The sequence below is a fragment of the Nylanderia fulva genome, unplaced genomic scaffold (genome assembly GCF_048542155.1).
Source record: "Nylanderia fulva isolate GAGA-0341 unplaced genomic scaffold, ASM4854215v1 Scaffold89, whole genome shotgun sequence".
Classification (NCBI taxonomy): domain Eukaryota; kingdom Metazoa; phylum Arthropoda; class Insecta; order Hymenoptera; family Formicidae; genus Nylanderia; species Nylanderia fulva.
Genome location: NW_028191015.1, coordinates 8,670 through 152,848, shown reverse-complemented (window position 1 = coordinate 152,848; position 144,179 = coordinate 8,670). Strand labels below are relative to the sequence as shown.

The window sequence follows — 144,179 nt, the reverse complement described above, 5'->3', positions numbered from 1 at the left end:
GACTGTATAAATCGTTGGCGCTTCCTCTTGGGGAGTGCTGGGCGACAATCGATATGCTATTCCTTCGTAGAGGACATCGTATCGTCCAAAGTGACAATTGTCAATTGGCAGGATTGTCCAAAAGGTGGAGGCGCCGTCGGCATCAATGCATTCGCCTGTCGTTACGGGACAGCGAATGCCGGATGGAAGTATCACTTCATTGTTATTGTATCCAACGGGCAGCTCCAATTGTCGTATCGTGATTCGTACTGAGGCTTGCACGATCACGTCGTCCCATGAGCCGTATGCGTCGCTGAACTGGGTGCCGCTGCATTTTCCGTCTGTCTTAACTGAACTTGCGAGTGTCATTGCTCTTAGGTTTGTTGCATTTGGTTTAATCCCAGTAATGTGTTGGTTAACTCCTAGGGATATGGTCCCTGTTTCGTGCAATTTTCGGCATGTGTCTGCCGATACTTCGTGGATATACTCCTGTCTTCCGTTCTGTACCGCTGCTATATGAGAGTGCATTCTGCAGTAAAATATAGTCCGGTCTATCTCAATTTTGCATTGGTAGGCGGGAGTATGCACAAATTCACTGAGTTGGAGTAGTTGTATATAGACTTCCTCCTTCTTAGGTTCGATGCTGTTGGTTTTACACTCTTCGATATCTAAGAGGGAGAGTGTTGTGATGTTCAGGCCCCGTCCTCCGCAGTCGTATCCGATTAGTCCGCTGGATAGTGGAACCAGAAAGGCCATGCCCAGGATGATTGCGAGAGTCTTCATCTTAGCGTGGTTGGTTGATTACTGGCCCGTCCTCCGTTGGGGCGTCCGAGATATATTCGTCTTTGGAGTGGGGGTCTTCAAGGGTGGGGGCTTGATGTGGTGAGGGCATTAACTTGTCCATATGTACAGTTTTAGTCTTACTATTACTTATAGCTAACTTAACATTATTTTTTCCTAGTATCTTTATTATCCTATAGGGACCTGTATATTGGTCTCCTAATTTCCCTCTGTTAGGTTCCTTAAGTAAGTAAACGCTATCGTTAATCTTAAATTTACGTGTATTGATTTTTTTATCGTAGTATTTCTTACTTCTATTCTTAGCATTATTTAAGTTTTCGCGTGCGGCTGTTTGGGAATCGCGCAATTTGTTAAATAGTGTGGTTAAATATTGTGTATAGCTTTCGTTAGTCATGCTTTCGATGTCCGGGTCGCTCGAGGGGACCCGCGCGATTTTCCCGAAAATGAGTTCGTACGGAGTGTATTTTGTACCCTCGTGTACGCTTGTATTATACGAAAACGATGCTAGTTTTAAAATTTGATCCCATTCACCTGTTTTTATCAACAAATTGCTTCAAATATTCCCAGAGTACCTGGTGTGATCGTTCTACCGATCCGTTCGCTTGTGGTCTGTACGCTGTGGTCTTACATTGCTTGATTTTAAATTTTCGGGCTACTGTCCTCATGAGGCTGTTTATAAAGTGTGAGCCCTGGTCGGTGAGGATCGCTTTTGGTGCGCCGAATGTACAAATGAGGTCGTTAGTAAATGCTTCTGCTACTTGTATCGCTCCTGCTTGTCGGAGTGGGATCGCAAGGGAGTATTTGGTTAGGTGGTCTTGTATAGTTAGGATGTACGTATTGTTTTGTTTCGTGGTTGGGAGGGGACCCATTATATCCATGGAGACCTTTTCGAAGGCCGAATCGGGGGTGTCGGTTAGGATCATTGGTTGCTTAGTTTTTACGCGAACCAATTTCTTTAATTGACACGCGCGGCAGTTTTTGACGAAATTTTGGACATCAGTTTTTATACCGCTCCAGGTGTAGCGTTTTTTAATCCTATTGTAAGTTTTGGTGATGCCCTTTTGTCCTGCTACCGCGGAATGTCACGTCCGGCCGTATACATTTTTTCGTTTACTCTAAGTTCCTTAAACGCTATTTGAAAAGCGCGCCAAAGCCGGCCATGACGCTTAACTCCGCCTAGAAACTAAGCGTGGCGCTTCGTAGCGCCTAAGGATCTCCCACCACGGTGAGAGCCCCTACTCCGGAGAGTTCCCCCTCTCCAGGCCGCCGCAGGCCCGAGCCGCCGAAACGAAGGACCTCAGAGCAGTCCCGAATTTCGGCAGTTCTCTGCGCGACACCGTACAGTATAGTCGCACTTCTAAATTCTAAGTCCAAATTCTAAATCCTAACTCTAATTCTAAAATTCTAACTCTAAGTATAATATTCTAACTCTAAATTCTAAGTCTAAATCTAAATTCTAATTCTAAGTTTTAGTCTCAAATTTTGTACTACTATACGAATAAATCAGTGTATTCATGTGTGAAAACTAGTGTTCAGTATTCTTCAAAACTTCCACTCCCGTGATAAAATACGATAGCGTTTAAATTTGTCATACGGCGTTTGAATTCAGAATAATTCAAACTGTGTTTGGAGCGGACCACCGCTCATCACAGTCAGAATTAACATTCTCAGCATTTGCCAAAATAAGGAATTGATAGTGAGGTCCGCTGCATATTAACCCTCCTTATTTGAGTAATCATTCAGAGGATGCATCAAATTCAATATGCCTAAGACGCGACGCGCGGGAAGGAAGAATCAATTTCGAAAACTAAACCGACTCTATCGTGAATCAGCGACCGAGGAATATTCTCAATTCCTCGGAGTGGAATATCAGGCCGATCCTGAATACGAGAACATTTTTAACATTAAAAATAATAACAACGACGAACTCTTACAGTGGAGGTGCATACCAATAACTTTCCGACCACGACGCCTGCCGCCGCCCAACATTTCAGTGAACGACCCTCGCCGCACGCACTACCTCCAAGTACGAGCCGACACGATCAAGAAGGTGCTACTAAAGGTAAGTGAAATTCACGTTAACCTAAGAAATCGCGCGTGTTAGCAAATTCAGAGACGCTTCTACCACGTGGAAGAGAACATTCTAGAAAAATCTCCGACGCATTTTTCCTCTTTTCCATCGTCACTGCGGAAGCTATAAAAAAAAGGTCGGGTTATAAAACTAGGGTCGACCACCACATGCGGTGCCACCCTCGGAATTCTAACACGGAAAGACGCAAATAGTTCAATCTCTTAAAAATCTTTGTGTCTCAAGAAATAACTTCGTAAATCCGTGCAACAAAGTAGTCATTTAAACAATAATCAATTGAGAACACTTTCGATTCACCGACATACGTCCTTTTACCGACATTACCGACGATATACCGACATACGTTCTTTTACCGACGTTATCGACAATATACCGACATACGTTCTTTTACCGACATTACCGACTATATACCGACATACGTTCTTATACCTACATTTACCAACCATATACCGACGAACGTTCTTTTACCAACGGGTTATCGACACCTTACTGGCACCTTACCAGTGTTTTACTGAGCAATTACCGACGGTTTTGCCGACGACTACTAACTTCTCGATAACTGCCGGGTTCACCGAAGATCTACGAGCGAATGACGCATTATCAATTCGATTACGCAACAAGCACAAATGTGCCCACTCACCCTTAGAGACATAACCCCTTCTCCAGAAGTTAATCTTTTTGTACCGTTTGAACCCTTATTCTATTGCCAAGTTGGTGTCGGGTACATCCATTTTGAGACTAAGGCAGCCCTCTGCACTTCATGCTATTCCACCTTACCTAGAGTCTCGAAATTACTTTGGACAAGGATTCGGAAGCATACTCTAATCATAGGCGGAACACCTATCGGAATAAATTGCGGAGTCTGCAACTTCCGACTTACCCTCACGCGAATCGGTGATTTGTGCGAGCTTTGTCAGTTTACGTACGAAGATTACTTACGCAACCCCAACGACGTTTCGCATAGAGCAATCGACGAAGCTATCTTTATTACAGTAGAGTCACAGGTAGGTCCCACGCAATAATCCGATCACCTCAGTTCCAGCGCGAATATCCTCAGATCGCGGGTATCCCCGGGGAGAATCGCATAGATTCGCGTACCCGTAATAGCGATCGTGTCTCGTGAAATAAGCCGAGCTCTGCATTCAAATTCTCGCAGCCGCGACCCCACGAGACGTAACAGAATACATCCGCGAAGTATCAGCAGAAACCTGCAAGAAATTATACAACACCGGATCTATATTCCTGGGAAACAACGACCTCATCACGGACATCAAGGTGAATACCACCAACCACCGTAGCTTGACCCTCGCAGGAACCACCAGAACCGACGGAACATGCTTCGGAACTCAGTTCAGCGACCCGTTTGGCACTTGGGATAACGTGGTCGTTCAAGCATCTATAAAAATTACCACCCGAAGACTCGAGCTCCCCGTCAGACATAGCACCAATGAAGTAATATTACCCTCCGGTGCTCGATGTCCCGTAGCTAAAGGAGAATGCAACGACGCAGATGGCTCAACCACATATTGGACGGCGCTACCCAGCGATAACTGCCACTTCAATAGCTACGACGTTCTCTACCAAGGCCTAGCACACCGCCTCTCATCTAAGCCCACACAGAGGGAATCACCGATTATCTACACAGTCACCACGCAAGAAACCACCTTTGCTTTAGCACGAACCACGGAAATAAATGTGTGCGGCTACAGAATTTTGAGGACGGAACATCCCAAACTCTGCATACTCGAGACTCAACCTGGACATACGTTTAAGGGCCACTCCAGAGTCCCGATCGATAACCTCGATATATTTTCCTACGTAAATTCCAAATTCATTTACGTGGAAAAACACTTGAAAACACAATTGACACAATTGTATCAAGACATAATGGAACAAAAATGTGCTTTAGAGAGACAAATTCTACAAAACGCTCTCTCTCTCGCCAGCATCGCCCCGGACGAAATGGCGCATCGAATCATGAAGGCACCAGGCTACACCGCCATTACGGCAGGCGAAGTCCTCCATTTGATCAAATGCGTACCGGTGGAGTGCCGAGTACGACAAGCTGAAAGATGCTACAACGAACTCCCCGTCACCCACCAAAACAAATCCCTCTTCCTGTTGCCAAGATCAAGGATACTTACCAAAACAGGAATACCCAGGGATTGCCACGAACTACTTCCAGCGATGTATCAAGTACACAACATCTGGTATTGTTTAACTCTAAAGCCAGTGGAATCAATGGCGCCGCCGATGATTCAACCACTAACCAAACCACAATGGAGATACGTCAGTCCAGATTCACTCGCCTCAAGTGGCATCTATACCAGCGAAGACCTTGATCGTCTTCGCGACCACATTATGTTTCCCATGGAGAAACCCTCTATGCTCAATACAATTGCTAGAGGAGCAATGGGACAAGAAGTCCCCGCGGGAAGCTTCTCTATGCTAAACCTGTTGGACGAGAAAACCCTCGACCAGCTAGCAGAAAATACGGGAGCCCGCTTGTGGAAAGGATTCGTAAGTTTCGGATCAGCAAGCGCTGGAGGCCTCGGAATATTCGTCATCGTCCGTGTCGCCAAACTAATTATCGACACACTGATACATGGCTACGCACTCCATTCCGTATATGGATGGAGTTTGCACCTCCTGGGAGCCGTTTGGACCTCAGTAACAAACGTTCTACTGCACCTCGGAAAACCAGCGGACGAGAACCAGGACAACGGACGAGAGCTAACACCCCTAAATCCCCCTTCGACGACCGAAGTTTTTGCACCCCCGACAGAAAAAGTCCAAAGTGAAGTGCCTATAGACTACAAAAAACTACGCAATCTCCTCAACGAAGGAGTATAGACTCAGTGATAAGTTAACAAATTACACTTTGTAAATTCTACTACTAAGCTCGGAAAACATTGGAACATGGTCCAACATTTTCTTTTAAGGGGGGAGGTGTCACGTCCGGCTTCATTACTATGTCCGGGTATGTAAATTTTTTTCTATCTATAAGGAATAAATCCTAAAACTATCAAACATCATTTGAAAAGCGCGCCAAAGCCGGCCATGACGCTTAACTCCGCCTAGAAATTAAGCGTGGCGCTTCGTAGCGCCTAAGGGTCTCCCACCACGGTGAGAGCCCCTACTCCGGAGAGTTCCCCCTCTCCAGGCCGCCGCAGGCCCGAGCCGCCGAAACGAAGGACCTCAGAGCAGTCCCGAATTTCGGCAGTTCTCTGCGCGACACCGAACAGTATAGTCGCACTTCTAAATTCTAAGTCCAAATTCTAAATCCTAACTCTAATTCTAAAATTCTAACTCTAAGTATAATATTCTAACTCTAAATTCTAAGTCTAAATCTAAATTCTAATTCTAAGTTTTAGTCTAGAATTTTGTACTACTATACGAATAAATCAGTGTATTCATGTGTGAAAACTAGTGTTCAGTATTCTTCAAAACTTCCACTCCCGTGATAAAATACGATAGCGTTTAAATTTGTCATACGGCGTTTGAATTCAGAATAATTCAAACTGTGTTTGGAGCGGACCACCGCTCATCACAGTTAGAATTAACATTCTCAGCATTTGCCAAAATAAGGAATTGATAGTGAGGTCCGCCGCATATTAACCCTCCTTATTTGAGTAATCATTCAGAGGATGCATCAAATTCAATATGCCTAAGACGCGACGCGCGGGAAGGAAGAATCAATTACGAAAACTAAACCGACTCTATCGTGAATCAGCGACCGAAGAATATTCTCAATTCCTCGGAGTGGAGTATCAGGCCGATCCTGAATACGAAGACATTTTCAACATTAAAAATAATAACAACGACGAACTCCTACAGTGGAAGTGCATACCAATAATGTTCCAACCACGACGCCTGCCGCCGCCAAACATCCCAGTGAACGACCCTCGCCGCACGCACTACCTCCAAGTACGAGCCGACACGATCAAGAAAGTGCTACTAAAGGTAAGTGAAATTCATGTTAACCTAAGGAATCGCGCGTGTTAGCAAATTCAGAGACGCTTCTACCACGTGGAAGAGAATATTCTAGAAAAATCTCCGACGCATTTTTCCTCTTTTCCATCGTCACTGCGGAAGCTATAAAAAAAAGGGGTCAGGCTATAAAACTAGGGTCGCCCATTACACGCGGTGCAACTCTCGAACTTCTAACACGGAAAAACGCAAATAATTCAATCTCTTAAAAATCTTCGTGGCTCAAGAAATAACTTCGTAAAATCCGTACAACAAAATAGTCACTTAAACAATAATCAATTGGGAACACTCTTGATTTATTGACAATATACCGACACACGTTCTTTTACCGACATTACCGACATTATACCGACATACGTTCTTTTACCGACGTTACCGACAATATACCGACGTACGTTCTTTTACCGACATCTTACCGACGTTCATTACCAACGATTACCGACCACTTACCTACGGTTTCTACTAACGTTCGTTACCGACATCTGCCGACGTTGTATCGACGCCACATCGACTCACTTTATCGACATTTATCGACTTCCCGACAACGTCCGGTCTCATCAACCATCTACGAGCATATAACTAACGTGGCAGGTATAGATGTGCCCAATCCCCTTTAGAGATGTAACCCCTCTTCCAGGAGTTAATCTCCCAATACCCTTCGAGCCTCCGTATTACTGTCAAGTCGGTATCGGGTACATTCATTGTGAAACTAAAGCCGCTCTTTGTCTTTCATGCTTCGCCACGTTACCTCGAACTTCTAAATTGTTCTGGACACGGATCCGGAAACATAGCCTTACCATAGGTGGATTACTAGTTGGGATAGTTTGCGGAACTTGTAGCAACCGCCTCACCCTTTCACGAGCGGGTGACCTATGCAAACTTTGCGAGTCTATATACGGGGACTACTCGCGCAACCCAGATAGCGTTCCGGCGAGGATAGAAGACGGGACCACAATCATAACTGTGGAATTACAGATAGGCTCCACGTCGTAATTGCTACCTTAAGGGTAATACGTTCTCCCCCCTCCCTCCGCATCGTGCAACCTTTGTCGGAAAACCCTTCGTCGTGGGTATCCCCGGAAAAATTTCCGTAATACGACGTTGTCTCGCGCAATAGTTCGAGTACGTGTAACGCGAATCATACACTCGCGAATAGCACGCCGCGACTGCGAACGGGACGAAACAAATGTTAATATAACATGTTATTATGTTTCGTGTAAAATTTTGTATGTTGTAAAAAGACTGTTGTTCCGCGCTAAATATTATACAATGTACATCAACTGTTACGATGTAAGTATCTGTGTACTTATGCGTCACAGTGTATTTTGACGGCGACTCTGTCGATGTACCTTTTGCACGTCAGATATCGGCAGATTGCCGTGCGTCAGCCGTTCTTAATGCGAAGTGTAAAATATTTATAATTAATAAACGAAGTCTCGAACGCAATTTTGTCATTCTTGATTTTTGTCTTATTTTATGATGTAGAATCACTCCTTACATTTTGGCCCACCTGTTGCCGAACACCCTGTATATATATATATACATTTCTATCATATATATATTTCTTTATAAATATTTTTTACGCATACATACAAACTGTTGTGCCTCGAGTGAGACACAGAAGGGAGTTGTCGGATTGGGAAGTGGACTTCCGAATCGTCGGGGTTTCTCCGTAGATTATAGTCTTGTTAGATGTAGAATTTCTTTTCTTTATTTAATATATATTGGTATACAAACTTAACAAGACTCGGCGTGTAGTTATTTCTAAATCTCTGGTAACTTCGTTTTTCTTTTCCACTCGTTTGACGCGACTGTAGATTTATCCGAACGTTAGTTAACGACTCGTCTGATTGCGAGTCGGGAGTTATCCTCGATGTGACTCGGTTGGTTGGTCTAATTGAACTCGCTCTCTGTTCACTCCCGAGTTTTTATGTGAACTTGGTTTTTCGATATTTTGTTTGAAAGGGGTGCCTGGCGACAGGCACCCGATTGGTGCAAAGCTTTTGCTTACGCGGCTAGATTTTGAGCGCAAAGCTGTTCGAAAAATGAAGCTCTTAGCTTGCGTCTTTGCGATTTCCGGCCCGCTGCTGTATCAGCGGCCTCCACGCGGAAAGTGTAGTTGATCTATATTTTATATCCGCTAAACTTATAATTATAGCCTTTCGGGCTATAACATCCCTCCCCCGTTGAAAAAGAAAAACGGAAGTACGAGGTTTTTTGTTATACCTTTGGTTTTAACAATATTTGATTATGTTTATATCTTATTCTACGTACAATTATAGTTCCCCCGATACATAGTAGGTTTTATAATAGTTTCTTAAAATCTAGTACTTTGACTCCTTTTCAGTATTGATCTCGGTATTTCGAAATATGTACGTCGCGAGGACGAAACAGACAATTAGGTAAGTTCTAATTTTCAATAAATAATTTTAATCTGTTTGTGTGCATGCGTATCGCTTTTCTTTCTTTCTTTACTGTATAATTCACGCTTGAATTTTTCTCTATTATTGTGTACGGTCCTACCCATAATGCGTCTAATTTCTTGGATCGTCTGCGTCGAAGTGTCTCATCGTATGCGAGTACCTTGTCGCCTATTTTAAATTTGGTTTCTTCCGCGGATTTATCAAAGTATTCTTTTGATTTTATTTTTTCTTCTTTAATATTTTCTTTCGCAAGTTGGTTCGATGCACGTATTTTTTCCTTTAGTTCTTGTAGATAGTCATCGTAGCTATACGTCAGTTTAGGCGGTTTCGTTAGTGCTGTCGGTAGTTCGACTTGTCGTCCGTATATTAATTCAAAGGGGGTATATCCCGTAGCTGTATGAGGAGTGGTATTATATGTGAACATTGCGTATGGCACCCATTTATCCCAGTCGGTTTGGTCAGCCTTTATATATTCTCGCAAATATTCGGCTAATGTGTGGTGCGATCTTTCTAATGCTCCATTACTCTCGGGATGATACGCGGTTGTTTGTATCTTTTTTATTCTTAATAATTTGCATATATTTTTAAATACTTCGCTTATAAAATTTGTGTTTTGGTCTGTTAAAATTTTCTCGGGAATGCCGTGTTCAAAAATTATTTTCGTAACAAATTCTTTTGCGACGGTATTTGCTTTTTGATTTGCGATCGGTATCGCTTTATTGAGTTTTGTCAGGCTATCCTGGAATGTTAACAAGTATGTTGTGTGCCTCGGGAGAGACACTTAAGGGTCGCGCCAAATTGGGATGGGAATCCGGGGCGTCAGGACTTGTCGGGTGTTTGTAGAGAAATGCACTACACTTTTTGTATTAAAATTCTTTATTCAACTTCAACCACTTGGTCTTTATTTTATTTCACTATCAATACACTGAAGCTTTACGAGTGTGCGGCACTGACTTTATATTACTCCGCGTATCGCGCACAACTGCGAGTCGATGCTAAGTGCGCGCGCGGTTAGCGAGATCGTGGTTAGAGCGATTATTTGTGTCTGCGACTGAGCGAGCTGTCGCGTCTCTACTCTCTTTTTATATCGTTGTTTTTTGGAGTTTTCCCGATCGGAAGGGGTGCCTGGCAACAGGTTTCCCCGGTCGAGAATCTAGGTGCAAGCGAAGCAGATTCAAAGTCCTTCTGCTTTGCTTGCACGTTGACCAATTTCTGTTCCGCGTATATCTCGCATTGTATGCGTTTTTAACGCGGTCATTATCTGTCGTAATTCTGATTTCGCGTATACCTCGCATCGTATGCGCTTTTTAACGCGGTCATTATCTGTCGTAATTCTGATTCCGCGTATACCTCGCATCGTATGCGTTTTTTAACGCGGTCAGTGTCTGTCGTAATTGCGGATGCAATACGAGTACCCATTTCTTAATATTAGTTAACTTTTAATAGTTATATCTATTGTATATCTTGGGGGGATATAACAAGTATTTGTTTCCGTTAGTGGTAACTGTTAAAGGTCCGAGAATATCTAATGCACATTTTTCAAATGGTTTATTCGGAGTATCTGTGATCACGAGGGGTTTTATTCGGCGCGATAACTTATTTTTTTTTGGCAGGATTTGCCTTTTCTTCTTTGTCTTCTTCTAATCTGAAGATTGTATTTCTTTTCTCCCCGTTGATATCTCGGGTCACTTGTTGGCTTAGCGCGTCGGTATTCGCGTTTGCTCGTCTGGTCTTGTGTATAATTTCATAATCATATTCCTCGAGTTTCAATCTCCAGCGGATTAATCTAGCTCCGAGATCAGTTACATTGAACAATCATATCAAAGGTTTATGATCGGTAATTATTTTAAACTTTGTGCCGTAAATGTATGGTCGAAAATGTTTAACAGCCCATACAATTGCCAATAGTTCCTTTTCCGTAGTATTATAATTTTGTTCCGCGCAAGATAATACTCGGCTGGCGTATGCGATAGGTCTATCCTTGCCTACTGTTCCTTGTGATAGTACGGCTCCGATTGCATAGTCTGAGGCATCGGTAGTCACGTTGAATTCTTTATTGAAGTCCGGATACTTTAGCACTGGCGCTGTCATTAATTTTTCCTTTAATTTTTCAAACGCGATTTGTTGTTCATTTTTCCATTCAAACGTTTTCGTTTTCTTTGTTAATTTTGTTAACGGGTTTGCGATTTGCGAAAAATTTTCTATAATGCGATAAATTTTCGATAATAACCTGCTAGTCCGATAAACGACTGTACGTCTTTTATTTTCCGCGGTGTCGGGAAATTTTTTACCGCCTCTAACTTCGACGGATCTGGCAGTATACCGTTTTCGGAAATAATATGTCCAAGGTATATCACTTCTTTTCGTAAAAATTTGCATTTGTCAGGCTGTAGTTTGAGACTGTGTTTCCGTAGGCGTTGTAATACTTTCGCGAGTCTTCTGTTGTGATTCTTTAAACTGGATCCGTATAAACAATGTCGTCGAAATAAACGAAACATCGGAGCCCTTGTATCCCGGTTAGCACCGAGTTCATGAGTCGTTGGAAAGTCGCAGGCGCGTTTTTAAGTCCAAACGGCATTTTATTAAACTCGTAGTGTCCGTAGGGAGTCGAGAAGGCTGTCTTATTTTTGTCGCGCTCGGCCATCGGTATCTGGTGATATCCAGATGCGAGGTCGAGCGTCGTAAAATACTTTGCGTTTCCCAGCTGATCCAAAATATCGGTAATATTTGGCAGTGGAAATGAATCACCTATAGTTAATTCATTTAACTTCCGGAAATCGACTACTACTCTTAATCGCGGTTTGCCTGTTGCGTCAGCCTTTTTTGGCACTACTAATAACGGTGCATTCCACTGGTTAATGCTTGTACTAATAGTTCCGTCTTTTAGCATTTCTTGTACTTGCTTGTTCACTTCTAATTTATGTTTCTCGGGAAGGCGATACGGTCTCACATTGACGGATGAGGTATCGGCGCGCGTGCTTATCTCGTGTTTTAGTGTTGCTGTGCATGACAGTGGTTCTCCGCTTAAATAAAACACGTCGCTATATTCTTCGCATATTTTCTATATCGCTTTCCTTTTTTCTTTATTTAAATGTTCTGTGCGTAATAATTGTCAGATTCGTTCGTCACGCGTTAGTAGATTCGGAGTCTTGTCTGCAGGGCCGGATTAACGTAATGGCCAACTCGGTTTTCGCCGGGGGCCTCAAGTTTGTTGAAATATTTTCCAAAAAAAAAGAAAAAAAACCATTTAACAGCAAATTAGCAAATGAAAACTTTTTTTAATTTGTGAAAATTCTCGTAGCGTTCGGTACTTGACGCTCAGTGATGCCGACAGCGTCGAGCCGTCGAGCCGCCGAGCGCCGCCGAGTCGCCGAGCGCCGCTGAGTCGCCGAGCGCCGAGCCGCTGAGCGCCGAGCCGCTGAGCACCGAACTACGATTTTCATTTCTTGTATGCGCCCCCACCACGCGCTCCGGCAGCAGGCAGCTAGCGTAGCGTCCCTAATCCGAAATCACTGATAGCTGATAGCGGCGGCAGCGGCGCGCGGCGCTTCGACTCTATTCGACAAGTCGGCAATAGACTCTATTCGTCCGCTACTACTTCTTGCGCTCGCTAGAGAAATGTAACTCTAGATCAAGGAACAGCTTCGTTTATTTTCTAAGAGATAATTTAGTTTTTTAGCGCTCAGGGTTAATGAAACTTTTAAGTTTTGATTGAGAATAAAGTAATTTATTTCAAACGCTTGTAATAAGAAATACTAAAAAAAGAGAAGCCAGGAAATTAATTAGTGTCTTTTTTGTTGCTTTGTGTCTTTCTATTTCCTTGTCTTTTGCTATTTTTTACGGCACATTTATAGCAAAATGAAACGAAATTTTGAAAGTGGAGCTCATAAAAGAAAAAAGTTAAAAAAGAAGAATTATTCATTAAAAATCTGAAAAATATAAATTCGTATTTTCAAACAACAAATACTAGCACTGAAAATAGTACAGATGTCACTACTCTGTCTGTTAATTTAGATCCCTCTGTGTCTAATTCTTCTTTCATTTTACCTGTCGATCAAAATAATAATACTGAAACTGTCATTTCTTATTCTGACAATGACAACGGATCTAAAAAACAGAGTACAGATCCACCATTAGAACCACGTTTAGGAAATCGGTCCATCTACATCTAATACTCTCAACTATATTGAATCAAATTATACTGATGATCGGATAAATGATAATGAACAAAGTGCTATTTCTCATATTTCTGATAGTCAATTAGATAAACCAAGTTCAGATTCATCTTTATGGGAGCTTTTTCGAGGAAGTCGAAACGCATTACAGGAATACTGGATTAAAAATGGATTTACAAAATGCCAAAATTTCGATATACATGCGGATTATAAAACGTCAGTTCGAAACTATAAAAGTATTGAAAGAAACAAAAAAATCAATTAACCCAGAAAATTACAAAATTCCTATTTTTACCGGGAACTTCAAAATGGAGAAAAGGTTAAACGCGAGTGGGTTTTATATTTGCCGTCTCAAGGCAAAATTTTTTGCTTTCCTTGTAAATTGTTCAATGAGTCGGATACTTCATTTACAACTGGCTTTAATGATTGGAAACATGGATTAAAATCCATTTCAGATCATGAAAATAGCTTTGAGCATAGAAAAAATTTATATACTTATATTAGGCGCACAAAAGTAGTCGGAAGAATAGATACTGAACTACAACTTCAATTTAACGAAGAACGTAATTACTGGATCGAAGTATTTCGAAGAATAGTTGCTGTAATAAAATTTCTAGCATCTAAAGGTTTGCCTTTTAGAGGTAGCAATGAAATTTTCGGTTCTAACAAAAATGGTAATTACTTAGGAATGTTAGAACTAATAAGCAAATTTGATCTTATTAATACAGCCCATCCGTTTTTGCGCGAACATATAAAAAAGTTTGGAAATAATGGACGAGGAAAAACTTTTTTTCTTTCCTCAACAATATGTGAAGAATTAATCAAGATTATGGGGAAAAAGTATTTATGGGAATTATAGCCGAGATACGACAAGCGAAATATTATTCTATTTCAATAGATTCAACGCCTGATGTAAGTCATGTAGATCAGTTGACTTTCATTATCCGATATTGTAAAAACGGTAAATCAGTTGAACGATTTTTAAAGTTTATACTGATTTATGGGCACGACGCAGAGAATCTGTGTGAAGTTGTTATCAAGTTTCTAAATGAAAATGATATATCCATTTCAAATTGCCGAGGCCAGTCGTATGATAATGCCGCAAATATGGCTGGACGATATAATGGATTGCAGGCCAAAATTCATGACATTAATTCTTTAGCATTTTTTATTCCCTGTAGTGCACATTCTCTAAATCTTGTTGGCGTTCAGGCCGCAGAATCAACAGAAGAGATTTGTAAATATTTTGATTTCGTTAAAAACCTATAATATATACTTTCTTTTCTGCGTCAACGCACCGATGGGCTGTATTAATAAGAGCATTGTAACGGTTTACCTTTCCCGACGCCGCGGATCGGCTCGCCGGTTCCAGGATTCGGGAGGAAGGGGGAGATTCAGACTCGCTTATTCCTTATTAACAATGCTTTGGTTTATTCAAAAAGAAACAAATAAACAAAATGTTTGTTGGCATAAAGCCTAAATAGAGAAACTTATTGACTACTCGGTATAAACAATGTTTGTTGGCATAAAGCCTTAAATAGAGAAACTTATTGACTACTCGGTATAAACAAAATGTTTGTTGGCATAAAGCCTTAAATAGAGAAACTTATTGACTACCCGGTATAAACAAAATGCGGAGGCGTGTAGCCTGTAGCGGTGTCCGGAAAAAATTTACAAATTACCCGGTATAACTTAGAGATATGGTGTACGGAGGCGTATAGCTTATAGCAGGAAGAAACCGGAAACCGGGAAACCCGGCGTAATGACGAGAAACCCGTCACCCGGTGTATAGCAGGAAGAGACCGGAAACCGGGAAACCCGGCGTAACAACGAGAAACCCGTTGCCCGGCGTGTAGCAGGAAGAGACCGGAAACCGGGAAACCCGGCGTAACAACGAGAAACCCGTTGCCCGGCGTGTAGCAGGAAGAGACCGGAAACCGGGAAACCCGGCGTAACAACGAGAAACCCGTTGCCCGGCGTGTAGCAGGAAGAGACCGGAAACCGGGAAACCCGGCGTAATGACGAGAAACGCGTCACCCGGTGTATAGCAGGAAGAGACCGGAAACCGGGAAACCCGGCGTAACAACGAGAAACCCGTTGCCCGGCGTGTAGCAGGAAGAGACCGGAAACCGAGAAACCCGTTGCCCGATACTAAAGGTAGGAGGCCAGAAACCGGGAAACCCGGCGTAACAACGAGAAGCCCGTTGCCTGGCTAGGAGGTCCGGAACAGGACTGGTATCGGCTCATCCGTCGAGCCGGCTTATATACCCTGCCGGTGGTTCCCCCACTCTGCATCGAGGCTGTGGTGGGGGTAACGCCGGCGTCGTAGTGGGGCGCCTCTGGGGGTTGTAGTGGGGCGCCCCTGGAGTAGGGTGACCCGTGTATCGCTTATGTTTTTGCGTTTAGGGGCGCCTTAGGCGCCATAGCCTCAAGTGGCGGGCGGGTGATCGGCCCGCAAGGCGTTAGTAACGGCCACGCCGTTACAGCATTAGCTACTTTAGGTCCAAGACAAAAAGTAGTTAAAAATTTGTGTGATACGGGCTGGTCAGCTCGTGCTAATGCTGTTTTCGCATTAAATAATGGATATAAATCTATCAAAACAGCTTTAGAAACACTCATTACTGCTGAAAATGAATCCAAAGAAACTAAAACCCGAGCTACTAGTTTGAAGAAAAATATGAAAAGATTGGAAACGGTTTTTCTATGTATTTTTTGGAACGATGTATTAATGAGACTTAATAAAACGAATAAGATGTTACAGAAAACAACGTTGACCTTGTCTGTTGCTGTCAAAATGTTGAAATCTTTGACGTTACATATTAGCGAAAAGAGAAATAAATTTGATTGGTACGAAAAGCGGGGGATGCTGGAGCGTTGGCCGAACTCCGACGGGTTAGCGCCCTCATTTGAGAGGAATTAAAATTGTCGATAATTATCGACAATTTTAATTCCGCTATTATAAAAAGTAATATATATATGTCAAAAAGCCATTTTAGTGTGTTCAACATATTGAAATCAAACAACATAATATATTTTTACTGTCAAATCATCTCGCACACGCATCTAAGCGTGTCAATGACAGTAAAACATACATATATAAATGTGTCTCTTTATGACATAGTTGAACACAATTTCAATATTGCTCTTTTATATATTTTGATGATATATGCATATTTTCATGTATTTTTCAAAGGAAATATACAGTGTACCATATATATATATACAAGGTGGTTCAAAAATCCGGTAACGATCAATTATGTCCAAAAAATAGTGGTCTTATGAATAAAATATAAAAATTGCAGGATTCAACCCGGGAAAAATTTTTTATATATAATAATATCTAAATAATTATATAATTATACATAATTATATGTGAAATATGTTTATTTTATATATAATTAAATTTATTTATATATGAATTATGAAGTTCATGTATAATCTCATGTCAAGTTATATATGAAACATATATATTTATATATGTGAATACTTATTTATTATATATACAATATATATATATATATATATATATATATATTTATGTAAGTATATGTATATAAAAAGCTCTTTTATCTAATTATATATAGACATCTTTCATATTTTTGCAATTATATGTGTATAATTTTATATATTTCTATATAATTTTATATTGTTATATATAAAAATTGTTTCTAGGAAAAATAAGATATTTTATGGTGATCTTGACTTTGACGTAGGGATCAAATTTAGAGGTCATTTCAAGATCAACTTTTATTATACAAAACCCTCTATTTTTATTAGATATTCTTGTAGCTTATCTCGAAAATTTTCCAAAACACTAATAAAATATATTTTTATGTACTTATTGAGTTATAAAGGTTTGAAGTGAACAATTCTTTTATAAAATTGACAATATCTTGTAAAACATTCAATTTTCATTATACATTTATACTTTTTATGCACGGAATAATGAGACCAATCAATAGGTGCAAAGAAAACACAGTTGCAAAAGACGTATGTAATTTTCAAGAAGCAATTGCCCAGCAAACATTATAATTGCTATATAACACGTAAATAACGTGCATGTAACATGTAACATACACGTTAGTTGTAATTTCCCATTTATGGATTCTATTATTTATTGTAATTATAGATAGGATAGTGACTTAGCGAAAGATTATCTTTCGGCATCCTACAATATCGATGCTATCTGGGATGTAATTACAATATATAAATAACATATGTCATATTACAAATGTTACATCTATGAGTGAGAAATTACCGTATATGTTACATGTAACATGCACTTTATATAGTATTATATACATGTAACATAGCAGTTATATTTTGTGTTTGCTGGGTGCATTTTCTTTACACCAAATTGGTCTCATTATTTATGTGCATAAAAATAAAAAGTATGATAACGTAAAACTGAATATTTTACAAAGATATAATTTTATGTCAAACAATTGCTTCAAATCTTTATAATTCAAAAAGTACTTCATGAAAAAATGTTTTATTATAATGCTTTGGGAAGCTGTCGAGATAAGCTACAAGAATATCTAATATAAAATAAAGGATTTTAAAAAGTTGACCTATAAATGATCTCAAAATTTGACACCTAGGTAAAAGTCAACACCTTTAGTATTTTTTTCATAAGACCACTATTTTCGGAGATAATTGGCCATTGTCAGATTTTTGAATCACCATGTACATATTATATATATGTTTATGCATGAATATATGCATCTATATACATGTATATATAATATATGTATATATTTCTTACATATATAAATGCATGCATAAATGCATACATATACATATACAAATACATATACACATACATGTATACACATACGTGTATGATATAAGCATACGTGTATGGTACGTATATTGATATTACCTGTAATTTTCTATAAATTACAATGTATGCAGTACGCACAATTCGCTTTTCTCCTCTTATCAATAATTGAGAAAATAGCAAATATATTCAAATAACCAGCTGTATATTTTTATATAATATAACAGAATATTATATACAAAACATTTTTATGCATTTATAGAATAAAATGGGCCCCTCCATCGCCCATTCCCGTGAGAACGCAACCATAATATATGGTATGTATTTTTGTCGTCTCTCCGATTTTTGCAAATGAGACATTTGTATTAGACACTTTTTTGCAACAATATTTATTAGAATTACACATTTCTAGTATAATGATAAATTTTCATTAGTTAGAAAAAGATGACAGTTTATTTTCTGCTATAATTTTTAAGAAATGTTGTCTCATACGTTTAACATCAGCAGAATATGTCTCATTACAAGGATTTCCTCCTAAAGCTATAGTTGTAGCAAATGCGGCAGCAAAGATTCCACAACATATACAATCAGGTTGTGTTTGAACGTTTTCAAATATTATATTATTTTTATTTATTTGTGGATAACGGCGATAAATGTAATTTTTTTCTTTAGCCTTTAATGTTTCGTATGTACAGCCAGATAGACTGTCGTACACTCAAAGCTTGGTGCCGTCAAAAGAAATACATCGCCAGTGATTACTGCAATTTCCTCCAATAATTTGTAAGTTTTTGTCGTTACAACTTGCTTCAATTATATGAGAATATTCAAATATTGCACATTGTCACGTCCGGCCGTATAAATTTTTTTCGTTTACTCCAAGTTCCTTAAACGCTATTTGAAAAGCGCGCCAAAGCCGGCCATGACGCTTAACTCCGCCTAGAAACTAAGCGTGGCGCTTCGTAGCGCCTAAGGATCTCCCACCACGGTGAGAGCCCCTACTCCGGAGAGTTCCCCCTCTCCAGGCCGCCGCAGGCCCGAGCCGCCGAAACGAAGGACCTCAGAGCAGTCCCGAATTTCGGCAGTTCTCTGCGCGACACCGAACAGTATAGTCGCACTTCTAAATTCTAAGTCCAAATTCTAAATCCTAACTCTAATTCTAAAATTCTAACTCTAAGTATAATATTCTAACTCTAAATTCTAAGTCTAAATCTAAATTCTAATTCTAAGTTTTAGTCTCGAATTTTGTACTACTATACGAATAAATCAGTGTATTCATGTGTGAAAACTAGTGTTCAGTATTCTTCAAAACTTCCACTCCCGTGATAAAATACGATAGCGTTTAAATTTGTCATACGGCGTTTGAATTCAGAATAATTCAAACTGTGTTTAGAGCGGACCACCGCTCATCACAGTCAGAATTAACATTCTCAGCATTTGCCAAAATAAGGAATTGATAGTGAGGTCCGCCGCATATCAACCCTCCTTATTTGAGTAATCATTCAGAGAATGCATCAAATTCAATATGCCTAAGACGCGACGCGCGGGAAGGAAGAATCAATTACGAAAACTAAACCGACTCTATCGTGAATCAGCGACCGAGGAATATTCTCAATTCCTCGGAGTGGAATATCAGGCCGATCCTGAATACGAGAACATTTTTAACATTAAAAATAATAACAACGACGAACTCTTACCGTAGAGGTGCATACCAATAACTTTCCGACCACGACGCCTGCCGCCGCCCAACATCCCAGTGAACGACCCTCGCCGCACGCACTACCTCCAAGTACGAGCCGACACGATCAAGAAAGTGCTACTAAAGGTAAGTGAAATTCACGTTAACCTAAGGAATCGCGCGTGTTAGCAAATTCAGAGACGCTTCTACCACGTGGAAGAGAACATTCTAGAAAAATCTCCGACGCATTTTTCCTCTTTTCCATCGTCACTGCGGAAGCTATAAAAAAAAGGGTCAGGCTATAAAACTAGGGTCGACCACCACACACGGTGCAACCCTCGGAATTCTAACACGGAAAAATGCAAATAGTTCAATCTCTTAAAAATCTTTGTGTCTCAAGAAATAACTTCGTAAATCCGTACAACAAAGTAGTCATTTAAACAATAATCAATTGAGAACACTCTCGATTTACCGACGTTACCGACAATATACCGACATACGTTCTTTTACCAACATTACCGACGATATACCGACATACGTTCTTTTACCGACGTTATCGACAATATACCGACATACGTTCTTTTACCGACGTTACCGACGATATACCGACATACGTTCTTTTACCAACGTTATCGACAATATACCGACATACGTTCTTTTACCGACATTACCGACTATATACCGGCATACGTTCTTATACCGACATTTACCAACCATATACCGACGAACGTTCTTTTACCAACGGGTTATCGACACCTTACTGGCACCTTACCAGTGTTTTACTGAGCAATTACCGACGGTTTTGCCGACGACTACTAACTTCTCGATAACTGCCGGGTTCACCAAAGATCTACGAGCGAATGACGCATTATCAATTCGATTACGCAACAAGCACAAATGTGCCCACTCACCCTTAGAGGCATAACCTCTCCTCCAGAAGTTAATCTCTTTGTACCGTTTGAACCCTTATTCTATTGCCAAGTTGGTGTCGGGTACATCCATTTTGAGACTAAGGCAGCCCTCTGCACTTCATGCTATTCCACCTTACCTAGAGTCTCGAAATTACTTTGGACAAGGATTCGGAAGCATACTCTAATCATAGGCGGAACACCTATCGGAATAAATTGCGGAGTCTGCAACTTCCGACTTACCCTCACGCGAATCGGTGATTTGTCCGAGCTTTGTCAGTTTACGTACAAAGATTACTTACGCAACCCCAACGACGTTTCGCATAGAGCAATCGACGAAGCTATCTTTATTACAGTAGAGTCACAGGTAGGTCCCACGCAATAATCCGATCACCTCAGTTCCAGCGCGAATAACCTCAGATCGCGGGTATCCCCGGGGAGAATCGCATAGATTCGCGTACCCGTAATAGCGATCGTGTCTCGTGGAAAAAGCCGAGCTCTGCATTCAAATTCTCGCAGCCGCGACCCCACGAGACGTAACAACACTTTGTGTCTCAAAACAAGAATTCTCTCTTATGACGCGCAAAAATCGATCCAATGATTTGTCATTTATTTGACTATCTAAAGGTAATACATTTTCCTTTACTGAATCAAAAGGAGCAATCCAATTATCAAAAAATTCTTTTTGCTTTGCCATATCGCATTTTGTTAGTTCTGTATTATTTGAGTAACTAACTACGATGCAATCATCTTGTTCTGCATTCAAAGCAGTTGCTTCCATTGATGAAATATTTGATTCGATACATTTCTTTTTTTTGGCAATATTTTTATCTTCTACATTACACTGTGGAAGACTCGTTTGTTTTCTTTTTTTAGCTACTTCTTGTTAAGCTTCTATTATATAGCTTGGATTTCTAATTGGCATATGTCGATTATGTCGACTGTCCAAGATTTCCGGAAGCATGCAATTGTAATAGAAACGTGTTAAAAAGGGCAGCATTTGATTACTCCAAAATACAGTGTCCCTATTAACACGTACTATTTTCAAGCTTTTTGGCGTCCACACAGCGAAAATACAATAATCTCGCTGCGTTACATTTAACTGGCCTTGAATTTGATAGAAAAATCGGTAATTTTGATTCATTTTATGATTTTTCTTATCAAAGATGCCTTTCAAATAGGGCAATATTTTTATGGCCTCTTCTGCTGTTAAATGCTCAGCTGATAAAGGACATTTTATTTCTACCAGACCATCTTCATCTATGAGTCCGTCTGGAGAAGCACCCAAACACGGATTTTTAATATCAATAAATAATCCGCAAATTTTTATCTCCTTTTTTAATGTTACGGCCAATTCTTTTCTCGCAATTTTTCCATTTCGCGACCATATTTTATAGCCGCAGTATCAATAGAGGGAGGAAATAAAATGTTTTCTACGGTTGCGGCGCAAGACGTCGGTCTCATGCGACATACAATTCCAAATAATTTTGTAGAAGTTGTTCAAAAACCTGGGGTAGAAGATCAGGTTTTTGTGATTGCGGACCGTAATGACAATCTGTTCCTGGCTTTCTTTTACATTTTTGTCGTCCATCAATTTTCCGAGATTTTCTAATTCTTGCAACTTTAATTTGTCGTCGCTTTTCCAGAATCTCGACAGTAGGACGAACATTTTTATCCATGCTTTTATGCATTTCCGTAAGACCTTGTTTCGAATTATATTGCAAAACTGCCCCCGCAACTTTAGCATTGTAAGAGCCTCGGTTACTAAAATTAATGCGCTTACCAGCAATTTCTTTGCAGATTATCGAATTGAACGACTCTACAGGATTGTTGGTGTATTTGTACAATAAACCGTCGGAATAAGCGCTTAAATATATGATAGCCTTCTCTACTCTTTGGTAAAGATCGTGTAATTTGAGAAACGGTACATAATTTTTCTTCGCTTCATCAAGGTCACATATACGACCGCGTTCCTTACATCGTTTATGTTTACCAAATATATGACTAGGAATGTTTAATATATTTTTTTGTAATTCTCTAGCTTTATCATAGTGAGGTTGCTCTTGTTTATTTCGTAAATCAATTGCTTCTATCACTTCTGTTCGTATATTCATAATGTTGTTCTTTACAACATTTCGTAGCTGGACAAAACCGCGCTTTCTATGCATTTTTGGCTGAGTTGTCCCTGCTACCGCCTGCAGCTTTTTGCATAGATTGCGAAGCAAATGATTGGTGCATTCTATTTTTTTCACGGTCACCATTTGTTCCCGATATGGTCTGCTATCAATGATGGCCTGATAGACGCTGTTATCGCCATCGGCAATAACTGTTCTAAAAATTAATCCATGCATTTCCAGGCTACTTTTAAAGCCTTCTGCAATGGCGTCGCTCTCCATACTTGTGGAGCTTGCGTTACGATCGAAATTTCTATAGCATTTATGGTTTTTTGGTTCGATTCCGTTTCGTTCCGCTACATCGCATATCGTGCAATATTTATTGCGGATACCGATAAAAAGAACTTTTTTCGTGTGGTAACCAATTAAAATGCCAACACCGGAAAGAGAATCGTAGGCGTGGCCGTACAATCTTTTACTCCTACTACCATCTATTTCTATCATCAGCTATTACAGTTATGTACGGAATATCGTTTATAACATCGTTCCTTTCGAGAGCCAGTTGCTTTTCAGTTTGGCCAGCCATTTTTATATTTTCCATGGTTGTTTTCTCAAACTCGTCTACTAACATATCTCAATTTTGAATATAACTTTTATCGGACATACATTGAATATTCATAGCTGCACACAGCTCTTCCAATTGGGCATAGCCAATTCCCACTGTAATAGTTCCTATTGCAGCAGCCATATCAATGCTTAATATTTTCGGATCTTTGGGTTCTAACCAGAATTCGGCTTCAGTATTGCACATTTGGCATTTGAAAGTAAAATGCGTCTTAAACTTTTCGGTTTTAGTTTTTATGGGTTTCCAATCTTTAAATTGGCTCTCTATTCCTTTCATATGATTATTGAATAATCTCTGAAGTTCTTTCCATACATGAGAAAAGTCGACAATGCGACGGCCTTTAGGCAAGCTTTCCTGGATACCATTTATATCCAGAGGCCCAGTCTCGATAACAAAATAATCATCTTCGCAAAGTTCGATATCTTCATTACAAATATCTGTTTCAGAAATTGACTCCAGGCATTGCACTTTTTGAGTACTAACTTTAGAATCTATTATATCGAAATCCAATTCCACCGATTTTTGAAAATCGATGGATTCATTGCTAGTATTCTTATATGTGCTATTTCTAGAGTCATTTTTCTCTTGGCCTTCGGTTTTAGTTTTTATGAGTTTCCAATCTTTAAATTGGCACTCTATTTCTTTCATATAATTATTGAATGAACTTTGAAGTTCATTCCACATATGAGAAAAGTCGACAATGCGATGCCCTTGAGGCATGCTTTCCTGGATATTATTTATATCCAGAGGGCTATTCTCGAACAAAATGATTGTTATCTTCGCAAAGTTCGACATTTTTACTACACGTACCTGTATTTGAATTTGACTCCAGGCATTGCATCGCAGGTACTAACGATTGGATACTAACTTTTGAATCCATTGTATCAGATAGCAATTCCGCCGATTTCTGATTATCGATGGATTCATTGTTAGTATCCTTAAATGTGCTATACCTGGAGTCATTTTCCTCTTGTCTCTCTTTCTTCAGCATCCGTCGCCTGCAAAAAAAATAATGTTAAAATATTGTTAAAAAAATTAAATGTATCAGTTATTATATAATTATCAAAAGATTTTGGAAAAATAAATGCAGTCTCTTGTTTATAAATCTATATCTTATTCGAACTATATTATATTATACAATAAAGTTTCAATATAAATGTTTTATTTTTATACTAAGCAGAGGATATATAAACCGTATCTGATGTAAAATATCTTTTTTTAATAACCAGAACGCACATGCAATTCGTTCTGGGAGAAGATATTTTTAAAGCAACTAACAGACAAATAAATCGTCTCTGATATAAAATATCTTCTTTTAATAACCAGAACGCACATGCAATTCGTTCTGGGAGAAGATATTTTTAAAGTAACTAACAGACGAATAAATCGTCTCTGATATAAAATATCTTTTTTTAATAACCAGAACGCACATGCAATTCGTTCTGGGAGAAGATATTTTTAAAGCAACTAACAGACGAATAAATCGTCTCTGATATAAAATATCTTTTTTTAATAACCAGAACGCACATGCAATTCGTTCTGAGAGAAGATATTTTTAAAGCAACTAACAGACGAATAAATCGTCTCTGATATAAAATATCTTAACCAGAACGCACATGCAATTCGTTCTGGAAGAAGATATTTTTAAAGCAACTAACAGACGAATAAATCGTCTCTGATATAAAATATCTTTTTTTAATAACCAGAACGCACATGCAATTTGTTCTGGGAGAAGATATTTTTAAAGCAACTAACAGACAAATAAATCGTCTCTGATATAAAATATCTTTTTTTAATAACCAGAACGCACATGCAAATCGTTCTGGGAGAAGATATTTTTCTTTTTTTTGTTACTACTGCAACTTTATAACTATTAGTATTACTATTGTACTATTGTAACTACTACTTATTATTACTATAATATTTCTACTACTAACAACTATTTAAAATAAGCAAGAGACTGCTTTATATTTCATAAATTGTTACTTTAGATGTTGCGGATGAGAGAGAGAGAGAGAGAGAGAGAGAGAAAGAAAGAGAGAGAGAGTGTGTATGTGTGTGAGTGCATGTGTTACGTCCCGTTCGCAGTCGCGGCGTGCTATTCGCGAGTGTATGATTCGCGTTACACGTACTCGAACTATTGCGCAAGACAACGTCGTATTACGGAAATTTTTCCGGGGATACATACGACGAAGGGTTTTCCGACAAAGGTTGCACGATGCGGAGGGAGGGGGGAGAACGTATTACCCTTAAGGTAGCAATTACGACGTGGAGCCTATCTGTAATTCCACAGTTATGATTGTGGTCCCGTCTTCTATCCTCGCCGGAACGCTATCTGGGTTGCGCGAGTAGTCCCCGTATATAGACTCGCAAAGTTCGCATAGGTCACCCGCTCGTGAAAGGGTGAGGCGGTTGCTACAAGTTCCGCAAACTATCCCAACTAGTAATCCACCTATGGTTAGGCTATTTTTCCGGATCCGTGTCCAGAACAATTTAGAAGTTCGAGGTAACGTGGCGAAGCATGAAAGACAAAGAGCGGCTTTAGTTTCACAATGAATGTACCCGATACCGACTTGACAGTAATACGGAGGCTCGAGGGGTATTGGGAGATTAACTCCTGAAAGAGGGGTTACACCTCTAAAGGGGATTGGGCACATCTATACCTGCCACGTTAGTTATATGCTCGTAGATGGTTGATGAGACCGGACGTTGTCGGGAAGTCGATAAATGTCGATAAAGTGAGTCGATGTGGCGTCGATACAACGTCGGCAGATGTCGGTAACGAACGTCGGTAGAAACCGTAGGTAAGTGGTCGGTAATCGTTGGTAATGAACGTCGGTAAGATGTCGGTAAAAGAACGTACGTCGGTATATTGTCGGTAACGTCGGTAAAAGAACGTATGTCGGTATAATGTCGGTAATGTCGGTAAAAGAACGTGTGTCGGTATATTGTCGGTAAATCAAGAGTGTTCCCAATTGATTATTGTTTAAGTGACTATTTTGTTGTACGGATTTTACGAAGTTATTTCTTGAGCCACGAAGATTTTGAAGAGATTGAATTATTTGCGTTTTTCCGTGTTAGAAGTTCGAGAGTTGCACCGCGTGTAATGGGCGACCCTAGTTTTATAGCCTGACCCCTTTTTTTATAGCTTCCGCAGTGACGATGGAAAAGAGGAAAAATGCGTCGGAGATTTTTCTAGAATATTCTCTTCCACGTGGTAGAAGCGTCTCTGAATTTGCTAACACGCGCGATTCCTTAGGTTAACATGAATTTCACTTACCTTTAGTAGCACTTTCTTGATCGTGTCGGCTCGTACTTGGAGGTAGTGCGTGCGGCGAGGGTCGTTCACTGGGATGTTTGGCGGCGGCAGGCGTCGTGGTTGGAACGTTATTGGTATGCACTTCCACTGTAGGAGTTTGTCGTTGTTATTATTTTTAATGTTGAAAATGTCCTCGTATTCAGGATCGGCCTGATACTCCACTCCGAGGAATTGAGAATATTCCTCGGTCGCTGATTCACGATAGAGTCGGTTTAGTTTTCGTAATTGATTCTTCCTTCCCGCGCGTCGCGTCTTAGGCATATTGAATTTGATGCATCCTCTGAATGATTACTCAAATAAGGAGGGTTGATATGCGGCGGACCTCACTATCAATTCCTTATTTTGGCAAATGCTGAGAATGTTAATTCTAACTGTGATGAGCGGTGGTCCGCTCCAAACACAGTTTGAATTATTCTGAATTCAAACGCCGTATGACAAATTTAAACGCTATCGTATTTTATCACGGGAGTGGAAGTTTTGAAGAATACTGAACACTAGTTTTCACACATGAATACACTGATTTATTCGTATAGTAGTACAAAATTCGAGACTAAAACTTAGAATTAGAATTTAGATTTAGACTTAGAATTTAGAGTTAGAATATTATACTTAGAGTTAGAATTTTAGAATTAGAGTTAGGACTTAGAATTTGGACTTAGAATTTAGAAGTGCGACTATACTGTTCGGTGTCGCGCAGAGAACTGCCGAAATTCGGGACTGCTCTGAGGTCCTTCGTATCGGCGGCTCGGGCCTGCGGCGGCCTGGAGAGGGGGAACTCTCCGGAGTAGGGGCTCTCACCGTGGTGGGAGACCCTTAGGCGCTACGAAGCGCCACGCTTAATTTCTAGGCGGAGTTAAGCGTCATGGCCGGCTTTGGCGCGCTTTTCAAATGATGTTTGATTATTTTTAGGATTTATTCCTTATAGATAGAAAAAAATTTACATACCCGGACATAGTAATGAAGCCGGACGTGACACATGTACGCATGCAGTGTGGAAAAGTGATATTTTTCAATATCAAATTCGGCGCGTCAATTTGCGCTAATCGCAAGGCACAAATCGCGCTGCGCGCGTTTCGCGCGCCAAACGCCTTCGGCTGTCGCCAGCCCGTTTACGCGGGCTGGCCAAACAAAAACAGAAAAGGGAAAACAGTTTTGTCCTCCGACACTCTAGAGGATTCCACATCATTACATTGCAAAATTACAAGTTCGGTAATTTTACATTGGAATCTTCTCGAAGGTCGGCAGGATAAAGCTGTTTTCCCGCGCGTCCTATTCTCACTCGCTTTGTCGCAGCTCGCACGCACAGACCGAGAGTTTCTTTGTTACGTTTTTCACAAAGTTCCGTGGTATCGCACTTCTCGCGAATACTTTATTCCTTGTCGATTGCACTTTTTGCAATCCGTGTATTCTTTTTATCACGCCACCTGCCCGACTCTCATTTCTAGTAGATAGTGAAAAATACAGTGCCGTTCTCATTAACCTTGTCTCCCTTCTTTTTTTGGTGTCGTTGTGCTGTGCTCCTTAGGTAATATCAATATTCACTCGCACACCGGTTCGCACTCCGCGTTGTCGCGAATTCGCACATTTTTTAGTCCTTCGAGCCGGATCTTGTAACGTCCAGACAAATTTCAAAATTTCAATCTTTTTCAAAAATTAATTCTTTAACATATTAGTCATGACAATCGCTAACCTACATGAAAGACCGGTATTAACAAATATTTAGTCTCATAAGTTAAAAACATGATTTCTGCCCGCCCCTCACCCCCCCTCATTGCCCCTGAGTTAGAACGCCCATAGTATACCTACTATTAGAAATTCGTTCCTGATGCAAGTTACCTATCAATTTACATATAACTACGAAATGTAAATGTAAATTGATAAATTTTACCAACATATCATTATTATTAAACTCTAACTATAAAAAAAAACAATAGAAGTTACAATTAAGCTTTTCTACCATTTACATGCAAATATGAATATAAATTAAAGCAAATAAGATTATTTTAATCTATAACAAAATTTACGAAGTAATGCATTTTATTTTAAATTGCAAAAAGAATCGACATATTCTAAAGAATAATACCTAAAATATATAGATATCGTTCGTAAAGTAGTAATTAGGTATGAAACCCGCTTTATTATGTGAACTTGGCTTTACCCTCAAGAAACATCTAAAAGATTCTAGAAGGTTCTAGAAAGACGGTTGAGAACCGTTACATTCCAGAAGCATGATGCAAAGCATGATGCAACGCTGAAACACGTTGCAACCTGCAAGGCCCGTTGCAAGCCGCGTAGCGGTGAGTCACCAAAGAAGCACCGCTATCGCTACCAAGAAGAAGATAAGTTGGAGCGCATAGCCAACAAAGGCATACCGCTATCGCTACCAAGAATAGGATAAGGAAAGTCGGAGCGCCCGGCGATGAGTCATCAAAGGAACGCCGCTATCGCTACTAAGAAGCCATCTCTCCGGGACTTAACCGTCGCAATCTCTACCAGGAACAGATTGTCTCCGGTACTTCCCCGGCATACCTCTCTTGCCATTGGCTAAACCGCATCGCCCGATGGGAGGAGCGAGCCACATTTTACGGTATATAAACCCTGCACCCGGCACGGAACGGCAGTGTGATCCGCCGAAAGTTGTTCCAGTCAATCAGTTCTAATCCAGCAATCAACCAGCTATTACTACGGAGTTCCTGAAGACAACGAGACATAGCCGCCATTTTGGTGAGGCATAGCCACCATTTCGGACCGAGGTACCGAGGCTCCTCAGATCTTCAGACTCAGAGGGAAGAACACAGTAGCGAAGTGTACCATAGCAAGGCACATTAGACATTGTCTAACCTTGTGAGTATTTAAGCCAGTTCACATATCCCTAAATAGTAAAGCGCGACGGGCACTCATTATATTTAATCATTATATTTAATTATCCAATATTAACTCAATCTTACATTACATTTCAAACTCTGAATTTTGAACATAGACATAAGCCATATATTACTCTGCGCTTCCGATATTATTTCAATCTACGATTTGCATCTGCACACGTCTGCGTTATAATCGTCGATTTATTCAATATTCTATCCAATACTATTCAATACTATTTAATCAATTTCGCATACTTATTTGATTTATTATAATAAATATACTTATGTATTTTATTGTATTACTGCTTACTTATATATGTATGTAACCCTGTATCCTACCACATATTAGCGAATTGAATGCCGCTAATTCTTCTGTACACATTAGAAACTATATCCTGTCAGAAGGTACATTCGCAAGTCATCTCTGAGGTACACGTTTAGTAAAGTGAACGTCGCATTAGCCTATTAAGACAAGGACCAGAGAACCCGGCCTAGCCGGATGAACACCTATCTCTCTATCGCTTTTACGCTTTTATTACCTTGCATTTTCCAATAGTTGCGAATAATTTACAAAACCGAATGACAGAGGTCTTGATAATTACTGAGAATCATTACTTCAATATTTAAGACCTAAATCTTTGACGCTTGAAAGTGCAAGTATTAATATTCTTGATATAGATATTAATACACGTACTAAGATTCCTTTCCTATTCCACATTATTATCAATTCTCTTTCAGTATCGTTTAATTACAGTTATAATTGACACAACGCTTAATTAATTAACAGGTGAAGGGCATTCTCGTACAGATTAACCTTTCATCTCGTCTCTAACTCTTTAACACGTAAATCACGACTTAAACGTGAGTCACACTCAATTACCTTTGATTATTTAACTATCTCAGTTCTATAAAACATATTATTCATATAAATTTATTTAACCATTAGATGGTCTCTCCCTTTCGAAGGAAGAATCAAATTGATCGTGACGAGCAACGTCTCCATAGACTACGCGAACGTAGAACAAGAAGACCCTTGAATTTTAACATCCAAATTTATCCAACGCGAATAATCGTACGATCCCCTTCTCCAGACGTATACTCGCCAATTAACAATATCCCCCCTTACATTGATTATTCTCATCCGCAATTTCCGGAGCCTTCACCGTTAAAATCAAACACGTTAATAACGAACCCTAATCATCAATTCTTACCCGATCCTGAATATTATATCCCGGATCAAAACCAACCAATTACATCGCCAGAGTACGATCCCATTTTACAATTTAACAACGAACAAACCTTTCACATTCTCAACGAGGACACTGCCAGTCTCACTCACGACGTCAATAACGTCATCCCTGAGGAAGCGCAAGATAACTTCACTTCTTTCATAACTTACCTCAACCAGCCTAACAATCGCGGAACTGGAGCTCAGTCATATTGTAACTCAATTTCAAGCTCCCCACGAACCACGTCAGGACCAATAAATTTTATATCAATAGAAAGGTTTTATAAATGAATAAATGACATTATACTTGTAAAATATCTTTATTTATCGACCCGACCCGTCAGGTTCCTTCTCTGTCCGATACTCTCAATCAAATCTCAAGCTCTCGGCTTCCCTGGGTATAGCCGGCCTAGCAGGTTGCCCATAAAACAAATAGAGAGCAGCTTCTTAAACGTCCACCGAGGTAGACGCGAGAGAAGACCGTCTTGTGCAAAAAGTAATTTATCGCCAGATGAATTATTGGACGTAACAATCTCTCCGCGTCTTCGTCGCGTCCGGCGTCTTCTGTGCTTTGCAGTTTAAGTGTGTGCGCGACCGGGGTGTCCTGTGACCTGTAACAAACAAAATGGGCATGGATAAATTGATCGACGCTCAACATGAACTTCACGTGCGTATATTACGTAGTGTCGACAATTTACGAAAAATTGGGGCGGCCAAGCTGAACGTGGACACCATCCAAGCTGCGATCCGCTTCCTGGACGACAAGTGGACCAGATTTCAGGAGCTGCACGAGGAGCTCCGCGACAAATACTGGAAGGAGATAAAGGAAGATGAGTACACCTCCGACGACCTTCCAAGCAAGGTCGAAACGGCGTATTACACGCAACGCTCCGAACTCGCCGAGATGGAGGAAAGGCTTTCCAAGCCGTCGGAAGCTGACACCTCCGAGAAGGCTCGAGGAAGCGCGCCGTCTTGCAAGACCCTGCCACGCATCAATCTGCCTCAATTCAGTGGCAAGTTCGAGGATTGGCCAAGCTTCCGGGACCTGTTCTGCTCCATTATCCTCGGGGATCCATCCTTGACTAAGATCGAGCAGCTGCACTATCTCAGGACAAGTGTCAAGGGCGACGCGGAGCAGCTCATTCGGAACTTGCCCTCTACGGAAGACAACCTGGAACAGGCATGGGACATGCTGACGACATATTTCGAGAACAAGCGCCTCCTCGTGCGTTCCTACCTGACGACCTTCACATCGCTGCCGAGGATGAAGGCTTTCTTGCCCGACGGCATCCGTCGAATCTTCCACGGCGTACTCACCACAGTCGGCGCTCTGAAGGGCATCGGGCGTCCGATAAGCGACTGCACCGACCTTTTTGTGCACCTGGTCGTCGAACTGCTGGACGCCGAAACTGGACGCGAGTGGGAGAGTTCGCTCGGCAAGTCTGCCGAGCCGCCGTCGTACGACACGCTCCGGGAGTTCCTGCAAGAGCAGCTGATGACCTTGGAGGTCCTCCAGTCCACCAGGCCCGGACCATCTGGCAAGCCCTTGGAGAAGTCCAACCGCGCCGCTCGCACAAGCCACGTGGGGAGCAAGGAATCAGACCCGAGCCGCAGCTGTCCGCTCTGTAAGAAGGATCACTTCATCGCGTACTGTGAGCTGTACAAGAGAAAAACAGTGGCTGAAAAAAAGGAGGCAATCAATGCTCACTAACGGTGCTGGAACTGCCTGGGTCGGCATCTCCTTGCTGATTGCACGTCCTCCAAGGTGTGCATGAAGTGCTCTGGCAAGCACCATTCGTCTCTTCACGACACCTTCACCGTTGTGGCTCTGCCTGCTGCCGGACCATCTTCCGCGGTGACGACCCACGTGGCCAGGCGACCGCCGGTGAAATGCCGATCAGCGCTTCTGGCAACCGCGCGCGTGCTGGTGGCTGATCGCGCGGGCACTCGCTACGACGTCCGCGCCCTGATTGACCCGGGTTCGAAGACATCACTGATCGCGGAATCTCTGGCACAACGCCTTCGCCTGCCGCGGACTCCCTCCTCAGTGGCCATCTTCGGAGTAGGTGGCATCCAGTCAGGCGTCTCTCGAGGGCAAACAGCGATCACCATCTTTTCGCGCGACGGGCATTTCGCGCTCGCCGCTTCGCCTCTCGTGCTGCCGCGCCTAACCGTGTACGGCGGCATTCCTGAGGGAGAAGCACGCTCATGGCCGCCTGGGGCCCACCCCCCCTGAATTCCCCGGGTCCTGGTCCCGGGGGGGTTTTTAAAAACCCCCCCCCGGGGGGGTTTTTTGGGGGGGCCCCCCGGGGGAATTAAACCCCTGGGGTTTTTTTGGGGGCCCCCCCCCCACCCCCAATCCCCTTTCCCAATTCCCCCCCCAAAAAATTCCCTTTTTCCCCCCCGGGGGGGGGCCCAGGCCCTCCCCCCGGGTTTTCCCCACCCCCAATTGGGGGGACTTTTCCCCAAAAAAAAATTTTTAAAAATTTTGGGGGGCCCTCCATCCGGCGTCCCCCGGGCCCCCCAACCCCCCCCCAGGGCCCCGGCCCCCAAAAATTTTTTTGTTTTTCCCCCACTTTGGGCCCGGGAATAAATTTGGCCCACCCTTTCCCCCCCTCCCTTTTGGAACCCCCTTTTTTTTTGGAATTTTTGGCCTTTTCCCCAAATTTCCCCCCCCCGGGTTTCCCAAATTCCCCGGGGGGTTTTCCCGGTTTTTCCCCCCCGGGCCCCTTTTCCCCCTTTTTGGTTTTTCCCCCGGGGGGGCCCCACCCCCTCCCTTTTGAAAGGGGGCCCCCACCAAGGGGAATTAAAAATCCGTGGGGGAGGAACGGGGCCGGGGGGGGGTTTTGGAAAAAAGGGGGGGGCCCCCTTCCCCTTTTTGGGGCCGGGTTGCTTTTTAAGAAAGCCCCCCTTTCCCCCGGGGCCGGTCCCGCAGGGGGGGGGAAAAGGGCCCCCCGGGGGGGGCTTTTTCTTGGGAAAGGTTTGCCCCAAGGGGGCCCCCCGCAAAATGGGGGCCCAAAAAGCCCCGGATTTTCCCTTCAAAAACCCCCCCCACCCCCCGCCATTTTAGGAATTTTTTTTTTTTGGTTTGAAAAAAAACCCTTTCCCTTTTTTGGGGGCCCTAAACCCCCCTTTTTGCACCCTCTGGGAAAACCCTCCCTTTTAAAATTGGGGGTTTTAAAAACCTCTGGGGCGTTTTAAACCAGGGGTACCCGCGATTAGGGGAGATTTTTCACGCAAAACCCCCCAGGCAAACTCGGGGAAGTTGGAAAAAAAATGGGGGCCCGAAATCCCGTGTTTTTAAGAAAAATCAATATTTCCATAACAACACATTCATTCATTTATTTGTTACATATTAATTCTTTTTGTTCTTTCGCTTTATACTTTCAATGAATAAACATTACTTTTTCAAAGATCTGGTGAATTTATTTATAAGTCGCTACATTTTTGGTGACCCCGACGTGATATTAAACCCGACGTGATATTAAACCCGACGTGATATTAAAGCCGACGTGATATTAAAGCCGACGCATTTTAAAGGCTGATGCGGAATAAGTGCCAAGTGATCGTCGTATTTGAAGTCTGCGAAATATTATCATCGCTTGGAAGAACTGCTGGATATTCTGATTTTAAGAGATTCATTCTCCGGATCTTTGAAACATCAGAGGCGGATTAGTCCTTCACGGAAATTCTCAAATCATTTTATCGGATTCCTGGAACAAGAGGAAAATGCCAATCGATAGATCACCAGTTAGACCCTGTTCGGATACCCAGATTGATATGGATTTGGCGAGCGGATCAAATCAGGTTGGATCAGAAAATATTAATATTTTACCTTCTCAAACTAGACATCAGGTGAGTGATCCTATGTTACAAATTCACTCAAATGAGTTTTGTTTATTAAAACTACCGACTTTCTGGCATAAACAACCTAAACTCTGGTTTGCTTCTATTGAAAGTGAGTTTACGGTTTATCGAATTCGATCAGATGATATTAAATATAGTTCTGTCATTCGTCATCTTGATGAACAAGCCTTAGTAAACATATCTGAAGTCATTGAAAATCCACCTAAAACAGATAAATATAATTATTTAAAGAAAATATTAATAAATCGCTTTACGGATTCAGAGGAAAAACGTTTGAGACAAATATTAGCTGGAATTGAACTTAATGATAAAAAGCCTTCGGAATTACTTCGAGAAATTCGTCATTTATCTGGAGGATCTTTAGCAGATAGTGTTTTGCAAATGATTTGGCTTCAACGCTTACCACATAGAATTCAAACGACTTTAGCCGTAGTAGAGGATGTTCCTCTTGTTAAACTTGCGGAATTAGCCGATAAAATTGCTGATCGGGACGGCAGTTTGCAAGTCGCGGAAGTTTCCAATAATACAAGTAATAAATCTTCGGATTTCGCGGATTTGCTACGAAGAATCGAAGCTCTTGAAGTTTCTCGTCGTCGAGATCGTTCCAAAAGCCGGTCTAGAGAGAATAGAAGATTTAGATCGTTATCGCGTAAGAAAGACAAATCAAATAAAGATATTAAAGATACATCAATTTGTTTTTACCATAAGAAGTTTGGTGATAAGGCTAAACGATGTACTTTACCTTGTTCTATGTCCAAAACATTCTTGGCTTCACAGGAAAACTAAAAACGCCGCTTAAGACTGAGGCTGCTTACGACGGTGTTTCTAACAATCGCCTCATTATTTTCGACAGACATTCAAATTTGAATTTTCTTGTCGATACGGGCGCTGATATATCGTTGTTACCTAAAAAGGTTTTATTGAAGCCGTGGCATACTAATTTAAAACTTTTTGCCGCAAATGGTACTCAAATTAATACTTACGGTTCTAAAACTTTAATTTTGAACCTCGGTTTAAGGAGAGAATTCAAATGGAAATTTTGTGTCGCGGATATTCAACGTCCTATTTTAGGCGCCGATTTCCTTTGTCATTTTAATCTCCTAATTGACATTAAAAACAAGAAATTGATTGATAATGTTACCGGTCTTACGAATACTGGAAAAATTCAAGAAGTTGCACATTTGTCAATTTTTACCACATCTCCTGATTCTGTGTACCACAAATTTTTAACCGAATTTCCAGAACTCACCCGTTTTTCTCCAATTTCCTCGGTAAAAACACATGGTGTTGAACATCATATCGTTACGGAAGGTTTTCCTAAATTTTCGATTCCCAGAAGACTTACTCCTGAGAAACTTAAATGTGCCAAGGAAGAATTCAAGTCTATGATGGAGCAAGGAATTTGCAGACCTTCAAGCAGCTCCTGGGCAGCCCCTCTACATATGGTACCTAAAAAGGAACAAAATTCTTGGAGACTGTGTGGTGATTATCGTGCACTCAATTCAGTGACTATCCCGGATCGTTATCCCTTACCTCATATTCAAGATTTTTCTTCTTCACTTTTTGGTAAGAATATCTTTTCTAAAATCGACTTAGTTAAAGCGTACTATCAAGTACCCGTCGCTAAAGAAGATATTCACAAAACAGCTGTCACTACTCCATTTGGGCTTTTTGAATTTGTCGTAATGCCTTTCGGTTTACGAAACGCAGCCCAAACTTTTCAACGGCTCATGAACTCTTTACTTAATGATTTGAGTTTTGCCTTTTGTTATCTTGATGACATTCTTATTGCTTCTAAAGATGAGAAAGAACATTTTGCTCACTTACGCATTATTTTTGATCGTCTTCAACAAGCTGGAATGACAATCAATGTCGCTAAATGTCTTTTCGGTCAAAGCGAGATTTCTTTTCTTGGTTACTTAGTTTCTAACCAAGGAGTTAAACCTACATCCGAAAAAGTGAAATCAATTATTGATTATCCTAAACCTAAGACACTTCATGAATTACGCAGATTCTTAGGAATTATCAATTATTATCGTCGCTGTCTCAAGGATGCTGCAAATCATCAAGCTCTGTTAACAGAATATTTAAAGGACAGTCGCAAGAGGGATAGAAGAATTATTTCTTGGACTAAAGAAGCGGAATTAGCTTTCGAGTCATGTAAAGAAGAACTTTTACAAGTTACTACCCTTTCTCATCCTGCTCCTCATGCTCCTCTTATTTTAACTTGTGATGCTTCTGACTTTGCTGTTGGTGCATCACTTGAACAGTCTATTGATGACGATATCAAACCAATAGCATTTTTCTCAAAGAAACTAGACAAAGCTCAAAGAAATTATAGCACTTATGATAGAGAACTTCTTAGCATTTATTTGGCTATTAAACATTTCAGGCATTTTGTTGAAGGAAGACAACTGTTTATCAGAACTGATCATAAACCTTTGATTTTTGCTTTCCGTCAGAAATTGGATAAAGCGTCACCAAGACAGATCAGACAATTGGACTTTATTGCTCAATTCTCTACAAATATTACCTATATTTCTGGAAAAATGAATTCAGTTGCTGATGCTCTGTCAAGAATTGAATTTATTTCAATGCCTATTATAGTTTCTTTAGAAGAACTTGCTAATTATCAGAAAGAAGATGAAGAACTTCAAGTTTTACTTTCTTCAAATTCTTCACTTCTGTTGAAGAAACTTATTCTTTCAGGATTAACCATACCTATTTATTGTGATTGCTCTTCGGAATTAATTCGTCCATATGTTCCTAAACTCTTACGCAAGAGAATTTTTGATGTTGTTCATGGACTCGCTCACCCCAGCGGCAGATTGACATGTAAACAATTACTACTGAAATTCATTTGGCCTTCTTTGAAGAAAGATGTGAAGGAATGGACTCGAACTTGTCTTCCATGTCAACGTGCGAAGATTTCAAGACACACCAAGAATTCTCCAATTAAGATTGCAATTCCTGATCAACGCTTTCAGCATGTGCATTTAGACATTGTTGGACCACTTCCTATTTGTCAAAATTACCGTTATTGTCTTACTATGATTGATCGTTTTTCCAGATGGCCTGAAGCTGTTCCTATTTCTGAGATTTCTGCTGAAACTATTTCTACAACATTTTATTCACATTGGGTAGCACGTTTTGGTTCTCCTATCAGCATTACAACAGATCAAGGTCCTCAGTTTGAAGCAGCTTTATTCAAAGCTTTAACAAACCTAATTGGATGTCAAAGGATTAGAACTTCTGCTTATCATCCTGCTTCAAATGGAATTCTGGAAAGATGGCATAGAACTTTGAAAGCAGCGATTATGTGCCACGAAACAACCAACTGGGTAGAATCTTTACCTTCAGTTCTTTTGGGATTACGTTCGTGTTTCAAAGAAGATTTAAAAGCTTCACCTGCAGAACTTCTTTATGGATCCACTCTTCGTATTCCTGGAGAATTTTTCATTGAAGAAGATTTTCCTGCAGATCCTGAAATCTTTCTTGAAAAACACAGGATTCATATGAGGAATATCAGATCATCTCCTACAAGTCATCATTGCAAAAGATCACCTTTTGTTCACAAGAATCTTTTTGATTGTACTCATGTTTGGATTAGAGAAAATACTGTTAGGAAGTCACTACAACCTCCTTATTCTGGCCCTTTTCCTATTGAGAAACGTATCTCTGATCATTTATTTGCAGTTAATGTTTCAGGAAGAGTTGTCAATATTTCGACAGAACGTCTCAAGCCAGCCTTCATTCCTAGAACTTCAGATTCTACTGAACTTTCTACCAGATCTTCAGCTCCTGTTCCTGCTATTTCAACTCCTGTTCCTGCTATTTCAACTCCTGTTCCTGCTACTTCAGCTCCTGTTCCTGCTACTTCAGCTCCTGTTTCTGCTACTTCAAATCCTTCTTCTTCTTCTACTGTTGGAAAAGCTTTACGCACCTACCCACCAAAGAAGAAGAAAGTCCATTTCGCAACGAATATCGTCACTTGGGGGGGAGTACTGTAGCATTCATCATCCACACCTTTCATTTACACTCTACACTTTTATTACACCTTACACTTTTCACTGCACTTTTACACTTTTTTACATCTTTATACATTTGTAATAACTTCAATTCATTAATATACATAATGTTTTTAAGAAAAATCAATATTTCCATAACAACACATTCATTCATTTATTTGTTACATATTAATTCTTTTTGTTCTTTCGCTTTATACTTTCAATGAATAAACATTACTTTTTCAAAGATCTGGTGAATTTATTTATAAGTCGCTACACAAGGAGAACCCTGCAGACTGTGCCTCCCGAGGGGTGTCACCGAAGGAGCTCCTGGAACATCATCTATGGTGGCGAGGGCCGGAATATCTCCGCCATCACGCGGACTTTTGGCCGAAGGACGTCAAGCTCTTGGAGACGGCCGACTTACCGGAGCAGAGACCGTTCCGATGCCATGCAGCCGCCGAGGAACGAGAAGCTGAGGAGCTCTGCCGCTTTTCCTGCCTTCGTCGCCTGCTTCGCGTGTCCGCCTGGATCTGGCGCTGGAGGGCACGAGGGCGTCACTCAGCAGACAGCGAAGCTGTGTCGGCCTCCTTGGAACCTGAGGAGCTGGAGGCCGCTCTATCTAAATGGATCCAGGTAGCTCAGGAGTCGAGCTACCATGCCGAGCTGCAAAACGTCCGTGCTGAAAGGACGCTGCCTGCCCGGAGCTCACTCCGCAAGCTGGTTCCCATATTGGACGACGAGGGCACCCTGCGAGTCAGCGGGCGTCTGAAACACGCAATTTTGGATGCCGATCAACGTCATCCTGCCATCCTACCGCCGCAGTCTCACCTGACGCACCTGGTGGTTGACGCCGCCCACAGGCGAACACTTCACGGCGGAGTCCAGGCCACCTTGGCTCATATCAGGCAGCGTTTTTGGATTTCGCGAGGACGTCAAGTGGTTCGCAGCCACATTCACAGTTGCCCCCCATGCATCCGATGGCGGGCGGCCACTCCACGGCCGAAGATGGGCGACCTGCCAAAGCGCGCGTCACTCCGAGCCGCCCATTTCAGCACACCGGCGTGGACCTCGCCGGCCCGGTGTGGCTTCGAACGACGAGAGGCCGAGGACACAAGGCCTACAAGGGTTTTTTGGTGGTATTCGTTTGTTTTAGCTCCCGCGCCGTACATCTTGAAGCTGTCAGCGACTACACCGCCGAGGCCTTCTTAGCGGCCTTTCGTCGGTTCGTGTCCCGACGAGGGTTGTGCACAGTCGTGTATAGCGACTGCGGCACTAATTTTGTGGGCGCGGACCGACAGCTTAAGGCCCTTTTCAAGGCTGCTGGCCGTGAGATCCAGACCATTGTTGGGCACCTGGCAGACCGAGGAGTGCGGTGGAGCTTCAATCCACCGGCAGCTCCACATTTTGGCGGCCTGCGGGAAGCGGCGGTCAAGGCGGTTAAACACCACCTGAGACGCACCATCGGCGAGGCCAGACTGACCTTTGAGGAACTGTCGACGTTCCTCACAGAGGTTAAAGCCTGCCTCAATTCTAGGCCGCTCGAAGCCTTGACGGATGACCCTGACGACCTCCGTGCCCTGACGCCTAAGCATTTCCTGGTGGGAAGCCCTCTCCTCGCCATCCCGGAGCCGTCACTCCTGGACGCATCAGCCAACCGGCTGAATCGGTGGCGTCTCCTGCAGCAGATGCGGGATCACCTGTGGCAGCGGTGGACCCGCGAGTATCTACAGCACCTCAGCCCGCGGCCCAAATGGTGGGCCACTCGTGGAGCTATTCTCGAGGGCCAGTTGTGTCTGGTCAAGGGCGAGAATACCCCGCCGTGCCGGTGGCCGCTTGCTCGGATCACGCGCGTGCAACCCGGCATGAACGGGGAGATACGCGTGGTGGATGTCCGCACGTCCGTTGGCGAGTTAACCCGGCCAGTGGTTAAAATCGTACCACTGCCGACGGCTGCCGCCAAGGACCCAGAGCCACCCGCGTAAACCCCGTGCCGCGAGTTCCGTCGCGACTGTATATACTGTAAATAATAATCAAACGCATCATTATTCTTGTTCGTCGTCAAAAAACTGTAAAACATTGAGTCGTATACTCACTCTCGTCTCGCGCATCGTATTCTCCGCTGCATCTCAATGCTTCCTCCGTTTTAGCACCTCGAATAGACAAAATCGTTTGTCGCTCGTCGCGACGAGGCGAGCGGAATGTTGCGGATGAGAGAGAGAGAGAGAGAGAGAGAGAGAGAGAGAGAGAGAGAGAGAGAGAGAGAGAGAGAGAAAGAGAGAGTGTGTATGTGTGTGAGTGCATGTACGCATGCAGTGTGGAAAAGTGATATTTTTCAATATCAAATTCGGCGCGTCAATTTGCGCTAATCGCAAGGCACAAATCGCGCTGCGCGCGTTTCGCGCGCCAAACGCCTTCGGCTGTCGCCAGCCCGTTTACGCGGGCTGGCCAAACAAAAACAGAAAAGGGAAAACAGTTTTGTCCTCCGACACTCTAGAGGATTCCACATCATTACATTGCAAAATTACAAGTTCGGTAATTTTACATTGGAATCTTCTCGAAGGTCGGCAGGATAAAGCTGTTTTCCCGCGCGTCCTATTCTCACTCGCTTTGTCGCAGCTCGCACGCACAGACCGAGAGTTTCTTCGTTACGTTTTTCACAAAGTTCCGTGGTATCGCACTTCTCGCGAATACTTTATTCCTTGTCGATTGCACTTTTTGCAATCCGTGTATTTTTTTTATCACGCCACCTGTGCGCGACTCTCATTTCTTGTAGATAGTGAAAAATACAGTGCCGTTCTCATTAACCTTGTCTCCCTTCTTTTTTTGGTGTCGTTGTGCTGTGCTCCTTAGGTAATATCAATATTCACTCGCACACCGGTTCGCACTTCGCGTTGCCGCGAATTCGCACAGTTACTTTAAAAAATATATATATAATGTAAAAAAAATTTATAACAATTGAACTTCATAAATATTGAATAAGAATATAATCTATATATATATAAACATATATACACACACGCGCGCGCGCACACACACACACACACATATATATTTATATATATACAGAGTATCCCAAAAAGATCGGAACACTGAAAAATTTCGAAAAGTATACGTTTTACAGAAAAAAGTTTTAGACAAAAGTTGTGAAAAATCTATTTATTGATCTGATCAGTTTGACCTTGGACAGTGTTACCAAGGTCAGAATAAAGTCCCCCCCGTCGACCACCACCTTGCCGTGGTGGGGGGGCTCACCCTTCGCAAGGGAATAGCCTTGCGAGGGGTGCCAAGAGTGGTCGGTACCTCTCGAGGTACACTGCTCCCGGTCCGGGGGGCACGCCCTCCGTCTCTGGGGGCTCTCCTTCGGGGGGTGGAAGATTTCCATTCCCTGGGGAGACGGGGCCCACTTCCCCGTTAGAGCTTCGGCTTGTATGTGGTAAGGGATGGCGACCCGGAATTCAAACGCCCGGTGGCATGGCACCGTTAGGAGAAGGGACTGCACGGCTCTTCGGCGCTTCCCTTCCCACCATGCTCTGTGGCCCGACACGCCTGTCGGGTAGGCGGCTTTTGCCGCCCGGGGTTTCTCCCCCCTCCGTCCTGGGGGGGGCTCGTTTCGGGGTTTCATCTGGGGGGTTGGGGGGGTGGGCGTCGGCGGCGGGGGCCGCAGTGGAGGGTGCCGCACGCGATTACCCGAGGGGCTCTGCCCGGAGGGTTTCCCGAGGGGCTTTGCCCGGAGGGGGTCGCGCCGGCGGAGGGGTCAACATGGTCACCCGAGGGGCTTTGCTCGGAGGGTTGTCCCAAGGGGCTTTGCCCGGAGGAGGCGATGTTGATCGATCCTTGGGGCCTGTTCGTGGAACGGTTCCTGAGGACAGGGAGGTGCCTCAGAGTGCTGGTTGGGGGTCTCCAGGCTGGGTAGCCTGGGTCCCCGTCCCAGCGTCCCTGGGGTAGGCCGCACCCAGGCCGCTCGGACGTTTCCGAGGCAGGGCTGGGTCGGCGGAGACGGCCACGCGTGGTCACCCAAGGGGCGTAGCCCGGAGGGTTTACCCAAGGGGCACTGCCCGGAGGGGGCCACGCGGGTCGGCCGTCGAGGCCGCTCGGACATATTCCGAGGCGGGGCTCGACGGCGAGAGGGAAGCCGCAGAGTGCTGGCTGGAGAGCGTGCTCTCGTTCCAGCGTCCCTGCGACTAGCCATCCTCGGGCCGCTCGGACGTTTCCGAATCCGGGCCAAGGGTGGCGGTGAAGGCGAGTCGCGGTTACCCAAGGGGCATAGCCCGGAGGGGTTACCCAAGGGGCATAGCCCGGAGGGTGCCGCGGCCGCCTGCCGCCGGGGCCGCTCGGACGTTTCCGAGGCAGGGCCCGGCGGCGAGAGAGGTTATCCCCGGTCGGTCGGGACCGTTTCCCCTTCCGAACCGACCGACCGGAGAGGCGCTTGCCCCTAGTCGAAAGCCTTCGACGAGGGGCGCCCACATATGCTGGTCGCCACGGCGTGTAGGGCAGGGCCGGGGAGCGGCGACCCTGTTCAAAGCGTCCGTGGAGCCCCCCGGGTGGCGCCGCCCGTCACGGTGCCCGCGTTGTCGGAGGCGCGGGACCCCTGAAAGCCCGTGTGGGCGTCAAATCCCACACGGGTGTGTAAGAGGCTCGGGGTCAGGCCGGGGTGCGGTATCCCCCCGGCCAATGATGTACGTCCTCTCCCCGGGGGAACTCGGGGCCCGGTCTTGAGGTGTGGCCGGTCATGTTTCGGGGCACCTTTTGGCCGGTGGGGGTATACCCTGGGGGACAGGAGCCGTGACGGGAGAGTGGGATTAACTAAGATGAATAGTGACTCAAACAACATTAATGATAACAAGGACGGAGCCAATGCGCAGAAGGACGTGCAGGAGGTGCGTGGGAAATACACCCACACCCACGAAGAAGAGATGTATCTTTGGCAGGGGGAGGTACTCAAATCAGCCATGATACCGCTGATAGACTGTGTCAAATATGACTCAAATAACAGCCTCTCTTCAACATGCTCGAAAAGATCGAGCCAAAAGAAGGGCAAGGTGGGTCCTGCACAAAGACGCCAGAAGGCCATAATGGAGCGGGAAAAGGCGAGAACTGGAGCGCTCGCCCAATGGAGGAAGATATCAGAAGCCGTTACCGGAACTGACACCGAGATAGACACAGATATTCTATCGTGTGAAGAGGAAGGCAATACCAAAATGCCTGCAACAAACAAAAATGATGATGAAAATATCATTATTTTTAATGAGGAAAAATTTTCTGCCCTCCGCACCAAGCCATACATGTTAGCACAGGAGCAGAAAGGTAAGAACAAAGCCAAGGAGGAACAGGCACTAATACAAATGCCTACACCCAGCCCGGCATTACCACCGATACCGGCACCTAGGAAAAGAGGTCGGCCAGTAACCACTGGCGAATATGAAAAGGTGAAAACTGCAAAGGCTGCGAAAGAGGCATTGCGGAATGAAGAGGAAGAAGCGCGCCTAGAAAAGGAGATCCTGGATCCCTTGCAGGAGCCACACCCGGGAAAGTCGTATTACGACTTCCTGGAGAGAATAAAGGAGAAGGGGGAGGAATTTTACATGAAAACAACCCACGACCTAGAGGCTATTGCCTCAGAGAAGGCGGCGGCGATTTACAAAGTAGCCGCGGTATCCAGGAATATAAAAGGTCCTTTGGTAAAACATGCCAAAAATGCAGCCGCAGATATGTGCGCGGTTGCAACGACACTGGCTCTAAAGGCGCAGAACCCGACAGAAACCCCGGTCGAAAGTCAACTGAAGGAACTACGCCTTCAAGTTCAACAACTGATAATGGAAAAGCAGCAGCTCGAGAGGGCACTGGAGCGAGCAAACAGAGCTAAACACCGCCCAAAACCATACCTGGACACATCGGAAGAGGAATGCGAACCGCCCAGCGAAGACAGCGTGGGGAAAAGGATAAAAACAAGGAAAAGGATTGGCGGAGCCCTACTTCCACCTAGGGGTGGGGGGGTCCCGTCAACCCAGGGAACCAGGACTGACAGGGAAACCTCACTTCCACCCAGGGGTGGAGAGGCCTCCCAGATAGAGGACATTGAGATGCGGGGGATCTCGCCTCCACCAAATGATGGGGAGATCCCGAGCACCTCAGGACTAGGAAGGAGGGGAACAAAGGGCTCGAGTGACGAGAGGATGGATGTCGGCGAGGGGGAGATGCATCCATATACCCACAACCCAGTGAGAGCCCCACACAAACCGAATGGGACTGTGTATATTAAAAAAGAGAATAAGGAATACATAGTCCCACGGAATGAGAAAGAAGAGGAAGAAAACAAGGAAAGGGAAAAATTCATGGCCATGGTGGCCATGATCGAGGGAGTGGTCGTGAGGGAGCTGGACAAAAGATTGGGATGTCCAGCTCCCTCACTCAGGGAAACCCTCAAGCATGGAGGAGGGGGCGGCGTGCAGGCGCGACAGCAACAGAAGCCCGCCGCCACTAAGCCAACCATTAAAGCTATGGAGGTCGTGAGAAAGACGGTCAAAGTGGTACCCGCTACTACACTAAATCCGCCTTCTAACGCGGCAACCAAAAGGATCACTGGACCAGCCAACAAGGAGGCGCAAAGGAGCAAGAGGGAAGCTCTACTTCCACAAAAGCAGAAGGGGAAAACAGCTGCACCTATAAACACGGAAAAGAAGGGAGGGGCACCCACACCACAGGCCCCCCCAAGACTACAAGCCTCTTCAAAACCACCAAACAAGGAGACGAGCGCCTCCTAGAGTAAAGTGGTATCCAGGAAGGAGAGGAGGGCAAGAACAACAGCGGACAGGAGGGAGAGCGCCGCGGCAAATATAAGAGAGAGGGGAGGCAGAACAACCAAAACAGGTACGAACTCCCCCCCTTCTCAAAAAACACCGGCGCAGACATCCGCCAAAAGGAGCAGGAAGGAGCCCAGGAGAGCGGCCGTGACCATCACGTGCCCTCCCGGCACTTATGAGGAAACTCTCCGGGAGGCGCGGATGAAAGCGGACCTCAAGGGCCTGGGAATAGAGGGGGCCAATGTGAGAAAAGGAGCATCAGGCTCCTATATTCTCGAGATTTCCGGGCCCGACGGGAAAGAAAAGGCGGATAAACTTGCCCTCGAGCTGAAGAGGGTGCTAGCAAACAAGGAGGGCGTGAAAATACAGCGCCCGACCAAAATGGCGGAGCTTAGATTTCGGGGGTTGGACGAGTCTATACGGACCCCCGAAGTCCGAGAAGCAATTGCCAGAAATGGCAATTGCGAGGAAGTCGACGTACACACCGGGGAAATAAAAAAAACCCCCGGTGGTATGGGAATCGTGTGGGTTCGCTGTCCACTAAGGGCAGCAAACCTGATCATGAAAACAGGGACGGTGAAGATAGGATGGGCGATTGCGCGCGCGGAACTGCTGGAGGCCAGACCCCTCCAGTGCTACAAGTGCCTGGAGAGGGGCCACGTGCGCGCGCGATGCCCCAACAACACCGACCGCAGCGGTAGATGCTACCGCTGCAGCACGGAGGGACACACAGCGAGGAACTGCGTAGCCGACATGAGATGCCCGGTGTGCGCGGATAAAGGGCTGCCCGCGAACCATAGAGCGGGCGGCAAAGCGTGCACGCCGGTGCACAAAGGGATAAGGGGCATCCCGCTCAACAAGGTAGCGGGACCCCCCAAAGATGCGGCCCAGATCGTCCTCACCGGCCCCCTCACAAGCTTTGCGGACGAGCCCAAACAACAAAGGACTCTCCGCTCCAGATCGAGGGGTGAGAAAAGAGGAGAAAAGGAGAAGCTCCCAACAGAAGGAGGGAGGAAAAAAAAAAGTTACAGGAGGACCTAAAAGAGGGAGACCCCACCACAATGGACACAACGGGGCCCGCGGAAGAAGCAGCGAGAAAAGATGGCCTGTAAGATACTGCAGGCCAATACTAACCACTCGGGGCCGGCTCAGGATCTCTTCGCAAAAACAATGGCGGAGAGAGACTGCGGCCTGGGGATCGTGGCGGAGCCGTACCGTGTGCCCGATAACTGGATGGGCAGTGCGGACGGCGCCGTCGCGATCGTCCAGAAGAACGCGACCAACTCTCCCCCGACAGAACTTCTAAAGTCGGAGGAGGGTATGATAACAGTAAGATGGGGGTCCACCATCGTGATTGGCGTGTATCTTCCGCCGAGTCTCAACGGAGAAGACTTCTGCGGGAGACTGCACGCCATGGAGAGGCAGATCCTAGAATATCACCCTGCCCCGATAATCGTCGCCGGGGACTTCAATGCCAAATCGGGCGTCTGGGGTTCCTCGCGCGGCGATTGGCGGGGTGATCAGGTTTTAAATTGGGCGGCGCGGTGTGGGCTCCTCCCCTGTAATAGGGGGAGAAGGCCCACATATGTCAGGAGGCAGGGGGAGTCAATCATAGACCTAACATGGGTCACTCCTTCTGCCTCCGGGCTGGTAAGCGGATGGAGGGTGCTGACGGAGACAGAAACGATATCAGACCACAAATATATCGAGTTCTCCGTCGGCGCCTTTCCCCGCGAAGTAATAGAGCGCCGCCGCGAGAGGAAATCTGCCTCTCGAAGGTGGACCCTGAAAAAAGTTAGATCAGGACGCGTTCTTGGCCGCGGTTGAGGCGGCCCTGATGGTTAGAGGAGAGGAAGAAGGGGGGGTTCAACCAGAGGAGGAAAGGACATGGCTGCTGCGGACTGTCAATGACGCATGTGACGCAGCCATGCCCAGAACAAAAAGGAAACCCCCCCGAACAACTTACTGGTAGTCGGAGGAGATTGCCGAAGCAAGGCGCTCCTCCGACCAAGCAAGAAGGCTAGTGAAGAGGAGAAAAAGACTCAAGCGGTCAGACCCCGAAAGGTATCAGGACGCGTGGGACATCTACAAAGCAAGAAGGGATGACCTACGCGTCCTGATAAAGAAGGCTAAGGCGAGAGCCTGGGAGGAACTACTCTCCCACCTGGACGAGGACTCGTGGGGGCGCCCATATCGAATAGTGCTGAAAAAACTAAAAGAGAGGGGCGCCCCTACAACAGAGTCCTTGGACCCCCAGTTCGTTGGCCAAGTCGTCGGAACCCTGTTCCCGCGGAAAGAGGGCCCAGCGAGCCCGATTCCTGAGCGGGAATGGGAGTGGGACGAGGAGGCCATGGGGGTCACGGAGGGAGAGCTCCGCGATGCCATCAGAAAAATAAAACCCGGGAAAGCTCCGGGTCCTGATGGCATACACGGGAGGATATGGGCTCTCGCCTACAGGGGTCTAGCTGGACCCATGCGGAGGCACTCGTTATACATCCTCCGCATGCGGAGGATGTATAACGAGTGCCTCCGCATGGGTCGTTTCCCACGAGAGTGGAAGGAGGCAAGGGTAGTCCTCCTTCCCAAAGAGGGCAAGCCGAGGGACAATCCCTCGGCGTATAGGCCAATTTGCTTGATAGACGAGGCGGGTAAAATACTAGAGAGAATAATAGCGGACCGCCTCGTCTATTGTCCCGGGAAAAACCAAATCTGAGCCAGGATCAATACGGCTTCCGGGTCGGACGATCCACGATCGACGCGATCTTGCGGGTTCGTTCGATCTCGGACGCCGTAACGGAGGAGGGCGGGGTGTTAATGGCGGTATCGTTGGACATATCCAACGCCTTCAACACCCTGCCATGGCACCGGATAGGGGCGGCCCTAGAACATCATGGAGTCCCCCAATATCTTGGTGTTGATCCTGGCGGACTACTTCCGGGACAGGCAATTGGCCTATACAGATAGGAATGCCGAGGAATAAAGGCGTCATATGACATGCGGGGTTCCGCAGGGGTCGGTACTTGGGCCCCTGCTATGGAACCTTGCATATAACGCCGTTCTTCGGCAAGCCCTCCCCCCTGGTTGTCACACGGTGTGTTATGCCGACGACACACTGGTGATAGCCGGGAGGAACTCGTGGGAACAAGCGGCCGCTCGAGCAAACTTGGCGGTGAACCGCGTCGTGCGTTTGGTTAGGCAGATGGGACTCAAAGTGACGCCCCAAAACCGAGGCCATCTTTTTTCATAATGGCTCTCACGGGGCGCCGCCAAGAGCCCACATCTGCGTGGAGGACACCCCAATAGAGGTGGGGGCCTGCTTGAAATACCTGGGCCTTCACCTCGACAACAAGTGGACCTTCCAGGAACACTTCCGCCGCATATTCCCCAAAGTAGAGAGGGCAGCGATGGCGCTGCAGCGCCTGCTGCCCAATCTTGGGGGACCGGGCGGGAGTGTGAGGAAGCTGTACGCTGGGACGGTACACGCCATGCTCCTGTATGGGGCCCCTGTATGGTCTGAACGCCTGGAGGCTGCCCGCAGCACAAAGAATGCACTAAGGCAAGTGCAGAAGCGGGTAGCCAATAGGATATGCAGGGGCTACCGTACGATGAACTGGACGGCGGCGGGGGTGCTCTCCGGAGTACCCCCCGTGGAGATGCTCGCCCGCATGTACGCGGAAGTATACACGCGCACGCGTGCGTACCAGCGGGCGGGCATCATCTTGACGGACAGTCTCCGGCGTACAGTGAGGGTCCACTCCCGACGGGCGCTAATACAAAACTGGAAGGAGGCCCTGGCAGATCCAACACTGCCGGGGGCGCACCGTCGGGGCTATACGGCCCTGTCTAGAAAGTTGGCTAGAGGGGTGAGGGAGGGGTGTCCTTCCATATAGACGCAGGTGCTCACCGGACATGGATGTTTCGGTGAGTACCTGCAGAGGATAGGAAAGGAACGCACGACGCGGTGTCACCATTGCGGCCACGAGCGGGACACCGCCCAACACACACTCGCAGAGTGTGTGGCTTGGGCGGATGAGAGAACGGAGCTCGTGGCCGCAGCAGGAGGAGATCTGTAATTGCCCTCACTTGTGGGGGCAATGACAGAAAACGAAGACATTTGAAAGGCGTTCTCCTCCTTCTGCAGCAAAGTCATGCTGCAGAAGGAGGAGGCGGAAAGAGAGAGGGAGAGAGCGGGAGAAGAGAAGGTAAGCGGGGACGTCCCCCCTCTTTCCCCGGCATCGGCGGGACCGCCCGTTCGTGGTGCCGGGGATCGGGGGGGGGCGCCCTCCGCGGGCGGAGAAGGAGAAGAAGAGGAGGGGGCCAACCGGGCGGCGGGGTGTGCCCCGCTCCCTGCCCCCCTTCCCCCTCTTACGCCACCGTCGGGTCCGCCCGACGGGGGCGGGGGCGGGGGGGGGGGGTCGGGGAGGATATGCCCTCAGAGCGAGAAGAGGAGGGAGAGTCGACATGGGAGGAAGAGTCGCCCCCTCTACCTCCGCGCCTTCGGCAGGAACACCTGTTTGCGGCGGCGCGGATCGGGGAGGGGTTGACCCCAACATACCCGCGTCCAATATAGACGCGGGGTGAGGTTTCCGGGGGGGGGACCCAGGACATCTAAGTCCTGGGACTCCCCCCCCCGGGGCCTCACGCGAGCCGGGCGTGCGGGCGTGACCCCCACTCTGGGGGGTGCTCCCGCGCGTCCGGCAGGGTAAACCTCCTCGGCTGCGGCCGATTCCCAACTCCCAAGGGAGCGGCGGAAGTCGCAGTCTGGGGGGCCGAGGGGGGGCTACGTGTCCCCGCCGGGCAGGTTTCGCCTGTCCGGTCGGGGCGCCTGGGTCCCCCTCTGTGAGGACGTGACGTGCGGGGCCCTCTCACCGGGAGCCACGAGGCACCGGCGGGAGGGCAACGTCGTCCACGAAGGGGGTCTCTCTCCTTCAGAGAGGGACCCCTCGGTGAGGGCTTCCAGGGTGAATGCCGAATCCCCACTCCCTTCGGGAGGGGGAGGGAGCACCACTCTGGAGGCGGGGGGTGGCGGTTCGAGCGGGACACTCGAGCCGTGACCCCGCCCCCCAAACTCTTTGAAAGGGCGCGACGTAGGGTTGATACCGCCCTGCGTCGCAACCGCGAGGACCCCGCACGATGCAATTCGCGGGGGGGAGAGGTCGCCTTATGTGTTTTCTTTACACCAACTGATTCGTCCCATTATTCTGTGCATAAAAGTATTAAGGTATAATAGTCGAAAAATGAATATTTCCCAAGATATTTTGTATTTTATGTCAAAATACTGCAAATTTGCAGCCTTAATAACTCGAAAAATACTTAATGAAAAAATATTTTATTGTAGTGTTTTGGAAAGATCTCGAAGTCAACTACAAAAGAATGCAAGAAAAAATATAGTGTTCCATTTAAGAAATTGAAGTTGACCTTCACGTAACTTTCAAATGGCTATTCAAGGTTAAATCAATGACACTATCTCATGTCCCCCTTGAAACCATACAACTTTTATCTGAAACATTTTTGTCTTAAACTTTTAGATTTTGAGAAATTACAAATGATATTGAAATGTATAATTATAATATACAGGGTAGGCCATTTTAATCTTCGTAATAAAATTTATCAAAAAGAAGATCAAGAAAGAAAAAAAGAAGATCAAGACAGAAGAAAAGAAGATTGAGAAAGAAGAAAAAAAGATAAAAAAAGAAGAAAAGAAAAAAATTATAAGGCTGCTGTGCGCCTGTTGTGTTTGTAAAAGAAACGGCTGCTGTGCGTCCGTACAAGGCTGCTGTGCGCCTAAAAAAAAGTGGCTGCTGTGCGCCTATAAAGAGTGGCTGCTGTGCGCCTATAAAAAGTGGCTGCTGTGCGCTCATACAAGGCTGCTGTGCGCCTATGAAAAGGAGCTGCTGTGCGCCTATAAAGAGTGGCTGCTTTGCACCAATAAAGAGTGGCTGCTTTGCGCCGATAAATTATTACGTATTTCAAAAAAATATATATAAATAATGAAAATGTCTATACAGACAAAAAGATATAGAATTTTATCTCCTGAGGATAAAAATATAATTGTTCGAGGTGAATGGTTAACTGATAAACATATGGAACATTTTGATTATTTATTACAAAATTTTTCAGATTATAGACCTGTCGAAACATGGCGATTACAACTTCCTGATACGATTCAGCCTATGCCAATTGATAAAAAACATATACAAATATTAGTTCGTCAGGTTCATCAGATGGACATTGGGTGTGCAGTTACTACGATACAAAAAATATATTTATTTATGATTCATTAAATAAGAAAAAATTGCATAGACATCATGAACAATTCTTGAAAAGATTATTTCCAACATATAACTTTGAATAAAATTCTATCCAATTTCCTACTGTACAATACCAACCAAATAGTAGCGATTGCGGAGTTTTTGCAATAGCCTTTGCAATTTCATTGTTATTCAATATTAAACCCGAAAAAATAAAATATGATCATAGTTTAATGCGTTTGCATTTAATTAAGATTTTTGAATCTAATGTTATTGAGCATTTTCCACAAAATCAACAATATGCTCTTCAAAAGGTGCTTCCATTAGCAGTAATAAAAGCAAGAGAAATTGAAGCATCTCGTAAACGTACTATACTTCAATGTGAGATGGAACGACCATATTTGAATCAGTTAGAAGAGCAACGTCATATTTACCAACTTGAAGAAGAATTAAATAATAATCAATTTCAATTAACAGAAAATAATTCAAAGAATTTAATGAAAACAAACAATGATATTTATGAAGAAACTAAGCAGCATGACTTGGAAAATCATTGTGTAAATAAACGTGCACGCTATTCACAAGATTTAAAACAAAATCAAGCTAAACAACATGATTTATATGAGCAAAATTCCAAGAATAATTGCATTGAACAGCACGATCTGTATAAACAGAGCTTAGAAGATAGACGCGCTAAACGACGTGATCGTTATAAACAAAATATAGAAGACAATCGCGCTAAACAGCGCAATCGATATAGCCGAAATTTAAAAGATAATCGCGCTAAACAGTGTAATCGTTATAAACAAAATTTAGAATACAATCGCGCTAAAAAGCGTAATCGATATCAACGAAACTTAGAAGATAAACGCATTAAAGATCAATATCGATATGAACAAGATTTACAAAAGAAACGCGCACAAAAACATATGCGTTATTCGGAAAACTTTGAGTATGAACGAGATAGACAAAAAAGATTGGATCCTAATCGCAAATGGCTTTATAATAAGCGATATTATCAGACAAAAAGACAAAAAATCAAAACAAAATCTACATTTAAAATAAAAACTTGCAATATTGATAAAAAAATTACTAAAAAGTATAAACAATTCTGGTCGAAGAATACCATAAAACTTCGTAATTGTTCAGAAATATTTATAAAAAATATTATTGAAAAAATCAATATTAAAGGTTATATTGAGAAACGATTGAAAGCTGAAAAAATTGTACGTTGGTGCATGTGTATTAGGAAAAATTATATTCGCAATATATACAAAATGTTAAGTTTGATTAAAAAGAAATCAGAAGTGTATTTGACTCTTGTCGCAGATTGTTCTACAATCGAAGACAAATTAACTGCACTATGTGGCGAATCTAGACATACAGCCTCATCTGAAAATTATTTTATTGAGTTTACATATCGTCATGATGTAAATCCATTGGAACCTTTGATAATGAATGTAAAAGGAAAAGTAGTAAACATATTACCATTAACAACAGAACAAGCTAAAAAATCTTGGTCGTGTAATATTTCAGACTATAAAACTAACAATCGGCTTTTAATTGACCGTTCTCAGAAGTCTCTTAAAACCATAAATACATGTACCTTAAACAATGAACCAAAACTGATGTGTAATACTGCAAGCTGTAAAATTAACGATCCGCTTTTAATTGATCGTTATCAGAAGTTTCTCGAAACCGTAAATACATGTACTTTAAAAAATGTACCAAAACTTATGCAAAATATTCATAAATGTACAATGAAAATTTCAAATGAGAAATTGGGTCATACGCGTAGCTGTTATATTGATATAACACTTTGCAAAAGAAGGTTCTTCCAGTTCAATTATTATTGCCTCATTTTCCAAAAGTAAGATATATGAAGCGTTTAATTTATCAACTTACATATTTTTATCGAAAGTTGGAAAATCTAGATGATGCTTTAAATAATGCTGATATGAATACTTTGAATGAAATTGTGACTTCTGCACAGGAGAAAGTAGATATGTACAGACATCAACGGATTGATACAATTTTGAGTAATGATGATATTATGTTTAAATATCGTTTAGCATTTAAAGCATTGACTGAACGCTCTGTGGACACACCACGACATGTTTGCGTATCATGCGAGAGATTGTGTTATAAAAAAAGTGTTTCTAAAGTCAATAGTCTTCAGACACAAGTACATGTTAAAATTTTGAAGGATTTAATGACGTATGTACAACAACAAAAAGTTGATGCGCAATATATATGTAATTATTGTGCAGGCAAATTTCGTAAAGGTTTAATGCCTGCATACTGCGTCTTAAATAATCTATTTACAAATCAGGTGCCTAAAGTAATATCATCTCTCAATACATTCGAAAAAATTCTTATACAGAGAGCTAAAGCGTTTCAAACTGTCCTTAAAATGGGAACTGTTATTAATAAAAAGTTGCCTCAAAGACAAATGGTATCAAAGGTTAAAGGTAGAACATTTCATTTACCACTTCCGTTACAGGAGACATTGAATAAATTATGTTCTAATACTGATCCAATAAATATTAATCATGAGTTATATATATTAGTTAGAGATATCCCGACAAAATCAAAGATTATTTGGGAAGAGGTAATTGATGTTAAAAAAATATTTGACGCTTTAACGTGGTTATAGCGCAACAATACTTTATATTCTCATATTATATTGCCAAATGATTACAATGATTTACGTTTACCAAAATTAAAAAATTCAGAATTTCAAATAGAAGATGAGACAGAAGTTAATGCAGAAATAGCTGATGATGAGACTGAATTATTAAATGAGACAGAAGATAATGTAGAAGTAGCTGATGATGAGACTGAATTATTAAATGAGACAGAAGGTAATGCAGAAGTAGCTGATGATGAGACTGAATTATTAAATGATCCGATAGAAGAGATAAAAAATGATATGTTAGAAGGTCAACGGAAAGCAATGTTGACTCAAGTGACTAATGCTGAAAATGATGGCTATTACGAACAATATACCATCTATCATTTATATGAAAAGAAAGCAAATAAAACTGCGACATCTTTATATCAAATGTTAAAAATTCAGGATTTGCCTCTGAACAATCGTGAGCAACATTTAGATTTAATGTGTTTTCCAGATTTATATTTTTCTGGTATTAATGGACAACGTGAGATTAGACAAGTTAAACTTCATGATCATGAATTTATTAAATGTCGTTTGACATCTAAACATCCACAGTATAGATTAAATCTACAATATGTATTTTATTTATTGAACGATGCAAATATGCGTCAATTAAGTCGTGGAATTTTTCATAAAATGAATGTAACTAATCCGCGACTTCGTTATACAGCCGCAGAATACCTAGACGCAATGTCGAAAAAACTGTTGGAATCTAATTTGAATACAATATTTGCCACACTTCGAAATACGGAGCAATATTGGTGTAAACCGAGAAACAATTTAAATTGTATGACGCAGCATTATGGACCTGCGACATGGTTTTTAACACTCAGTTCAAGTGAGTGGTTGTGGGAAGATTTAGGTGAATATATTCGTGAAGTAAATGAATGGCATGACGCTTCCTTAAGCGCTGGCGCACTCGTTGTTAGAGATCCAGTATCAACATCCAGGTTTCTCGATAATAAGTTTCGGGCAATGCTTGACTTTATTAGGTCTAAAGATCATCCAATTGGAGAAGTAACGCACTATTTCTGGCGACGAGAATATCAAGGTAGAGGTATACAACATTTTCACTTATTAATTTGGATTAAAAATGCACCAATTTTCGGCGAATCTACTATTGAGGAAGTTTCAAAATTTATTTCACAACATATAAGCTGCACAATACCGGATCAAAATATTTCGCCATTGTTGTACAGACGTGTTGATACGCATCAGCGACATATACATAATGATTATTGTCTTCGTTTTAAAAAAGTAGGACGTAAAGTTATTCGTCGATGTCGTTTTGGATTTCCTCGTCCCGTTACTGAAATTTTGAATATCAGGGATGTGGCAATTTCGATAGCCGGTAGAAAACAATTGAAACATAAAAGTAGACTTTACGATCTTCCTCGAACGGATAATGAAGGTAATATAAATGACTATAATCCTGTTCTTCTTACTGCATGGGAAGGTAATATGGATATACAATTTATTGGTGAAAAATCATTGCTGCTAACCTGGTATGTTACTAAATATATGAATAAAGCGGGAAAAAGTGAATTATCTGAGAATATTCTTGATAGTAAGGATAACAAAAACAAATCATTAGCGAGTTATCTTTGGAATATTGCTTTGTGATTTACGAATAATAAAAAATGTGGAGCTCTCGAAGCTGCTGATACATTGTTAGGTATTCCTTGGAACTGATCGAAATACAACCATCAGATGGTTAGATGTTAATCAAATACGATATAAAAAATTAAAAAGTAGTAAAGAAATTGAAGCTCTTGATCCTGAATCTACAGATATATTTTATCAATCTTTGACAGATGATCATTATCCACATAGACCAAACGAATTTAAAAATACGTCTCTTTATGAATTTGCACAGTGGTACGATATCTCAAAGATCAAACCGAAAAATAAATTTATTGAATATTATAAAATAGGTAATGGTTGTTATCTTAAACGGCGACAGCGCGGATATCTTATTAATCATTTTAGATATAATGTTAATACACAGCCGGAAAATTATTTCTTTGCGTTATTGCTTATGTTTAAACCATGGCGAAAATTAGAGAATCTTAAAAATGAATGCGATACTTATACCGAATCGTTCACAAAGTAAAACTGCATCTTAAAGAAGCATTGCAATATCATGAAAAATTAGAAGAATTGCAAAAAGCATTTGAAACTGCAAAACAGTTAGTTCAGCAATACTTAGATGACGATTTGCAAAAAGAGCAGTCTCAGGATGATCCTGAAAATGCAATAGGTATTCAAAATATAGAGGCTGGTGAAGCAATGCAAGATTTTAAAGATCTTGGTGATAGAGCAATTCAAGAAATTGATGTATCTGACATGATAGTAAAATTAAATACGGATCAAAAACGAGTATTTGATAAAGTTACCAATGCTGTAGAGTCCGATAAATCAATATTACGATTATATGTTAGCGGAGAAGGTGGTACTGGAAAAAGTTTCTTAATCAAGACTATTAAATGCTGGATAAAACAAAATCTCAACAAAGATACTGCTGTAACAGCACCTACTGGTATAGCAGCATTTAATATAGATGGTTTGACAGTTCATAGATTGCTTCAATTACCCGTTGAACATGGTCAAACTCCTAAGTATAAACAATTATCTGATTGTGTATTAAAAGTTTTACGAACAGATCTTATTCTTTTCGTAATTGATGAAGTGTCAATGATATCTAATTTGACTTTAAGCGCCCAAAAAAGGCCTATTTTTGATAATTTTTTACTATAAAACAAAAACAGTGATAGAAAATCCTTTTTAAGTACTTAATCTTACATACTTCGAAATATATAAAAAAAATTTTTTTGCATTTTTTTTTTACAAAATGGCGGTGACAGAGCTCTGCAACGATGACCACTCGTTTCGGACAGTGCCTTACGGGCGACCTACTAGCTGCTCCAATTTTTGCTCTAGAACAAAAAACCAAATTTTTTTTAATTCTTTATATCATTAGCTAGCGAACTACGTACGGAAATTAAAAAATAATTGTTTTTGTAAAATGACACAAGTTTGAAGAAAAAGTTTCATTTTTTGACGAAAAATTTTGCACAAAATTGTTTGTAAAAAAAAAGTTTACAACGAAACGTAAAATCCGTACGTAGTTCGCTGACAAATGTATCTTAGAAGCTACAGTTTAAATTTGAAGTAAATCGGTCAAGATTTGTGGGAGTTATGAGGTCGCCCAGTTTGAAAAAAGTGATTTCGAGAAAAACGCGTTTAAAGTTTTATGTAACAATCAGCGATAGAAATTTTTCGTTTACCTTTAATCTGCGATGCCTGCACCATATAATTGACCTTCCTCATTAATGTTCTTCTCCTCCTGGTCCTTCTTGGTCGATTTTAGTGATGATCGAGCCTCTTTTGCAGCATCTGTCAACGAGCGCTCCGAAAGTTTGATGCGTCGCGCGTCAGTCTCGAGGCAATAATTGTAGCAGTTCGGTCCAATTGTTATGCTTAATTCTCCCATAATCTTCATAAGGTTGGAATATCCATCATTGTATGTACAAACAGCAATATTACTTGCTGTATCGATAATAATTTTGCCGCTGGAAACTGATTTTGGAGCCATTGACCAAATCAAAGCGTTGTAACTTTCGTTACTGTTTTGGGTGTAGCCACCTAAACAACGTTTAAGAAGATCGTCACTACTTAATTCTTCATAGATTGGCTTAATAGCATCAAAACCATTGAGGAAGAGCTGGCTTATGCTTAAATTCAGCTAATTTATTAGTGGCTTTCGCCAGTTGCCACTTGCACCACGAATCTTACCGGGCGGGCATTTATCGTGCTGTGGCTTTTCGTCTGTGGATAATTTATGATAAAGGGTCGCCCAGATCTCTCGCCTCATATTTTCAATTGAATTATGATTACGACGGATAGCTAATCCGAAATAAACAGACAATTCATCTATAAGTTTAGCAGTCAATTTGCCTTTTCCTCCAAGTCCTTTCATGGCATTCTTCAACTGGAAGGTATACCCATTTTCGTTTTTTGGAAAAATCACCAATCTTTTCGTTACTATGAGGAATTTCAAAATTTATTTCACAAAATACCCTGACAATCGGGAAATCAATATTTCGCCATTGTATGTACGTACGTGTTGTCACATCAGGACTATAATAATGTTTTGTCTTCGTTGAAAAGTTAGGACGTGCGTCGACTGTCGTTTTGCGTGATTCCTCGTGTTACTGAAATTTTGATCAGGGATGTGCAATTTCCGATGCGTAGAACATTGAAAAAAGTAGACTTTCGATCTTCCCGAACGACTAATGAAGGTAATATAAGACTATAACATGTCTTCTTTGCAGGAACGATAATATGTATACAATCTAATGTGTGAAAATCCATTGCTCCAACCTGGCATGACTAAATATTGAAACAGCGGGAAAGTGATTTCTGAGAAATCTTATAGTTGAGGATACATAACAAATCTTTTAGCAATGTTTCATTCGTGGAATATTGGCTGTGAGTTTATCGAATAATAAAAAATGTGGAGACTCTCGAAGCGCTGATAACTTGTTAGGTATTCCTTGAATGACGAAATACAAAACCATCAGCAATAGTTAGATGTATTCAAATGATATAAAAAATTAAAAAGTGAAAGAAAATGGCTCGATCGCAAGTTTTCACAATCGAAGATGATTTATCCCAAGACCAACGAATTTTGCTCTTTTGAATTTGCACGTGTACGAATTCAAAGATCTAACACAAAATAAATTATTGAATATTATAAAATAGGTAAGGTTTATTAAACGGGCCCAGACGCTTCATTACTTTAATTTGTTAATACAGCGACATTCTTTGCGTTCTCTTATGTTTACCAGCGAAATTACGACGACTCTAATGAGTGCGATCACTCATCAATCGTTCCAAAACTGCATCTTACCTGAAGCTTCGCAATATCATGAAAAACTCTAGGATTCAAAGCTTTGAACTGCCAAACAGTTGTCAGCACATACTTAGATCACGATTGCAAAAGAGCAGTTTCAGGTGATCCGAAAATGCAAGAGGATAAAAATGGCGTGTAACTGCACGTTTTAAACGCTTGGTGATGAGCCATACAAAATTGTAGTTATCTGACATGATAGTACAATTACATAGGACAAAAGAAGATAATGTTACCAAGCTGTAACGTCCGTAATCAATTCGATTATATGTTAGGGAGAATGTACGGAAAAGTTCAATCAAGACTATATATATTCATCTTCGATTGTCTGAGATATTTGATACTAGTGATTGCGATGATGGTTGGTTTGGTCGAAAGCATATTCTTTTATTCGGAGATTTGCTTCAATTGCCTCCTGTACGCGAAGATTTTATCTTTACACATTTATCCAATCAAAAAATTGCTAATTATCTTGGTTCTTTAAATGCTGTTAATTTATGGATTACATTATTTGAATATGATGAATTGATAATCAATATGCGTCAGCAATGAGATAATTCATACCGTGAATTATTGTCGCGAATTCGTATTGGTTTAGTGACAAAATCTGATTGTAAAATACTAGAGAGTAGAAAAATATCTTTCAAAGCTGATTCTTTCGAATCTAGATTAAATGAATTATGTGATTTTATTAACAGTTTATCATCGGACATTGTTTGTTTATTTCTTACTTGTAATATGTGTGATGTCCTTAATAATGCAATGTTAAGTCGCATTACTTTCAAAGAAATATTATTAATTGCTGAAGATACGATTGATTGTACATCATATGTAAAAAAGAAAGTATTAAAAGTATTGTCAAATAACGATGATGATAGTTCTCGAACAGCTGGACTTTCAAAACAAATTACAATTAAAATTGGAGCAAAAGTTATGATTCGGCGTAACATCGATGCCAGTTTGGGTCTTGTAAACGGTACAATTGCTAAAGTAATTTCAATTGTACGAGAAACATCTACTGATGACGTAGAAAAGATTAAACTTCTTTTACCATCAGGTTTAGAATATGAAATTGAAAGAGTAACGGCTAAATTTCAGGTATTGGATAAAGCGTATGTGATTCGAAAACAATTTCCATTATCTTTAAGTTATGGCATCACTATTCATAAAAGCCAAGGATTAAGTTTGCAAAGTGTTGTTATGGATATTGGCAACTCTGTATTTAGTTGTGGTCAAATTTATGTTGCCTTGTCGCGAGTAACATCTCTAGAAGGAGTGCATTTAATAAACTTTGATCCTTCAGCAGTAATAGCTAACGAAAAAGTTATTATTAAATATAATCGTTTAAAACAGATATACAATCCGAAAGCAGAAATGATTGCTGTGTCAAAAGAACGTTGTCGTAAAATAAAAGATGTGTGTGTGAAGTTGGCGTATCATTTTGCGGAAACTCATTATATTTTGAGAGTTCTGACTTCCTTTTTAATAGTTCTAGAGTTCCTGATAGGTAAAACACATAGTTCTGCTCGTTAAAGCCAAAAAATTGCTTAGTGCAAAGTGAGACGCCAATTTCACGCAGCATCTCACTTTGTCCTACGACATTTTCCGTATCAGAAATGATCAGAAATGAAAAGATCTATAGTTCTACATAAGTTCTAAGAAGAGTTCTACCTTCTAAAAGCAGAAAATATTAATTAAACCATAATTAAGATAATCGGATACCTGTATCTATAGATGTCGAAGGGAGACGGCAGGCAATTTTTAACAGTTCTGCTTATTATAAAGTAATTCTCGTATAGTTCTGGGTATGTACGATGAATTTCCAAAGAGTTCTGATAATTAAAACTCTTACAAATTATTTTAATTACTTATTTTACCCGAAAAACGCCTATTTTCCACTCTAAAGGTGAGACGCCAGTCGATTTTCGAGAGTTTTGTTTTTTCTAAAACAGTTCTCGTATAGATGTACAATGAGTTTCCAAAGGGTTCTGATAATTAAAACTCTTACAAATTATTTTAATTAATTATTTTACCCGAAAAACGCCTATTTTCCACTCTAAAGGTGAGACGCCAGTCGATTTTCGAGAGTTTTGTTTTTTCTAAAACAGTTCTCGTATAGTATTTGTCATGTACAATGAATTTCCAAAGAGTTCTGATAATTAAAACACTTACAAATTATTTAATTAATTATTTTACCCGAAAAACGTCTAATTTCGACTGTAAAGGTGAGACGCCAGTTGATTTTCGAGCAGTTCTGATTATTATAAAGTAGTTCTCGTATAGTATTGGTCATGTACAATGAGTTTCCAAAGAGTTCTGATAATTGAAACTCTTACAAATTATTTTAATTAATTATTTTACCCGAAAAACGCCTATTTTCGACTCTAAAGGTGAGACGCCAGTCGATTTTCGAGAGTTCTGTTTTTTCTAAAACAGTTCTCGTATAGTATTTGTCATGTACAATGAGTTTCCAAAGAGTTCTGATAATTGAAACTCTTACAAATTATTTTAATTAATTATTTTACCCGAAAAACGTCTATTTTCGACTCTAAAGGTGAGACGCCAGTCGATTTTCGAGAGTTCTGTTTTTTCTAAAACAGTTCTCGTATAGTATTTGTCATGTACAATGAGTTTCCAAAGAGTTCTGATAATTAAAACTCTTACAAATTATTTTAATTAATTATTTTACCCGAAAAACGCCTATTTTCGACTCTGATGGTGAGACGCCAGTCGATTTTCGAGAGTTCCTTTTTTTTCTATAGCAGTTCTGGTATAGTCATGGGCATGTATAATGCAATTCCGAAGAGGTCTGATAATTCAGACACATAAAAATTATTTTAATTAATTATTTTTGGTCGAGAAATGCATTTTCGGGTATATTGACTAACTGATCATATTTCGATAGTTTTATCGATTTGAATTAATATTTTACGACAATCTGCATATTTTTAATTTTTAGAATGTTCTATGTGAAAAAGTTATCAAAATATTTATGAGAAACTAACACACCACACACACACACACACACACACACCACAATTTAAATTGCCTAAGACGTCAAACGTATAAATGTAAATATAAGACTTTTTATCATTAATATTTATGGATTTTCAAAATTATTTATCATAATGAACGCGTATTGTTAAGGAGTTTTTATCTCGTTCTTAGCGTAACCCAGAACCACGGCGTGGACGTGACGAGATTGTGGTTCCTCTTTTTTTTTTGTTTTTTTTGTTTTTGTCTTTTTGTATTTTTTTTTTTTTTTTTTTTGAATTTTTTTGTGTTAAATTTTTTTTACATTTTTTCTTGTATTATAACAAATTTTTAAAATATTAAATCGGTTATATATTTGTATATTTATAATATTGTATTATGTTTTATATAATAGGTTATAATATTTAATATAATATAGGTTTTAATATTTTTATTTTATTGCGCATATAGTAATACATGCGGCGTAACTGTATATTTGGTGGGTGATACTTCAATACGCTTAGATTTCAAGTCGTCGTATTCGTACCAAGACGCTCCTGTAAATAACAAAGCAACATAGTGATTGCCCAAATAATTGATAACGCCTCTAAGTGTGTATTTATTATTCGCTATATTAATAGTTTTGGCAATATTGTGTAAATTGTATATATTTGAATTAATTTTAACATTTTTGGAATAATTGCTATCTGTTAAAATACTTGTATCGATCAGAATTTGTGATCCATAATTTTCATTAATATCACATACATTGTTGCATTTGATACATGTTTGTTTCAACATTAATGTGTCATTAAGAGCATCTTAAATATCTTGAAGACCTTTTTGTAATATTATGTCAACATTTATGCTCATAGCTGTAAATTTTCTCTCGTTGGAATAATTGCATATTTTGCAAATTTTATGTCTTGTCAAACTTGGTAGAGAGACAAAAGTGTATTCAGCTAAGTGAGCAGCATTACACATTGCGTCTAAAGAATTGAAACGTCTGGTATATTTCGATGATGGAATAATGTCGTTTCAATGAGAAAAGGTGCTCTTTCTGCATATTCGTTTTTACAGATTTTACCTGTAGATGCAATTTTTAATGCTAATTGTAAAAAGCGATCGTCTAATTTTTGCAATGTTTCCTTATATTGCACATGCATACCTATCACGTGTATTGTAATATGAAGAAGAGCATCGAAAGCACATGTATTTCGAAGCATTATAGTTTCTCCATCCAATTTTACCGGTTGGCATAAACTTCCATTTTTCATTATAGGTATGCTAATAATATTATTCGATTCAATACTGTCCCATTCGGGACATTTATCTAAATATGTGTTTTTTTTAATAATGTTATATTTTGTGGTGTCTTTATTTACCAAGCCCATCCAATTCTCTTTATAATTAAAGGAATTATCTGAATTTTCAGATAAATCCGAAATTACATGGGGTTTTTTATCATCATTATCCGAACTTTCCGATAAATTCGACATTGCATTGGCTTTTTAATTATTATTATCAGATTTTTCAGAAAAATTATCGGATTTTTCAGAAAAATCTGATATTACACAGGCTTTTTTATCCGAAATTTCTGTAGTAGATTCATTTTCATAAATCGATGTCGAGTGTAAAAATGATGCGTCGTTTATGGAATTAGACAATGCGGATTTCTGTGAATTTGATTTGGCAGAAATTTTAGATTCTTGTTCTTCAGCGAAATCCAAACGCAATCTGCCGTCGAGATATTGTAAATGGTTGATAACTAATTTATCTACTCTCATTGGAATACAACCCTTGAACAATCTATTTTTATATTCAGCGAAAGTTGACTCCACTGAAGAAGATGTTGCTATTTCCGTTCCCGCTTTAAAATAAGGACGCATAATGCCAGTCCATAACGGCAAAATTTTTATCAAATCTTTAATTTTTTCAGCAGCTTTCGGATTATAAAAAGCATTAACGATGTTTCCATCGCATGATTTTTGTGCTAAAGTATTGGCTTTTGAATAAATTTCATTGGTCCATGTTTGCCACGATAAAATTTCCTCGTTATCGAAGTCATCTGATATCGATGACGTTTCATGTTCTAGGTCATCAGATTCCTCGATGTATATACCTTTAATACATTCATTTATAGATTGCAAGCAGGCCTGGGCTGGAACAGACGTATCATTTATGTAACCTATTTCTTCGCTTAGGGCTACAACGAGTAATGATGTTAAGAAAGAAGATAATTCTTCCATCGATTGCATTTTGTACGCTTGAGATATGCATCTTAAATAAAATTGACGTACTTTGCGTGGCTGATGTCGCAAACATTCCCATTTGGATATAATTTTAATTACATGGCTAACGTCTAGTCTTAAATAAGAAGCAGGTAAAAATGTTTCTTTATTTTTTACCGATATATCGTAGCAACATTGCAGATAATGCTTTAGGTCAGCGCAATCTGCAAATGCGCGAGCTAAAGCGACTAACATTGCTCGACTATAATCTGGGACTGTTACAGATGGTACCGTAGCACCGGCTCTCCGAATCTCAATTAAAAAGTACGTCAAAATTGCTGCATCTTGTTTCGTAGATATCATCTGAAATACTGGAATACCCCGTTTATTTTTTGGAACGATCTTACATTGGTATAAGAAAAGATGGGGAGATTTTGTTCCATCAGGTAAAATTAATGCTTTTGCTAAACTATCTTTAGCGTCCATAGTAAAATAAGCAGTTCTGCTTCTATTAATTAATTTATACATCATCATTTGTTCTTTAGACCAATACATGACGTAGAAAGGGTCTAAGCCTATTGAATGTATCGAACCGGGAACTTTAGTATATTTAAAAATTTGTAAATTTTGAATGGCGTCATGATTATTGTCGATGCCTAAACGATTATCTATTTTGTTCTGTTTAGCTTTACGCAAAACTCGCGGCGAATATAAAATTGGCGGATTTTTATCGCCAAATTCCACAATTCGATTTGCTTCCTCAATGCGCCAAATAGTTGTTTGTTTTTTCGCGTCCACTAAATGACTGACAATTTTTCGACGAAGAGATCCTTTTAAATGTCTTTTTTTAATATGAATAATTTCATTGTTAAAACCAAATAAATTGCAGTCGAATATAGCATCCTGCCCATCATTTGGCTTTCTGTACATTTCTCCGCGTAATATTGCCTTGCACTCTTTACACACAGCATTAAATCGAACGAAAGATTTAGCATTGAGGCTTGAAAAAACAGTAACATTTTTGAAAGTAAAGGCGCAAGGAATTTTTGTCTGTTCCCATATTTTCACGGCAAATATATTTGACCATTCTCCGGGTTTGAGTTTTAAATAACGACGATTATTATATTGTTTTGCAACAGGTTTTATATCGTTCTAATTTTTTTCTGAGATAATTAATCGAAAATTTTTATTATCTTGTTTCGAATGTTCAAACGAACTTACATTCGCAGATTCATCAATAATTTTTTCAGAAGATTTCTCGATTACTTTGTTCAAATTAAATGCTTCCAATACAATAGAATATATACCGCGTCTATTTGTGTTTAAAATAGTATATACGTGCTTAGGACTTATATAAGGGTTCAAACTTTCCATCTTCTCGCTTATTTTTAAATATATAGGGTTTGAAGGTGGAAAACATTTTCCATTTAGATCTATACATCTAAATTCCGAGGTTTTTAATATATCTATTAGTATATTCTGATCGTACATTATTGAAAATATTCGATGGAATCTCTCAATAAAGAAAATCTGAAACACTGCTGCTTCTCCGGGTTTCGATATGCTTTTTTTATATCGCTTTTTAATATGCTGCTGTATCGCGACAAGTGAATCTCTCGTCTGGAGCTCGTACAGAGGAGTGGAGTAGCTGACCATCCCCACCACAGTAATATAAGTAAGGAGTAGGCGCTACGCCTTGATACGTAGGCACGTCTCCCACCACTGTACTTTAAGACCGTGAAACTACTCCACTCCTCTGTACGAGCTCCAGACGAGAGATTCACTTGTCGCGATACAGCAGCATATTAAAAAGCGATATAAAAAGAGCATATCGAAACCCGGAGAAACAGCAGTGTTTCAGATTTTCTTTATTGAGAGATTCCATCGAATATTTTCAATAATGTACGATCAGAATATACTAATAGATATATTAAAAACCTCGGAATTTAGATGTATAGATCTAAATGGAAAATGTTTTCCACCTTCAAACCCTATATATTTAAAAATAAGCGAGAAGATGGAAAGTTTGAACTCTTATATAAGTCCTAAGCACGTATATACTATTTTAAACACAAATAGACGCGGTATATATTCTATTGTATTGGAAGCATTTAATTTGAACAAAGTAATCGAGAAATCTTCTGAAAAAATTATTGATAAATCTGCGAATGTAAGTTCGTTTGAACATTCGAAACAAGATAATAAAAATTTTCGATTAATTATCTCAGAAAAAAATTGGAACGATATAAAACCTGTTGCAAAACAATATAATAATCGTCGTTATTTAAAACTCAAACCCGGAGAATGGTCAAATATATTTACCGTGAAAATATGGGAACAGACAAAAATTCCTTGCGCCTTTACTTTCAAAAATGTTACTGTTTTTTCAAGCTTCAATGCTAAATCTTTCGTTCGATTTAATGCTGTGTGTAAAGAGTGCAAGGCAATATTACGCGGAGAAATGTACAGAAAGCCAAATGATGGGCAGGATGCTATATTCGACTGCAATTTATTTGGTTTTAACAATGAAATTATTCATATTAAAAAAAGACATTTAAAAGGATCTCTTCGTCGAAAAATTGTCAGTCATTTAGTGGACGCGAAAAAACAAGCAACTATTTGGCGCATTGAGGAAGCAAATCGAATTGTGGAATTTGGCGATAAAAATCCGCCAATTTTATATTCGCCGCGAGTTTTGCGTAAAGCTAAACAGAACGAAATAGATAATCGTTTAGGCATCGACAATCAAGAGACACGGTAGTGTCTCGCGACCAGTTAAGGGCGTAGCCGAGACACCGTGTATCTTAACGCGAGTCGGACATTTGAGTCTTTATAATATTTCGAATTCTCAATAACGGCTGAAGCAATCGAGTTTATACTAGACCTAATCGATAGATTGAGTTTGAATTATATAATAAAAATGTCTTTATTTCTGCTCTACGTGATTTGTAAGCAGAGATATATAATTGCAAAGTCAAAATATGAAAAATTTCTTTTAAGAAACGTCCCCGTCATCATTATTATTATCATCATCGACCACGCATACATAGTAGTATCGTGCTACACGTATTCACACGTATACAACACATGCGCACACATATATCACACGTACACAACACATGAATAGATGCATGTATTGGAAATGTCCATCTCGCACGTTTTACAACAGACGGCGATAGTATGTCGCTCCATGATCCATGATGTTAGGTATATGTGTCAGATCAGATGTCAGATTTGATGACATGTAACCTCTTTGCATGTAACATGTATGTAGGTTACATTCCCTACAATGTCATGTTACATATTAGTTGTAATTATATAGAATCCACGCGTATGGAAGAAATGGATATTCTACTAATCGACTCAAATTTTTGCCAAGATGTATATAAGCAAATAAAGCAAATGCAAAAGCTAAACGATAATGCTCTCGATTTTAATTCTATATTAAATAGATTAGAACTCGCGACAGTAGATATGTATAATAAACTTTATTCACTAAGTAATATCATCAGACAAGTCCAATTACATCAAGAGCCTTCTGCTGACATTAATTCAGTGGTATCTTTTTTTTATTGAACAATTATATTATTCAATTTATTATATTATATTCTTTAGTCTTGCTGCGTTTGCATGATTCTGCAATACATAATTAACTAATAGAAACTACATCTGTTTTATAACTAATATTTTTTCAGCGTGATCAGGTCACGTCATGCATTGCAAATAATCAACGATTGATGAAGAAATATAATTTGTCTGCTGAGAAATTTGATCATATTTGCTTGATTGCTACAAAATATAAATACGCGGGAAAACTTACAGGTTTTACTAGTAAATATGTATACACTCTGCTATCACCGAACCATGCTAGCATATATGTGGCAAATTTTTGGCTGCACTTAGAAATGAAGAATTTCAGTAGGCCAATGAAAATCAGCATCAATTGTAAAGGAGTGAGAATTGAAAATTAATTATATTAAAATGACCACGATTGTAATTGACTTAATAATAACGAATATTTAATTACAACAGAATGTGACAAGATTATTAAATTAATCTCTATGATATTTTAAGGGAAACAGGACGTACAATATACAACTTTGTTTAATAAATATATATATTCTCTTAAGACGGAAAAGTATAAAATGTTGTAACAAACGTTTTTGAATAATTATGTATAATACATAATACATATCATTATACAAAATTTTTGCGTATTCCTTTATTCATTATAATATAGTTTCTATTGTTGAAAAAAGGTATTATTCAGGCTTATGTGTCGAGTTTTGAGAAAAGAGCTGTTACAAACAAAATTTGTGATCACTTTAATATTTATGAAAAATAGCAATACACATACATGCACACAAGTTCACATTTAATTTTTTTACGATTTACTATTCAACGTTATGTTCGTCTTTTTACATTGCAAAATTTTGATTCATAAAAGGGATGATTAAATTAAAAGTCAATATAATAACAAAAATGATTATATTAATATGATATAAAATAATTAAGATAATTACTAAAATCCACTAGACATGTGCAAAATGTAGTGATTGCTTGACGGAAAAAAATATTTATTTGTATTCCATTTTCTTTATATCTTCAGTTTTATATACTATAAAATTATAAATTTATTAATATTTATTAATATTTATTAATTAATATTTATTATATTTATTAATATTTATTACTATATTATTAAAAAAAAATTGATCAAATTAATATAGATCATATCACAGAATTATATTCCGGCATAACTCTCTTAAACAGATGTTCGTGATAAATATTAGTAAATCAAATCAAGCTTTTAAGTCTAATTATATATATATATATATATATATATATATATAATATATATATATGTATATATTTAATACAATAAGAAAAATATTTTTTATATTTTACTTGATCAATTAAAATTATATGATCATACGGTACAATAAAATATCATTTACACAATTATATTATCATATGAAGCAATAATATGATCCCAAATAACGAGTACTCGAACGAGATACTTTATAAAGTAAACTGCATTAAAGTAATATATGCAGTAATAAAATATATTTTATATTTATCGTATATGATATTACGCATTTGTGCTAATATGATAATACCTGTTCTAATACATATCTTTTAAAGCTATGATATCAAATATTATTTGAAACATGTTTGCAAATAAGGAAAGAAATGATTTAAGATATTGAAAATATTTCTTAAATTATGTATAAACATATATATAGAATCAAGTATCTTTGATTAAAGCATCAAAACGTCTAAACAGTAAAACATACACAGAGTCATAGCATTGCGGTAATGTTATTATATCATATACAAAAATGAATGATATAATCTCTAAAAACACACCTTTAAAAAAAGGTAAAAAAAGGCGACCAGTTAAGGGCACGCCATTAACAAAAATTATTTATTGCAAACCCATGTAGAATCCTATCCTATTGCAAACCCATGTAGAATCCTATGAAAAATTAATCATTGCAAACCCATGTAGAATCCTAGGCAAAATTAACCATTGCAAACCCATGTAGAATCGTACCCATTGCAAACCTATGTGGAATCCTATGAAAAATTAACCATTGCAAACCCATGTAGAATTGTATTAAAAATTATCCATTGCAAACTTATGTAGAATTCTACATTGCAAACCCATGTACAATAGAATTGTATGAAAAATTATTGATTATAAACCCATGTACAATCGTAACAAAAGTAATGAAATAAAAAAAAAATTGCGACAAGTGAAAGTAGAAACTTGTACCAGTGGAAAATTAAAATTGCAGACATATATATAGTCGTATAATGAATCAGTAAAAATTTAAATTTGCAAATGTAGAATCGTACCATAAAAAAACTTATCTTTTAAAAAAAAAAGATAAACAAGATGCCAAGTCCATTAATATAAAATAAAAAGAAATAAAAAAATTGTAGTTAAAAAAACTGGGCGCGCTGCTAAGTTTCAAAATTACAATGCACCTTAAAGTAACATTAATTAATTTAAACACAAAACATATTTTAACTGCAATGAGTTTAAAAATAACAATTTAATTTTAATATCATTAGAATATTATTTAGCATCTTAAAGTAACATTAATTAATTTAAACACAAAACATATTTTAACTGCAATGAATTTAAAAATAACAATTTAATTTTAATATCATTAGAATATTATTTAGCAGCGCGCCCAGTTTTTTTAACTACAATTTTTTTATTTCTTTTTATTTTATATTAATGGACTTGGCATCTTGTTTATCTTTTTTTTTAAAAGATAAGTTTTTTTATGGTACGATTCTACATTTGCAAATTTAAATTTTTACTGATTCAATATACGACTCTATATATGTCTGCAATTTTAATTTTCCACTGGTACAAGTTTCTACTTTCACTTGTCGCAATTTTTTTTTTATTTCATTACTTTTGTTACGATTGTACATGGATTTATAATCAATAATTTTTCATACAATTCTATTGTACATGGGTTTGCAATGTAGGATTCTACATAAGTTTGCAATGGATAATTTTTAATACAATTCTACATGGGTTTGCAATGGTTAATTTTTCATAGGATTCCACATAGGTTTGCAATGGGTACGATTCTACATGGGTTTGCAATGGTTAATTTTGCCTAGGATTCTACATGGGTTTGCAATGATTAATTTTTCATAAGATTCTACATGGGTTTGCAATAGGATAGGATTCTATATGGGTTTGCAATAAATAATTTTTGTTAATGGCGTGCCCTTAACTGGTCGCCTTTTTTTACCTTTTTTTAAAGGTTAATCATGACGCCATTCAAAATTTACAAACTTTTAAATATACTAAAGTTCCCGGTTCGATACATTCAATAGGCTTAGACCCTTTCTACGTCATGTATTGGTCTAAAGAACAAATGATGATGTATAAATTAATTAATAGAAGCAGAACTGCTTATTTTACTATGGATGCTACAGATAGTTTAGCAAAAGCATTAATTTTACCTGATGGAACAAAATCTCCTCATCTTTTCTTATACCAATGTAAGATCGTTCCAAAAAATAAACGGGGTATTCCAGTATTTCAGATGATATCTACGAAACAAGATGCAGCAATTTTGACGTACTTTTTAATTGAGATTCGGAGAGCCGGTGCTACGGTACCATCTGTAACAGTCACAGATTATAGTCGAGCAATGTTAGTCGCTTTAGCTCGCGCATTTGCAGATTGCGCTGACCTAAAGCATTATCTGCAATGTTGCTACGATATATCGGTAAAAAATAAAGAAACATTTTTACCTGCTTCTTATTTAAGACTAGACGTTAGCCATGTAGTTAAAATTATATCCAAATGGGAATGTTTGCGACATCAGCCACGCAAAGTACGTCAATTTTATTTAAGATGCATATCTCAAGCGTACAAAATGCAATCGATGGAAGAATTATCTTCTTTCTTAACATCATTACTCGTTGTAGCCCTAAGCGAAGAAATAGGTTACATAAATGATACGTCTGTTCCAGCCCAGGCCTGCTTGCAATCTATAAATGAATGTATTAAAGGTATATACATCGAGGAATCTGATGACCTAGAACATGAAACGTCATCGATATCAGATAACTTCGATAACGAGGAAATTTTATCGTGGCAAACATGGACCAATGAAATTTATTCAAAAGCCAATACTTTAACACAAAAATCATGCGATGGAAACATCGTTAATGTTTTTTATAATCCGAAAACTGCTGAAAAAATTAGAGATTTGATAAAAATTTTGCCGTTATGGACTGGCATTATGCGTCCTTATTTTAAAGCGGGAACGGAAATAGCAACATCTTCTTCAGTGGAGTCAACTTTCGCTGAATATAAAAATAGATTGTTCAAGGGTTGTATTCCAATGAGAGTAGATAAATTAGTTATCAACCATTTACAATATCTCGACGGCAGATTGCGTTTGGATTTCGCTGAAGAACAAGAATCTAAAATTTCTGCCAAATCAAATTCACAGAAATCCGCATTGTCTAATTCCATAAACGACGCATCATTTTTACACTCGACAACGATTTATGAAAATGAATCTACTACAGAAATTTCGGATAAAAAAGCCTGTGTAATATCAGATTTTTCTGAAAAATCCGATAATTTTTCTGAAAAATCTGATAATAATAATGAAAAAGCCAATGCAATGTCGAATTTATCGGAAAGTTCGGATGATGATGATAAAAAACCCCATATAATTTCGGATTTATCTGAAAATTCAGATAATTCCTTTAATTATAAAGAGAATTGGATGGGCTTGGTAAATAAAGACACCAAAAAATATAACATTAAAAAAAACACATATTTAGATAAATGTCCCGAATGGGACAGTATTGAATCGAATAATATTATTAGCATACCTATAATGAAAAATGGAAGTTTATGCCAACCGGTAAAATTGGATGGAGAGACTATAATGCTTCGAAATACATGTGCTTTCGATGCTCTTCTTCATATTACAATACACGTGATAGGTATGCATGTGCAATATAAGGAAACATTGCAAAAATTAGACGATCGCTTTTTACAATTAGCATTAAAAATTGCATCTACAGGTAAAATCTGTAAAAATGAATATGCAGAAAGAGCATCTTTTCTCATTGAAACGATATTATTTCCATCATCGAAATATACCAGACGTTTCAATTCTTTAGACGCAATGTGTAATGCTGCTCACTTAGCTGAATACACTTTTGTCTCTCTACCAAGTTTGACAAGAAATAAAATTTGCAAAATATGCAATTATTCCAACGAGAGAAAATTTACAGCTATGAACATAAATGTTGACATAATATTACAAAAAGGTCTTCAAGATATTCAAGATGCTCTTAATGACACATTAATGTTGAAACAAACATGTATCAAATGCAACAATGTATGTGATATTAATGAAAATTATGGATCACAAATTCTGATCGATACAAGTATTTTAACAGATAGCAATTATTCCAAAAATGTTAAAATTAATTCAAATATATACAATTTACACAATATTGCCAAAACTATTAATATAGCGAATAATAAATACACACTTAGAGGCGTTATCAATTATTTGGGCAATCACTATGTTGCTTTGTTATTTACAGGAGCGTCTTGGTACGAATACGACGACTTGAAATCTAAGCGTATTGAAGTATCACCCACCAAATATACAGTTACGCCGCATGTATTACTATATGCACAATAAAATAAAAATATTAAAACCTATATTATATTAAATATTATAACCTATTATATAAAACATAATACAATATTATAAATATACAAATATATAACCGATTTAATATTTTAAAAATTTGTTATAATACAAGAAAAAATGTAAAAAAAATTTAACACAAAAAAATTCTGTTTGAAACGCATAATAGAAACTACATGTAATAAAATATTATATCTTAAATAGAATATTCTAGAATATTCGCTTCCGATCGCAAGTCAACAGGCATATCGTTTTTATATGTTTTTTTTTTGAAAACATATCGCGACATAAATTATCCTGTCGTACAAAACACGCTCGAAATATAAACAATTAACGGTGTCGCAACCGTTCTGCCGAATAATTATATTTTATTGAGCATGCGCGGCTTCTCACGGGCGCCTCGTTTCGCCAATAATCATCGTGATCGCCAGCTCGCGCATGCTTTCTAACAGCCGTGGTTCTGTCAATTTTGACAGCGGCCAATTACGCGTAATACACTCAGGTCACCTCGCGCAACTTTAAAAAGACGCAAAATTATTGGCGCTTCCCGAAAAGGTGGGTCTTTTGCGGAAACCCATAAAAGAGAGCTCGCACCCGAAATCAGGGCCTCATCGCTTTTTCCGCCGTGAACCGCATAACGCAACCGCAGATTTGTAAAACCGCAGAAATTCGTTGACAACCGCCGCTTATTCCGCACATTGATTTGAGTTCGATTTTCTCTGTAAATTAATTAAGATTGTAAAAGTTTGTTAAAGTGTTCGTCTTCTAATTGTTTTATAATATTAAAGTCAATTTAATACAAAGAGTGACTCATCCTTTCGTGCAGCGCGATCCTTTCTCTCGCAGCGCGTTCGTGAACATATTTTTGGTCCTTCGAGCCGGAGACATATTTTTGGTCCTTCGAGCCGGATACATCGTGCCGGCATCCGCAAGTTTGTGAACGTGTCTCTTGGTGCGGTCAGTGAGCTCGTAGTTCGACATGGATGTGAACACCTTGATCGATTGCCAACGTGAGGTCCAAGTCCGTATTTCACGCTCCGTGGAATACTTGAAGAAGCTGGGCACGACCAACATCACCGCCAGTGCCGTATCCACACGCATCAGGATCCTAGATCAGCTGTGGACGAAATTTGAGGCCCAGCATGATCTCATTCGCGCGGCTCTGAAAGAGAAGTTTAGTGACAGCGAATACTTCAAGTCGGAGTTGCATGGAGATACTGAAAATCTTTACGTGGCACAACGCAGTATCCTGGATGGCTACGCTGAACATTTCCGGAAGCCAAACGTATCTCCATCCGTCGACGTCGCATCAAGGTCGTCGCTGCCGCGCATCAAGTTGCCGCCGTTTTCTGGCGCCTACGCTGATTGGCCGTCATTTCGTGATCTCTTCCTGTCCGTTGTGAGCAGCAATTCCATCTCAAACATCGAGCGTCTTCACCACCTCCGCTCGTGTTTGACAGGTCAGGCTGAAAAATTGATAAGATCACTACCTGTCACAAGTGACAATTACGATCGCGCTTGGGCAATCTTGAACAAGCATTACGACAACAAAAGAGAATTAATCCGCTCCAACTTTGCCACGTTTACCGCCGTGCCAAAGATGAAGGGAGATACCGCCGAGGAACTGAGCCGCATCCACAACGCTGTCACCGCCGCCATCAATGCACAGGAGAGTATTGGACGTCCTATCAACTCGCACGGGATGGACCTGTTCAATCACCTGGTCATCGAATTGTTCGACGCCCGCACTCGTCTCGAATGGGAGTCAGCCACGTCAGACTCCACCGAACCACCACAGAACGAGGCACTTCTCGACTTTATTAGTCGACGGGTATTGACCCTCAACGCTGCACGACCGAGGAGTGTCACAAAAGGACCTGGAGAGGCATCGCGATTCGCCAAAGCGCACGTCACCAGACATCAAGGCACAGATTCGCCTCATTGTGCACTGTGTCGTGAAAAACATACACTGATGACCTGCAAGGAGTTCAAGGCCAAGACCGCGGTCGAACGGAAAACATTCGTGGAGACCAACCGACTGTGCTTCAACTGCCTGGGCAATCACTTCTTGTCACGGTGTCAATCGAAGAAGAATTGCCTCACTTGCAACGCACGACACCACACCATGCTGCACGGGGCATCCACATCATCACCGTCCGCTGAGGCCACTTCACTTGCCACCACACTGGCCACCTCACAGCAATGTGAGAGTCACAAGGCCGTCCTTCTTGCAACTGCCCGCGTCAAGGTCGCGGACCGCTACGGATCACCACACGAAGGTTCGAGTCTTGATCGACCAGTGCTCCGAGGTGTCCATCATCTCTGAAGCGCTGGCTCAACGCCTTCGTCTTCCTCGAGCTTCAACGAATCTGTCCATCTTTGGCATCGGAGGGACTCGCTCTGGATCGTCTCGTGGCAAGGTCACCCTGGACATCACATCCGACGTGGCCAACACCGAGCTTCGCGTGGTCGCCTTTGTGTTGCCTCGCATCTCACTACAACAAGGCACTGCTCAACGCGAGAATTGCAGCTGGCCTCACATCCAAGGACTCCGGTTGGCCGACCCGCGGTACCTGGATGACGACCCTGCGGAGCTACTTCTTGGTGCAGAGGTCTACTCGTTAATTCTTGAGGAAGGCCTTCGCAAGGGCGACTCACGCATGCCGATCGCCCTCGCCCAGCAGACCAGCTTGGGATGGATCCTGTCCGGAGGCTACGACTCAGCAGTCACCGACGGACATCGCCGCACGTTTCAGTGCACCGCCGACAACGACCTTGCTGACCTGGTGCGACGATTCTGGGAGCAGGAACGCGAGCCAGCAGCTGGGATCGTGCTCACCGCCGACGAAGCCAGATGCGAGGACCTCTATGTGCGCACAGTCACACGCACATCCAGTGGAAGATACGTGGTAAGGCTGCCATTTGCCTCACCGCCGACATCACTCAGCGAGACTCGTCGACCTGCAGAGCGCCTCCTGGAAGCGATGGAGCGGAAGGGAGCCCGTGATGCTCGGTTCGGTGATCTCTATCGAGACTTCATGGATGAATACGAAAACCTGCAACACATGGAGAAGGTTAGTACGTTTACGACAGGTTCTGGTCCCAGGTGCTACTTACCGCATCACGGGGTCCTCAAGGAGTCGAGCACGACCACGAAGCTCAGGGTTGTGTTCAACGGCTCCCAACGCACACGGTCCGGAGAGTCGCTGAACTCGCACCTCCTCACTGGAGCTAACCTCTTGCCAGCACTCGCTGACGTCTTACTCCGTTGGCGTTGGCATCGGTACGTTTTCGTCACGGACATCGAGAAAATGTACCGACAAATTCTTGTTCATCCGGAGGATTGTCGCCTGCAAACCATCCTGTGGCGCCACAACAGCTCAGACAACATCTGCGAGTACGAGTTGAAGACCGTGACCTACGGACTGGCGTGCGCACCCTTCCTCGCCATCAGGACGCTTCACCAACTTGCTGCAGACGAAGAGGCACGATATCCACGCGGAGTCAGGGCGCTGCGACAAGACTGTTACGTCGACGACGTGGTCACCGGTGCCGACAGCCTGGCGGATGCCATCAAACTCCAACAGGAACTACAGAGTCTCTGCATGGCGGGCGGGTTTCCTTTGCGAAAGTGGGCTGCCAACAACCAGCAGGTGCTCACCGGAATTCCGCCGGAACATCGGCTTCAACGCGGACCGCGCTCGTGGGAAGGAGAGAGCCACGCCACCCTGGGTCTTCGATGGCATCCTCAAGGGGATTGGTTCTCCTTCACCATACGTCCGCGTTCAACCACCGACCTCACGAAGAGACGAGTCTTGGCCGAGACAGCTCGACTATTCGATCCGATGGGCTGGCTAGCGCCTGTCGTCATCCGAGCCAAAATTCTGATCCAGTCTACGTGGCTTCAACGGCTGGATTGGGACTCTCCGCTGCCTGATCAGGACGCACACCGCTGGAGACAACTGCTGAATCAACTTCCGTTGCTGGATCACATCCGTGTGGATCGTTGGCTCAGCACCGGAGATGACCAGTCGCAACTGCAGCTCCATGGGTTTGCCGATGCATCGGAGCGAGGATACGCCGCCGTCGTATACATCCGCAACGCTGCAACAGAGAAGACATCAATTAATCTGCTGATGGCAAAATCGAAGGTCGCACCAGTCAAGCAGGTGTCGTTACCTCGATTGGAGCTTTGTGCCGCCGCATTACTCACCACGCTCATGTTGCATGTACGCACTACCCTCGGCTTGGCTGCTACGCCGGTGCACCTGTGGTCCGACTCCAAGGTCACTCTTCACTGGATTCGCGGACACTGCACCCGCTGGAAGACCTTTGTTGCCAACCGAGTGTCGCAGATCCAGACCCTGCTTCCAGACGCTCATTGGAGACACGTCGCCGGACGAGAAAACCCTGCAGATTGTGCATCGCGTGGTGTTACACCTGAGGACTTACGCAATCATAAACTGTGGTGGACAGGACCTACCTGGCTGTCAGGAGACGAGGCTGCCTGGCCTGGTGCAGACATCGACGTCCCAGAGGATGACCTCCCTGAGCAACGAGTCACCAGCCTGGTAGTCAAGGCGCCAGTCATTACCGAACCGGACCTTCTTCTGCGGTTCCCGACGCTGCAACGGCTGCTGCGAGTCACTGCGTGGTGTCGTCGATGGCTCAACCCGGTGAGACGTGACGCCAGACCTGGCTGTCCATTGCAGCCTGACGAGCTGGACTCCGCGCTGTTTCGATGGCTGCGAGTGGTGCAGGCGCTCCATTTTCCGACGGACGTAGCCGCGGCCTCTGCTGGACGCACTACTCCACCGCGAAGCCACCTGGTAAAGTTGAGTCCGTTCCTCGACGATCAAGGCGTACTGCGCGTCGGAGGACGTCTCAAAAACTCTCAACTTCCGCTCGACGAGAAACATCCGATGATCATCCCGGCGGCATCCTGGCTGACTCGGCTGGTGATCGATTCCTGCCATCGACGAACACTGCACGGGGGTGTGCAGCTGACACTCGGCCTGCTCCGCCTGCGCTTCTGGGTGCCTCGAGGAAGAACCGCCGTCAAGCAGCAGCTACATCGATGCGTTACCTGCACTCGATGGCGTGCTGCCACGCCACAGCCTCAGATGGGTAACCTTCCTCGGGACCGAGTAACGCCAACCCGACCGTTCCTCAGCACCGGCGTGGATTACGCAGGACCCATCCTCCTTCGGACCAGCAAGGGACGTGGACACCGTGCGCATAAAGGGTACATCGCAGTCTTCATCTGTTTCTGGTCGAAGGCCACTCACTTGGAGGTCGTCTCCGACTACACCTCCGAGGCTTTCATCGCCGCTCTGCACCGCTTCGTCTCCCGCAGGGGCCTCTGTGCTGAGATCTACAGCGACTGCGGCACGACATTCATCGGGGCAGATCGTACGCTGCGAGGTCTCTTTGATGCAGCGACAGCCGAAGGTCATCGTATCGTCCTTGCCGCCACCGCTCAAGGAATCCGCTGGCACTTCAACCCGCCAGCGGCCCCGCACTTTGGTGGTCTTTGGGAGGCTGCAGTGAAGTCGACCAAGTTCCACCTCCGTCGGGTGATCGGCGAGACCACCCTCACGTTCGAGGAGCTGAGCACACTCCTCGCCCAGATCGAAGCTTGTCTTAATTCTCGTCCATTGCAGGCACTCTCAGATGACCCAGAGGACGTCTCTGCGTTGACCCCCGGTCACTTCCTCGTCGGGGCGCCGCTACTTGCTGTGCCGGAACCGTCATTGACAGGGCAGACGGTACCCACCTTGTCACGCTGACGTCATTTGCAGCAGATGAGGGATCACTTCTGGCAGCGATGGTCATCCGAATATTTGCACGGACTAGCCTCACGCACCAAATGGCTCAAGGGAGAAGCTGCACCCCACGTCGGTGACCTCTGTCTCGTGCGCTCCGAGCTCACCCCACCGAGCCGATGGCCACTGGCTCGCATATCGCGACTTCACCCCGGGGACGATGGGATTGTACGCGTGGTGTCAATCCGAACGGCCACGTCCGAGCTTGTGCGCCCACTCGTCAAGCTTGTTTTCCTCCCGGGCGTGAACGACGCACCTACACCGCACACTGACACTTCGTAACGTCACACAATCATCACTTCATGCATCATAGCATCTGTCGCACGTCACTCATCTCATCCACCACCGCACAAAAAGAAAAAAAAATTATTTCGTTATCACCGCTCACTGCATTACACACTCGCCGTTCACATCAACCACGCGTTGTCACCGGATCAGCTGATTATTTCACACCACGCGTTTACCACGTGCTCTCATCGGCTCAGCTGATCGATTCACACCACGCGATCACCACGTGTATTTCGCCGCGCCGGCGCGCTCGCCCCACCATCGATCGCTATCGACTTGCGATTCCGCGACCGAAATACCATAAACATGTTGTCACTGCGCGACAAGGCGGGCGGGAATGTTTGAAACGCATAATAGAAACTACATGTAATAAAATATTATATCTTAAATAGAATATTCTAGAATATTCGCTTCCGATCGCAAGTCAACAGGCATATCGTTTTTATATGTTTTTTTTTTGAAAACATATCGCGACATAAATTATCCTGTCGTACAAAACACGCTCGAAATATAAACAATTAACGGTGTCGCAACCGTTCTGCCGAATAATTATATTTTATTGAGCATGCGCGGCTTCTCACGGGCGCCTCGTTTCGCCAATAATCATCGTGATCGCCAGCTCGCGCATGCTTTCTAACAGCCGTGGTTCTGTCAATTTTGACAGCGGCCAATTACGCGTAATACACTCAGGTCACCTCGCGCAACTTTAAAAAGACGCAAAATTATTGGCGCTTCCCGAAAAGGTGGGTCTTTTGCGGAAACCCATAAAAGAGAGCTCGCACCCGAAATCACAGCCTTATCGCTTTTTCCGCCGTGAACCGCATAACGCAACCGCAGATTTGTAAAACCGCAGAAATTCGTTGACAACCGCCGCTTATTCCGCACATTGATTTGAGTTCGATTTTCTCTGTAAATTAATTAAGATTGTAAAAGTTTGTTAAAGTGTTCGTTTTCTAATTGTTTTATAATATTAAAGTCAATTTAATACAAAGAGTGACTCATCCTTTCGTGCAGTGCGATCCTTTCTCTCGCAGCGCGTTCGTGAACAAATTCAAAAAAAAAAAAAATACAAAAAGACAAAAACAAAAAAAACAAAAAAAAAACAGGAACCACAATCTCGTCACGTCCACGCCGTGGTTCTGGGTTACGCTAAGAACGAGATAAAAACTCCTTAACAATACGCGTTCATTATGATAAATAATTTTGAAAATCCATAAATATTAATGATAAAAAGTCTTATATTTACATTTATACGTTTGACGTCTTAGGCAATTTAAATTGTGGTGTGTGTGTGTGTGTAGTGTGTTAGTTTCTCATAAATATTTTGATAACTTTTTCACATAGAACATTCTAAAAATTAAAAATATGCAGATTGTCGTAAAATATTAATTCAAATCGATAAAACTATCGAAATATGATCAGTTAGTTAATATACCCGAAAATGCATTTTTCGGCCAAAAATAATTAATTAAAATAATTTTTATGTGTCTGAATTATCAGACCTCTTCGGAATTGCATTATACATGCCCATGACTATACCAGAACTACTATAGAAAAAACAAAACTCTCGAAAATCGACTGGCGTCTCACCATCAGAGTCGAAAATAGGCGTTTTTCGGGTAAAATAATTAATTAAAATGATTTGTAAGAGTTTTAATTATCAGAACTCTTTGGAAACTCATTGTACATGACAAATACTATACGAGAACTGTTTTAGAAAAAACAGAACTCTCGAAAATCGACTGGCGTCTCACCTTTAGAGTCGAAAATAGGCGTTTTTTGGGTAAAATAATTAATTAAAATAATTTGTAAGAGTTTCAATTATCAGAACTCTTTGAAAACTCATTGTACATGACAAATACTATACGAGAACTGTTTTAGAAACAACAGAACTCTCGAAAATCGATTGGCGTCTCACCTTTAGAGTCGAAAATAGGCGTTTTTTGGGTAAAATAATTAATTAAAATAATTTGTAAGAGTTTCAATTATCAGAACTCTTTGGAAACTCATTGTACATGACAAATACTATACGAGAACTGTTTTAGAAAAAACAGAACTCTCGAAAATCGACTGGCGTCTTACCTTTAAAGTCGAAAATAGGCGTTTTTCGGGTAAAATAAGTAATTAAAATTATCTTTTATTCTTTTAATTATCAGAACTCTTTGGAAATTCATCGTACATACCCAGAACTATCGCAGAACTACTTTATAATAATCAGAACTCTCGAAAATCGACTGGCGTCTCACTTTTAGTGTCGAAAATAGGCGTTTTTCGGGTGAAATAATTAATTAAATAATTTGTAAGAGTTTTAATTATCAGAACTCTTTGGAAACTCATTGTACATGACAAATACTATACGAGAACTGTTTTAGAAAAAACAAAACTCTCGAAAATCGACTGGCGTCTCACCTTTAGAGTGGAAAATAGGCGTTTTTCGGGTAAAATAATTAATTAAAATAATTTGTAAGAGTTTTAATTATCAGAACTTTTTGGAAACTCATTGTACATGACAAATACTATACGAGAACTGTTTTAGAAAAAACAAAACTCTCGAAAATCGACTGGCGTCTCACCTTTAAAGTGGAAAATGGGCGTTTTTTGGGTAAAATAATTAATTAAAATAATTTGTAAGAGTTTTAATTATCAGAACTCTTTGGAAACTCATTGTACATGACAAATACTATACGAGAACTGTTTTAGAAAAAACAAAACTCTCGAAAATCGACTGGCGTCTCACCTTTAGAGTGGAAAATAGGCGTTTTTCGGGTAAAATAATTAATTAAAATAATTTGTAAGAGTTTTAATTATCAGAACTCTTTGGAAATTCATCGTACATACCCAGAACTATACGAGAACTACTTTATAATAAGCAGAACTGTTAAAAATTGCCTGGCGTCTCCCTTCGACATCTACAGATACAGGTATCCGATTATCTTAATTTTGGTTTAATTAATATTTTCTGCTTTTAGAAGGTAGAACTCCTCTTAGAACTCATGTAGAACTATAGATCTTTTCATTTCTGATCATTTCTGATACGGAAAATGTCGTAGGACAAAGTTAGACGCTGCGTGAAGTTGGCGTCTCACTTTGCACTAAGCAATTTTTTGGCTTTAACGAGCAGAACTATGTGTTTTACCTATCAGGAACTCTAAAACTATTAAAAAGGAAGTCAGAACTCTCAAAATATAATGAGTTTCCGCAAAATGATACGCCAACTTCACACACACGGGAAAGGAGATGGAGAAGGATAGTGAGGTTTAAAATGAACAATGAGATGAAAGGGGCGAGATACTGGGAAGAGGAGGAAAAAAGAAGATGTAGGCTATGTAGGATGGAAGATGAAACATGGGAACATGTAGTAGGAGAATGTGAAGAAGAGGGGACTAAGGGAAACTGGTAGGAAAGAATGAAGGAAATACTGCAGGAAGGAGGAGAAGGGGAAGGATGGATAAGAGAATTAGAGAAAAAGAGGGAGGAGGGGAGAACGGGAGGAGAAGAGGAAGGAGGGGTAGAGGAGAAAGGAAATATGAGAATAAGTGGAAGTATGAATGAGGTGGTGGGGAATGTATGGGGAACTGGAAGCCGAGGCGAAGCGAGATAATAGATAGGGACGACTCTTTCTCTCTCTTATTTAGTTAGATAAGTAGATTAAGTTAAAATTAAGATAATTGTAAGTTAGATATAAGAGTAGATGTAAGAGTAGTTGTAAGTTAATTTTGTAAGAGGTATGTAAGGTTTGGGTACGCTCCTTAAAAGCGCCTTTAATCCTCAAGGGAAAAAATAAAGCAATGAATCGAATATATTTTGTATCTTATTGTGGTAGATATTATTTTTATTGTGGTAAATATTAATCAGTAAAATTCTTATAAAATTTTTCCAATACCATATTGTCCCACGATTATCATGATTTTCAGGGTAAATTCTAAGAGAAAATTTTCTGTGTATTACAGACTTCTCGATTCTTATTATTTAAAAATAATTTCCATTTTCCTACATATTTATTGACAACTGAAAAAAGTCACACGCATTATACGCGCATAGCGCGCACATTGTGTGTGACTCTTTAGGTTGTTCATGCTAAACGCGCTCCTCCTAACGCTTGGTCGGCGCGCCTAGTATCGCGTAACATGGGAGGTTCTTTTGAGCCGCGCACTCCTGCCGAGCGCCGATTGGCTGATCTTTAACAATTAATATCTCATTGATTATTGCGAAAATCGCAAAATGGTACAAGACTTTTTTACTCACAAGGGGACACTACACCCAGTACATCAAGAATCAGGATGCCAATTTTTTTGGTGATTCTAGAGGTCAAAAAAAGGTATACGTGTTTCGGCGTTTTGTCGAATGCTCCGTAGTTTTCGAGTAAAAAATTTTTAAAAAATCGAAAAGTGCAGCAGCGATTAAGAGCTAACTCGTAGGTCGCAAGTTCGAGTCTGTGTCTTGTTACTTTTTTTTGTTTTATCTTACTAGTTTTGAAAAAGTGTTGTTGTTTAAATATATTTAAATATATATAATGTGTAATGACAAATATAATTTAAATAAAAATAAGATATAAAAACAAAATATTTGAAAAAAAAATTTTTTTATTGTAATAATTTAATTAAATAAATAAATAAATATATTTAAACAACAACACTTTTTCAAAATTAGCAAGATAAAACAAAAAAATAGTAACAAGACACGGACTCGAACTTGCGACCTACGAGTTAGCTCTTAATCGCTGCTGCACTTTTCGATTTTTTAAAAATTTTTTACTCGAAAACTACGGAGCATTCGACAAAACGCCGAAACACGTATACCTTTTTTTGACCTCTAGAATCACCAAAAAAATTGGCATCCTGATTCTCGATGTACTGGGTGTAGTGTCCCCTTGTCAGTATAACGTTCTCTACCTGCCCACCAAGGGAGATTCGCGAATTATGGGACACCCTGTATAACTTGACATGAGATTATACATAAACTTTATAATTTATATATAAATAAATTTAATTATATATAAAATGAACATATTTCACATATAATTATGTATAATTATATAATTATAGTTTGATATTTGCCATATAATTATATAATAATGCCATATGGTACATCACAATTTAGCGAGAATGTAAATATTGTTAACTTTTAACTTTGACATAATTTTCGGCGTGTTTATTCGTTAGTACAGTGTGCTCAGTCGTAGCAAGATGACACAAGTGAAACGCAGTTAATTTACCATCCGATCTTAAGTTAAGTCTCACCGGAGCGTACTTTTAAATGTCAATAACGATATGCAGTAACTCATTGTAAGTCTCATTTGTTACATTTCACGTTTTCAATTTAAATGTTGATTCTGATTGCATGTACATTAATTTCTAGAATGCTTCTATTGTAATTTTGAAAAGGACCACAACCCGTATGGTCGAAACGTCAATAAATATAGTTTAACAAATCGAATAGACAGCCAGTGTAGTCAGTTTAATATCTACTACCTTAGTATTTCATTCCTGGCGAACGAAATTTAATATTTTATTGTTATTATACGCCTTTGACATTAATGATGGCATCTCACCGGGAAGGAAGTTTTTTCAATTTGATCACGTTACATTATGGAAAGCAACAAACTCAGCTTTTGAAACAGTGGATGGGATTGAATTTGAAGATTTCTACAACTAAACAACAACTCATCTTCTTGCTTCGGTGTAGAAGGTTCGACGTGCTTCCACCGCATATTCATAATTTGAATTTTAGAGTACGGTTTCAGAATAATCTTGTTAATCGAAGGTTTTCCACATTTGTATCGCGTGGCAAACAACTTATTTTGAACCTAGAAATTAAGAACATTAACTTTTTCTTAAATCGTTCTAATGTAAGAAGCAGACAATTAGAAAGGAATCTGCAAACTGCGCTACCGAATAAATTACTTAAAGAGTTTAAAGAATTACAGAATCTAAAAGTTCTAAAACATAAAAATATAATTAAAGGTAAATTAATTAAAAAAAAAAATTTGATCTGCTTCTCAATCGTCAAAATAAGTTATATAGTGGGTTTTTCAATTTCGATTATAATAAATGGATAATTAATAATTCTGATAAAGTAGTACCAGAGAACACACTTAGGTTTCTGAGCTTGGGGGGAAAATTCGGATTGCCGTTTAATCATAATAGTGAAAAAGATTCTGAGTTATTTGCTCTTAACGTAATAAAAAACTTTGAATTAAATAGCCACCGACTGAAGGGCAACCTACTGAATGATACGCGTAACTGCATCGCTAATTCTTTGAATAGACTTAAAAACAAAAGAAAACATCAAGATTTTATAAATAGACATATTCTAATCAAATTCTCAAAGTGTAAAAAGTTTTTAAATGACAACAAAGATATTTTTGTAACGCGAGCGGATAAGGGACAAGTCACTGTCATTATGAACAAGGACAAATACGTGCGTCAGATGACTGAATTGTTGAGTGACACATCGACATATAAAATCATGAAAAAAGACCCGATAAACAATGTATCTCAAAGAATTAACGACTTATTAAAATCTTGGCAAAAGAACAACTTAATTGACGAACGTACTCTTAATAATTTAAAATGCACGAACGGGAACACTCCGAGAGCATATGGATTGCCGAAGATCCACAAAGCGGGAACCCCCTTAAGAATTATCATCTCTTCTATTGGGAGTCCAACGTATATGATGGCAAATTATTTACACTCTATCTTACTAAATTCAATTCAAAAACCTCGATCGTTCGTCAAAGATAGTTGGGAGTTCGTCAAATCAATAAATAATAAAACCATAGAGTCAACCGATATAATGATGTCGTTGGATGTCTCTTCACTCTACACTAATATTCCGAAGGAACTAGTCATAAAAGGTATAGAAAAGAGATGGAATGAGATATCGGGACATACTAATTTTAGTTTTCAACAGTTCAGGCATGCGATTGATGCAATATTGTGTTCAACTAGTTTCATGTTTGGAATAGCTTATGAACAGATTTATGGGAGTCCAATGGGCTTACCTCTCTCCCCCATACTCGCAAATATCGTAATGGAGGATCTTGAAACGGATTGTTTGTCCTTGCTTGGTTTCGAAACATCTTGTTTCTATAGATATGTAGATGACATATTCATGATCCTTCCTAACGATAAACTGTTAGAGGTGAGCGAGGTGTTTAATAGCTATCACCCAAGACTAACTTTTATTTATGAGATTGAAACTAATAATTCTCTCAGCTTTTTGAATACAATTGTCCACAGGGATGATAATAAGCTCATAACTAACTGGTACAGAAAACCAACATTCTCAGGAAGATACATCAATTTTTTCTCGAATCATCCGACGAAATATAAAATTAACACCATTACCAATTTAGTTGACCATGCAATAATTTTATCTAACAAACGGTTTCATGACTCTAATTTAAAAATTGTAAAGAATATTTTGAAAAATAATTGCTTCCCGGAAAATCTCATTAATAAATATGTCAATGATAGAACCCACAAGCTGTCACAACCTATAAACAATAAGGATAAAAAAATTATAAAGGTAGATTCGACGGATGTTTCGAGGGAAAATTTCATCGTCATTCCATATTGTAATCGGTTCACTAATGACATATACAGATTTCTAAACAAAAAGAACCTTAACGTAATTTTTACCATCCCCAAAAAACTGAACTGTTTAATAAAATCGGGGAAAGATAATTTAGATATTAATAAGCAAACCGGCGTAGTCTATTGTATTAATTGTAACAATTGTGATTCTAATTATGTAGGGCAGACAAAAAGACATCTCAGTACTAGGATTAACGAACACCGACGTAATATTAAAAATTCAGCGAGCAATTTTTCTGTTGTTAGTGAGCACAGAATTAATCAAGGACATGAATTTGATTGGTCGAATCCTTTAATTCTGCATAAAGAAAACAATAGAAGAAAAAGAGAAATAGCCGAAATGTACTTTATCAAGAAATTGAATTCCACTATCAATTTACAGAAAGACACTGAAAGCTTTAGTACGATATATGACAGTTTGTTTAGAAATTGAAGTAAAAAATTTTTAACATACATTGTTGGGAGCTATTATTAGTAGTTTATTATTGGTATGTTAAGGCAGGATGACATAAGCGAACCGAATATATTTATTTATTTATTTATTTGTCTTTTTATTATCTTATACTTTTTATATTTTATTTTTCATTTTTTATATTTTATTTTAGTAATTTGCCATATGGTACATCACAATTTAGCGAGAATGTAAATATTGTTAACTTTTAACTTTGACATAATTTTCGGCGTGTTTATTTGTTAGTACAGTGTGCTCAGTCGTAGCAAGATGACACAAGTGAAACGCAGTTAATTTACCATCCGATCTTAAGTTAAGTCTCACCGGAGCGTACTTTTAAATGTCAATAACGATATGCAGTAACTCATTGTAAGTCTCATTTGTTACATTTCACGTTTTCAATTTAAATGTTGATTCTGATTGCATGTACATTAATTTCTAGAATGCTTCTATTGTAATTTTGAAAAGGACCACAACCCGTATGGTCGAAACGTCAATAAATATAGTTTAACAAATCGAATAGACAGCCAGTGTAGTCAGTTTAATATCTACTACCTTAATTATATAATTATTTAAATATAATTATATATAAAAAATTTTTCCCGGGTTGAACCCTGCAATTTTTATATTTTATTCATAAGACCACTATTTCTTGGACATAATTGACTGTTGCCGGATTTTTGAACCACCTTTATATATATATATATGTATATTTGTTATTATATATATATGTATGTAGATTGTATATTTCCTTTGAAAAATACATGAAAATATGCATATATCATCAAAATATATAAAAGAGCAATATTAAAATTGTGTTCAACTATGTCATAAAGAGACACATTTATATATGTATGCATGTTTTACTGTCATTGACACGCTTAGATGCGTGTGCGAGATGATTCGACAGTAAAAATATATTTTGTTATCTGATTTCAATATATTGAACACACTAAAATGGCTTTTTGACATATATGGATTACTATCGATAATAGCGGAATTAAAATTGTCGGTAATTATTGACAATTTTAGTTCCTTTCAAATGAGGGCGCTAACCCGTCGGAGTTCGGCCAACGCTCCGGCATCTCCTTAGGAAATATTTTATTGTGTAAAATTTTGTAATATAGTAGTGTTAATAATAGTAATAACATAAGTCTGTAATATGTAATAACAAAAATAAATTTTATGTACATTTTTTATAATAACGTCACCAATTTTAAATAATTTAAAAATAGCATAGAATAAAATTTTGTATCTCAAATTGATTTAACATGCTCTTTTCTCTATTCTTTCCTCGTATATCAAGAAATAATTTTATTTTATTTTTTGCCAGCAATAAAAAACTTTGAATGCGAACTCGAGCAAGTGTGTTTTCTGATAGTTATTTTTATTACTCTTGGTGTCGAGGTGACGTTCAGCCGAAATTGTACACGAGCTTCTTTTTGTTTTTTATTGTTAGGTCTTATTTGTTACCAAGGTGTCGATAATACTTGATATCGCGTATACAGCAAGCAAAATCGTGGTCAGACGTTAGAGGCGTTTGTAATTTTTGTATATCTTGTTTTCTTGGTTTCCTTTGTTACCGATGATAATACCAACATTAGCCGATAGTGCAACGCCTAGTAAGCTATCAGCTCGAAATCAGTGCGAGTCTGTATTTTTTGCTAATCTTTTTCATCGCTGTCACTCCGGCGACCCTTTCTCTTTATCGCATAAGAGAGTTCGAAGAGCGAGATGCATAGTCGCCCTCCACGTGGCCTCGGTATACCACGACTCGCCATTTTGTCGGCTTTTTCCAAAACCCACCTACTCTCCCTCTACCCTTCCAAAATAAAAATCACCCAATCAGAGTGCCGGCAAGTATAGGTAAAGCCTATCAAACGCCAAAGACTAATGCCCCGATAAAAAATAAACCAAGCTCCTATCAAAAAATTCTGTCTAGCCACACCCTCTCAGATGTCAGGGCCTCGTGTCCAAACTGAGTTTTGACACTTGCAACAGGGGTTACTGATGGGTTACTCTCACTGCAGGAGCCATTGTCTGTCACACCATAAAAAACCGTCTGGCACAGCAGAGGGTCGGCGCCAATAGCCGAGGAGTGGGGGTTTGTTTTGACTTACTATAGTGCCCCATATACTACTCATCTTCAATATTATTTATTTTAAATATTATAATTTTTTATTTTATATTATTCTAGAAAATCCTGTCGCCTGCCATTACTATTCATGTCATTACTAATAACAATTTCTGAACCAACTTCCCTGAATGAAGAATTAGAACATCTCGACCAAGTCTTGACCAAGAATGGGTACAACAGCAAAGACATCCATCAAACAATTGAAAGGCTGAAAAATAAAATCTCCAGTTCTACAAATATGTACATCAAGTAAAAAAGAAGAAGAAAAAGAAGATAAAAAATAGACGATCCTTCTGTATCTTTAAGGTACAACAGAACGCATTAATAGGATCCTGGGTAAACACAATATCAAAGTAATTTCTAAACCTCAAAATAAGATTGCGCAACTATTTCCTAATCCCAAAGACCGAAGACCACACTTAGAAACACCAGGTGTATACAGGATTCCTTGCTCCTGCGGAAAAGTGTACATAGGAGAAACTAAGAGAAAGATCAGTACATGAATTAAGGAACACCAACGGAGCGCCAGGTACTGTCATTTTAATCAATCAGCCTTGGCAGAACATTGGATAGAGACGGGACACTCGGTACAATACGACAAAGCAATCAGACTAGCCTCCTCGCAAAGCTATTTCGCCAGGAAACATCGTGAAGCCCTAGAAATTCTAAAACATCCCGACAACCTCAACCGCGACAAAGGTTATCAAACAAACCCTATTTGGCACACTGCCTTTAATATACACTCATCACTAGGCGGCGTCATAAAGGACTACTTTTCCGTAGATGAAAAACCTCCCATAATATATTGTTACGTCCCTGATCTTTCATCCCCTGAATATCATCCCTTGTGTGTCGTCGTGGAGCTTTATCGTTAAGAGGGGTTGTTTATTGACAACCGCCCGGTGGTTGTTTTTAGGCTCCATGACAGATTTGGTCTAGCTGACGCATCGAGCAGACGCTTTCGAGGCCAATGAGTATTTGCGGATATTACTTATTGTATTGCATCGTTCTTCTGTACTGGATTTTCATATTAAAACTTAGTATCACCTTAAGAGTTTTTATCCTTTTCGGGCGTGTTCCGCGTGTGTGAGAGTGTACGAGTGATTCGAGAGAGAACGTCCGGAAGACACAACATTTTGGGGGCTCGTCCGGGATCGGATCGAAGAAACATCTCACTGAAGCGGAACAGAACATCGAAAATGATACATTCCCCGAGGATTACCCGTTCACAAGCTCCGTCTCGAACGACTGGCAGCGAGGAATCAAGAGAGCAAACGGGCTCGTTACCGGAAGTCGCAGGAGAACCGGCGGTAACGGTCTACAGCTCTTCGGGTTCTCCTTCTTGAAATGCGAGAAATGCGACAGGAGCAGACACGTCAAAAGGACGAAATTGCGGCGATGCTGCGTCGTCACGACGAGGAACTTCAAGCCTTGAAAGAGATTCATTGCCGACCACAAAATCTACAGCTAAGTCCTTCTATTAATATATTAGAATATGTGGAAATTTGGGTACGCACTTTTCAAATGAAAGAGAAAATGATTTTCGCGCAATATTAGGGTTCAAATTAGAACCTGATGACGAATGAATCTGAAATCTTCTCAGATGAAGATTCGTTATGATTGTAGTGCCAGAAGAATTCTTTTCGAAGTAGGACAGAAGGTTTGGTTTTATAATCCTCGTAGGATTAAAGGGAAAGCTCCGAAATTACAAGGAAGTTGAGAAGGTCCATTCCGAATAGTAAAGAAACTTAGTGACGTGGTGTTTTGTATAGAAAGATCGTCTAGACATAAGAGAAAAATTGTACATTCAGATAAATTAGCTTCTTTTCTCGAGAAGTTTAGAAAAATAATTAAGTAGATTGGAGCCCGGAAATGTCGATTTTTCTTTAAAAATTCGGGGGGATGTTTTAATTTAAGAAAAAAAAATAGAATAAGTTACTGCACATTTTATTTTTCGTTATAGAGTCTTCAATTTGGAAAGAGATTTGTCTTTGACCTGAGAAAAGTTTCCTAAATGGCGGAAAAGTTGATCTCCCAGCTTAGTCTTCGAGGGAGAAAATCTTTATTCGTCTTTATTCTACTCTAAGAAGACTGTCTTGCCCGCGGTTTTTGATCCGTGGTTTTCCCGCGGGACTTTGAGCAAATGCCGAGACAGGGACTTGGGGAGTCCATGAGGGACAATGGGTCCACGGAAGATACCCATGGAAGATAAGAAGATCTGAAAGTCGATTGGGACCAAATTGACGGAATCGCTCGGTAACCTGCGGCAGCAGCCCAGAGTAGGGCAGGAAGACTCGTCGGTGCCCTGGAATCGACAATTGATGCAGTTGTACTGTGAATTTGAATTGGCGAATATAGTTCAACGACCTGCGGCGGGAGCCTACGAACCTACGGTGGAACGAGAATTCGTCAGAATCCTAAGTTTGACATCGGAATACGGAGATAGTTTGTGCGGATGTGCGACGGGATCCAGAATTGCGGATTGTTCGGCAACTTGTGGCAGAAGCCCAGGGTAGAACAGAGATATTCGCTGGAGTCATAAGTCGACATCGGAGCACAGAATTTTGAATTAACAATGGATGCTCTTGTTATCGATTGTCGGGACGACAATCTTGATGAAGGGGGGCAGTGTTACGTCCCTGATTTTTCATCCCTTGAATATCATCTTGTAACGGCGTAGCCGTTACTAACGCCTCGCGGGCCGATCACCCGCCCGCCACTTGAGGCTATGGCGCCTAAGGCGCCCCTAAGCACAAAATCACAACTGATACACGGGTCACCCTACCCCAGGGGCGCCCCACTACAACCCCCAGAGGCGCCCCACTACGACGCCGGCATTACCCCCCACCACAGCCTCGAGGTAGAGTGGGGGAACCGCCGGCAGGGTATATAAGCCGGCTCGACGGATGAGCCGGCACCAGTCCTGTTCCAGACCTCCTAGCCAGGCAACGGCTTCTCGTTGTTACGCCGGGTTTCCCGGTTTCTGGCCTCCTACCTTTAGTATCGGGCAAACGGGTTTCTCGTTGTTACGCCGGGTTTCCCGGTTTCCGGTCCTCTTCCTGTTACACGCCGGGCAACGGGTTTCTCGTTGTTACGCCGGGTTTCCCGGTTTCCGGTCTCTTCCTGTTACCACGCCGGGCAACGGGTTTCTCGTTGTTACGCCGGGTCTCCCGGTTTCCGGTCTCTTCCTGTTACACGCCGGGCAACGGGTTTTCTCGTTGTTACGCCGGGGTTTCCCGGTTTCCGGTCTCTTCCTGCTATACAACGGGTGACGGGTTTCTCGTCATTACGCCGGTTTACCCGGTTTTCCGGTCTCTTCCTGCTATACACCGGGTGACGGGTTTCTCGTCATTACGCCGGGTTTCCCGGTTTCCGGTTTATTCCTGCCATAGGCTATACGCCTCCCGTACACCGTATCTCTAAGTTATACCGGGTAATTTGTAAATCTTTTCCGGCCACCGCTACAGGCTATACGCCTCCTTATTTTGTTTATACCGAGTAGTCAATAAGTTCTCTATTTAGGGCTTTATGCCAACAAACATTTCTTATCCAGGAGATTGCGAGAGTTTCTATTAGGGCTTTATGCCAAAAAACATTCGTTATATTACGTAGTGTACAAAAGTCCTATTTAGGACCCATCCACAATCATTTGTTTACTTGTTCTTTTTGAATAAACCAATATGTGTAATAACGGAAGCGAATGCTTCGGATCTCCCCCTTCCTCCCGAATCCTGACCGGCGAGCCGATCGGGCGTTCTGGAAAGGTGTCGTTATCTTTGATTTTTACGAGTCGCGGGGCATAAGTTAGTGGCGTCTTGCCACGCCTCAGTATGTCGGCCGTGCTGTTATGACAACTCTAGAGCTCTCAGTCTAGTCCTGGATGCAATGCCTTTGCGACGTCGGATTATCGTTAATACCGCATCATCAGAAACCTTTGCTTGATCATTCATGACGAATCAGTCAACTTAAATTTAATCCATATTGGTTTGATACGATGTGGATTAGGATGATTATATAAAATCCTGAGTATTATTAAAATTTATATAGGATGCATTAAACTTTATATAACGCGACGTTTTCATTTCTCGCGTCTTAAAATTGGTCGGTTTTATTTCTCCTATGTCGCATTAATGTGCGAAAAGGTGATAAAAGCTAAAAGAAAGTAATTCTCTAATGATTATTAACACATACGTAAATTATGGATCTGAAACGCTAATCTAAGTATGTGTGTGTGTTGTAAAGGAAGGATCCCAATGGCTTCAAAAGTATGTGAAAATAAAATGTGTGGTAAAATTTAAGTAGCCTAATTACTAGAACTTTAGTAAAATGTGGTTGAAAAGAAGGCTGTTTTACGCTTCGGAACATACAGACTGGGCGACTATCTCTCGGCGTCGGAGTTCGCTATTGGTACTGCAACAGATGCATGGGTTACAATTTAACACACGGGTAACGCACGGTCGAAATACTATTGTTATTATTTCGCGTCTCGATCGTGGCTCGAGACTTTAATTGTACGGCCCTTTAAATCCTCGTGGTCGTGTTTACGTTTGTTTCGGCGCGTTTGTTGTCGGCGCGGCACGGTCCGGGGCGCGGTGTGGTCTCGCGGTGTTATTGTCGCGTCTCTCTCTCTTGCGCTCGTCCGGGTGAGAGAGTTGATGCGCGGGTTTTCCTTCTTCGAAGTTTATGTCTATTTCGCAGTAGCCGGGTTGAGGGAATTCTGTTATTATATTTGGTTTGGAATAATCGATCGGCCGCGGGAGTTCCCGATAGAGGCGGAGAACGCCCAACCTCTGGTCTTCTAGGCCGATTGTGGCGGAGGAGAATGTAAGGAGAGGATTCGGAAAGGAAACGTTTGGAGCAGCTTAGTTAGTGAGAACACACCCACACGAGACAGGGTACCCCCGATCTCTTCGTTCTATGCTTTTCTTGGCGTTTTTCGGAGCAGTAGTCGTCCTAAGACGATACGGAGCGGAATGTCCCTTTTCGGATTCTCCCGGCCTTTTTATACGGCCGCTCGCGTACGTTCGGGATTTTCCGTTTCTCGTCGGGATTGTTCGGTATTTTTTAAAATTATTATTACGAGTCGCGGGGGAAAGTATTGTTCGAGCGTCCTTTCCCCGCTTTATTTATCGTCGGCGCGTGCTGTATTATTACAACCCAAGAAAGCTCAATATCAGAGCTCTCAGTCCTGAAGATGCAAATTGCAACGTTTGCGAAACGTCGGCATTACGCTGTTAAACCACGCGGCATCCATCCAGAAACCTTTTGCATTGATCATTCCAATGACCGCGAAAGTCTCAAAACTAGAATTTAATCAATATTATTAGTTTGAAATAAATGATTTATTAGGCAGTATTATAATAAATATTTATTTATATTTATTAAATTTTTTTTTAGTGTAGCATTAAATCATTTTATTAATCATATACGCATATAGTAAATTTCTACAATTTCATCAGCTGTTCTTATTAAATTTGGTTTGCTGGTTTTATTTCTCCTATGTTGCAACTTATTATATGTTGAACAAAAAGTGTGATACATAAAGCTAAAAAATAAATAATTCTCTCGTTTAATTGATTTATAATCATCAACACTTTACCATAAAAAATTAAATAACTCTGAAACGACTAATCTAAAGTAAATAAAATTATTTTTTTTAAAAGAGGTCCCAATAAGAGCTCTACAAAAATATGCAATAAAAAAATAAAATATTTATTAAAATTTCAAGGTAGCCTTATATTCACTTAAGTGGCAACACTTTAGATTAAACAAAAAATGTTGGTTAAAAAAAATTTTTTTAACCCGTAGAACATATCAGAAATAAGGCAAATAGACAATATATCATTGTCTTACACAAAAGTTTTCTTATTTTTAATGGTATTAAATATGATCGCATATAATTATACATGTATGAGACCACTTATGTTCAAACAGAATATGCATATATAAAAAGTTTCAGAATAGTGAAATATCTCGAAAATTATAAGTATTATAAAAAATTTTTCAATAAAAGTTTAAAATGATCTATTTATTAGCCTTTTTAATTTAACCTTAGGTAATCCTGTCAAGATCAGGGCAAGGTCGGATTAAAATTTTTAAATAATTATAGACTTTTTATTGTATATTTTTATAGCTTTTATTGAAATCTTTTTAAAACACTATAATATTATTTAATTTATACCTGACATTTTAAAATTATCAAATTTTTTTTTATGAATAATATGTTAGTGATTATAAATCAATCAAACTAGAAAATTGTTTATTTTTTAACTAAACGTGTTGCACTTGTTGTTCAACAAGTCATAAAGTTACATTTGAGAAAATCGGCAAAGATCGAAATCCAATTTTATATATAATTAGTGAAAAATATATTATATTTATTTATTGTATTAATAAGTTAGGCCACTATTTTACCTTTAATTTCAATATTTTTATTGAAATAAAATTATACATTTTTTTAATAATGTTCATTGGATGTTGCCCTATATTCTTTCTAAAACATTTACTAATAAAAAATAAAAAACTAGTAAATAAAACTTTTTACGGCTCGTATAAAATTAAATAAAATTAAATAAAACGTACATAAACAGGCCAACTTAAAAACGAGCAAATTATTTAGGTGTATAAATAATTAATTTATTTACATAAAATAAAATAAATAAAACGTATAAGTTTTGACTGTTGCGACAGTCTTCCTCAGTACATGATTTTGTAAAGAATAATAATGTTCGAAATTTTTAATAATTGAAAAGACATGTAATTAATTTGACTAAAAGGCATTTTTATGCACAATCAAACAACGCAAAGACTATGATCTGGCTACCACTACATGTGACTTAAATACATTGCTGAATAATTCGGATTTTATTCCGTTCAAACTCAAAGACACGATTATCAGGATTCCTTAAGCTGTCAGTTATTACCCCGTCACAAACCTCTTTCTATGGTCCATATTTAAATAGTGTTAATTTTGAGTTGTGTGTCAAACTGATAAAACTTTATTTTTAACATTGTTAACGAGTTCATACACAATGTATGCCATAATATTATATTGAGTCTATTTCTTGGTAGCAGAATTCTTTTTACAGTTGGTTGTTATTTTTTCTTGTTTTCTTATTTTAGTTGTAAGAATGCTTTTGTTGTAGTTGTTTGTTTTGTTTGCCTTATTTCTGATATGATTTGTTAAAATATTTTCATATTTTTATTTAAGAAATTTTTTGAAATTATTATGTCTTAATAAACGCTCACTTAATCGTTATATTTATTAAATGAATTGAATGATGATGACATGTAATTATTATTATAGTATATTTTACTTTAATATTCCAATGATCTTTCAATTTTAGACAAATGCTTAAATTGTAATTATTACTGAAACAAACAAGAATTTTTTGTATTTTTTATATTTTGTTCTTCAGCTTTACTTAAAATATAACTATTTATTTTTATTATTATATTTAAGATGGATAAAATACGTGGAAAACAACCTGGTACTACTATTTATGTGTACAAAAATTATACTTATAACAAAGATTCTCGCAATAAGAATATTCTGCGATGTAGTACTCGTTGCTCTTCAAAATGTCCTGGCACTGTATATATTGATAAACATAATAAAATACATATAATGCATGATGATAATTATGTTGAGATACAAAGGAAAATAGAACAGTATACCATGAAACAGGAGATGTTGAACTTTGTCGAGAGACACATTTACCTTCAAAAGAATTATTCGATAATGTTTGCAGAAAGTAAGTTTCAATTATTATTAATTGCAATTAAAATAATGATCAACAACTTCTTTTATATACAGGGTGTCCCGTAAGTCGAGGTCAATCGTTCAGAAGGTAAATGGGGACAAAAACAAGAAAAAAAGTTGATATGAACATAGATCCGGAAATGCGTAGTTTTTGACCTACTATGTTAAGCGAGCGCTTAGCCCGGGCTGTACCTTGGTAGTGCTGGATAGTGCTAAAGCAGCTCGCAACTTTTATTTGACTTTAATTATGTTATAGAGTTCATAAAAATCTCTTGTTTCAATTTTGACCAAAAATTTGAAAGTAAAACAATTTTAAATTTCAACAAAAATGGCAATAACTCGAAAACAACGCATTTCCGAACTTATGTTCATATCAATTTTTTTCTTGTTTTTAGGCCCCATTCACTTTCTGAACGATTGACCTCGACTTACGGGACACCCTATATATAAGTATACAGGGTATTCTAGAGCTTATATACCAATAGTTAGAGACGTGTTCCTCAGGTCATTTTAAGATGATTTTTTTTCAGCGAATATGTCGTGAGAGGTTATCATGTTTTCGAGACTTTCAATATTTATCATTATGAATTTTTATAGCTAAAGCTTAAATTAAAATTTTATTGAAATAAATTTCACCTAAAATTAACTAAAAAAAATGTAAAATTATTTTTTTAGCTCCACAAAATAAAGTTTCCAAAAAAATTTTTTTTAAATAGTTTTTAACTCATATTGATGCCTCGACATTTTTGCTAATGAAAAATCGTTTTAAATGATCTGAATAATATGCCTCTGATTGTTGAGGCGTGAATTCTGAGACTTTGTATATTCTTTGTACGTTATAAATTTATATATACATGTCTATACATACATATATATATATACAAGGTGTCTGACATAAGATATCTCACAAGAATATATAATTATATTTCGTTAAACTAAGTTTAAAGTCCTATACCATTTTGCAAATAATCGCGTAAAATTTCGAAATATTAATTAAAAAGATCGGTCAATGAATGCATGATCCACATGATTAGGTTATAAGATATTCAGCTTATATTTATATTGATGATTATGATAATAGAAATTTGATATGTCAAGATCAGAAAGATCCAAAATGAATCGTGCACATATTGGCTAATTTTTAAAAATTAATATATTGAAATATTTTGCAGTTTGAAAAAAAATATATATACATATATATATGACTTTTCAAATCAGTTTCTGATCTATATATTCTTGGTGGGACACCTTATGTCATATACAATTCGCGAATCAAAATATTATAGCAAGATAGTTTTCCAAAAAGTAAATTAGTAAAGTATTTTTTATTTTAAACAGTATTTTTTAAGATATAAAGATCTTAAATTCACTAATCAAATTATGGTTAAACGGATGTTTGTCTGTAAGTTGCACGTTAATATGTTAGTAATTAATCTCTCACTTCAAATGTTTGTTTAACCGTAATGTGTAATTGATAGATTTTATAATCTTTATATCGCAAAAACTACTGTAAAATAAAAAATTTGTAAAAACATTTTTAATTTATTTTCAATTTTCTTGCTATGGTATTTTGATTTGCGTAATTCGAAACACCATATATATGTAAACATATTGTAAGAATCAAGCTAGCGTACTTTTTGGGACATTCGGTATGGTAAAGACGGCGCGCTCGCCGAGACTGCGCGCGCCACGATACATGCGCCGTAATTAGCTATTCTGTAAACGGGCCAGCGATTGGCCCGTGAGGCTCACGCGACAAGGGAAATGATTGCATCAGGCCCCCGGAGAGGACAGTCTTTGTACATGTCTTACTCGGGACAGACGTCCCAATAAAGTACAAGTATACTTAACTGGCTCACTTGGATTTTCTTTCCCCGAGTTTAGGCCTCATCATCCTGACACCTGGTCCTCACCTTCCGGCTCGGAACTGAGCACCACTTTTACAGTTCAGAAGTGAGATACTCCTCGGCTTTCGGTGAATATCCAGATTTTCGTCGAGAGTGAATAGTGTGCGTCGTTAACTCTCGCTTGGTTTGTTGGCTCTGGCATGGGATTGCCATGCTTTGATCGTTGCGTTCGAGTGATACGCGAAAGGGCTGTAGTTAACAGTGGCCTCATACCGGAATCGTTTTTGCCGGGTCGAAGCCAACGGGCCGCACGTGGAAGACGTGGCGGTGGGACCGCCATTGTTCATCTTTCCCGTTCATCAGTCTCTGATGGACATAATAATAGTTACGGCAATTAATTTGCCACATCATCCGCTTGGTGTAGTTGTGGCCTTGCCACAAGGACAGTTCGCGAGTGCAAAATACAACAGGATTTGTCGTCGGAAGAACCGTCGAGTTTCCTCAGAGAAGATTGAAAAGGCGCAAAAGGTCCGCCATATTGGACAGTTCCCCACGTTTTTCGGTATACGTCACCGCGTTTTTTGGTGGTTTTGCGTGCAAAAGTGCGCCATAACATTTAGCTGTTCCGAACGATAGTGCGCGTGTGCGACATACGGCGCCATCCAGCGGCGCTCCGGTCGATCGCGTCGATGCGTTACCTTCTTTATCGGCCAGTGTCAGTGGGTAAAATGACAGATACGGTGTCTCGTCTCTCCCTGGAAGGAATGACAAGGGAGGAACTACAAGCAGAAGCGATCCGTTTCGGGATTAAACCCTCTTTGGGCAGGAACTAGTGTATTGACAGGATTATGTCTCACATGAGAGAAACAACCCACCTCCTTTGGATTTGATGGGAGATCTAAGAGTTTCTCTCTCAGTTCAGATTTCCACAGTAACTGACTCTATTCAGGTCACTTCTAGCACACAGGTAAATACTACTATGATAGACCTGTCATCGGCAGAAGGATCACTCATGCAAATGTGCTTTTTAATGTTGGAACAATCCAGACAACAACAGACATTAATGCAGCAGATGTTTGCAGTCATGAACATTAATAATAATGTTTGTTCTTCGCCAACGGCTTTCAATGGTCCACAAATTCTGCTGACAAACCTCTTGCTTCAAGATCAGAGGCCTGCGCTGTCATCATCTTCAGTTGCGCAAGCAGTAAAATTCTTGTCCAGCCATCTCCCTGATTTCAATGGTCAGGAGGAAGAGAATGTCGAGTCATGGGTCCATACCGTTGAAAGAGCTGATATACACAAAGTTTCTTATGACGTTTTGCTGTTGGCTGCCACTGGAAAGCTTAAAAAAACAGCACGTAAGTGGTTTGAGCTTAATATAACCACACTAATCGATTCTTGGCTGTTCTTTAGAGAATCAATTATTAAACGTTTTAAGAGAACAATCTTGTTCCACGTCGCCTTACAAAAGGTGGAAGCAAGAAAATGGAATTTTTTGAAGGAGTCGTTCCATGATTACTTCATGTATAAACTGATTCTTATGAAGAACCTAGGTCTCGCAGATGGGATTCAATCCATCTACTAATAAATGGCATTGGGAGCAGATTGTTGAGAGAACTGGCAGCTTCTTTGCGAGTGAACATTATTGATGCTTTCCTGGAGAAGATGCATCGTATCACGTCAGCCTCAGGGGACTTACAAAGGAAATCCCCGATTCAACCTCGGAAGATACATCCAATTAAACCATCCACTCAGTCGTTTGCCAACGATTCAAAGGAAACGAAGGACTCGTTCTGCGTTTATTGTCGCAGCAAAGGGCACATTCGGGACGAGTGCCATAAATTAAAGAAGGACAAGGTTACATCTGGTCATCCATCTCTGAAGGCTCCGGCTCCAGTAGCAATGGTCGAGCAACAGGAGGAAGCTGCACTTACGATATCATCAACAGTGGCTGCCACAGTCATGGAAGCATCTATCCGTAAGATTGAAATCGACGACTCTCGATTAAAAATTGTATCATTCAACGGTAATAGCTGTAGTTTGTGGGCACTGTTAGATATGAGAAGTCCAATTTCTCTTGTCCGTCCGTCTATTTTCAACAATTTTTTAATTCTGGATCTCCAAATTCAAAATCAATTTTCAACGTTAGTTCACAGTCTAGTTTGGTTTCTGCTAGTAAATTTTGTTTTAAAACAATTAATAATCATCCGATAAAGATTTCTGGCGTCGTTTCGACAACAATTGAACTTCAGGTTTTACCTAATTTTAAAGCAAATATTGACTTGCATATTCTAGACGATGATTCGTGTTCTTTGGACTTCATTATTAATCGTGATTTTAGAAGTTGAAAAAACGGACTTTCCAGTTGAAGAAAATGATTATCTTGTGAAACCGTCCCTCACGGATAAAACAGTCTTTGCATTTGCTCCTCGCCGTTTTGCATGGGCGGAACGCTTGCAACTAAGAGAAATAACGGACGACCTTTTGAGGAGAGGTATAATTAAAATTAGTACGTCGCCATACTGCGCTCGCGTAGTTTCGGTACAAAAGAAAAATGGTTCATTACGTTTATGCGTTGACATGCGCCCGTTAAATTGTAAAATAATTAAGCAAAAGTATCCTTTTCTACTAATCGAGGATTGTTTGGCTCGCTTGAGCAATAAAAGCATTTTTACGCTTCTTGATTTAAAAGACAGTTTCTACCAAATCAAACTTTATTCAGATTATACGAAGTTTTTTGTTTTTTCGACATCTGATAGACAGTATAAATATACTCGGTTACCTTTCGAATTTTGTGAGGCGTCCGCTGAGTTTCAAAAACGGTTAATACAAATTTTACAATCTCTAATCAGAGAAGACGAAGTTATCGTCTACATTAATGATATTTTGATTCCATCGGATACAATCGACGGAAATCTGCCTGTCCTTAAGAAAGTGCTTTTGTTGCTCAAACAATATGGATTTGAGGTTAATTTTAATAAGTGCCTTTTCCTAAAGAGAGAATTAGAATATCTGGGGTATTCTTTATCTCCAGCGGGTATCACTCTAAGCGCTCGTCACACGGATGCGATTAGTAATTTTCCCTGCCCTAAAAAGATTATCGAAGTAGCGATTTCTGGGTTTGACTAATTATTTTAAAAAATTTATCAAAAATTATGCATAGTTAGCTAAACCATTGCAAGATTTGCTACGTAAAAATTCCAAGTTTGTTTTTGATTCCAAGTGTCAAGAAGCTTTTGAATCCTTAAAACGGGTTTTAACCTCTTTTCCCGTTCTTCGTTTATATGACCCAAAAGCGGAGACCGAACTTCACACCGATGCAAGTACGGTGGCCTTAGCCGGTATTTTATTGCAAAAGCAGGATTCAGGTCAATGAGGTCCCATATCCTACTTTAGCCACGTAACTAATAAAGCTGAGGCTCAATACCACAGCTTTGAGTTAGAAATGTTAGTGGTGGTGAAGTCTATAGAAAGATTTCACATTTATATGGTTTACAGTTCTCAGTAATAACAGACTGTCATTGGTCTATGCGATAAATAAAGCGCAGCTAAATCCACGAATCGCTCGCTGGATTCTTAGGCTTCAAAACTATTGCTTCAACGTTATCCATCGCGAAGGCAAGCGTATGTCGCACGTAGACGCGTTGAGCCGTATCGTGGCCTACGACGAACCGCTACCCCTTGAAAATGAATTACAATATCGTCAGCTGCAGGACGATAGACTGAAAGACATAGCCGAAAAATTTGAGTTTTCGGACAACAAAAAATTCGAGTTAATTGAAGATTTGATTTATAAGAAAGGGCCCGACAAATCAAGATTTTTCGTCCCCGAATCCATAGTGACCAATATTATTAGCGTCCACCATGACGAAATAGCACATTGCGGCACAGAAAAAACAGTGCAGGGCATTTGTTCTAATTACTGGTTTCCTCATTTAAGAAAGAAAACCCAGGATTACATTAGTAATTGTTTAACGTGCATTATGAATAATGTATTTTCGAATGCGTATGAAAGTGAACTTCAAATAACGGACGCCCCGAAAACCCCTTTTAGTGTTCTCCACATTGATCATTTTGATCCGGTTATAGAATCGATCGAAGGTTTTAAACACATTTTCTTGATAGTGGATGCCTTCTCTCGTTTCGTTTGGCTTTTCCCTTGCAAATCGACCGCGTCGAAAGAGGCAGTAAAACATTTAAGTTGGTTATTTCATACGTTTGGCAATCCGGAAGTACTCATTAAGATAGAGGAACATCCTTTATCTCACAAGAATTTTCTGATCTTTTGTTATCAAGAGGCATTAAACCCACTTTAATCGCAGTTGCGGCCCCGTGGGCGAATGAAATTGTATAAAGGATTAACCGCTTCCTCGTATCCTCTCTGAAAAAGTTAATTGAAGATCCTTTTTCCTGGCATGATTGGTTAGGTACCACACAGTACGTGATTAATAATACCTTTATCAATTAAGACATCTCTTTCAAAATTATTTTTATGCTACGACCAACGTAATCATTCAGACGCTAGATTAGTACAGTTTCTGAACGACATTGCTAAAGTTAAATTTAACAATGATTCAGTCCGAGTTGATGCTCAGCGTTTAGCCAAAGATACTACGGATCAAGAATCAAAGCCTATAACAAATGCTATTACAACAGTCATCATAGAAAACCAACTATATACCACACGGGTGATTACGTCATGATTAAAAGTATCAATGTCAAGCCCGGAGAGAGTAAAAAGTTTAAACCAAGTTATAAAGGACCATATTTGATTTCGAAAGTCCTCGATAAGAACAGGTACGTTGTATCAAGAGACACGGTAGTGTCTCGCGACCAGTTAAGGGCGTAGCCGAGACACCGTGTATCTTAACGCGAGTCGGACATTTGAGTCTTTATAATATTTCGAATTCTCAATAACGGCTGAAGCAATCGAGTTTATACTAGACTTAATCGATAGATTGAGTTTGAATTATATAATAAAGTGTCTTTATTTCTGCTCTACGTAATTTGTAAGCAGAGATATATAATTGCAAAGTCGAAATATGAAAAATTTCTTTTAAGAAACGTCCCCGTCATCATCGACGACGTAAACATAGTAGTATCGTGCTACACGTATTCACACGTATACAACACATGCGCACACATATATCACACGTACACAACACATGAATAGATGCATGTATTGGAAATGTCCATCTCGCACGTTTTACAACAGACGGCGATAGTATGTCGCTCCATGATCCATGATGTTAGGTATATGTGTCACATCAGATGTCAGATTTGATGACATGTAACCTCTTTGCATGTAACATGTATGTAGGTTACATTCCCTACAATGTCATGTTACATATTAGTTGTAATTATATAAATCTTATATAAATGCCTATGTATGAGTATGCATATATTTTTAATATATAGCGGTGTCTGTGCTATATCTTCAAAAAGCAAAAAATGCTAAAAGAATTTATGCCACATGTAAACATATTAAAATGAACAATGATGGTTACAAGAAAGAAGTAATTACGTGCCCTTCGATGCAAGTCCAGAGCATTTTAGTGAAGGAATTTTACAACGAGTGTGGAATTTCACCGTTGTGCATAGATTACATTGAGGCGCATGGTATAGCTACGAAAGCTGGTGATCCGGTAGAAATATATGCTATTAATAATATTTTGTGTAAAAACAGAAGACTCCGTTAATGATCGGTTCGGTTAAATCCAATCTTGGTCACGTTGAACCAGCGAGCGCTTTTGCACAGATTGCAAAGGTAAGATAAATAGATAATTGTTATGTATTCATTATAATATGTTCATGATAAGAAAAATAATATACTGTAAATTTCGCGTGCATAACAAATGATTTTTATTACTCATATATAGTGAAAAATATTTCCCACTGATTTCTGTATTACAAGCAAGCATGGCAATTTTGAAGTGTTCATTATTATAAAATAACTGATTTATAAAAGCACAAAATAAATTTTACCTATTTTTATATTTTTATCATTTAAATTAATTTTTGAGTAAATTGAAAAAATTACAATTATATCTACGATTATATACGCATAATAATTATAATAAAATAAAATATAAAAATAACATTACACGATTTTATTGGGATAACCTTATAATACGTAAAAATATATTGTGACATAATTAATTTTATTGATTTTTAAGGCAATAATAGCATTCGAAAGTGGACTTGTTCCACCAAATATTAATTTTACATCGCCACGAGACGATATAGATGCCTTTGTAAATGGAAGCATTAGTGTGGTTACAAAAAACCTGCCACTTAAAAATGGTTACATAGCCATTAATTCTTTTGGTCTCGGGGGATCAAATACTCATACGTTACTAAAATGGAATACCAAACAAAAAATTAATAATGGAACAGCGACTGATAATATTTATCAAAACAGTTATGCACGCGAAATTTACAGTATATTATTTTTCTTATCATGAACATTGTGGCGATTACATCGTCACATACTTCCCTGAAATTAACAAGGAAAACACGCATACAAATACGGACACTCACATATACGAAAAGGACAAGGACACAAATAAACATAAATAAAATATAACAGACGAGACGAAAGACGAGTAGCAGAGAAGCAAATAAGTAAAACAGATAGAAAATTCGCGAAGCCTCTCGAAGCCTATCGAAGGGCGTTTTGAGGCAAGATAGAAAAAACATTTTTGACATGTAGGAAATTCCGTCTTCGACAGTCGCCGCGCACGGACGCACTTTATTTAATCCGAGCGATATACGTATATGTATTAACACTTACAGTTTGCACGGAAGAATATATATTCAGTTAATTATAATCACTGCATCACGTTATTAATTCCCGTATCGTACCTCCTAAACCATCGCGAGTAGCAAAAAGGGGCTAAAGTGGTGACCCCGACGTGATCGCGAACGAGCAAGAATTCGCGATTTTTTTATATTTTTGTGACCACACGGGTTACTGAGTGCGGTGCGTGTGCAATGGTGGTGACACGAGACGAGGAAACGAGCGCTCCGCTGACTGAGCCGGAGGCACGAGTGCTGGAGCAGCCGCGACTCCACGGAATGCCGATAAGTCTGCCCGGGATGCAACCGGCGAGATTCGAACAGCCGCCAGGGTATTTTTTACCCGCCCCTGAGGTGAGCCGCGTGGGCATGCGGATGCCGGAGTTCACGCCGTCAGACCCTGAGCTCTGGTTCAGTATCGTCGACCGGAGTTTCCAAGCCGCCGGAATTACGGTCGACGCGACGAAATTCGGGTACGCGCTGACGGCCATCGGACCGCGCTATACGGTCGAGGTGCGCGACGTTATTATGAATCCGCCCGCGGAACGCGCATACGAGACTTTAAAATCAGAACTGATCAAACGGCTCAGCTTGTCGCAGGAGCACAAAACCCGAAGACTCCTCGAGCACGAAGAAATCGGGGATCGCAAGCCGTCGCAGTTCTTGCGGCACCTGCGCGGCCTCGCCGGAAGTGTCGTGAGCGACCAGGTCCTACGAACGATCTGGCTAAGTCGGCTGCCGGCGTACATTCAGCCGCATTTAGTGACGCGAACGGGGGACACGCCAGAACAGTTGGCGGACATCGCGGACGCGATAATCGAGGCGACCCGGGCGCCGGTGTTCCAAGTGGCGGAAGCGACGAGAGCCGTGGCGCCTCAGGGGCAGAGCGCGAGTGATCCCGCGTCTCTGGAGGCAAGATTCGAGGTGCGGCTGGCGCAGATGCGGCTGACGATGCAGCAGGAGATCGCGGAGCAGATGGCGGCAATTCGAAAATTAATTGAGGCGATCGGCAGTGAGCGCTACCGAGAGGGTCGCGATGACGACCGACGTCGTCCGCGTTCGCGTTCGCGTTCGCGCCCGCGCGCGCGATCGGGAGGTCGCAATCCGCCAGCCAGTGGGATGTGCTGGTATCACTGGCAATTTGGGGCGGACGCCAGACAATGCAGGGCACCCTGCTCGATGCAGCAGGGAAACGCAGGGGCCGGTCGCTAGTGGCGGCGAGCAACTCAGGCCACGGTACGCGACGCCTATTTGTGACCGACGCGACTTCCAAAGTGACTTTTTTAATCGACACGGGTGCGGATCTCTGCGTGTACCCTCGGAAGATGGTTCAAGGACCACGACAGAGATCCACCTACGAACTTTCGGCCGCCAACGGTACACCGATTTTTACGTACGGAACAGAGACTTTACAATTAAATTTCGGATTACGACGAGCATTTTCGTGGTCGCGGACGTCTCGAGACCGATAATCGGCGCCGATTTTCTCGCGCATTACGGACTGCTGGTGGACTTACGCGGATCGCGTTTGATCGATCAGCTTTCACCATTTTCCGAAATTCTCGTTTTGCCGCCGCCAATCGGTCCGGAGCGAGTCTCCGCGGCCTGCATGCGACGGGCGGTCCCGGTGTCGTTTCTATATAATGCCGCGTGGCATGGATCGCGCCTCCCGGACGCTCGTCCGGCCTCGCGATGTCGGCGTACTGCTCCAACAATCGGTGGTACTGAGTCTCTCCCGTAATTGTCTTTACGCTGAGTGCATCACACTGGATGCAACGTCCACGCGCGGTTAGACTCGTCAGTTGATCGATCAAACGCGATCCGCGTAACCGCGCGTGGACGTTGCATCCAGTGTGATGCACTCAGCGTAAAGACAATTACGGGAGAGACTCAGTACCACCGATTGTTGGAGCAGTACGCCGACATCGCGAAGCCGGACGAGCGTCCGGGAGGCGCGATCCATGCCACGCGGCATTATATAGAAACGACACCGGGACCGCCCGTCGCATGCAGGCCGCGGAGACTCGCTCCGGACCGATTGGCGGCGGCAAAACGAGAATTTCGGAAAATGGTGGAAGCTGGGGTCGCGCAACCTTCGAATAGTTGCTGGTCGGCTTCCCTGCACATGGTGCCAAAGAAGGGCGAGGAATGGCGGCTCTGCGGAGATTACAGGGCGTTAAACGCGCGAACGATTCCTGATCGCTACCCGTGCGACACATACAAAATTTCGCGCAGGCTCTCGCCGGAAAGACAGTCTTTGCAACGTTGGACTTGGTGCGCGCGTATCATCAGATTCCGGTGGCGGAAAGAGACGTGCCGAAAACGGCGATCACCACGCCGTTCGGCATGTACGAATTTCCGTACATGTCATTCGGATTACGCAACGCGGCGCAGACGTTCCAGCGCTTCATAGACGAAGTTCTGCGCGATTTCGATTTTTGTTACGCGTACATCGATGACATCCTCGTCGTGTCATCATCGGAGGAAGAACATCGCGAACACCTGCGGATGTTGTTCGAGCGCCTTCGAGAATACGGGGTCATCATCAACCCCGCGAAGTGTAAATTCGGCCAGAGTAGCGTGGAATTCCTCGGATACGAGGTTTCCGAAGGAGGAACTTGCCCGCTGCCGGCGCGGGTGGAGGCGATACTGACGATGCAGTCGCCGAGGACGGCGAAGGAGCTTCGGAGATATTTGGGCATGGTGAACTTCTATAGGAGGTTCATGCCCGGGGCCGCCGAAGTATTGACGCCCCTGAACGACCTTCTACAGGGAAATATCAAAGGAAAGGCGACGATATCGTGGACGGCGCGGGCTCAACAGGCGTTCGAGGCATCAAAGACAAATCTAGCCCAAGCTGCACTGTTGAGACACCCCAGGTTGAACACGGAGCTCGCTTTGTTTACCGACGCGTCCGAACAAAGCATCGGCGCGTCGTTACAACAACGAGGCAATGACGGAACCATTGGCGTTTTTCTCGAAAAGGCTAAGCCCAGCCGAAACGAAATACAGCGCATTCGACCGAGAGCTGTTGGCAGTTTACCTGGCGGTGAGGAACTTTCGGCACATGGTGGAGGCCCGCACGTTCACGATATACACGGACCACAAACCAATCATCTACGCATTCCGCCAGAAGCCCGAGAAGAGCACGCCGCGACAGTTCCGCTACCTGGACTTCATCGGGCAGTTTACCACCGACATTCGACACGTGGCGGGCGTGGAAAACGTCGTGGCCGACGCGTTGTCGAGGATCGAGGAGCTCAATCTCCCCTGGATTACGCCGCGTTGGCGGAATCGCAGGAGAAGGACGAGGAGATCTGGGAATACCTACGGCGAGAGTCCGGGCTGAAGCTCGAAAAAGTAGAGATTCCCGGAATCGGGAGGCAACAACAACACCACGACCATTTTTGACAAGGCCTTTTCGCCGGGCCGCATTCGACCTAATACACAATTTGGCGCATCCAGGGATAAAGGCGACGGGCAAGCTCGTGGCGCAGCGCTACGTTTGGCCGTCTATGAGCGCCGACTGCCGAGTCTGAGCTCGAGCATGTGTGCCTTGCCAACAATCAAAGGTATCACGATACGTGTCGGCACCGCTCGGAACAATTGCTGCGCCGTCCAGCAGGTTCGAGCATATCCACCTGGATATCATCTTGATGCCGGTCTCGGAGGGCAAACGATATTGCCTGACGTGCGTGGACCGTTTCACACGATGGCCTGAGGCGTTCCCGTTACGAGATCAGGAAGCGGAGACGGTCGCGAGGGCCTTCTACGGGGGGTAGATCTGCCGGTTTGGGGCGCTTCTACGGATCACAACGGATCCAGGACCGCCAGTTCGAGTCCCATCTTTTTCGGCGGCTCAGCGAGCTGACAGGAGTGCAGCAGCTGAGGACGACGGCGTACCACCCGCAGGCAAACGGAATGGTCGAGCGGTTCCATCGCCAGCTCAAAGCGGCCATCAAATGTCAGCGGGAGGATCGCTGGACAGAGGTACTGCCGACGGTGCTGCGGGATCCGAGCAGCGTGGAGAGACGACCTGCAGGCGACCGCAGCGGAGCTGGTGTACGGCCAGACGCTGAGGATCCCCGGGCAGTTCCTGAGCCGGCGGCCTGCGGACAGCGAGGACGGCGCTGCCGACTTCGCAAAGACGCTGCGTGAGCAATTCGAGGAGCTACGACCAGTGGACGGTACCCGACACGGGGAGCGACGGCCGTTCATTTGCAAGGACCTGGCGACGGCCGAACAGGTGTTCGTGCGACGCGAGGGGCCCAAAAAGATGCTGCAGGCGCCGTACGAGGGGCCGTACGCAGTGGTCAGCCGAGGCGACAAAGTCTTTGTCGTGCGTATGCACGGCAAGGAGAAAACTGTCTCAATAGACAGGCTAAAACCCGCTTACATTTTACAGCCCGAAGCAGGAGATAGCAGCTCGGCAGAGTCGGCGACACGGAGCCGAGAGGGTGCGGCCGACGGACGGACGGCGCGAGGCCAGGACACCGAGGTCGAGCAGCGAAGCGCGCGAGAGGACGCGAGGCCGCTGCCCCGAGAGAGCGAGAGAACGACGAGAGCGGGAAGAAAGGTCCGATTCCCGAGTCGATTCCAGGCGGGCCTGTGACGCCGAGGAGCCAGGATGTGCGTCGGGAGCCGTGAGAAACCGCCGCGGAAAAATATAAAGAAAAGGGACTTATATATTTCTCGCGATTTAATTTTCTTTTTGATGTTTGTTCCCGAGAAAAGTTTTTTGTTTTAGTGTAATCGACACGAGCCGCGGAACGTAAACGAAACATAAACGAATTCGACATATTAGAAATCTGTATATAGATTCTGCGTTTTGTTTTAGTCGTGTAGAATTAAATTGACGAGTCTCGGACCGAGAGCGACGTGCGTTAGAATAGCATGTTATGACCATATCATTGTTATTTATTATTATTTTGTAGTCACATTATATTTATTCTGGTCTTTCGAATTCAGTACAACAGCGAGCAAAATTGTAGAATTCGTCTCGGTCCGCCAGCGAAAAAATTATCGTGGGAACAGCGCAATATTCGGGCGATGTCGTGCTATCGGTATAGCACTGGCGGGGGAGTACTGTGGCGATTACATCGTCACATACTTCCCTGAAATTACAAGGAAAACACGCATACAAATACGGACGCTCACATATACGAAAAGGACAAGGACACAAATAAACATAAATAAAATATAACAGACGAGACGAAAGACGAGTAGCAGAGAAGCAAATAAGTAAAACAGATAGAAAATTCGCGAAGCCTCTCGAAGCCTATCGAAGGGCGTTTTGAGGCAAGATAGGAAAAACATTTTTGACATGTAGGAAATTCCGTCTTCGACAGTCGCCGCGCACGGACGCACTTTATTTAATCCGAGCGATATACGTATATGTATTAACACTTACAGTTTGCACGGAAGAATATATATTCAGTTAATTATAATCACTGCATCACGTTATTAATTCCCGTATCGTACCTCCTAAACCATCGCGAGTAGCGAAAAGGGGCTAAAACATATTACTGATAATTTACCAAAACTTGTGACAGAGTCCGGACGCACTCAACAATCAGTTAATTCGTTTTTAAACGATGTCAGTAAAATTTAAAGAGCAATATTATAATCAGTAATTAAAAAAATACATTGTTACACAAATTTTAAGAAAATTTTGTTTTGTAGATCGCTAATCATTCGACAGACGCAGAATACATTCGTTTAATACACGATATCTATTCCGACAATATAGAGGGTCATCCATGGAGAGGATATATTATATTAAATACTTTGCAACAAAATTCAATAAGGGAAATTCAAAATAATCAGAATATTAAACGACCTGTTTGGTTTGTTTTCTCCGCCATAGACACACAATGGCTAATAATTGGTATTTATATTCAATATTTTGTTTCATGTATGATATAGCACATTTAAAAAATAATTAAGATTTTAATTATTATTTCTAATAATAATTTAAATATATTCATTATTTTTAATATTAATTATCTATATTTTTCAGGTCACAGTTTATTAAAGTTTGACGCCTTTGCGAATGCTGTAAAAATGTGTGACGCTATTTTAAAATCATATGATATAAATATCATAAAAATTTTAACAAAACAAAACGGCTGTGAAAGTGCATTACATGCATTTGTTGGCATAGTCGCTATTCAGGTAAAATATCGTATATTATACAATATTAAAAATATATTTATTATATTTAAAATTATATAATGTCGTAAAGATATTTACAAATATATTTATAGTTAATAAATATTATAAATATGAATAGCGTTTTTAAATATAGTATAGTATAATAAAATTATCTCTTATAGATTGGCTTAGTAGATCTCCTAACAACCTTAGAAATTACTGCTGATTATATGATTAGTCATTTCGGTAGTGAACTTGGTTGTGCGTATGCGGATAAATGTTTAACTATTGAACAAACTATTCTATCGGCATATTTTATTGGTTTAGCTTGCACCGAAGGAAATATAATTCATAGTTCTACAGCAATTGTGAATCTTGATTACGAATGCTTCAAAAATATATGCCCTGCGGATATTGAAATAGTATGCTACAATAGTCAAAACAGCAACATTATAAGCGGGCCTGCAAAATCCATAAAAAAATTTGGTGAAATATTAAAAGTATTATTTTATCATTTTTAAATTTACTTTTCGGTCTTTGATCTTTGACTTGCCTATTTTTGCTTTAAATATATTTAACTATTAGCTTTAACTATGCTATTTGTTTGTATTAATTAACTGTGTTTTATTAGATTAATAACATTAACGTGAAAGAAATCTCCTGCAATGTACCATATTAAAGTCATTATCTCGCATCCGTGGAAACTCAGATTTTGAGTAACTTGAACCAAGTAATAGCGCAGCCGAAAAAACGAAGTTCAAGATGGATCAGTACTTCCGTACCTTGCATCGAGTGGTCCAATGAAGCATCGAAATTATCTTCAGCATTATATCACACGTATAGTATATTAAATATCGTCCTCTTTGAACAAGCTACGAATTTAATTCCAAATAACGCTGTGACTATCGAAATTACACCGGACGGCGTTCTGCAGAAAATCTTAAAAGAATCTTTACATCCAAATGTGACAAACATTGTATTAACATGCCAGAAATAAATACTGCATCTTGTATAATTATTAAGCTGTATTCTTTTATTTTTTTTTATTTAATTGAATAGATATTAACATCCAATGTAGCATACAGAATTAATTAACAACCAAAAAAATAAATCTTATTTAAATATCAATCAACTGGATTTTGTACTACTATTAATATGAATTCTTTATCTGGTGCCACCATAATTTACATATTTATGTATATTATACTTCCTCGTCCTCGTCCGCGGCCACGTCCGCGACCACGTCCGCGACCAGCTCGCGACCATCGAGCGGGTCTTTGTTTTACTGTAAAACAAAAATGAAATTTAAATGAAAAAACATATATTTACATTTGTTATTTTTAATTTCTTAAATAAAGAAATAATTCTTGTTTTTATTTTTTACTTTTAGATAGATAGATAGATATATTTATTGCCGCCCCAATTGGGGATTACAAGGCGCTTTTTTCTCTTTTTAAAGGAGCGTTCCCAAACCTTTATGCCTTCCTTTACACTTTTTCCTTAACCTAAACTTATACCTATAACTTAACCTAATTACAAATTACAAATCCAATTATCGCCACGCCTCTCCTCTTCGCCGCCTTTTTCATCTTTTCTCGCTTTTCTGCCCTACCTACACACACACACGTCCGCTTTTCCCTAACCTTTCTTATCCTAACTTAACTTAACTTAACCTACGCAATCTTATATTCTACTTAGCCTATGTTGGACCTCCGCTTCCGGTTACCGTTACTCTTCCACTCCCTTCCTCTCTTTCCCTCTCTCTCTCTCTCACACTCACTCTCCCCCTCTCTCTCTCCCCTCATCTCCTACCCTCTCTCATCCCCCTGTCCTCCTTTTTCCTCCTTCTCCTTCTCCCCCTCCCCTTCACTTCTAGCTTTCTCTAACCTTTTTAACCATATTTGCCCTTCTCCCTCCTCCTAATATCTCCTTTAACATTTTCTGCCAGCTCTCTTCCCTTCCCCAATCCATACATTCCTCCCACACATGCTCCCACGTCTCTAACCCTCTCCCACATATCCTGCACTTCCTATCCTCCTCCTCTTCCCAATATCTATTTCCCTTCATTTCATTCCCCAGTCTATACCTTGCTATCCTCCTCCATCTACCTTCCGCCCACCCTTTCTTCAGATAGCCCGGAATCCCCTCCCCTTTAATCTGTTTGTACCACTTATTGTATTCCGATTTTATCATTTTTCCTACCCTCTCTTCCCTCTGTTCCTTTCCTTCCCATTCCTCAACTTTTTCCCATCTGAACTCCACCTTTTCTCTTCTTTCCTCTATCTCCCTTAATACCATCCCCTTACCCTCGAAGAATTCCCTCCTTTCCCTCTCCCACTCTGACAATTCCCCTCCTTTCTTTGCCCTTTCTTTGATCTCCCCCAAACATACTCTCGCCAACCATCCTCCCTTACCTTCCTCTAGCCTTCTCTCATATCCCCACGCTCTTCTTCCCATCCTTGTCCTTATCTTTTCTCTTTGCAATTCCTCCCTTACCATATATCCAGGCGTTCCCCAATCCACTCCTAACATCCATCTCAGATACCTTTCTTGTATCCTTTCCAATCCCTCTCTCTCTTCCTATCCCCATATCTCCACCCCGTATCCTAAAACCGTCCATACTAACGCATCGAAGAGCCACAACCTCCTCCCCCAGTTATTACCAAATCTCCTCTTACCTATTCCCCATACCTGTCCCATAATTGCTGCCCCTCTCTTTATTCTGTCCCTTACCTGTCCCTCTTGCCCCCCATTCCTTTGAATCACATATCCTAAGTACTTGTACTCCTTAACCTCCTCTAATTTTTTTCCCTTCCAAAACCAACTAGCCTTTTTTTAACCTCCCGCCCCCCCTTCTGCACCTCATCACCTTCGACTTCTTCTCATTCAATTCCAGTCCCTTCCCCTCCAGATATCTCCCTAACCTCTCCATCATACACCTCATCCCCCCTCATCTTCTGCCAACAGCACCACGTCATCCGCGTACGCTAACGTATAAACCTTGCCCTCTCCTAACCTCACACCCCCCCATCTCCCTTTCTTCATTTCCTCCTCCAAGTCCGCCATCAACATGTTAAACAGAAGTGGGCTCAGTGGGCATTCCTGTCTCACCCCCCTCCCCGTCCAAAACTTCTCCCCCACCTCCTCCCCTATTCTAACCCTGAACCCTATCTCTCCTAACACTTCCTCGCACCTCCTCACCGTCTCTTCCTTCACCCCCCTCCCTCTTAACGCCGCCATCAACTTCACTCTGTCCACCGAATCAAACGCTGCTCTCAGGTCCACAAACAGTAGTACCATTTGCTTTCCTTTCCTGCTTATTTGTCTGTTTATTAAATAATTTAGTACATAGATATTATCCACAGTTCCATCCCTTTCCTGAACCCCGTTTGATTTTGTGGTAACATCCCTTTTTCCTCTATCTCTCCCTTCAATCTCTCTGCCAACACCGTCGCATATACTTTGTATAACGACGGTGTCAGAGTTACCCCCCCTGTACTCCGAAACCTCCTTTCCCTCACCCCTCTTCAAAATTGGCACCACCAGCCCCTCACTCCACTTCCTTATCCACCCCTCCCCCTTCCATATCCTATTGTATATCTCCCGTACCCACTTCTCTATTCCCTCTCCTCCAAATTTCCACACTTCTCCCGGAATCCCATCCACTCCCACCGCCTTTCTTTCCTTTATCCTACCTATCGCCCTCCTAATTTCTCCCTTTTCTATCTAATCTTCCTCTCTCTCCTTCTCCATCCTACTTCCTCCCATTATCACTCTCGACTCTACCCTTCCTAATAGATCTCTAAAATATCTGTTCCATTCTTCCATCTTAATCCCCTCTCCCATTCCTCCTTTTCCTTTTCCCCTTTCCCTCTTAACCACCTCCCAAACCTGCCCCTCCGTCCTCGCTTCCATTGCTTTCTTTGTCCACTCCTTATTCTCCTCCTCCTTCTTCTTTCTACATAATCTCTCATACTCCTTTTTTCTTTTTCTGTATTCTTCTCCTTTCTCCCCTATCCTCCTCCACATTTTTAACACCTTTGCCACCTCCCCCTTCTCTCTTCTACACTCCCTATCAAACCACCCTCTTTTTTTTTCTTTCTTCTCCTTTCCTTCTCTCTCATTCCCCGTATCTATCACTTCCTGTATCTTCTTTTTCTTCTCCTCCCACTCCCCCTCTACACCCTCCTCTTCTTGCTCATTCCTCTGCTTCCCCCATATTTCCCCTATCTTCTCCCTAAATTTCTCCTTCCCCTCTTCCGTCCAGTTCCATCTCCTCCTCTTTTTTTCTTTTTTTTCCCCTCCTCCTCCTTTCCCTTCGAACCACACTATTAACGGCATGTGGTCCGAGTCCACCCTTTCACCTATTTCTAACTTCATGATTTCCTCTCTTACCTCCTCATTACCTATTATATAATCTATTACCGATTTCCCATTCGGCCCCATATACGTCTATCCCCCTTCCTCATCCCCTGTTATTCCTCCATTCATTATCGCCTACCTCTTTTCCTCCAACTTCTTCACCAACCTTCTCCCTTCCCCATTTACTTTTGTATCTCTTGATTTTCTCCTCTTCCCTTCTCCTCCTTCCTCCTCTCCTATCTTCTCCACTTTTTCTCCTAAATTTCCCGTTCTTGCATTAAAATCCCCCCCCTTTTCTTTTTTTTCCCTTCCCCCCCCTTCCTCCTCCATTTCTCTTTTCTTTCCTTATTTCCCCAATTCCTCCATCCCCCCCTTTTCCCCCCCCCCTTTTTTTTCACCTTTCCCCTTCCCTTTCCTTTTTTTCCCCCCCCCCCCCTCCCCCTTTTTCCTATCCCCCAAACCCCCTCCCCTTTTCCTTTTTTTATTTTTTCCCCCAAAAAGCCCCCTCCCTTTATTCCCCCCCCTTTTTTCCCCCCTTTTTTAAAAAATTTTCCCCCCCCCTTTTTTTTTACCCTTTCCAAAAAAAAAACTTCATCCCACCCCAAACCGTCCCCCAAAACCCTCCTTTTTCTTTCCCCCCCTTTCCCCCCCTTCCCCTTCCCCCTTTTTTCCTCCCCTTCCCTTCTCCCCTCCTTTTTCCCTTTTTTTCCCCCCCTTTTTCCCCCCCTTTTCTTTTTTTTGTTTCCCCCCCTTTCCCTTCTCCTTTTTCCCCTTTTCCCCCCCCCCCCCTTTTCCCCCCTTTCCTTTTGCCCCTCCCCTTTCCTTTTTTTTCCCTTTCTTCCCTCTTTTTTTCCCCCCCCTTTTCCCCCCCCTTTTTTCCCTTTTTATTCCTTTTTTCCCCCCCCCCCCTTTCCCCTTTCCCCTCCCCAAAATTTTCCCAACCTTCCTTTTTCCCCCCTTTTTCCCCCTTTTTTTTCCCCTTCCCCAACCTTTTTTTTCCCCCCCTACCCCTTTTTTTTTTTTCCCCAATCCCTTAAAACCTTTTCCCCCCTTTCCCCCTTTTCCCCCTTTTTCTTTTCCTTTCTTTTTTTTCCTCCTTCCCCCCCCTTCTTTATACTTGCCCCTTTCCCCCCTTTCCCCCCTTTTTTTCCCCCCTTCTCTTTTTTTCCCCCTTTTTTCCCCCCCTTTTTTTTTTTTTTCTCCCCTTTTCCCCTTTCACCCCCCCCCCCCCTTCTTCCCCCCTTTAAATTTCCCCCCTTTTTTTCCTTTTTCTTTTTTTTCCCTTTTTTTTCCCCCCCTTTCCATTCAACCTTTTTCCCCCCTTTTTTCCCTCCCCCCCAAAATTTCCCCCCCTTCCCCCCCCTTTTTTCCCCCCCTTTTTTTCCTTCTTACCCCCTTTTCCCCTTTCCCCCCCCCACCCCCCAATTTTCCCTTTCCCCCCCTTTTCCTCCCCCCCCATTTCTCCCCCCCTTCCATTTCCTCTTTCCCCTTCCCCCCAAAAATTTTCCCCTCCCTCTTTTTCCCTTTTAACTTTTCCAAACCCCTTTTTTTCTCTCTACCCAATTATCCCCTTTTCCTTTCCCCCCCCCTCTCAAACCCCCCCATCCCCCCTTTCTCCTCCCCCTTAAAAACCCCCCTTTAAAATTCCTTTTTGTTCCCCCCTCCCCCCCCAAAATCCCCTTTTTCCTCTCTCTCCTTTCCCCCCCCTTTCTTTTCCTCTTTTTCCCTTTTTAAAAACCCCCTTTGCCCCCCTTCCTTTTCCCCTTTTTTTCCCTTTTGCCTTCTTTTTTCTCTTTCCCCTTTCCCCCATTTCTTTTTTCCCCCTAATTTTTCCTTTTTCTCTTTCTTTTCCCCCCCTTTAAACCCCTTTTTAAATTACCCCCCCCCTCGGGGGGGGGTTTTTTCCCAAAACCCCCCCTTTTTTCCCCTGTCCCTCAACTTTTGCCCTTCCCCCTACCCCCCACCTCCCCCCCTTTTTCCCCCCTCATTTCCTTTTCCCCTTCCCCCCTCTCCCCCTCCCCCTTTCCCAACCCCAAAACCCGCCACCATCAACCTGCACATTTTCCCCTTTTTCTTCCTATCATATAGATTATATACTTGGATGGTGTACAAGCTACACCGCCAAAGGTGGCATTATACAACAATGGCAATATACCATTTGAGTTACAAATTTTAAATAACACAATAATTTCGACATTAGGCAAATACAATGAAAATTTATCAAATTCAGAACCAGAAAAAATTAAACTTTGTGATGTATTCAATACCTCAAATCGCATCTGTAGGTTTCATATATTATACACAAAGAGAATATTTCTAATAGTTACATATACAAATAGAAATATTAAATATAAAGAAACATCTCTTTGTATAATATATATAAAATTATTATATTTCATTATTATATATTCTTATATACCTGTTTTTCATTGGTATATGTATGTGTGTGTGTGTGTATTATATATATTTTTTACAGTATTAGAAAGATATATCAAAACTAATTTAAGCAGTATACATAATAACAAATTGAATAAAATCATTGGATGCGGATCATTAACGGACGGTGTTTATAAATTAGAAGTACACATTGTCAATTTTGTAGAAGATGATTATTACGAAATGGATATCCGAAAGGGTGACAAAATAGAAATTATTAGAACAATGAGCAATACAGGTATACATATTACATAAATCAAAATATATTAATTTTTTTAATTATATATATTTAATTATATATATAAATATAATATAATATATTTTAATTATATATATAAATATAATATAATATATTTTAATTATATATATATACAAACTAAGAAATAAAATTTTCTCTCTCACAAAACCATACACTTGCCCATATGCCCATCATTTCACACACACGCATGTACGTACATCCGCATCTTCATGTACATATAAACACATACATATCCAAATTCATACTCACATACATATCCACACACTCCACACATATGAAGACACACGCTTGTACACATGCACCCACGCACATTTATAAAACAACATGCTTGTACACTCATACAAATACTCACACGTTTGCATACACACATACACATCGCATATTCACATACATGTTCATATACATGAATTCATATTCACACACACGTTCACACATGCGTTAGCATACACGCACACACACATTCACATGAATTTATTCTTATACTCATAAAATTTTCTCTCTCTTTATTTTATAATTAATCTGATATTATACATATCACATATATTATATGTAAATACAAACTTTATATCATTGTAATGATATTTTATTACTTCAGTTAAAAAGATTTAATAAAATATATAATACTATAACAAAATATTTATATTGATGTGTGTATTTCAAGAGAGAAAATTTTACGTACGTATCAATTTTCAACAAATTTTTTATAATTTATTTTTTAGTTTTTATTGGTTCATGCATTAAATAAATAATATGTATATTTAAATAAATAATATACAGGGTCCCCAAATTCGCAAATTCAGAATATACAGCGTGATTGTTGGTGCCAAAAGAAACAACTTTTTCCTCTGACAAAATTACGTCTGAGCACTACTTTTTAAATGAGAATGACTTTAATCTAACGAATGAGCGTTCTAGATTTCGCATTGAGTTAGGAGCGGTGCGCGAACGGAGTGCGTAACACATGAGAATATATACAGATAAGAAGTCTACATTTTGAATATATGCTTTAAAACATTTAATCGGCCCTTTTCAGAGCCAAAAAGTTTTTAGAACGTTGGAAAATAAACTTGGATTAAAATTATTCACGTATTATTTAATTTACAATATGTTACTTTTAATCGTTAATATCATTTGGGAGATATTTTCTAATGAAGTACTTAAGTTGAATTGAAAAGAAAATTTAGATATGCATAATTATAATATCTTTAGCAAAATAATAAAATAGCATACACGCTTATGCACCACGCATGTCGTCTGTACGCAGTTCTTGGTTCATGCAAAATTAAGAGCGCTCACGCATTAATTTAAAGTCATTCTCATTTAAAAGTAGTGCTCAGACACAATTTTGCCAGAGAAAAGCTGTTTCTTTTGACACGAACAATCACGCTGTACATTCCAAATCCGCAAATTTTGGAAGAACCTATATATTAGATAGATAATATATATACTTTATTTTACAATGTTGCAACTGTATCTAACAATAAGATTTAAACTGTTATCTAAAATTAAAACAGTTATCCAAGATTAAGATAAATATATTAATAATTAAAAATAATAATAATAATTAGAAATATATTAATTAGTTTTTTATTTTACTTTATTTTTATTTTTTAATTTTATATTTTTTTTAAAAAACTCCATCTTCATCTCGACTAAGAGCCAAACGCGATGTTATTGCGAACAAATTAAGATTTAGAAATTTTTGGAAACTGAGGAATTTGAATCCTATGGTTGGGATCTCAGAAATTCCCCTTGTTCCTTCTCTTAACATCCCCTGTAAGAAAAAGACGAGAAAAATATTGGTCCGAAAGTCGGCTGAATCGGGAATCGAACCCGAGACCTTCCGCTTGCCGGGCGACTGCTCTTCCAACTGAGCTATTCAGACACTTACAAATCAATATTTCTCTCAATGTTTATAACCCCCCCACCCCCCCACCAAGGCGTCGTACCTGGTCTAAACGCAACAAACATTAATAAGAATATTTGTGAGTCAGCTCTCCTATTTTTTAAAAACTCCATCTTCATCTCGACTAAGAGCCAAACGCGATGTTATTGCGACAAATTAAAATTTAGAAATTTTTGGAAACTGAGGAATTTGAATCCTATGGTTGGGATCTCAGAAATTCCCCTTGTTCCTTCTCTTAACATCCCCTGTAAGAAAAAGACGAGAAAAATATTGGTCCGAAAGTCGGCTGAATCGGGAATCGAACCCGAGACCTTCCGCTTGCCGGGCGACTGCTCTTCCAACTGAGCTATTCAGACATTTACAAATCAATATTTCTCTCAATGTTTATAACCCCCCACCCCCCCACCAAGGCGTCGTACCTGGTCTAAACGCAACAAACATTAATAAGAATATTTGTGAGTCAGCTCTCCTATTTTTTTTAAAAAACTCCATCTTCATCTCGACTAAGAGCCAAACGCGATGTTATTGCGACAAATTAAGATTTAGAAATTTTTAGAAACTGAGTAATTTGAATCCTATGGTTGGGATCTCAGAAATTCCCCTTGTTCCTTCTCTTAACATCCCCTGTAAGAAAAAGACGAGAAAAAATATTGGTCCGAAAGTTGGCTGAATCGGGAATCGAACCCGAGACCTTTTGCTTGCCGGGCGACTGCTCTTCTAACTTAGCTATTCAGACACTTACAAATCAATATTTCTCTCAATGTTTCGGACCAATATTTTTCTCGTCTTTTTCTTACAGGGGATGTTAAGAGAAGGAACAAGGGGAATTTCTGAGATCCCAACCATAGGATTCAAATTCCTCAGTTTCCAAAAATTTCTAAATCTTAATTTGTCGCAATAACATCGCGTTTGGCTCTTAGTCGAGATGAAGATGGAGTTTTTTAAAAAAAAATAGGAGAGCTGACTCACAAATATTCTTATTAATGTTTGTTGCGTTTAGACCAGGTACGACGCCTTGGTGGGGGGGTGGGGGGTTATAAACATTGAGAGAAATATTGATTTGTAAGTGTCTGAATAGCTCAGTTGGAAGAGCAGTCGCCCGGCAAGCGGAAGGTCTCGGGTTCGATTCCCGATTCAGCCGACTTTCGGACCAATATTTTTCTCGTCTTTTTCTTACAGGGGATGTTAAGAGAAGGAACAAGGGGAATTTCTGAGATCCCAACCATAGGATTCAAATTCCTCAGTTTCCAAAAATTTCTAAATCTTAATTTGTTGCAATAACATCGCGTTTGGCTCTTAGTCGAGATGAAGATGGAGTTTTTTAAAAAAAATAGGAGAGCTGACTCACAAATATTCTTATTAATGTTTGTTGCGTTTAGACCAGGTACGACGCCTTGGTGGGGGGGTGGGGGGTTATAAACATTGAGAGAAATATTGATTTGTAAGTGTCTGAATAGCTCAGTTGGAAGAGCAGTCGCCCGGCAAGCGGAAGGTCTCGGGTTCGATTCCCGATTCAGCCGACTTTCGGACCAATATTTTTCTCGTCTTTTTCTTACAGGGGATGTTAAGAGAAGGAACAAGGGGAATTTCTGAGATCCCAACCATAGGATTCAAATTCCTCAGTTTCCAAAAATTTCTAAATCTTAATTTGTCGCAATAACATCGCGTTTGGCTCTTAGTCGAGATGAAGATGGAGTTTTTACAAAAAAAATAGGAGAGCTGACTCACAAATATTCTTATTTATATTTTTTTGTTTTATTTTATAATTTTATTTTATTTTATTTTTATAATAGTACCGGCATACTTAACAGTAAATTCTGTAAAAGATATACGCAAGATAGATGGGCATATGACGCTATGTAATTTATTGAAAGGGATAAAAACCCCTCTAAAAAGAAAGAATGAGGATAAAGAAAATTTAGTACAAGTAAATGAAATTTTAATATAATAATATATAATAATAATAAAATATAATGATAAAAATAATATAAAATCAAAATATATATATATGTATATATATACAGGGTGACCCATTTTAACTTAGGCAGCCAAATAACTCGAAAAATAAGCACACTACAAAAAAATGTTTACAATCAAAATTTCGTCATTTCGAGGGGGACGTACAATGACGTTAACATCAGCCCTCTTACCTCTTCCCCTGGGCGGTGAGGGGGGGCAAGTTTGAAATCTTAAATGGAAACCTCTATTTTTTATTGCATATTCGGAATCTTTGGCTAAAAACACATACAATTTGTCTAAAACATTTTTTTCGATTCATGATAGATGGTGCTGTAATCGACGAAATTCAATTTCTTCGATTTCTCTTACTGAGAACCCATGCTTACGATTCTGCAATACATTAACAATAAAAATACCACGTTTTCATTGTTAATACTCGAAATTAGTCTTAAAACAAACTTTTCATTATTTTTATTACTCATTAATTACTTCTCAAGAAACTGCTTTTAGCGTAACCTGCCCTTTAGGCAACTTGAATGGTCCAAAGTACCGCACAAGAAACGCCCAATTACCTGCGGCGAGTGCACACTCAGTGCGCACTCCATTTAGTGCCAAAGTCACAAGTGTTTTTTTAACATTTGTACTCTGATAAAATTCTGGTAAAATGGCAAATTATACGCTTACAGAAGTAGTCGATATTCTTATAACCTTTGGTGAATGTGGTAGAAATTACAGACTTACTGCCCGTACTTATGCGGAGCGATTCCCAAATCGCCGCCATCCTACTGATCAACAAATTATAAACATTGAAAGGAGATCTCGTAATAATCCACTTCATCGCGAAAGGCGAAGGAATAGACTTCATAATAATAATGACCCTAGATTGCTCGCAGTTTTGGCTATGGTTCATTAAAATCCTCATATTAGTACCCGTCAAATAGAACGAGAACTGGGAATCCCTCAAACTACTCACTAAGAATAACATATCGCACTTATTTTCTAGAATCAAATTGTAATCAGTTTTACTTATATGTATGTATATTCAATGTGAACTTGCACCTTGAATAAAATATCACAGTTACTTTTCATGGTAATATATTATTACTAAATTTAGATAATATACACTTTACGTATGTTCACTTTGAACTGGCACCTTGAATAACATATCAGTTACTTTTCGTGATAATTTATTATTAGATCGTTTAAATTTTTGAGTACCTTCTTTTGAACATGGCCTGACCTTTTCATTTTTATGATTTTTTTAGGATTCCTTTATATTGCTACAACGTTGAATCTTTGTTTCGTCTTCTATATTGATACAACGTTGAAACAATGTCTACACGACATTGCAATTCAGCGGACATTAGACACTTCTGCAACATATTTTCAACACTGAATCTACATTTTATAATGTTGATACAATATTGCAATATTGCAGATTGATTCAACGTTTGTGTGCTGTATGGGTAAGTATCCTATACAGCACAAAAAGTTGAAATAACGTTGTTGATACGTTGCAATGTTGAATATTGAATTGAATCTATGTTGCATCTTCTACATTGATTCCTTCCCAGCAAACACGGTATATAAATGTTATGTACATGTAAGTATAAGTAATCAAGCATATGTTACATGTAACGTATATGTTAGTTGTAATTTCCCACTCATAAATGTAACATTTTTAATATAACATATATTACATTGTAGTTATATTGTCATTATATCCCAGATAGCACTGACATCGATACATCAATGTGCTATTTGGTATATAATTACAATATAACTACAATGTAATATATGTTATATTAAAAATGTTACATTTATGAATGAGAAATTACAACTAATATATACGTTACATGTAACATGCTTGATTATTTACATGTATATAACATTTATATACCATGTTTGCTGGGTTTATATTGCTACGTTGAATTTATGTTGCATATGGATATTATGTTATAGCCACAGACTTCTATATAATATATAGGATCTAAGCAGAATGGCTGACCTATAACATTAATAGTAATGTACAATAGTGTCTGTTGTCTCAAATCTTATGTCAACCATTCTGTTTAGTTTCTTACTCATCTTAGCTATTACATATATTATATCGCGAATTGAAATAACCAATCAGCAATTGATAGCCCGGTGTCTTAATTCTTAATAGAGGAATTCTACTTAGGTTCATCAAAAGGCTAAATATATAAAAGGTTCGCGGTCTAGTATATTATATAGAAGTCTGTGGTTATACAATATAGCAGATATTTAAGTATACATTTAAAATTTATTAACCTTTATTTTACAGATCCGATATATTAACACCTTATTAAATAGCAAAGGAGATAATATAGTTATAAAGTAAATAATTAATTTTAAATTAAATTAAATTATATTACATATATTAATTAAATTATATGAAATTATATTATATTACATATTTTATTTATTAAATTAAATTATATTATATTATATATTTACCTTTTTATTTTACAGGTTCGCACTCTGTCAATAAAAACTAATCACACACACACACCACACACAATTCCCTCCCCCCTCTCACTCTCAATAAAAAATTGGCTGCTCTGGCGCTGTATATAAAAGCTGCCTCAATAAGATCGGCTGCAACAGCGCTGAATTCTCGCTTGCCCTAGAGGCGCCCAATTAGAAAAAATTAATTTTTAGTTTACGCACAAACAAAAATTGTATACAAAATGTCTGTAAAGGCAAAAAAAAATAGAATTTTATCACTTAGAGACAAAATATATTTCTCCAAGGTGAATGGTTAACAGATATACATATAGAACATTTTGATAATCTTTTACAAATTTATTCAGATTATAAACCTGTCGAAACATGGCAAATCCAATGCCTTGATACGATTCAACCTGTACCAGAAAATAAAAAACATATACAGATATTACATAGTTCATCAAATTTATCAGATGGACATTGGGTATGTAGTTATTACGACACAAAAAACATATTTATTTATGATTCGTTAAATAATAAAAAATTGCACATACATCATAAACAATTCTTGAAAAAATTATTTCCAAGATATAACTTTGAAAAAAATTGTGTCAAATTTCCTACTGTACAATACCAACCAAACGGTAGCGATTGCGGGGTTTTTGCAATAGCCTTTGCAATTTCATTGTTATTCAATAATAAACCCGAAAAAATAAAATATGATCACAGTTTAATGCGTTTGCATTTAATTAAGGTTTTTGAATCTAATGTTATTGAGCATTTTCCACAAAATCCACAATATGCTCCTCAAAAGGTGCTTCCATTAGCAGTAATAAAAGCAAGAGAGATTGAAGCATCTCGTAAACGTACTATACGTCAATGTGAGACGGAACAACAATATTTGAATCGGTTAGAAGAGCAACGTCATATTTACCAACCTGAAAAAGAGTTAAGTAATAATCAATTACAATTAACGGAAAATAATTCAAAGAATTTAATGAAAACAAACAATGATATTTATGAAGAAACTAAGCAGCATGACTTGGAAAATCATTGTGTAAATAAACGTGCACGCTATTCACAAGATTTAGAAAAAAATCAGGCTACACAACATGATTTATATGAGCAAGATTCCGAGAATAATTGCATTGAACAGCACGATCTGTATAAACAGAGCTTAGAAGATAGACGCGCTAAACGATGCGATCGTTATAAACAAAATATAGAAGACAATCGCGCTAAACAGCGCAATCGATATAGACGAAATTTAAAAGATAATCGCGCTAAGCAGTGTGATCGTTATAAACAAAATTTAGAATACAATCGCGCTAAACAATGTGATCGTTATAAACAAAATTTAGAATACAATCGCGCTAAACAGTGTGATCGTTATAAACAAAATTTAGAATACAATCGCGCTAAACAGTGTGATCGTTATAAACAAAATTTAGAAGACAATCGCGCTAAACAGTGTGATCGTTATAAACAAAATTTAGAAGACAATCGCGCTAAAAAGCGTAATCGATATCAACGGAACTTAGAAGATGAACGCATTAAAGATCGATATCAATATGAACAAGATTTAGAAAATAAACGCGCACAAAAGCGTATGCGTTATTCGAAAAACTTTGAATATGAACAAGATAGACAAAAAAGATTGGATCCTAATCGCAAATGGCTTTATAATAAGCGATATTATCAGACAAAAAGACAAAAAATCAAAACAAAATCTACATTTGAAATAAAAACTTGCAATATTGCTAAAAAAATTACTAAAAAGTATAAACAATTCTGGTCGAAGAATACCATAAAACTTCGTAATTGTTCAGAAATATTTATAAAAAATATTATTGACAAAATCAATATTAAAGGTCATATTAAGAAACGATTGGAAGCCGAAAAAATTGTACGTTGGTGCATGTGTATTAGGAAAAATTATATTCGCAATATATACAAAATGTTAAGTTTGATTAAAAAGAAATCAGAAGTGTATTTGACTCTTGTCGCAGATTGTTCTACAATCGAAGACAAATTAACTGCGCTATGTGGCGAATCTAGACATACAGCTTCATCTGAAAATTATTTTATTGAGTCTACATATCATCATGATGTAAATCCATTGGAACCTTTGGTAATAAATGTAAAAGGAAAAGTAGTAAACATATTACCATTGACAACAGAACAAGCTAAAAAATCTTGGTCGTGTAATATTTCAGACTGTAAAACTAACAATCCGCTTTTAATTGACCGTTCTCAGAAGTCTCTTAAAACCATAAATACATGTACCTTAAACAATGAACCAAAACTGATGTGTAATACTGCAAGCTGTAAAATTAACGATCCACTTTTAATTGATCGTTATCAGAAGTTTCTCGAAACCGTAAATACATGTATTTTAAAAAATGTACCAAAACTTATGCAAAATATTCATAAATGTACAATGAAAATTTCAAATGAGAAATTGGGTCATACGCGTAGCTGTTATATTGATATAACACTTTGCGAAGGAATGTTTCTTTCAGTTCAATTATTATCGCCTCATTTTCCAAAAGTAAGATATATGAAGCGTTTAATTTATCAACTTACATATTTTTATCGAAAGTTGGAAAATCTAGATAATGCTTTAAATAATGCTGATATGAATACTTTGAATGAAATTGTGACTTCTGCACAGGAGAAAGTAGATATGTACAGACATCAACGGATTGATACAATTTTGAGTAATGATGATATTATGTTTAAATATCGTTTAGCATTTAAAGCATTGACTAAACGCTCTGTGGACACACTACGACATGTTTGCGTATCATGCGAGAGATTGTGTTATAAAAAAAGTGTTTCTAAAGTCAATAGTCTTCAGACACAAGTACATGTTAAAATTTGGAAAGATTTAATGACGTATGTACAACAACAAAAAGTTGATGCGCAATATATATGTAATTATTGTGCAGGCAAATTTCGTAAAGGCTTAATGCCTGCATACTGCGTCTTAAATAATCTCTTTACAAATCAGGTGCCTGAAGTAATATCATCTCTTAATAGTAGGGGAAATCGGGGTATTTTTGGACACGGGGTATTGTTGGACAGCGCGATATTTTTCCCGTTTGTAACGCTTGAGGTCTCCACCAACTAGCATCGACTCGTCTTATCATAATCTCATTTTCTATTGAGCACTTGACTTGTTTTGACGCATTGTTACCTCGCTATCATAGCAAACAGAATTTTGATGTTTGTAAAGTTTCTTTTTCACGTAGTGGTTTGTTCATTTTGACAACATTTTTCAACGAATTAAGTCAGGTAAATATAAATATTCTAATATTCTTTGAACTTTAAGCTTTCGACGCATATAAGAGTTCTGTATGTAATTTGCATTGCGTTACTTATACGCCGACATGTTGTAAAAATGAGCGTTCGGGGTATTATTGGACACTTAATTCTTGACAGTTCACGACATAACTTTGTGTGTTTGATGGGTAAAAGTGATTTTTCATGCATAATTTCAACAAAGCATTAGTTTTTCGACAATCTCTAATCGTTTTTTGGTCCGTTTAAATTTGTTTTGACAGAATGCCGCGTTATTATGCCAAAAAAAAGAAATCAAATAACTATGACAATATTTTGAAGGCGATTAGGTTGGTGAAAATCCATAAGAACTCAATCCGGCAAGCTGCAAAGACGCACAACATTCCGAAAAGCACATTGGCTTGGCATATTGCGAATTTCGATAAGGCAAAAATTGATGTTGCTACTGCTAATGTTAATGTGATGGAGAATTTGCTGACAGAACATTCGACAACCGGCAAAACAGTGAGTTGTATTGATTTAATCTAATTTTTTTCATTGAATCACAAATAAATTTATTTTTACCTATTTTTTATTTATTTTTTATAATTTTTTTTTATTTCAGATTTTCAATGTAGAGCAAGAGGGTGCGCTCATAAAATACATTCTGAAGGCCAGCGACATTAACTATGGATTGAGTTTGTTGGAGCTGCGGAAACTTGCATACGAATATGCTAAAAAAATTGGCATTTTGTATTCGGACTCGTAGGATGCCAAAGGAGAGGCAAGTTCGGATTGGCAATTGAGCTTCATGAAAACGTCATCAAAATTTGTCATTGCGAACACCGGAACAAGTGAGCCAGAAGCGTGCGAAGTCCTTCAACAAAGAGAATGTCGATGCCTTCTTCAGCAATCTGTCGTCTGTGCTCAATGCCACACCGTTCGAAGCGCATCGAATTTGGAACATGGACGAATGTGGATGCCCAACTGTCCCAACGAAAGCTGTGAAAATCATTGCACCGAAAGGAAAGAAACGGGTGGGCACATCGACATCGGCCGAGAGAGGCACATACGTGACTCTGGCATTGTCCGTCAGCGCTACGGGACAATCAATTCCGCCGTTTTTCCTCTTTCCACGAAAAATTATGAAACACGTGTACATGACGCATGCAACACAAGGTGCACTTGGTATCGCAAATGGTTCTGGGTGGATGACATCCGATCAATTCCTCAAATACATGGAGCATTTCATCAAATACACCGGCGCGAATAAGGATTCACCAACTCTTCTGCTTCTCGACAATCACACATCACATTTGTCGATTGACACCCTTGAATTGGCATTGGATCACGGCATTACCATGCTCTCATTCCCACCGCATTGCACTCACCGTATGCAGCCGCTCGATGTTTCGGTATTTGGACCCTTTCAAGACCATGTTCACCATAAAACATGATACTTGGAAGAAATCAAACGTCGGCGTGGTTTTTGATTTGCATCATGTGCCACTCATTGTCGACCAATGCTTAGATACTGCCGTGACCCCAAAAAACATCAAGGCTGGATTTAGAGCGACAGGTATTTTCCCATTCGATCCGCACGTCTTCACGGAAATCGACTTCATCGCTTCGCATTTGAGCGGCGAAAATGAGTGCGACGATGATGAAGAAGATGAAGATAATCAGCGTCGAATCATTGTGTCTGGCGATGCAATAGCAACCGCAGTACATGAAGAAGTCACGACATCTGAACCATCTACAAGCTCTGTCGTTTCGGCCAAAGAGCTCCGCGATGCATTAAAATAGGCAGGTCCGTTGAAACTTGGCACGCCAGCCAAAAAGTCAAATCGTGGCCGTAAGCCAATGAAATCGGTTGTTTTGACATCACCAGAAAATGTGTCTGACCAACGTGATAAGGCCGAGAAGAGGCGGCAAAATTTATCGGAGAAAGACGACACACCAGCAGCAAAGAAGAAAAAAGGCCGTGGCAAATCAAAGACTCCACAAAAGAAAATACCGTCTCCGAACAAAACTGACGCGGAGGAAGATATTGATTTCTGCATAATTTGCATGAAAAATATGCCCAAGGAAGAAAATCGCCGAAACACAGCCCATTGTATCGCTTGTGATCGATGTGTTCACTTAAGTTGTGCCGGAGCAAACCCGAACACTTTCACGTGCCTTAACTGCGATTCTCAATAATTTCCATCGTTATATTTTACTTTATTTTATTCATTATAATATATTCTTTCGTTTTCATTAACAAATAAACGTTTTCCAGCAATAATTTTCATTTTTTTTCGATTTACAAAACTGTCCAATAATACCCCGAGATTTTTTAAAATCTCAAAAACCAGGTTTTTGCGCCAACTGATACAGAGTGTACAATTTTAACAATTAGGTCAATATGCAGGTACCAAAAGAAAGGTTATTTATCGTACTACAAAATCAAGCTTTGAAATTTTGAGAAAAAGCAATTTTTTTTAGAGTTTCTGGACAAAATAAAAGTGTGTCCAAGAATACCCCGTCTTCCCCTACATTCGAAAAAATTCTTATACAGAGAGCTAAAGCGTTTCAAACTGTCCTTAAAATGGGAACTGTTATTAATAAAAAGTTGCCTCAAAGACAAATGGTATCAAAAGTTAAAGGTAGAACATTTCATTTACCACTTCCGTTACAGGAGACATTGAATAAATTATGTTCTAATACTGATTCAATAAATATTAATCATGAGTTATATATATTAGTTAGAGGTATCCCGACAAAATCAAAGATTATTTGGGAAGAGGTAGTTGATGTTAAAAAAGTATTTGACGCTTTAACGTGGTTAAAGCGCAACAATACTTTATATTCTCATATTATATTGCCAAATGATTACAATGATTTACGTTTACCAAAATTAAAAAATTCAGAATTTCAAATGGAAGATGAGACAGAAGATAATGCAGAAGTAGCTGATGATGAGACTGAATTATTAAATGAGACAGAAGGTAATGCAGAAGTAGCTGATGATGAGACTGAATTATTAAATGATCCGATAGAAAAGAGAAGAAATGGTACGTTAGAAGGTCAACGGAAAGCAATGTTGACTCAAGTGACTAATGCTGAAAACGATGGCTATTACGAACAATATACCATCTATCCCTTATATGAAAAGAAAGCAAATAAAACTGCGACAGCTTTATATCAAATGTTAAAAATTCAGGACTTGCCTCTGAACAATCGTGAGCAACATTTAGATTTAATGTGTTTTCCAGATTTATATTCTTCTGGTATTAATGGACAACGTGAGATTAGACAAGTTAAACTTCATGATCATAAATTTATTAAATGTCGTTTGACATCTAAACATCCACAGTATAGATTAAATCTACAATATGTATTTTATTTATTGAACGATGCAAATATGCGTCAATTAAGTCGTGGAATTTTTCATAAAATGAATGTAACTAATCCGCGACTTTGTTATACAGCTGCAGAATACCTAGACGCAATGTCAAAAGAATTGTTGGAATCTAATTTGAGTACAATATTTGCCACACTTCGAAATACGGAGCAATATTGGTGTAAACCGAGAAACGATTTAAATTGTATGACGCAGCATTATGGACCTGCGACATGGTTTTTAACACTCAGTCCAAGTGAGTGGTTGTGGGAAAATTTAAGTGAATATATTCGTGAAGTAAATGAATGGCATGACGCTTCCTTAAGCGTTAGCGCACTCGTTGTTAGAGATCCAGTATCAACATCCAGGTTTCTCGATAATAAGTTTCGGGCAATGCTTGACTTCATTAGGTCTACAGATCATCCAATTGGAGAAGTAACGCACTATTTCTGGCGACGAGAATATCAAGGTAGAGGTATACAACATTTTCACTTATTAATTTGGATTAAAAATGCACCAATTTTCGGTGAATCTACTATTGAGGAAGTTTCCAAATTTATTTCACAACATATAAGCTGCACAATACCGGATAAAAATATTTCGCCATTGTTGTACAGACGTGTTGATACGCATCAGCGACATACACATAATGATTATTGTTTTCGTTCTAAAAAAGTAAGACGTAAAGTTATTCGTCGATGTCGTTTTGGATTTCCTCGTCCCGTTACTGAAACTTTGAATATCAGGGATGTGGCAACTTCGATAGCCGGTAGAAAACAATTGAAACATAAAAGTAGACTTTACGATCTTCCTCGAACGGATAATGAAGGTAATATAAATGACTATAATCCTGTTCTTCTTACTGCATGGGAAGGTAATATGGATATACAATTTATTGGTGAAAAATCATCGCTGCTAACCTGGTATGTTACTAAATATATGAATAAAGCGGGAAAAAGTGAATTATCTGAGAATATTCTTGATAGTAAGGATAACAAAAACAAATCATTAGCGAGTCATCTTTGGAATATTGCTTTGCGATTTACGAATAATAGAGAATGTGGAGCTCTCGAAGCTGCTGATACATTGTTAGGTATTCCTTTGTATGGAACTGATCGAAATACAACCATCAGATGGTTAGATGTTAATCAAATACGATATAGAAAATTAAAAAGTCGTAAAGAAATTGAAGCTCTTGATCCTGAATCTACAGATATATTTTATCAATCTTTGACAGATGATCATTATCCACATAGACCAAACGAATTAGAAAATACGTCTCTTTATGAATTTGCACAGTGGTACGATATCTCAAAGATCAAACCGAAAAATAAGTTTATTGAATATTATAAAATAGGTAATGGTTGTTATCTTAAACGGCGACAGCGCGGATATCTTATTAATCATTTTAGATATAATGTTAATACACAGCCGGAAAATTATTTCTTTGCGTTATTGCTTATGTTTAAACCATGGCGAAAATTAGAGGATCTTAAAAATGAATGCGATACTTTACCGAATCGTTTCACAAAGTAAAACTGCATCTTGTAGAAGCATTGCAATATCATGAAAGATTAGAAGAATTGCAAAAAGCATTTGAAACTGCAAAACAGTTAGTTCAGCAATGCTTAGATGACGATTTGCAAAAAGAGCAGTCTCAGGATGATCCTGAAAATGCAATAGGTATTCAAAATATAGAGGCTGGTGAAGCAATGCAAGATTTTAAAGATCTTGGTGATAGAGCAATTCAAGAAATTGATGTATCTGACATGATAGTAAAATTAAATACGGATCAAAAACGAGTATTTGATAAAGTTACCAATGCTGTAGAGTCCGATAAATCAATATTACGATTATATGTTAGCGGAGAAGGTGGTACTGGAAAAAGTTTCTTAATCAAGACTATTAAATGCTGGATAAAACAAAATCTCAACAAAGATACTGCTGTAACAGCACCTACTGGTATAGCAGCATTTAATATAGATAATTTGACAGTTCATAGATTGCTTCAATTACCCGTTGAACATGGTCAAACTCCTAAGTATAAACAATTATCTGATTGTGTATTAAAAGTTTTACGAACAGATCTTAAAGATGTTCTTCTTTACGTAATTGATGAAGTGTCAATGATATCTAATTTGACTTTAATATATATTCATCTTCGATTGTCTGAGATATTTGATACTAGTGATTACGATGATGGTTGGTTTGGTCGAAAGCATATTCTTTTATTCGGAGACTTGCTTCAATTGTTTCCTGTACGCGAAGATCTTATCTTTACACATTTATCCGATCAAAAAATTGCTAATTATCTTGGTTCTTTAAATGCTGTTAATTTATGGATTACATTATTTGAATTTGATGAATTGATAATCAATATGCGTCAGCAAGGAGATAATTCATACCGTGAATTATTGTCGCGAATTCGTATTGGTTTAGTGACAAAATCTGATTGTAAAATTCTAGAGAGTAGAAAAATATCTTTCAAAGCTGATTCTTTCGAATCTAGATTAAATGAATTATGTGATTTTATTAACAGTTTATCATCGGACACTGTTTGTTTATTTCCTACTTGTAATATGTGTGATGTCCTTAATAATGCAATGTTAAGTCGCATTACTTTCAAAGAAATATTATTAATTGCTGAAGATACGATTGATTGTACATCATATGTAAAAAAGAAAGTATTAAAAGTATTGTCAAATAACGATGATGATAGTTCTCAAACAGCTGGACTTTCAAAACAAATTACAATTAAAATTGGAGCAAAAGTTATGATTCGGCGTAACATCGATGCCAGTTTGGGTCTTGTAAACGGTACAATTGCTAAAGTAATTTTAATTGTACGAGAAACATCTACTGATGACATAGAAAAGATTAAACTTCTTTTACCATCAGGTTTAGAATATGAAATTGAAAGAGTAACGGCTAAATTTCAGGTATTGGATAGAGCGTATGTGATTCGAAAACAATTTCCATTATCTTTAAGTTATGGCATCACTATTCATAAAAGCCAAGGATTAAGTTTGCAAAGTGTTGTTATGGATATTGGCAACTCTTTATTTAGTTGTGGTCAAAATGTTGCCTTGTCGCGAGTAACATCTCTAGAATGAGTGCATTTAATTAACCTTGATCCTTCAGCATTAATAGCTAACAAAAAAGCTATTATTGAATATAATCGTTTAAAACAGATATACAATCCGAAAGCAGAAATGATTGCTGTGTCAAAAGAACGTTGTCGTAAAGTAAAAGATGTGTTGTGTGCCTCGGGAGAGACACCAGGGGGTCGCGCCAAATTGGGATGGGAATCCGGGGCGTCAGGACTTGTCGGGTGTTTGTAGAAAATGCACTGCACTTTTCTTATTAAAAATCTTTATTCAACGTTAACCACTTGGCCTTTATTTATTTCACCAATATTTACACTGAAGCTTTGCCGGGAGTGTGGCACTGACTTCCTATCACTCCGCGTATCGCGCACAACTGCGAGTCGATGCTAAGTGCGCGCGCGGTTAGCGAGACCGTGGTTAGAGCAATTGTTTGTGTCTGCGACTCAGCGAGTTGGCGCGTCTCTACTCTCTTTTTATAATGTTGTTGAGAATCTAGGTGCAAGCGAAGCAGATTCAAAGTCCTTCTGCTTTGCTTGCACGTTGACCAATTTCTGTTCCGCGTATATCTCGCATTGTATGCGTTTTTAACGCGGTCATTATCTGTCGTAATTCTGATTCCGCGTATACCTCGCATCGTATGCGTTTTTTAACGCGGTCAGTGTGTGTCGTAATTCCGATTCCGCGTATACCTCGCATCGTATGCGTTTTTTAACGCGGTCAGTGTTTGTCGTAATTGCGGATGTAATACGAGTACTCATTTCTTAATACTAGTTACCTTTTAATAGTTATATCTATTGTATATCTTTGGGGGATATAACAGATGTTCCATGGGCGTTACCAAAAATAGTTACTTCTGTTCAAAAATCAAATTCAGATCGAAAAATTCAACATACGGTTTCAAAGAAAAGAATTCAAAGCACTGCTTGGATCATACGTGGTTTTCAGAATACAGACAAGATTTCATGTTATGCAAATTACAGTATTGCAATATTTATTACATTTAAATATTATTAGGCAGCAGTTGATTAATTGCGACAAAACAGACGTTTTACGTATATTAATGCATTGATATGAAAATGGAATGCGAAATCTAAATACATATGCAATACGGCAATGTTTAGGAGAATATTTTTCGAGTATGATAAGACAAAACGCGTACGATTTTCTTACTGCACTTTGCGAAAAATATGATTGCATTACAAATTTGATACAACATCAAGTAACTTCTACCAAGCGATGCAAAACATGTGGTAATACAAAAACTATTGTTGAAAATAATGTCGCTATTTCAATTTCCCTTGATAATTTAAAGAAAAAAAGTTGTAATCTTAATGAATTATTAAATTCTACATTTTCACATTGGTTTCACTTACACAACGAATCATGTGAATATTGTACTGGAACTGATCAAATATTTAAAAATGAAGTAACATTAACAAAAGAAATAATTGTTATTCGTTTAATACTATTTTTAGCACAAGATGGTAAATTAATAAAAGCAGAAAACAAATTTAATTTATGTGCTGTTCCAACAACTAAAGTATTAATAGCGGGACAATTGTACAAGACGATGAGTGCTATACTTTATGATAGTTCGTGCACCGATGAAGGTCATTATGTAAGCATATGTAGAGAAGAACTATCTAATATTTGGATCGAAATAGATGAAGCAGAAGTAAAAAAGAGCCAGTGGCCTAAAGGTGCTAAAGATGTTTATATAATATTTTTACAAAAAATAGGTAATAAATAATACTAATTCGATAAAAATAAAGTAGTTATAAAATTCTTCCTAAATAGATTTTTATAATATCAAGTTTAAGACTATTACTATTTAATCATTTAATATTGTATTTTGATTAGTCCTATATAAAAAAAGGTTTCGTAATATATTAGCAATTTCATGACAACGCTTTACATTCTGCATTATTCGTGAAGTGCAAAAAAATATTTTTTACTTAAAATACAAGATAGTTATTTTTATCTATAATAAGCAAAGAGGACCGTCGTATTTTGAAATATGACGGGGGTGGTGGCGGGTTCTTTGCTTATTTATTTAAAGATGCTTATCATATACAAAAATGAATGATATAATCTCTAAAAACTAACCTTTAAAAAAAAGGTAAAAAAACCCATGTAGAATCCTACCTATAAAAAATTAATCATTGCAAACCCATGTAGAATCCTAGGCAAAATTAACCGTTGCAAACCCATGTAGAATCGTACCCATTGCAAACCTATGTGGAATCCATTGAAAAATTAACCATTGCAAACCCATGTAGAATCCTATGAAAAATTAACCATTGCAAACCCAGAGTAAAATTGTATTAAAAATTATCCATTGCAAATTTATGTAGAATCCTACATTGCAAATCCATGTACAAAAGAATTGTATGAAAAATTATCGATTATAAACCCATGTACAATCGTAACAAAAGTAATGAAATAAAAAAAAATTGCGCCAAGTGAAAGTAGAAACTTGTACCAGTGGAAACTTAAAGTTGCAGACATATATAGAATCGTATAATGAATCAGTAAAAATTTAAATTTGCAAATGTAGAATCGTACCATAAAAAAAACTTATCTTTTAAAAAAAAAAAGATAAACAGGATGCCAAGTCCATGCGCCATGTGAAAAAGTGTTAAACAAAAAAATATTTTTAAATAAAAAAATCTATCAATTGACAAAAATTTATGTTCTAAAATTAATATCTCTACAAAAAGTAATGTCCAAAAATTGCGCGAATAAATAAACATTTTTATAAAAAATTAAAATTTAAAAACTTATTAATATAAAATAAAAAGAAATAAAAAAATTTTAGTTAAAAAAACTGGGCGCGCTGCTAAATAATATTCTAATAATATTAAAATTAAATTGTTACTTTTAAACTCATTGCAGTTAAAATATGTTTTGTGTTTAAATTAATTAATGTTACTTTAAAGTGCATTGTAATTTTGAAACTTAGCAGTTTCTGTTTTGTCGCAATTAATCAACTGCTGCCTAATAATATTTAAATGTAATAAACATTGCAATACTGTATTTGCATAACATGAAATCTTGTCTGTATTCTGAAAACCACGTATGATCCAAGCAGTGCTTTGAATTCTTTTCTTTGAAACCGTATGTTGAATTTTTCGATCTGAATTTTATTTTTGAACAGAAGTAACTATTTTTGGTAACGCCCATGGAACATCTTTTACTTTACGACAACGTTCTTTTGACACAGCAATCATTTCTGCTTTCGGATTGTATATCTGTTTTAAACGATTATATTCAATAATAGCTTTTTCGTTAGCTATTACTGCTGAAGGATCAAAGTTAATTAAATGCACTCTTTCTAGAGATGTTACTCGCGACAAGGCAACATAAATTTGACCACAACTAAATACAGAGTTGCCAATATCCATAACAACAGTTTGCAAACTTAATCCTTGGCTTTTATGAATAGTGATGCAATAACTTAAAGATAATGGAAATTGTTTTCGAATCACATACGCTCTATCCAAAACCTGAAATTTAGCCGTTACTCTTTCAATTTCATATTAGATTTAGATTTTAGATTTAGATATATTTATTGCCGCCCCAATTGGGGATTAGAAGGCGCTTTTTTTTAAAGGAGCGTTCCCAAATCTTTATTTCTTCCTTTACACTTTTTCCTTAACCTAAACTTATACCTATAACTTAACCTAATTACATATTATCCAATTTTCGCCACGCCTCTCCTCTTCGCCGCCTTTTTCATCTTTTCTCGCATTTCTGCCCTACCTACACACACACACGTCCGCTTTTCCCTAACCTTTCTTATCCTAACTTAACTTAACTACCTACGCAATCTTATATTCTACTTAGCCTATGTTGGACCTCCGCTTCCGGTTACCGTTATTCTTCCACTCTTTTCCTCTCCCTCCCTCTCTCTCTCACACTCACTCTCACACTCACTCTCCCCCTCTCTCTCCCCTCATCTCCTACCCTCTCTCATCCCCCTGTCCTCTTTTTTCCTTCTTCTCCTTCTCCCCCTCCCCTTTCCCTCTTGCTTTCTCTAACCTTTTTACCCATATTTTCCCTTCTCCCTCCTCCTAATATCTCCTTTACCATTTCCTGCCAGCTCTCTTCCTTTCCCCAATCCATACATTCCTCCCACACATGCTCCCACGTCTCTAACCCTCTCCCACATATCCTGCACTTCCTATCCTCCTCCTTTTTCCAATACCTATTTCTCTTCATTTCATTCCCCAGTCTATACCTTGCCATTCTCCTCCATCTACCTCCCGCCCACCCTTTCTTCAAATAGCCCGGAATCCCCTCCCCTTTAATCTGTTTGTACCACTTATTGTATTCCGATTTTATCATTTTTCCTACCCTCTCTTCCCTCTGCTCCTTTCCTTCCCATTCCTCAACTTCTTCCCATCTGAACTCCCCCTTTTCTCTTCTTTCCTCTATCTCCCTTAATACCATTCCCTTACCCTCAAAGAATTCCCTCCTTTCTCTCTCCCACTCTGACAATTCCCCTCCTTTCTTTGCCCTTTTTTTAATCTCCCCCAAACATATTCTCGCCAACCATCCTCCCTTATCCTCCTCTAGCCTTCTCTCATATCCCCATGCTCTTCTTTCCATCCTTGTCCTTATCTTTTCCCTTTGCAATTCCTCCCTTACCATATATCCAGGCGTTCCCCAATCCACTCCTAACATCCATCTCAGATACCTTTCTTGTATCCTTTCCAATCCCTCTCTCTCTTCCCATCCCCATATCTCCACCCCGTATCCTAAAACTGTCCATAATAACGCATCGAAGAGCCACAACCTCCTCCCCCAATTATTCCCAAATCTCCTCTTACCTATTCCCCATACCTGTCCCATAATTGCTGCCCCTCTCTTTATTCTGTCCCTTACCTGTCCCTCTTGCCCTCCATTCCTTTGAATCACATATCCTAAGTACTTGTACTCCTTCACCTCCTCTAATTTTTTTCCCTTCCAAAACCAACTAGCCTTTTTTAACCTCCCTCCCCCTTTCCTGCATCTCATCACCTTCGACTTCTTTTCATTCAATTCCAGTCCCTTCCCCTCCAGATATCTCCCTAACCTCTCCATCATACACCTCATCCCCCCCTCATCTTCTGCCAACAGCACCACGTCATCCGCGTACGCTAACGTATAAACCTTGCTCTCTCCTAACCTCACACCCCCCCATCTCCCTTTCTTCATTTCTTCCTCCAAGTCCGCCATCAACATGTTAAACAGAAGTGGGCTCATTGGGCATCCCTGTCTCACCCCCCTCCCCGTCCAAAACTTTTCCCCCACCTCCTCCCCTATTCTAACCCTGAACCCTATCTCTCCTAACACTTCCTCGCACCTCCTCACCGTCTCTCCTTCACTCCCCTCCCTCTTAACGCCGCCATCAACTTCACTCTGTCCACCGAATCAAACGCTGCTCTCAGGTCCACAAACAGTAGTACCATTTGCTTTCCTTTCCTACTTATTTGTCTGTTTATTAAATAATTTAGTACATAGATATTATCCACCGTTCCCATCCCTTTCTTAAACCCCGTTTGATTCGGTGGTAACATCCCTTTTTCCTCTATTTCTCCCTTCAATCTCTCTGCCAACACCGTCGCATATACTTTGTATAACGACGGTGTCAGAGTTACCCCCCTGTACTCCGAAACCTCTTTTCCCTCACCCCTCTTCAAAATTGGCACCACCAGCCCTTCACTTTACTCCCTTATCCACCCCTCCCCCTTCCTTATCCTATTGCATATCTCCCATACCCACTTTTCTATTCCCTCTTATCCAAATTTCCACACTTCTCCCGGAATCCCATCCACCCCCACCGCCTTTCTTTCCTTTATCCTACCTATCGCCCTCCTAATTTCTCCCTTTTCTATCTGATCTTCTCCTCTCCTTCTCCATCCTACTTCCTCCCATTATCACTCTTGACTCTACCCCTCCTAATAGATCTCTAAAATATCTGTTCCATTCTTCCATCTCAATCCCCTCTCCCATTCCTCCTTTTCCTTTTCCCCTTTCCCTTCTAACCACCTCCCAAACCTGCCCCTCCGTCCTCGCTTTCATTGCTTTCTTCGTCCACTCTTCATTCTCCTCCTCCTTCTTCTTTCTACATAATCTCTCATACTCCTTTTTTCTTTTCCTGTATTCTTCTCCTTTCCCCCCTATCCTCCTCCACCTTTTTAACACCTTTGCCACCTCCCCCTTCTCTCTTCTACACTCCCTATCAAACCACCCTCTCCTTTTTTCTTTCTTCTCCTTTCCTTCTCTCTCATTCCCCTTATCTAACACTTCCTGTATCTTCTTTTTCTTCTCCTCCCACTCCCCCTCTACACCCTCCTCTTCTTGCTCATTCCTCTGCTTCCCCCATATTTCCCCTATCTTCTCCCTAAATTCCTTCTTCCCCTCTTCCGTCCAGTTCCATCTCCTTTTTTTTCCTTTTCTTTCCCCTCCTCCTCCTTTCCCTTCGAACCACACTATTAACGGCATGTGATCCGAGTCCACCCTTTCACCTATCTCTAACTTCCTGATTTCCTCTCTTACCTCCTCATTACCTATTATATAATCTATTACCGATTTTCCATTCGGCCCCATATACGTCCACCCCCCTTCCTCATTCCCTGCTATTCCTCCATTCATTATCGCCCACCCCTTTTCCTCCAACTTCTTCACCAACCTTCTCCCTTCCCTATTTACCTTTGTATCTCTTGATTTTCTCCCCTTCCCTTCCCCTCCTTCCTTCTTTCCTATCTCCACTCTTCCTCCTAAATTTCCCGTTCTTGCATTAAAATCCCCCCCTATTATCGTTCTTACTCTGTCTCCCTCCTCCTTCATCCACTCATTCATCATCCCCTAGTTTCTTCTCCATCTCCCCATTTATGTACACTCCCACCAACCTCCATCTCTCTTCTCTTTTTCCTATCATCACCTCCATCATTCCCTCTTTATCCGCCTTACACTTTCCTTCTATTCCTACCCCTTTTCTCACCCCCACTATAATTCCACCCATAGCCCTTCCTTTTTTACTCTTCCTCCTCGCATATTGCACCTCCCATTTATATCCTCCCGGCATCCTCCCTTTCATCTTTCCCCACCTCTTTTCATCTACCCATGTCTCTAGAAAAAACATTACATCCCATTCTCCTACCGCTTCCCAGAAGTCCGCGTCCTTATTTCTTAATCCCGCCACATTCCAGAATGCCACCTTCCATCCTTCCTCCCCTTCTCCTTCCTCCTTTCTTTCTTCCCCTCCTTTCCCTTGCCCTTTACCTCCCACTTCCCTCTTCTCTCTCTTTTCTCTTTTTCACTCTTTCTTCCCCACTCTTTCCCTCCCCTCCTTTCGCGTCTCCTGTATTGTTTCCATCCCCTTTCCCTTCTATTCCCTCCTTTCTCCTCTCTTCTCTCCTCTCATTCCCTGCTCCTTCCTCCTTTAGTTCCTCTTTCACCTCGTCCCATCTCCACCATTTACCTCTCATCCAAATTCTCCCATACCTTACCCATGCCCTCCTTCCCTCTCTATCTTCCCCTCTCGCCAACTCTCCTAATCTCCACATCATCCTTCTTTCTTTCCACGTTAGATCCTCTTCAATCCTCTCCTCCCTTCCTCTCAACCTCCTTTTCTTTTCCATTATCTCCCTTTTAACCTCCATCTCTCCCACCCTTACTAATGCTATACTTGTCCCGTCCCTTCTCCCTTCCCCTATTCTCCTCACTTCCTCTACTTGCCCCCCTTCCCCTATCTCTTTTAATAATTTCTCCACCTCCTCTTTCACCCCCCCTTCTCCTCCCTTAATTCCTTTTATTATCACATTCTTTCTCTTTTCTTCTCTTTCCTTTCTCTCCCATTTCCATTCCATCCTCTTAATCCTATCTTCCATCTCCTCAATCTCCTTTTCCTTCTCCCCTTTCTCTCTCTCCCCCTTTTTTCCTATCTCTAATTCTTCCATTTTCTTCTTCATCTCCTTAATCCTTTCCATAAATTCCTCCCTTTCTCTCTCCCACCTTTTCTCCCTCTCCCCCATTTCTTTTTTTAGCCCCTTTACCTCCTCCCTTAATTCCTCCTGCCCTCTTACTCCCTCCTTAATCTCTTCTTTAATCTCTCTTCTTATCTCTCTCATCTCCTGAATTATCTCCTCCTTCCATTCCCTTCCCATCTCTTTTAATATCTCCCCTATCCCTCCTGTCTCTTCCCTCCTTTCAACCTCTGGCGACCTTATCACCTTTTTGCTTCTCCT

General features: G+C 40.0%; 5 protein-coding genes, 4 long non-coding RNA genes and 3 pseudogenes across 10 annotated transcripts; 9 read left to right on the top strand and 3 right to left on the bottom strand.

The window, feature by feature from the left end:
• Window positions 1-11,734: 11,734 nt before the first annotated feature.
• On the bottom strand, window positions 11,735-29,598 carry LOC146719712 (uncharacterized; annotated as a pseudogene).
• Window positions 29,599-31,595: 1,997 nt separating this feature from the next.
• LOC146719711 (uncharacterized) lies at window positions 31,596-32,681 on the top strand. Its single transcript, XM_085489601.1, has one exon. The coding sequence runs from the start codon at window positions 31,596-31,598 to the stop codon at window positions 32,679-32,681; it is 1,086 nt and encodes a 361-aa protein (XP_085345727.1).
• A 2,214-nt stretch (window positions 32,682-34,895) lies between these two features.
• On the bottom strand, window positions 34,896-37,425 carry LOC146719710 (uncharacterized). Of its 2 annotated transcripts, none has more exons than XR_014926361.1 (6): window positions 36,371-37,425; window positions 36,087-36,286; window positions 35,821-35,992; window positions 35,580-35,743; window positions 35,241-35,453; window positions 34,896-35,039 (listed from the first exon to the last, which is right to left on the bottom strand). It is a non-coding gene; the product is annotated as an uncharacterized LOC146719710 (long non-coding RNA). The 2 variants fall into 2 exon arrangements; XR_014926362.1 differs by having other exon boundaries at window positions 35,821-35,937.
• A 1,009-nt stretch (window positions 37,426-38,434) lies between these two features.
• LOC114931247 (uncharacterized) lies at window positions 38,435-40,829 on the top strand. Its single transcript, XM_085489600.1, has 3 exons — window positions 38,435-38,509; window positions 39,115-39,926; window positions 40,001-40,829. Exons 1-3 carry the CDS (start codon window positions 38,435-38,437, stop codon window positions 40,827-40,829), a joined length of 1,716 nt encoding a protein of 571 aa, XP_085345726.1.
• A 5,919-nt stretch (window positions 40,830-46,748) lies between these two features.
• On the top strand, window positions 46,749-128,229 carry LOC146719704 (uncharacterized; annotated as a pseudogene).
• LOC146719709 (uncharacterized) lies at window positions 57,344-58,276 on the bottom strand. Its single transcript, XR_014926360.1, has 2 exons — window positions 57,863-58,276; window positions 57,344-57,511 (listed from the first exon to the last, which is right to left on the bottom strand). It is a non-coding gene; the product is annotated as an uncharacterized LOC146719709 (long non-coding RNA).
• Window positions 60,256-61,020, top strand: LOC146719708 (ATP-dependent DNA helicase PIF1-like). Its single transcript, XM_085489598.1, has one exon. The coding sequence runs from the start codon at window positions 60,421-60,423 to the stop codon at window positions 61,018-61,020; it is 600 nt and encodes a 199-aa protein (XP_085345724.1). The 5' UTR covers window positions 60,256-60,420.
• LOC146719707 (uncharacterized) lies at window positions 85,117-85,464 on the top strand. The gene is made up of 2 exons (XR_014926371.1): window positions 85,117-85,313; window positions 85,387-85,464. It is a non-coding gene; the product is annotated as an uncharacterized LOC146719707 (long non-coding RNA).
• LOC146719706 (uncharacterized) lies at window positions 87,645-88,600 on the top strand. Its single transcript, XR_014926367.1, has 2 exons — window positions 87,645-88,449; window positions 88,523-88,600. It is a non-coding gene; the product is annotated as an uncharacterized LOC146719706 (long non-coding RNA).
• On the top strand, window positions 106,823-107,839 carry LOC114944536 (uncharacterized). Its single transcript, XM_029320504.1, has one exon. The coding sequence runs from the start codon at window positions 106,823-106,825 to the stop codon at window positions 107,837-107,839; it is 1,017 nt and encodes a 338-aa protein (XP_029176337.1).
• On the top strand, window positions 112,691-113,777 carry LOC146719705 (fatty acid synthase-like; annotated as a pseudogene).
• Window positions 128,230-128,809: 580 nt separating the features above from the next.
• LOC146719703 (uncharacterized) lies at window positions 128,810-136,179 on the top strand. Its single transcript, XM_085489599.1, is given in 3 exon segments — window positions 128,810-129,210; window positions 131,989-134,348; window positions 134,351-136,179. Coding segments are annotated over 3 exon segments (4,590 nt in total).
• Window positions 136,180-144,179: the final 8,000 nt, after the last annotated feature.

Coding starts and splice junctions, on each gene's coding strand:
- LOC146719708 (XM_085489598.1), top strand. CDS start 60,421: ATGATTCGGCGTAACATCGATGCCAGTTTGGGTCTTGTAAACGGTACA.
- LOC146719711 (XM_085489601.1), top strand. CDS start 31,596: ATGGGCATGGATAAATTGATCGACGCTCAACATGAACTTCACGTGCGT.
- LOC114944536 (XM_029320504.1), top strand. CDS start 106,823: ATGGTGGTGACACGAGACGAGGAAACGAGCGCTCCGCTGACTGAGCCG.
- LOC114931247 (XM_085489600.1), top strand. CDS start 38,435: ATGTTTGGATTAGAGAAAATACTGTTAGGAAGTCACTACAACCTCCTT. Junction 38,510..39,114: donor CCCTTTTCCTATTGAGAAAC/GTATCTCTGATC, acceptor TTTATTTATAAG/TCGCTACACAAGGAGAACCC. Junction 39,927..40,000: donor GCGTGGACCTCGCCGGCCCG/GTGTGGCTTCGA, acceptor CGTTTGTTTTAG/CTCCCGCGCCGTACATCTTG.